Source organism: Taudactylus pleione, unplaced genomic scaffold, assembly GCF_031769625.1.
Source record: "Taudactylus pleione unplaced genomic scaffold, aTauple2 ptg000431l, whole genome shotgun sequence".
Classification (NCBI taxonomy): Eukaryota; Metazoa; Chordata; class Amphibia; order Anura; family Myobatrachidae; genus Taudactylus; species Taudactylus pleione.
Window position 1 is genome coordinate 595,779 of NW_028284833.1, and position 144,179 is coordinate 739,957.

Genomic DNA, 144,179 nt, shown 5'->3' on the forward strand with positions numbered 1-144,179 from the left:
AGGACGTGCTGGTGATTAGCCTGGTTGGTTCATATTCTACCATGTGGTAACCAGTCCACCCTGTTTTATACATTGGTACGAACATACCCCTTGTGATGTTAAGCATCGTTGTTTCTGTGTCTGATTAAATACTTTTATGCACTATGGAGCGCCCCCATATGTCATTTTTCTTCTAGATTCCATTATCCTGTGAGATCCAGGATCCATTTGTTACTCATTTGGGGAGCAGCGGTCCCAGCTTTCTGTGAGGACTAGTGCTTTAAGACCAGCATTGGTCGTTGTGTGGTGGAGCTGTATACACACTCACCCATTGACTTTATATACAGATAGACTGTCAGCGCCGGTCATTATCTTTTGTCTAATATATATATATATATATATATATATATATATAATAGAATTGCAAGAAAACAACTGATGTCCTATGTTAGGTAGATTAATATGGGTGGAGTCTTGAGTAGAGATTTGACTCCCTTTGAACTGCTCTGTTCCCGGAAAGAACCTATGCGCCACTCCATTTTTATCATTTATAAGATTCTTATAGATAATTTTGTCTACCTAAATTTACAAATGCCTGGCATAACTATCTGAATATGCAGTTCACGGAGCAACAATGGTTTAAGGCTTTTCAATACTCCCATGTTTCATACCAAAGTGTATCAGTCATTGAGACACACTACACAGGGACGGAACTGCCGGAGACAACAGAGGCGGTGGCCGCCGGGCGCCAGCCCTGCAGGGAGCACCTCTCCACCGCTATCCCAGCCAGCTTCCGCCGTCCCCTATTAGTTTTGCCCGCAGCGCCAGGGTCGGTCTGGCCTGCCGGGCACATTGCAGCTGCTTGCCGGTGGCGGACCTTCTCTGTGTGTGTGGCTGTGTTCAGCAGCAGCACCACTGAGTCACGGGGGTAGCCGGAAGGAGACAAGCTGCTACACGGTGCTCAGAGCACCTTGCAGCAACAGGCAGCCATACAGAGCCGGATTAAGGGAGGGGGGCGCAGGGGGCGAGTACCCCCCCGGCCTCCCCTCTCTCAGGCTTATAGAGCTGTGAGGGATAAAAAAAAATTATTTGCTAATGGAGACACCTTCATCTCCTCACACTGGCCAGGGACTGAGGTGCATGATTGGAGATGCTGCGCATGTGTGACAGCTCCTCGGACAGACAGCGCTGTTTAGCAGAGCTCTCTGACGTCTGAAGCCGGGGCCTCGTGTCATTTCTGCTTCAGCCAGCTTCCAATAACCACTTACTCAGCAGCCAGCATCGTGGGAGTTAGTTCACTTCAAGAGGTGAGTAATGTTGGAAGTTGGAACCATGCTGTACTGTCTGCCTGGGAGATGGATGCCCCTCCAGGTCAATGATTGCAGCATTTAGAACTACATACAGTATTCTTCATAATTCTCCTCCTGATTATTATAGTATTATGTGGTGCAGAATTTCCTAGAAAACTTCCTAGAGAGATAATTGTGTGTCTGGCACACACATAGCAGCATAGCAGGCACAGCCAGGGTGGTGGTGTCCAAAAGAGTGGGAGGGCTCTCCAGTCTTTTGTACCCCGGGCCCCCGCAGGCTCCAAGCACCTCCCATCCAACGCTGCTCCCATGCAGGGGCATCTATCTGTGTGTGTGTGCATGAGTGTGCGTTTCATTATTTCTTTTCTGGGGGTGATGTGTTTTAATACTGTCTGTGGTGGTGGGGGGGTGGTATATTAATGTTGTGTGTGGGGGATGTGTATTAATATTGTTTGTGTGGTGGACAGTATTCATATTATCTGTGTTAAACATCGGTCACTGCTGATGATCTGTGTGTTATATGGCGGTCACAGCAACACATGTAGAGAACATTACATAGCAGGCACTACGACACCGCATTACATGCCAGGCACTGCAAGACACTCTGCATTACATACCGGGCACTGCGACACTCCCTGCATTACATGGTTGGCACTGCAACACTGCATTATATGGCTGGCACTGCAACACTGTGCATTATGTGGGGGTCACTGCGACACTCCCTGCATTACATGGATGGCACTGCGACACTGCATTATATGGCTGGCACTGCAACACTGTGCATTATGTGGGGGTCACTGCGACACTCCCTGCATTACATGGATGGCACTGCAACACTGCATTATATGGCTGGCACTGCAACACTGTGCATTATGTGGGGGTCACTGCGACACTCCCTGCATTACATGGATGGCACTGCAACACTGTGCATTATGTGGTGGTCACTGCGACACTTCCTGCATTACATGGAAGGCACTGCAATATTCCGCATTATATGGCACAACACTCTGCATTATAGGGCGGACACTGCAATGCTTTCTAAATTACATGGTGGGCACTGATGGTCTCTGTATTTTTTGGATACGTCCTCTGGATTATATGGTGATTCCTGTAATGTTCTCTGCATTATATGGTGGTCGCTAAAGTGCTCTCCGTATTGTCTGGCAGTCACAAAGATTGCAGGAGGAATTAGCGATTTTTACACTACCGCACATGCGTGATTTTCTGAGATCCCACTCTGCGCATGCGTCAGATTAGCAATCCAAAATCACATGGATCTGCATCAATCTGTGAACGCGAGTAGTAACAGGTTAGCGAGAAATGGGCTGTAACTGGATGGGGAGTACTGAGTCACATTATACAACTTAATTTTATAGGGAAGTCAAGGGCGTGTCATTTGTTTTACAAAGTTGAAGAGTCGGCATGGGGGGGGCGCCAACATCTATCTTGCCTCCGGGCGACTGGGGTGAAGCTACGTCACTGACACTACAAGGTTATTACCAGATGGTATCGATGTCCTAGTGTACTGCATAAAATGTTTCCAGATGTTTCCAATTTATGTTGGAGTTGCAATGGGAGTCTAGGCTCTCCTCTTCATATATGGTGGCTCTGCCCTCCATTGGCTTCATTCTCTAAACAGGTCATCCAAATCACGAAGGATATTGTTGGTGAGGGGGTCCCTGATGGACCGGAGTTTTGGGTTTTGAACATAATATCTTGGCCAATCTCCAAATATAAGAAATCACTTTTACGGCATATGAATAGCGCTGTTAAGGCAGTCATACCAGTTAAATGGAGGTCAACATCGCCCCTAACTGGTTGCTTCGATTAGCTATATATATGACTGTGGAAGAAATATCTCTGTCTGCAAGAGATTGGTTTTCTAATTGTATGGCCACATGGTTTTATTGGCTAGAATTTAAAGATTCCACCACCTATAAAGTTTTAATGGTTTAATTTGGTTACTATAGTGTGCCGCCCGGCTCACTGATTGCTTTTCTATGTTGGAGACATGGAAAAAACTCCACCCCTTCTTTCTGTCTTCTTCCCCTTATTTTATTTTGTTTTGGGTATATTTTTTGATTGGTTTAAAATAATATTATTCAAAAAATTGGATGTACTTGGTTGACTGTATATATTATCTATATGTGATATATTTGTGATTATTTTTTCTATGTACATCTTTAAATAAAAGAATATATTGAAAAAAAAAAAAAGAATTGCAAGAAAACATAGAAAGCACACAATAGTGAATATGATAAAAGTAACAATTTTACATAAACTTACATCAAGGTTAAAAATACTCTGCCTGGACGGCTGTTTCCCAGTAGCAATCATACAGTTGGAGGCTGAAACGCCCACCAGCTCAACCCAGGAAGGGGAAGTGGTTTAAGCCTTGTTTTCAGGTGCCGTAAACGTCACTTCTGGTTCAGCCTTGCGATCCTCCCACGCCAAGAACCCCACTATGAAAGGGCGCAGCTCCGGTTGTCCAATCCTAGCACAGCTGCGCCCTGGAAACAGCCGTCCAGGCAGAGTATATTCAACCTTGATGTAGGTTTATTAATGCAAGAAAAAGTGCTACTTTTATATTCAGCATTGTGCGCTTCCAACCTTTACTTCCAATTGTATCTAGACACTGCCCCGGGGGAGTGGTAAAGAGGAGTGCTGCATGATACAGAGTGGATAGAAAACATTGCTGGAGGATTTTATGTGAACTTATAAAATTGCATACTTTTGTGATAGATAGATAGATAGATAGATAGATAGATAGATAGATAGATAGATAGATAGATAGATAGATAGATAGATAATGACCTGGTGTTACTGGGTGTTAGAGAGAACACATACTAAACACCACTACATGCAAAGGTTACTTGCATACGTTAGTTGTACTGTATAAGTAAAAATGTTGTGTGAATAACCCCTTACATTACTGATTGCTATTACCATACACTTCCTTTTTCCATGCAGTGGTTTGGCACTATACACTAAGGTGTCAGCACAGTAAATAATTTAGGAGTAATTAAACTTCTTCAGTTACAGAATATATTTCTTAGCAATACAGTTATGCCTTATATACATTTGTCTTACTAAGGAGTTAAGATGCCTATTCAGCCATTTAAGCACAAAGAGGCCAATTAGCAGAATGCTGGGCATTGTTTTTCTAGCCCTTCAGGCAGCAAGAATAGGGGCATGCAGTGTATGGAACGCCTGACTTGGTTTGTCCAAAGAGGTTACACATACAGTACACTTATTTATTACCAGTTATTTATACAGCGCACACATATTCCGCAGCACTTTAAATGTAACTTCCCTGCCCCAGTGGAGCTTACATTTTCCTATTACATATACAGATGTGTCCTTTCGCATCTAGCCTCAATACGACATGCAGCGCGATAGACCTGGCGTGAGTGAGGCGGTGGGTCCCGTGTAACTCTGCTAGTGTCTGGCTTTTGCCGAAAATGCATCCGAGTCACAGTGTAACAAGGAAGCACTAAGAGACTGTGCTGATTAATTTGATAGGTGGCACTTGTATATCTGTGTTCACCCGAGTCTGTAAACGTAACTTAAGGTGCACATCCTGTGCAGTGGATAATGTGCCTACACTGAATGATATGTCGTTCAGTGCAGGCACCCTCCCTCATCCCCAAACATGCACAACCTGACGATATCAGGAGGTTGGCCTGCATGTTCAGGCGATGACAAAAGCCAACAACGATCAGTGGGAACGCACATCGCTGGTCGTTTTCGACATTTTACAGCATGATAAATGAACGATTAATGAGCGATTGAACAATTACGATGTCATAATCGTTCAATGGCTCATTTTTCTCGTGTAGTGGATACGCACCTTTAGTGTGGAAATAAGCTGTGGCCGCTGCATTGTAGCATTTCGCACGCTGATTCAGAGACTCCGTTGCACACAGATAGCAAATTAATCAGCAGAGTCTCCTGGTGCATCCAGGTCGCATCGCACTAAGACTAAGACGCATTTTCGGCAAAAAACATATACAGTGGGGCAAAAAAGTATTTGGACAGCCACCGATTGTGCAAGTTGTTGCACTTTAAAAGATGAGAGAGGTCTGTAATTTCCATCACAGGTACACTTTAACGGTTAGAGACAGAATCAGAACAAAAAATTCCTGAAATCAGATTGTATGATTTTTAAACAATTTATTTGTATATTCTTGAAGAAAATAAATATTTGGACACCTACCAACAAGCAAGAATTCTAGCTTTCACAGACCTGTTACTCATCTATCCTCCACTCATTACCTGTATTAATGGCACCTGTTTGAACTGGTTAACTGTATAAAAGACACCTGTCCACACCCTCAAACAGTCAGACTGCAACCTCTCCACCATGGCCAAGACCAGAGAGCTGTCTAAGGACACCAGGGACAAAATTGTATACCTGCACAAGGCTGGGATGAGCTACTCGACATTAGGCAAGCAGCTTGGTGAGAAGAGATCAACTGTTGGCGCAATTATTAAAAAATGGAAGAAATACAAGATCACTGACAATCTCTCTCGACTAGGGGCTCCATGCAAGATCTCACCTCGTGGGGTATCAATGATCTTGAGAACGGTGAGGGATCAGCCCAGAACTACATGGGGACCTGGTCAATGACCTCACGAGAGCTGGGACCACAGTCACAAAGACTACCATTAGTAACACACTAGGTCGTCATGGATTCAAATCCTGCAGCGCCCGAAAGGTCCCCCTGCTTAAGCCAGCACATGTCCAGGCCCGTCTAAAGTTTGCCCGTGACCATCTGGATGATCCAGAGGGGGATTGGGAGAATGTCATGTGGTCAGATGAGAACTATATAGAACTTTTTGGTATAAACTCCACACACCATGTTTGGAGGGAGAAGAATGATGAGTGGCATCCCAAAAACACCATACCCACTGTGAAGCATGGGAGTGGAAACATCATGCTTTGGGGATGCTTTTCTGCAAAGGGGACAGGACGACTGATCCGTATTATGGAGAGGATGAATGGGAACATGTATCATGACATTTTGGGGAAAAACCTCCTTCCCTCAGTAAGTGCATTGAAGATGCAACATGGCTGGGTCTTCCAGCATGACAATGACCCCAAACACACCGCCCGGGCAACTAAGGAGGGGCTCCGTAAGAAGCAAGGTCCTTGATTGGCCTAGCCAGTCTCCAGACCTCAACGCAATAGAAAATCTGTGGAGGGAGTTAAAAGTCCGTGTTGCCGGGGACAGCCCCAAAACATGACACATCTAGAGAAGATCTGCATTGAAGAGTGGGTCAAATACCTACTGCAGTGTGTGCAAACCTGGTCAAGAACTACAGGAAACATTTGACCTCTGTAATTGAAAACCGAGGTTACTTTACAAAGTATTGAGATAAACTTTTAGATTGTCCAAATATTTGTTTTCAGAAAGAATATACAAATACATTGTTTAAAAATCACACAATGTGAATTCCAGAATGTTTTGTTCTGATTCTGTCTCTCACAGTTGAAGTGTACCTATGATGGAAATTACAGACCTCTCTCATATTTTAAAGTGCAACAATTTGCGCAATCGGTGGCTGTCCAAATACTTTTTTGCCCCACTGTATATTTACTCTGCCCCGGAGTACTGAAATATGCCAGCAATTTATACTGGAAGTGTATTTTACAAGTCTACTTAGTAAAGTCAGTTGAACGTGTTGCCATTTATGAGACAAAACAGTTCATTTCCTGGCAGCATCTCTTATCCGAGCTCATTTGTTACAATAAAGAAGTGTGACTTTTACTGCAGGCTGTGACATTTCTCACTTTGGTGATTTATGCCACATAACAACAAAGACTGTTTTGGAGGATGTAAGAATCCACTATTATGCTCCCAGCAGATCGCTCCAGCGCAGTTTTCAACCTTCTTGTTTTGCTTCTTAGCCGTTTACCACTGATTGGCTGATGGAAATGTTATCCAGAATGGGCGCTGCATCTAAAGTAAACCCCACAAAAACCAAACAAGACAATGCGTGTTATAAAACAGATTTGTTTTACTCCTTATACACTTTATAAACCTAAAGTACAAATATTCTGATGTGTCCATATTTACACAGGATTCTTTCAATCACGTCTGGCCTGTAGAACGTATTCTCATTTCACTTAATAGCTAAGCATCTGTCGCTTCCTTATTTCTTCTACCAGGTTTTCCCTGGGCACATCAACCTATTAACGATGAAGGGAAAGAGATGTTTAACAACAATGTTTACTTTTAAAACTGTAGCACAAACAAAAATGTTTTCTTCTATAGACTTAAAAGAAAGGGGGGAAAAAAAACAAAAAAAAAACAAATAATATAGCCATCCAATCGTGTAACGTACTGAGATCACGGGGATAAACTTTTACCAAGTCCCCTCCATACTGGATCTCATCCGATCTATTACTGCTGCCTCTCAAGGGGTTGAGCTTAAAATTTAAAACGGCACTGACTGTAAGTGCAAAGACTTACGCGTTTCGCACTTAATATTAGTGCAGTTTTACATTTCAAGCTCACACTTGCTGAGAAGTGGAAGGTTTTGATCTGGCATGACGAGTTCACACACACAGTAAAATAATTACCCAATCAAGCTTTACAGTGGCATTGTGATTGCTGAGTGAATTTTGACCACATATTTAATTCTCATTACTAAAAGTTACCCACATTAATCCTGTTTTTAGTGCAGATCCCACTCCATATTGTACTCTCATGTTAGACAGCAAACAACTTACATATGTCCCCATATGCCTAATACTTAAGTCGTGCCAAACAGCCCCATTTGGTGCAAAAACAAATATGACTAGGCTGTGATAAAAGCACAAAGTATGCATACCCTGTACACCAATTGCGTGATATAGCAATGCAACAGGATGCTAATCTGTAATCTGAGAAAAAGGCAAGAGACCGGGGACAATATGATGGACTAAAATGCAAATTCTAAGGGGGGGATTCAATTCAATGCGATGATGAATAGCCCCGGGAGGGAGCTCCCAAAGCTATTCAATTCAACGCAATGTTTGGACAGGCTAAAGGATTAGTCTGAGAATGCCGGTTACCTTGACTAAACACCCATGTTAAGTCGCAAGAACCGGCATTCTCCGACTTAACTAGCTAAATTGAACAGCTCCAGCAGCTCCCTCCTGGGGCTATTCAGCTATTGCGAGCGGCCAGGATGATGGTCGCGATGGTCAAGACCATCGCAACCATCTTGCTTGCGACGAGACCCTTGTGGTAGGGTCTCGTGGCCGCAAGCCCCAGAGAGCTTCTGGCTCTAATAGAGCCGGAAGCTCTCCCACTGACATCACTGGTGATGTCAGTGGGGCCGCCCACAAATGGCAGGCGTTTGCATGGGATGCCTCAGTTTGTGAAGCCAACCCCACACCACGCCTCCAAAACGATGCGAGCTGTCGATCAAATCGACAGCTGCCCCCTTTTGGTGCGAGACCCGCAGCAACGGAGCATGCGTCGCTAGCCGGGTCTCGCGCATGCGCACGTCGGAGCCGGCTCCAGGCGTGCGCAGTGGCCTAACATCGACCTGCTCGCGAGCGCATAGGGCTTGCAAGCTGGTCTGAATCACTCCCTAAGTCTCCAGTACACTACAAGTCTGTCAGTATGCAGCTGCAGTGCAAAAGAAACCTGCTATGATGTGCTGCAAAAAAGTCTCTAAAATTTTGTACTCGATGTTAGCCCCCTCATTTCTTGAATTTAAGGAACCATTTGAGCAGACCTGGGAATGTGACCTAGGGTTTAGTTTGGAGGATGACGACTGGGCAGATATTAGACAATGGGTGGCCAAGTCCTCAATTAACACTAATGTTAAGGAAAATTCCAACAAAGTTTACTCGCGCTGGTACATGGTTCCTGCAAAACTACATCAGATTTTCCCAGGGTCTTCGGACTTATGTTGGAAACAATGTGGCCAAACAGGTTCCTATTTACATGTATGGTGGGACTGCCCTGTGATATCCAAACTTTGGGACGAAGTCACATCTTTGGTGTTAAAGGTGCTCAGTGTTTCTCCCCCTAGAGACCCTCTACATATGCTTTTATGCAAACCCACTGGCTCTCTCTCTAAACCGCAGAACAAACTTTCTGGTCATATCTATAATGCTATCAAACTGTTGATCGCCACAAACTGGAAACAAACTGAAGCCCCGGCAATAGCCTCATTGTTAAATAAAATATGGTATTTGGCTTCTATGGAATATATCACTGCACTCCTTCACGCTTCAGTGAATAAGTTTCATGCTACCTGGGGCCCTTGGTACTCTGCATTTCATAGACAGTTGCCCGGAATGGAGTGATTTTGCTTTATTGTGAATGATAAACTATATCGTAGTTTGCCTTTCTTTAATCCCACCCTTTTTCTGTATATTTTTATTTTTTTTTGCTTTATGTATTTTTGTAACAAATCAAAAATTTGATTGATGTGGATTTTTGTGAAGTTTTATTTTTTGGATATATTATTTGATATATTTGAATTGTTGATTATTCAAATAATTTTTTGTGTATGTTAATATTTGTGATGTATACATATTCAAAAATTATAAATAAAAAGAGATTACGAGAAAAAATAATAATCAGAGAGTAATGTACAAAACACTAGAATGTGTTTTAGGCTAAATGAATGAGTATTACCCCATGTAACCAGTAGAGTTAATGGTAGTTTTTTGACCCTTGACTCAGATTTATCTGATAAGCTTTGCAGATGGTTATCTTGTTTGTAGATGTTGTTGTAAAATATTGTTGTTGTAAATATGCACTGATTGTGTAGTGACAGATGAGTTGTTATTTAGCATAAATATTGTTGTAAGTGTAGAAAAGTATTTCTCAAATCATCAGCTAGCGACCTTTACATTTCACATATGTAAAACACACAAATTAATACTTATTACTCCTAATTGAGGCAATACTATCCCCTGCTGTTAATAAAAGTAGAGTATTAATACATGTTTTCTGGGGAGACACCTCCACTAATTTCAAGAGGATAAAATTAAATTCATGCGATACATGTTAGCATCATTTGGGACCATGCTGATTGATGGTAACCCATCTACTAAAATCTCATTCTGGGTGTCTAAATCTTAAGAGTTTAATTTAATTAATTTGCTAAATGAATACAACTGATCAAGAGCGGAGTATAAACCTCATCTGTATATATATATATATATATATATATATATATCTATCTATCTATCTATCTCCTGGGTCTGGCACTCTCCACTCACAAACAGTTTCAGCCGGTGCCCTCACAGATACCAATAAATACAAAATGCAAGGTGCGGCACTCGTGGCACAGTCACAGCAAGAAATTGGCGGGACCACAAGCTGGTTCACCAGCTTGTGGTCCCGCTAATTTCTTGCTGTGACTGTGCCGCAACTTGCGTTTTGTATATATATACAGTCAGGTCCATAAATATTGGGACATTGACAGAATTGTCATATTTTGGCCTCTATTCACCACAATGGCTTTGAAATGAAACAAACAAGATGTGATTTAACTGCAGACTTTCAGATTTAATTTGAGGGTAATTACATCCAAATCAGGTGAACGGTGTAGGAATTACAACGGTTCCTATATGTGCCTCCCACTTTTTAAGGGGCCAAAAGTAATGGGACAAACTAAACAATCCTAAATCTAACTTTCACTTTTTAATACGTTGTTGCAAATCCTTTGCAGGCAATTACAGCCTGAAGTCTGGAACGCATAAACATCACCAGACGCTGGGTTTCATCCCTGGTGATGCTCTGCCAGGCCTCTACTGCAAATGTCTTCAGTTCCTGCTTGTTCTTGGAGCATTTTCCCTTCAGTTTTGTCTTCATCAAGTGAAATGCAAGCTCAATCAGAATCAGGTCAGGGGATTGACTTGGCCATTGCATAACATTCCACTTTTTAGCCTTAAAAAACTCTTTGGTTGCTTTTGCAGTATGCTTCGGGTCATTGTCCATCTGCACTGTGAAGCGCTGTCCAATGAGTTCTGAAGCATTTGACTGAATATGAGCATATAATATTGCCTGAAACACTTCAGAATTAATTCTGCTGCTTTTGTCAGCAGTCACATCATCAATAAATACAAGGGAACCAGTTTCATTGGCAGCCATACATGCCCACGCCATGACACTACCACCACCATGCTTCACTTATGAGGTGGTATGTTTTGGATCATGAGCAGTTCCTTTCCTTCACTTCTCTTCCCATCACTCTGGTACAAGTTGATCTTTGTCTCATCTGTCAATAGGATGTTGTTCCAGAACTGTAATGGCTTTTTTAGATGTTGTTTGGCAAACTGCAATCTGGTCTTCCTGTTTTTGTGGCTCACCAATGGTTTGCATCTTGTGGTGAACCCTCTATATTCACTCTTGTGAAGTCTTCTCTTGATTGTTGACTTTGACACATATACATCTATCTCCTGGAGAGTGTTCTTGATTTGGCCAACTGTTGTGAAGGGGTTTTTCTTCACCAGGGAAATAATTCTTTTGTCATCCACCACAGTTGTTTTCCGTGGTCTTCCGGGTCTTTTGGTGTTGCTGAGCTCTCCGGTGCGTTCTTTTTTTTTAAGAATGTTCCAAACAGTTGATTTGGCCACACCTAATGTTTTTGCTATCTCTCTGATGGGTTTGTTTTGATTTTTCAGCCTAATGATGGCTTGCTTCACTGATAGTGACAGCTCTTTGGATCTCATATTGAGAGTTGACAGCAACCGATTCCAAATGCAAATGTCACACCTAGAATCAACTCCAGACCTTTTACCTGCTTAATTGATAATGAAATAACGAGGGAATAGCCCACACCTGTCCATGAAATAGCTTTTGAGTTGATAGTCCCATTACTTTTGGCCCCTTAAAAAGTGGGAGGCACATATTGAAACTGTTGTAATTCCTACACCGTTCACCCGATTTGGATGTAATTACCCTCAAATTAAATCTGAAAGTCTGCAGTTAAAGCACATCTTGTTTTTCATTTCAAAACCATTGTGGTGGTGAATAGAGGCCAAAATCTGAAAATTCTGTCAATGTCCCAATATTTATGCACCTGACTGTAGATGTTATGTTGAGTCTCCCATATCCAAGTATTCCGAAATACAGAATATTTTTAGCATGACTGAGATAGTGAAATCTTTGCTTTTTCATGGTTCAATGTACACAAACTTCAAGGCACAAACTTATTAGAAATAGTGTATAAAATGACCTTCCGGCTTTGTGTATATAAAACATAAATGCGTTGTGTTTAGATTTGAGTCCCAGTCCCAAGGTATTTCATTAGGATATGCAAATATTCCAAAATACCCCTGGTCCCAAGCATTTTGGATATGGGAGACTCAACCTGATATATATATATATATATATATATATATATACATACATACATACATACATACACACAAATTCTGTCAATGTCCCAATATTTATGGACCTGGCTGTATATATTTTTTTTTTTATACATTGTTAAATATCTATTGTATATAAAATATATATATATTTACTAGCTGTATAAAGAAAAAAAGAAAGAAGAAAAAAAAAGTCTCTAAGATGCTTATGTACAATACTATCTGTGGTATGGCGTCTCAGTCGCACCAAGTATCTCACAACATATAGTGCAAAGGCGCTAGGTGAATGAGGATACATCTTTACTGCACCTCTTGTCTTGTTGCAACATCCCTCAGCTTGACCACGCCGTCTCTCAGTTCCTGTTCCCCAATAATGGCCACCAGTGGAATCCCCATCCTCTCACAGTACTGCAGCTGGGTGAGTAACTTAGGGTGATTCTTGTACAGCATTTCTGCCTGTGGGTGGGGGAAAAAATTGTCATTATTGACCTTATGTTTATATAGCACTAACATATTACCTAGCACCGGCAGAAAATGTGTAGTCATTCACATCTGTCACAGGGGTCTGACAGTTTCCATTCTCTACAACACTAACATTAATTATGGGAGGAAGCCTGAGTACCTGGAGGGAACCCATGCAAAAAAAGGGAGAGCATACAAACTGTACACAGATAGTGTGTGCAGGTTGCCATGAAGCGCTGGTGTGTGAAGCAGCAGTGCTATCCACTGTGCCAGCCAAATTAAAGTAAAATTTTATAGCTGGTAATAAAATTGAAATTATTAGGACTCCAAACGTAACCACCACATACAGCCGAGCAGAGACTGAGTGACTGACAGGCGTGCAGACATGCACTGTGTGGATTGGTTGAGTCATATACTGGGACAGAGCCAGTTATGTCACAGTCAGCCAAATGGATGCATATCTCAGCTTTTTAACTTGTAGCTGCACTGGAATATCATGTTAAACAGGGCATTTTAATACTGGCGGGAGGCTGTGTGCAGAGGTCAGTGGGCCCTCTCTTCCTCGCAAAAAAAAAAAAAAGTCACTGAGCATACACAGAAAAGGGCAAAATGTCTGGAACTGTGCCATACGCTATATTCTGGCACTATCTTCGGATGTATGGCATTGAAACCATAAATCCGGTGATTGCTTCAGAAATATGGCTTTGGCGACTTGTTTCCAAAAACACTGCTGCTATAATGGTGAAGGCGGCCAGCAGGAGCGGTCCGGCGTGCAGGTCAGTAAATGCGACAATGCACCCATGCACACCAGTGAGGATAACACTGAACCAAGTATTTTATCTTTAATTCAATTCAATTTTGAGGTTTACTGTAGGGATGGAACATTGAAAGAAAACATCGGTGGTACCAATGTTTTTAACATTAGTCATCGAATAGGATGTGGTACAAAATGTCAACATGGTCTGAATGTCGACATAGCGTTTTTACAGTATTTAAGCCCCTAAACCTAACATGCACTGTTGACATTGTGACTGTCGACATTTGGACCATGTCGATATTCTCAATGCCGACATAATGACTACATAAAACATTGTTTAGTCCTTGGTTTGGGAACACTGATGGTTTCTGATGTTAACCAATGTTTCTACTTGTTTGAAGTAAACTGGCCACTTAAGAACACTCCAAGGATGGGATTTAAACACGAAATCTCTGATATTATTACACAATATTCATACATTTCACTTGTGAGCTATCAGTTATAGTGTAAATCAAATGCAACTTGTCTTATGTTAAATGCTCCTGTATTTAAAAACACACATTGCTCAGCATACCAAGCAAGGCACTTGAACCCCCAACCTCATGTACTATGGTCAACAATTAACACATAAGCTATTTGCCTCTTTGTTGCAAGCCTAGTAATTCTACCTACATGAAGCTGGACGTAATTGGTTTACATCATTGCAGCTAAGCGACCTATGTCATGTATGTGGCTGCACACTACATAGATCTGCTTAACTGCAATGATTTAAACTAACAATTACAACCAGCTTCATATAGTTAGAATGAATGTAGGAGCTAAAAGCTCATTTGTTAAGTGTATGACTCTGGTATATGAGGCTGGGTTTTTGAGTCTCGTGTATGTATTGCTTAGCATTCTCTGTTTAAAATAAAGGGGCATTTAACTGAAGGTGCACATATCTTCTGTACAAGTGTGGTAGCCAATCAAATGAGCATGTCTGCCCACGCCCAATACAAAAATAACTTGTGATGATGAAGAAACATTGGAATCTCACCAATGCAGGGATAACGATTGGAACCAATCCATTGATGGTTCCAAATAAACCTAATTTGCGTCCCATACAAGTATTTTATTCTGCAAAACTCTTAAAATCCTAGTTTGAAATCACTGTTGAGAATTAACACTAATTAAATTTCAAAAATTATTTTATTCCAAGTCATACTATATAGATATCCATTGCCAAGAATCTACTTACTTTAATCCCTGAGTTCCATAGTACGGTAATAAGTTTTATCCTCTCCTCCAGGTGCATTGCTTGTGCTGTTGCCACCAACACTTGAGTTTCAGTTGTCCGGACATTTTTACTAGACTCCTAAAGACAAGTCACAGTGTCATTTACTTTAGCAGATAAAGAACAGCTATTCTAGCCATACAGGGCCTCATTCAGAGTTAGGAGCAAATGAAAATAGCAATTAAGTAGCAATTTGCTCCTGGAACAAACCATGTTTCAGTGCAAGAGGTACAAATAATATAAGAACTTACCTTTGTTATCTCTATTTCTACGAAGTCCATAGGGTTCCACAGGATACCTTGGGGTATAGGTGATGACGTCAGGCATAGGGCACCATAGAGTTAAGTTTTCAGCATCCCAGGATGCACTAGGTTCCCCCTCCTATACCCCGCCCCCGAGCCAAGGCATCTCAGTTACGTACCAAGCCATAAGCCGGAGGAGGAGAAGGAAGAGAGAGAAAAAAGATCTGGACACACACAAGAATCACATTCTCACCAGAGGGAGACGGAAAAAACGGTGACCAGAGCAAAGCCCATCTGCAGCACAGGTGCGACAGGGCGGGAGTCCTGTGGAACCCTATGGACTTCGTAGAAATAGAGATAACAAAGGTAAGTTCTTACCATATCTCATATTTTCTACTTCAGGGTCCATAGGGTATCCACAGGATACCTTGGGGATGTCCCAAAGCAGTATCCTTTAAGGGTGGGGACGCTCCTATGCTGCAAGGAGAATCCGCCGCCCGAAGGAAGCATCCTGAGAGGCAAAGTTGTCAAACGCGTAATACCTCACAAAGGTATGGACAGAGGACCACGTGGCCGCCTTGCAGATCTGGACTGCAGAAGCACCACGTCGAGCTGCCCACGAAGGACCCACAGGCCTAGTGGAATGAGCCCTCACAGAAGGTGGAACCGGCAGGCCTTCCTGAAGATAAGCTTCTGACATTGCCATATGGATCCAAGCTGCTAAAGTTTGCTTTGAAGCAGGCCAACCCTTTTTACGGAAGCCATAGAGGACAAACAAGGCGTCCGACTTCCTAAACGAAGAAGTGCGGTCAACATAAGTCCTTAAGGCCCGCACAACATCCAAAGTGGCCTCACCCACTGAAAGGCCAGGTGAGTTAAAAGCCGGCACAACGATTTCCTCGTTATTATGAAACCGGGAAACAACCTTGGGAAGAAAATCAGGACGAGTGCGCAGCACTGCCCTGTTCCCATTAAAAATCAAGAAAGGGGGTCTACAAGAGAGAGCCTCTAAATCAGAAACACGTCTGGCCGAAGCTATGGCCAGAAGGAAAACAGTTTTAGCTGTTAGCCATTTAAGATCCACTGAGCCCAGTGGTTCAAACGGCAGTCCTTGGAGAGCCCTCAGGACCACAGCCAAGTCCCAAGGCGCCACAGGTGGAACAAAGGGTGGCTGAATTCGCAGAACACCTTGCATAAAGGTGCGCACATAAGGGATTGTAGCAATCTTACGATGGAACCAGACAGACAGGGCAGAAACCTGCATCTTCAAAGAAGCAAGGCGAAGCCCATGGTCTAGTCCCGCTTGTAGGAAGGCTAGCACTCTAGACAGACGAAACTCCCGAGGTGCATAACCTCTCGGTCGACACCACTGGAAGAACGTATGCCACACACGATGGTATATCCTCGCGGAAGACGGTTTCCGAGCTCTTAGCATGGTCCGCACTACAGAGCTGGAAAACCCCCTGGACCTTAACATGGCCGTCTCAACAGCCACGCCGTCAAAGATAGCCGAGTCAGGTCCGGGTGAAGACAAGGACCCTGTGACAGAAGATCCGGTCATAGCGGCAACCGCAGACAGACCCTGAAGATCTGAGAACCAGTGCCGTCTGGGCCATGCGGGCGCTATCAACAGGAGCGTCCCTCCTTCCTGTTTGAATATTCCGGATTACCCGCGGAAGGGAAAACGGGGGAAACAGATAAGCGAGCCGGAACGTCCACCGGACGGACAGAGCATCCACCAGAGACGCCTTTTCGTGCGAGACCCGTACACCGGCAACTTGTTGTTGTGCCGGGACGCCATGAGGTCGATCTCTGGAAGACCCGACCTGTCCACCAGCAGTTGAAAAACGTCCGGGTGCAGGGACCATTCCCCCGGATGAACGTCCTGGCGACTGAGAAAGTCCGCCTCCCAGTTTAGCACTCCCGGAATGAATACTGCTAATATGGCCGGGAAATTGCGCTCCGCCCATACCAGGATCCGGGACACCTCTGCGAGAGCCGCCCGACTTCGGGTTCCTCCTTGCCGATTTATGTAGGCCACGGTGGTAGCGTTGTTCGACTGGACCTGCACTGGGTGACCTTGGAGAACCCGATGTGCCTGCTGGAGAGCATTGAACACCGCGCGAAGCTCCAAGATGTTTATTGGAAGCTACGTTTCTGCCTGAGTCCACCTGCCCTGGAACAAGTGTGGACCCGAGACTGCTCCCCAGCCCCGAAGACTGGCGTCCGTCGTCAATAGGACCCAATTCGCCACCCAGAACAGATGACCCTTGTTGAGATGGGTCGTCTGCAACCACCAGGCTAGGGACAGGCGAACCTCCGGAGTGAGCACCATCGTCTGGCATTTTAGACTCTGAGGCAGTCCATTCCTTTTGGACAAGATCAGGTGCTGCAGAGGTCTGGAGTGAAACTGGGCATATTCCACATGTCGAATACCGACACCATGGAGCCCAGTAACCTCATCGCCGAGTGCAGAGACACCCGGCAGCTCTGCAGACAACAGCGCACCCTCAACTGCAAGGCAGAGATCTTTTCCCCCGTCACAAAGATCCTTTGCTGTCCGGAGTCCAATAAGGCTCTGAGGTGCAGAATCCGCTGAGACGGGATCAGGGTGGACTTCTGGTAGTTTACTAACCAGCCGTGCCGTTGCAGTACCGCAATGGTCAGGTCCAAGTGGCGTAGGAGGAGCTCTGGAGATCCTGCCACCAAGAGAAGGTCGTCCAAGTACGGTAACATGCGGACTCCCTGCAGCCGCAGGGAAGCCGCCATGACCGCCATCACCTTGGTGAAAACACGTGGTGCTGTCGCCAGGCCAAATGGTAACGCCCGGAACTGAAAGTGGTCGTTGCGGATTGCAAACCAGAGGAACTGTTGATGACGTAATAGAATAGGGACATGCAGGTAAGCGTCCTGTATGTCCAACGACACCATGTAGTCCCCAGGTTCCAGCACCAGAATGATGGACCGTAGGGTCTCCATCTGAAACTTCGGCACCCGCAAAGACTTGTTGAGAGCTTTAAGGTTGAGTATCGGACGATACGACCCATTGGGTTTCTGCACCAAAAAGAGATTGGAATAGAAACCCTGGCCCCTCTGGGAGAATGGAACAGGCACTATAACTCCAGCCTGGAGCATAGTGTGCAAGACCTTCCGCAGTTCCAAGGCTTTGTTCCGGTCTGATGGCAGACCCGTGGTGAAGAATCGAGACGGGGGTCTGTGCCAGAAGGAGAGGGCGTACCCGTGAGAAACCACCTCGAGAACCCAAGTGTCTGTCGTGGTGACTGACCAACACCGGGCGAACTGCAGCAGGCGGCCTCCCACTTTGGGATCCTCCAAAAGGAGGCCCGGACCGTCAGGCCACAGGCTTGTCATCTGGCTTAGGGGCCGGACGTCTGGTACTCCAGGCCTGCTTCCGGGGCTTGGCCGATTTTTTGGAGCCAGCCTGTCGGGGAAAGGACTGCGGCTTATGCCTACCCTGGGCCCTGTAGGGCCGAAAGGACGATGTACCTGAACCAGAAGGAACTGCAGCAGACGGGAGACATGCCGATTTAGCTGCCGCCAGTGCGGCTACAATTCTGTCCAGGTCCGGACCAAATAGAACTTCTCCATTAAAAGGCAACGCTTCCAAGCCCTTTTTGGAATCTGCGTCCGCCTTCCAAGATCGCAGCCATAAGGTGCGACGAGCAGCTACAGCTGCCGAAGAAATCCGAGACGCCAGGGTGCTGATATCCAAGGCCGCTTCGTTAATACCCCCCCCCCCCCCCTGCAAGGGAATAAACGGACTTTAGGCAGATCTCCACCTTGCGGTCCGTAGCATCCTTTAGGGAAGACATGGATGGCATGGGTAATGTGGCACTACGGACTAGGCGTGTCACATGAGAATCCACCTGTGGAGGGGATTCCCACTTAGAAAAATAATTATCCGCAAACGGATAAGCCACCGCCAAATGCCTATGCGGCTGGTACCGTTTGCCCGGCTGTTTCCACGCCTCCTCTAAATGGTCCACCAATTGACCCGAAAGAGGAAACACTGTGGCGTCACCCTTAATATCCTTAAAAAAGGCATATTTAGATTTGGACACCGGAGGATCCTCGTCCTCAATCACCAAAGCTGTGCGGACTGCTCGAATAAGTCCAGGAATATACACCTTGGACCTAGCGTCCGCCTCTTTAGTACGGAGAGGTTCCTGGTCCGAAAGATCCAGAATCTCCCCATCATCAGACGTCACGTCGTCATCCTCATAAGGAGCAGACATAGACGCCACCGGCCGTTTATGTGGCCGCAACACAGACTCCCCTTGTAACACATCCGACAAGTGCTGTACAGAACTAGTCAGGGAATTAACCCACGCAGGCTCCTGAGAGACCTGGGGAGGGGAAATAATGAGACTGTGGGGTACCATCAATTGTCTTGGGAAACCCTGCATGGGTGACGACACCACTGATTGCTGGGACAATCCCATCTGTGAGAACGCAGGCTGCGGAGCTAACTGGCCCACCAGGGTTGTAAGCGCTTTGGCGAAACAAGCCCAGGGCGGCTCCTGTACCGGTGCTGTGACCGTAATTGGCCGCGCCAATAAATAACACTGCCGGCATAGCCCTTTCGCGCTACCCTCCCCCTCCGCTATAGGTACTTTACACGTAGTACACTGAAGCTGAAGAGGAAAGTCACTCTCGGATATGATGGTAAGTATGTGACCCATCTCACCAATACTTAGTATAGCGAGAATCACCCTGCAAGCACCGCACCGCAAGGGCTTTAGCAGAAAGAACAGGGACAGTGATAAGGCTGACAGTAAGAAAGTAAAGTACAGGCAGCAGCGCTAGCACAGTCACATACAATGCACAGAATATTAAATCCTGCACTATCAGCGCTGATACTCAACTACGCAGACACAGAGTCTGGTAGGACAAAGCGCTGCATACACAGACCTGACCAAGCGGAGGAGAGGTATGCCGGGGGACCCAGACCACGATGCCTCCGTCTAAGACTTCCAGCAGCGTTCACCATGCATTGCTGAAGATGGCCACCGAGGAGCATAGAGGAGGCTGGCCTGGGGGAGGAGCGCTGCCACAGAGCCAGTCGGCGTGTGCAGAGAGGGCTGTGTGCAGCGGGGGAGGCGTCGGCTGTGAGACAGGGAAGGCGCGCTCCCCTGGCATGCATTTAACCCCTGGGACACCGCAGCGCTACCGCTCTGCCTCGGTCCACTGTCCCAGGGGGGACAGTGGACTGCTGCAGCCGGTCCCCAGGGAGCCCCCTGCCTGGGGACTTTTGGACCATGTTCAACAGGGTCCCACCGCGGGACCCCTGCTGCTTACCTGTAGTCCCCCTTAGATCCGGCCATGGCCCAGAACATCTGGGGTCACCGCTAGCTGTGACCCCAGATGCTTACCAGCATCCCCGGATCGGTACCGGCGTTCTGGTACCGGCGGGGGTGTAGGGAAAACAGCATGGACGTCAGTACTGACTGTCCATGCTGTACTTCCAGATGTGCAGCCATAGCTGCAATGAAGAAAACTTCAGGGGCTCTTCTAAGCCCCCCTCTAGCAGGTGCATCCGACTCCGGCCAGGCACCCCACGAAACTGAGATGCCTTGGCTCGGGGGCGGGGTATAGGAGGGGGACCCTAGTGCATCCTGGGAGGCTGAAAGCTTAACTCTATGGTGCCCAATGACTGACGTCATCACCTATACCCCAAGGTATCCTGTGGACCCTGAAGTAGAAACTTTATTTTTTTCTTTCTTTGCAAGCAGGGAAGATACGGACTGCTTTTGCATGTAGCCAACATATACTGGTCAGCTTTGTATTTACACTGAAATGTGGAATTAACCTAGGTACAAACCCAGCCAACTTTCTGTCTGTATGTTGATTTTTAATCTGTCCCAACAACAATGCAACATGGTTTTGCCAAGGTGCAAATGGCTAATTTTTTTACATTTTATTTACACCTAACTGTGCATAGACCCCACAGTACAATACAACACATTACAATGTGAAACCAATGCAATGATTAGCACCTCTCATGCATGTCAGATTAAGGTAGCCAGCATTAAGTCTTCTATTGGGGTGGGGAATCTTTTTTCTGCCGAGGGCCATTTCGATGTATATAACATTATTCGCGGCCCGGTGCAGGCCACACCCCCTCCATGTGATGTCACACGGGGGCGATACCACAATCGCCGGTGATTACAGCAATTCCCAGAGCATCCTGAGGATGCTCCAGGGAGCTGTAAGGGCAGCGGTGTGACCATCTGAAGCGTCCTAAGGACGCTCCAGGCGACACTCTGAGAAAAACTCAGAGGGCCAGACCAAATGACTCTGCGCGTCTTATAAGGCCCCCGGACCTGAGGTTCCCCATCCCTGGTCCACTACATAACGACCTCCTGATGATTACTGAGCACACTGGGAAAGTGTAGTCACACCAGTCCTAAGATCTGTCACTGATAAGTCTGTAGATCATAAATGAACAAACTGAAGCACAATTGTGCAATTCCAAATTACCCAGACGCGTGCTAGTGAGTAGATTCTTCCAGGAATTGAGAACAAGATACCTTCTACTTGCTCGTTAAGTGAACCCTAACACTGGTATGCACTAATTGCAGGGGAACAAAATACAATATATGACACTTCCTATAGTAGGTCCTAGGTAAACTACAGTAAGTGGTTCCAGGGTCATATATAGAAATAAAATGGCTGCGTTTACTCATGTATTTTACTCTTACCTCTTCTTTTTTCTCTACTATGGAAAATATCCTCTCGATTCCAATGCTGATCCCCACACATGGTACTTTACTGCCTTTGGCATCAAACATCCCCACCAGATCATCATAGCGCCCCCCTGCGGCTACACTGCCGAGGCTAACGTTACCGGCAGCTGTGGCATTCTGGGAGCTCGGTGGTCTTCCTCGGTCCTGCAGCAGTACAGCCTCATAAATCACTCCAGTGTAATAGTCCAATCCACGGGCCAAACCAAGGTCAAAAGTGACCTACCAGGAGAAATTCTGGTTACATGTAAGACACAGAAAGGTCCATGATCACATGCCTTAATAACAATGGATGTTCACACCTTCTCTGCCACCCCAAAGATATCCAAGTAGTGGTATAGCAGTTTCAGGTCACTCAACGCTTCCATGGCCAGAGCATTCTGGGAAACCATGGGATCGTTCCACAGCTGGTCCATCACGGCCAATCCACCTAAGAAGACAAAACCATCTCCATTTATTGTGGTGTACTGATGCGCTTGATGGAACTTAAATGGTAAAATAAATCTGCACGTTACTGTGCTAGAGAGAGAAATGGTTCTGTCAGTAAACGTATATAGTTTTGAATGGTACAATAATTTGAAGCTTTCTCATATGTACGTTTTACTGTTATAAGTTATGGTGCTCAAATAAATGGCTGCTATCCCTGCATAGCAAGCTTATAAATATAAATAAATGGCATATATCCCTGCATAGCAAGCTTATAAATATAAATAAATGGCATATATCCCTGCATAGCAAGCTTATAAATATAAATAAATGGCATATATCCCTGCATAGCAAGCTTATAAATACAATTGTCACCGAGAAGGCAACAGTCACATAAAGAGAAGGCGTCACAATTGTGAAGTACTGTAAGGTACCTCTCGTACAATACCTTTGTTTTATCAATGAATGTCAGCACTACTATTGGCATGTCATTACCAATCTTTAGATAATTACAGCATTTTAATTGTTAACACATGCAGATGAAAATAATTTTGCAGTATTTAAAAAAAACAAAAAAAAATCAGAAGTGATATATCGGACATCCAGAAATCAAATAAAAAAAATGAAAGATTGGCACTTTGAAAACTAACGGGTAGATTTACAAAAACTTGTGAAACAGACAAGTAGTGGTGTCACCCATAGCAACCAATCAGATTAGATCTATCATTTTTTAGAACGCAATAGAGAAATGATAGCTAAAATCTGATTGGTTGCTAATGCGCTATATCGCCTCTTAATTTTTTGAAGCTTTAGTAAAGCTACACCTAGGGCTTTCAGAGACAAAAAAAAGTAGAGTCAAAATCACTACATGCTGCCATATTTGGGTGAATGGGGAACGCACGCCCCCGTCACACATTCACGTCAATGTGTCAGTATGGACTTATTTGAAAACAACCTTTAAACTTGCTGTTTCTCTGTGCAAACAGAAAAGTAATCACGGATGTAATACCCGATACTCCAACACTAGTTGACTTAATACAATTTTCGTCTATTTACCAGCTGAATTTATCAAAAAAACCAAGGTGCCACACTGCACTATTTTATCATTTTACTGTTTTGCACTGTAAAATGGTCAATATGATAAAAAGAAAAATAGTAAAGATATGCACTGAAGATATAGGGGCCCATTTATCATTGAATATTTGAGGGAAAATAAACGAAAACACACGTTTTTGGGGGTTTACCTCAATTATTAAGTATTCCCCGGATGTATCAAGGATCTCCGATACCTGCTGCGATCCCTCCATTGCCGCTGGCAGCCGCCTCCCCCATAGGTTTCTATGGGGGATGCGATGCTGCCAAATGTACCAATATCCAGAATGCAAAGCATTCCCGATATTGGCACCAGCAGCTAACGCCATCTGAAAATAGCGTTAGCCGCTGTAGCCTATGGGTACTTACCGCATTATCAGATGGCGGAGGGATCTTCCGGAACTCTCCGTCGGCAATGGGCGTCGCTCATGTGCAGTCCGCGGGACTGCGCATGTGCAGCAGCCCCGAGTGCACTCCATCCACATTGCAGGGACGGGCTCCTCTCAAAGCTCGTCTCCCTGCCTGTGCCGGTTTATACATCCGGCCGTTATGATCGCATTTTGCAATGCAACTATGGGCGGTACTGACATGCCCTGATCACATTGAAAAAGTGATCATTAATAAATGGACCCCACAGTATCTTTCTGGTACATGAATTCTGCTACATACAGATGTGTCCTCACTCGTCTTTGCTGCAGTCACTCCAAACAGCCATTCCTGGTGCACCATGTCCAGAGAGCCTCTGCTAGTGCCGGTAGGGGCGTATCTAAAACTGTGCACACGGGCCCCTGGGTCTGGTGGGGCCCACGCCACACGCCCTGCACCCATATTTTCTAATACTCACCTCTCTGAAGTCCCGCGTCGGCTGTTCCATCCCTGCATAAAACGTTTTCGGAAAATGCCCGCCACAGCCATTTATCTGGCGTTTTGCGCATACGCAGTAGGGAAATTACCTGTGCATGCGCAGTAGACTCTGGGCACAGACTAGTCAGTCGTCTGCCGGCCATCGTCGAGAGAGGAGGGGGCCCCTGAGGGGGAATGCACACAGAGCCCCTCCTCTCTTAATACGCCCCTGACCACCAGGCATCTTTTTTTGCCGAAAATGCATCTAAATCGCAATGAGACTGTGCTGATTAATTTGATATGTGACACTTGTATATCTGTGTGCGACAGTCTCGGAATCAGCATGTGAAGAGCTACGATGCAGCCGCAGCTATTTTCCACACAAAGTTCCGTTTTCAGGCTTAGTTGCACACAGATATAGAAGTGTCACATATAAAATTGGTCAGCAGTCTCCTGCTGCATCCTAGCCGCATCGCATTGCGACTTAGACGCATGTTTGTCAAAAAAAAAAAAAAAAAGGCACAAAAAAGACGCCAGACAGTAGCAGAGTCTCACAGGACCTGGCGGCTCACCCAAGCCAGGCATATCACGCTGCATGGCGTATTGAGGCTAGATGAGAAAGGACACATCCGTACAATAGTACATTTATTAACATGGTAACAAAAACAGTGACATTACAGCTCTTATGAAGTAGTATTTATGGGACTGTTCTAGTGGCCCACCGATTCCTGGGGGTATATTTACTAAAGTGAAAGTTTTAAGAAGTGGAGATGTTGCCCATAGCAACCAATCAGATTCAAGCTATTATTTTCTAGAAGGTGCTTGTTAAATGTTAAGTAGAATCTCAGTGGTTACTATGGGCAACATCTCCATTTCTAAAAACTCTCACTTTAGTAAATATACCCCTTGGTCTTCTGTTGAAACAGCACTAAACCATCTCCATAGGTCTGCTAGGAAATCCACATATACATTTTCCTGCTATTTGATGATTGCAATATCCTTGCCTAGCATTACGATTATTAAGACTGATTAGTGCTTGTTGATCAGATTATGTTTTCTTCAACCTAAAATGGGATATCGGTCAGCTTTGTGCAGCACATCTGTTTTATCGCACACATTATGTGTGTGTCTGTGTGTGTCTGGTCATAGGCATGGATACATACTGGGGCCCCTGACAGTACTATATGAAAAATAATAATGATAATAATGTTTGTTGGTACGTATCTGGTTGTGCATGTGCTGGTACACCTGGCTAGTTTAGGTTACACAATTGTCCAAAAGCAGGGCCGCAACTAGGATAGGGTCTAGAGGGGCACGTGCCTCGGGTGATGGAATTCAGGGGTGGCCGGACCGGCCTTCTGGCAGTTTTGGCAAATGCCAGAAGGGCTGATGGCCAGAGGGGGCCACGGGTGGCAGCAGGTATGGATTTATTGTCGCACCTGCAAGCAGCCACAGCCCTTAAAAGACACAGCGCCGCCGTCATTCGAATTTGGCTGCTGGTCCACAAGCTCCGATTGGCTTGCGACCAGAGCCAGGGGAGCAAGGTGAGAGGGTGCTGAGGAGGGACACGGGGAGCAAGGTGAGAGGCTGCTGAGGAGGGACACGGGGGAGCAAGGTGAGAGGCTGCTGAGGAGGGACACGGGGAGCAAGGTGAGAGGCTGCTGAGGAGGGACACGGGGAGCAAGGTGAGAGGCTGCTGAGGAGGGACACGGGGAGCAAGGTGAGAGGCTGCTGAGGAGGGACACGGGGAGCAAGGCGAGAGGCTGCTGAGGAGGGACATGGGGAGCAAGGTGAGAGGCTGCTGAGGAGGGCCACAGGGAGAAAGGTGAGAGGCTGCTGAGGAGGGACACGGGGAGCAAGGTGAGAGGCTGGTGAGGAGGGACACAGGGAGCAAGGTGAGAGGCTGCTGAGGAGGGACACGGGGAGCAAGGTGAGAGGCTGCTGAGGGACACGGGGAGCAAGGTGAGAGGCTGCTGGAGAAGGGACACAGTGGGAGTGAGGTGAGAGGCTGCTGCAGGAGGGACACAGTGGGAGTGAGGTGAGAGGCTGGAGTCTATAGATATGGCCACATTACTGCCTTGCCCCGAGTGACAAAAATCCTAGTTTCGTCCCTGCCAACATGGACATATAAATAATGATTTGCAACATCATCAGCCAAAATTCCTTAAGTGAGGTTCAAATGTTTGGGCATTGTGAAGCATTACTATTTTCCATCAAAGTTATGTGAATGCTTCCAGTATTAAGAAAACTATTAGGGGTATATTTACTAAAGGTCAATTTTAATCGATTTAAAATCGATGTGTTTCTGGGACTAAACCACACATATACTAAAAAGACAATTTTTTATTGTGTTTTGTAAGTATTAGTAAATGTGTGATTAAGCCCCAGAAACACATAATCAATGATAATCGATTTAAAATCGATCTTTAGTAAATATGCCCCTTACTGTACTAAAAGCTGATCTATTCTTTTTAAGCTTACCTCGTCCTAGGAGCATTGGCCCTGTAAAAATACAAATGGATTTTTCAAGAGCGTTTGCATGTTTGCCTGGCAGACCCCAGGAGTCATAGCAATGATCTAAATAACCAACAAATAACTGAAGTCTGGAGTCGGGACAAAAGTGCAACTTAATCATGATCTTAATCAAAATGTATATAAGAAAGTTCTTTCACTGTAGAATAGTCCCATATAGTAACAAATCATGGACAGCTGAGCGGGGAGAGGACACATAACAGAAGAAACTTCATGTCACAATCCCAATTTATTGGCTCCTTGGAAAGAGGTGCATCAGTAAGATGTCAGGGGAAGAGCAAACAAATGACGGCTATTAAAATGCTATAAAAGATGCAATTGTTGTAGAGGCTGCAATTCTAATCCCATTGAAATGATCCAATAAGCATATATGCTAGTGCTATAACTAATAACTTACTATTTCTGGACTGTTTATGTAATATAAACACTCTCCTAAACAATTTCTTGCATGCACACCGTTATAGTGTTTTATATTATGTGTCAACACTTTCGAATATTGATTGTTAAATGAAGGGGTGTGGTATAAAAGATGAAGAATTAAAAGGTTGACAGTCAAAAGGTCAACAAGAAATTGTCGACATGCAATAGGTCAAAAGGTCGACTGACGAAAGGTCGACAGGTTCAAATGGTCGCCACAAAAATTGTGGTTTTATTTGTAATTTAACCCTGAAGCCTGTATTCAATTAGGAGCGAAATCGGAGGTTTTGTAGTCGAAAAGTTATCGCACGCGCCCCCGCTTATCCCCATATTCAATTACAAATCGTCGAAACCGGGACCTGGTGAGAATGAAATGAGTGAAAAGTGAGGTCATTTTTGGGGAAATCAGCCTGACACCCCCCAAAAGATGCTCTGACATGGGGATTCACTATGGGTACCTCCGATTGGCCTACTGAAGGTATTTGGGGTCTTTGAATGGTCTCAATAGGTGCTATTTAGCATCTTTGGGTCAGTGGTGAAGAATAGCATTTAGCAACTTTTTTGGGGGAAAATAAGTAGTCCCATGAAATTTGGGGTACATGAAAATGGGTGCAAGCATATTTTAAAGTTGCTAAAGTCAAGCATTAAAAAGCGCCAAAAACGCACCTTCAGCAAACACCTGCAATCCAAAAAACACCTCCCCCGTACTCCCAGACCCCCCCAAAGGCTATTTCTCTAGTTTTTGCATTTTGAACTTTTTCACCCACTTTTTCAAAGTGCTTTTTTGGGGTGTCCCTTGTATTTTTTTAGTGTTTTTTTGATGCAATTAGCATCAAGGGGGGTGTAAAAAGGGTTTAGGGGGGTTGCTGCAATTTTGCACCCCAAAACCCCAATTCTGCACTTTTTTCCGCCGGGTATCCATTGGTGAAACTTTTCCGCTGGTTACAAGGCGCAAACTTCGTGCGCCGGCGAAAAGTCGGACAAATTGAATACGTGGATAAGTGGAATTAGCGAAAATGACATCAGTGGCGAAAAAGCAGCCTAATTGAATGCGGCCCTAACTCTCCCTCTAGTGCCCAACCCTAACCCTCCCCTAGTGCCTAAACCTAACCCTCACCCTAATACCCAACCCTAACCGTCCCCTCTGGCAACATAACTCTACCCTAACCCTCATCCTAACCTTAAAAATGTTGAAATAAACATAAAAAACATGTGTCGACCATTTGAACCTGTCGACCTTTCGTACCTGTTGATCTATTGTATGTTGACCATCTGGTGTCGACCTATTGACTGTTGATCTTCTATCCGGATACCAAACAAACATACTCTTTCATTCAGTTTACGTCTTGCGCGCTGTCTTTCTTGATATGAATATAAATGTCCTTGAGGTATTTGAACAGGCATGTGTCCGGGTTATCACTTTTGCGAGTGGATTATCAATGGTTTAGTAATGAGTTTAAAAAGGTATATAAATGACATATTAATTAGGATTAGTTATAAAATAATCAAATTAGAATATTTGCTTTAAGAGAATGACATTAATATTGGGAACAAAGGGCCTGATTCAGAGCTGAACACTCTGACCAGAGCACTCGGCTCTGAATCAGGGCCCTCCTACCTGTTTTAGGAGCGTCCTCATGGACGCTCGCATAGCTTTGGGTTACCACCCACAGCTTATGCAAGCGTCCCTGATGATGGTCGCGATGGTCTTGACCATCGCGACCATCGGGCTTGCGACGGAGACACTGCTGTAGGGTCTCGCTGCCGCAAGCCCTGGAGTGATTTTGGCTCTATCAGAGCCAAAATCACTCCCACTGACATCATTAGTGATGTCAGTGGGGCCAGCTTCAGACGGTAGGCGTTCCCATGGGAGCGCCTCCGTCTGGCAGGCACGCCCCCGGCACGCCCACCAAAGGGGGCGTGCTGTCAATCAACATCGACAGCACGCCCCCTTTGGTGCGAGACCCGGAGCTACGGAGAGCCCGTAGTGCGCATGCGCAGTGGGGCAATATCGACCCGTTTGCGAGCGTCCTTTGCTCGCGAACGGGTCTGAATGACCCCCAAAACCAACAGATTTTTTTTACACTCACAAGACTGACAAAGCAATAAGTGATATTGCGGGAGATGTATTAAACCTTGGAGAGAGATTGGAGACGTTTCCCATAGCAACCAAAGAGCTTCTAACTGTCAATTCATAGACCGCGCTAGAAAATGATCGCTAGAAGCCGATTGGTTGTAATGGGCAACTTCTCCACGTTATCTCTCTGGAAGGTTTGATACATCTCCTCTATACTCTCAAAAGCAAGTCGAGCATTTGAGTTTGCAATAGTGTTTTGTTTAGAATACCCAATTAATATGACACTAGATTATGTATGGTGTTTTCTAGGCTATTTGACTGCTTTTTCCGTCCTGTAATATATTTCCCATCCCTGGCTGGAGAATTTCGTTATTAGATCCATAATTTATGCCTCTGTCTCAATGTGCTGGGGTTCTACATTTTTTTTCCTGATGTATTTCCACAGGCATAACTGCACTTTAATTAGCTTCCACTAGATAAAATCTTTTGCCAGTCCTAGACTTAATTATTCTGTGTTGCAACGTATGCAAAAAAGAAGAGCTGAAGGTACACAAAATGCCCTTTGGTCTCACTGCCTTCCATTTATCATCAGCACCTTTAGGAATGGTTCCCATACTTCATACCGTTAAGTCTGATGTATTCTCCTATTTGGTCTACAGTCTGAGGTCGGAGCGCCTTCTCTTCAATCATTTCACTCCTGACCTTGTCCCAAGGTATCTGGAATACATAAGTTACTCGTTTAGTCTTTTTTGCAAACCGTCTGAATTATAGGTGTCACCAAGCACTTGCTATTTCACAATGACATAAACGGAGACGAGAAATCATTGAAAAAAAAAAAATGCCACCCAGACAGTCTGACATCAGGAGAGTATAAATAGAGTGTGATAGGCTGCTGTTGCCGGTCACGTGCTAATATCTGCAGGGTTTACGATTAAAAGTTGTCTGCTTTTTCACGCATCAACTCCAGACCTTAAGTGTCACTAGTAGGTCAGGTTGAAAATTATATCGCTGCATAATCAGATACATTTATCAACCTAAGTGAGACTTTTTTTTTTTTTTTACTCCTTGCATTTGTATGTACTTAGAAATGCATCGATATTTATACTACTAAAGGTGCGCATACACACACGATTTTTTGAACGATTATCGATAAATATATAGTTTATCGTTCAATCGTTGAAAAAAATCGTTCACTTTCTGAGTTAAAACGATGAACGATTATCGTTCATGCGCGTTCACGTTTGTAGTTCAGTCAGGCTGACCAACTCAACGATTTTCAGTAAGGGAATATGCAAAAATTGTTTGCAGTTCAAAAAAATCGTTCATTACATTTAGTAAATTAAAGATTTTAGTAAACAATTTTCGTTCATTTTTCCCTTGTATGTGTACAGGCAGACAGCCCGTACACATACAGTGGCAGCCACGGGGAGGGGGGCGGGACATGCTCCCGACACGCCCCCAGCCGCCAAGACCCGCGGGCAGAAGCAGATGATGGCCGTTCAGCGTGTATGAATGACCATCGTCTGCAGATATATCGCTATAGTGTGTGCCCAGCATTACTGGGGATTTTTTGTTCACCACTGCAATGGCAAAATAAATCTCCGATAAATAGGTGGTTAACGGGTGCCGCAACCCTGCTAGCGTACGAATCTGCAAACTTTTCATGGACCGGTGTGTTAACACGACCGTTAACCCGTGTTAACGGGCGTTAACACAAGGTATTGGGTGAAAAAGGGAGCCTAATTGAAAGCCTCAGACGATAAAGCCCGAGGCTACCTCCCTTTTTCACCCGGGATAACTTTTCATGGCTAATTGAATTCCCCCTTATGTCAGTTTCAATCCCTTCTGTTATATGCTTATTGAAGTAGTGGCTGGGCAAATGCAAGACATGTGGGTGTGAAAGTGTTAATCAAAACAAGCCACCTGTGTAAAAATCCACCCAAGATATTTATCACACTCACTATTAACCAAGTACCGCCCCACTAGTTTAGTATAAGAGATAACAAGTCTTAAGTCTCCTTGACTTACTGCCTACCAAACTGCAATCACAACCTAATTCAGTGGTTCTCAAACTCGAGGTCAAGCCAGTTAATTCTCTTGTAATTCTGTGAGGAGACCTGGAAAACATGCACTGTTTGGGGTCCTTAGGATCAAGTTTGAGAACCCGTGACCTAATTTAATAGTATTCTGTAAACCAAACCATTCCCTGCATACATGTAGCATTATAAAAGCCAAGCCTATCAGACGTGAATTATTTAAGAACACCAGGACAGAACACTATGAAACACTAAGTAGTCCGGGCCTTGTGCCCACCTATATGCACACAGGCCTATTGCCTGATTTACCTCACAGGCCTAGTGCCCGACAACCCTGGTGGTCTAGGGAGGGGTTACTAGTAGGCCTCACAGAGGGCCTACCTGCTACGGTGGAAGAGGCTGCAGGGAGAGCTTCATTAGCTCTTTCACTTTCCAACCCCACAGTCCTCTCAGGTCCTCAGCTGCATTCGACGGGCCAGCAGCGCCGCCTTCTTCTTTCAGCTGGCGCCTCCTATATTCGCTCTTGTTCACGGCGTCTTCTGGCCTCTTCTGCGGCCGCCGGAACGCTTCTCTCTTCTTCGGGAGGTCTTGTCTCCTCCCCCTCCGCCGCCACACTGCTATTTCCCGCTCAGTGGCGTCTAATACAAGACGCTGTGAGTGGGCAGGGCTATGACGCGACGAGCCGTGATGACTCGTCACGTCTGCCTCCTATTGGCTTCTGGACCGTGAGCCTCACACCCCCCGCTGTATCAAGGCTACTGGGCAACGGACTACGGTAAGCCTGCACCTGGAGCAAAGTCCTGCCCGCCGCCACGTTACCACTGGCGCTGGTAGAAGGGACGAGGCAGTCCCTTCACCAGGTACCAGCCGCTTCTGCTTACCCGGCGCTGGGACTAGAAACAGTATCCAAGCGCCGGCCAGAGATGTGTCCCGCAGGGGACACATCTCCTTTGTGGCATCAGTCACTTGATCCCAGCACGGCTTTCCACATTCGCACCGGGATGTTAAAGAATTCTGTGTTCCTTGCAAAATCCAGTCGCCAGGTCTGAAAATTTGGTCGCCCTGGCAACCGGAATTTGTCGAGCCCTGATCTAAGGAGACTCCATCATACAAGGAAGGTAACACATTCCTTTGAGTCGTGGTAGCGGGTGATGTTAGAGCAGAAGGAAGGGGGTGGCACGAGGACGGCCTTGACGAGCAGTCGCTGCGTTGCCGGAACAGATTTGTCTGCTTTGATCTTCTTCGGGCCCATCATGACACTCTCTATGTATGGTATGCACAGGTATATAGGTATCAATGCGATATATGAACCACGTGGGCATTATACAAAGGTGCAGCAGTATATAGTGCTGGAAATTTGGTGAGTTTTGATCAGGGATGTGCGGAAAAGGTAGGCAGGGGAGGCAATGCCTCACCTGTCATACACTTTTTATGCCAGAGTTTTGACTATAAAAATTATTAGAATAATAATTATAGTCAAAACTTTGGAGTATACCTAAGTATGACAGGAGAGGCTCTGCCCCACCTGACCACACATCACTGGTGTAATAGGTTATGGTGTTGGAGTGAATAACATTATTCAGGTGAGTATAGCAAGGCTTACATTAGATTTGGCTTTGTAATAGCCCAAAAGGGCCACTTGATGACAATAGTACATATTGAATGGGCAACTCAGGAGAGAATTATAGTGAAAACAGCAATGAGGTTACAGCTCAAGAGAGTACAGAAAATATAAATTACAGAGCACTAATAAAGAGTATCTCACCACTCAAACTGGCCTCTTCAGAGCATATGCCACATAAAATTCTGAAATCCACAGCCAATAAACGAGCACCAATTTTTAAGCCAGTATGATCGGGATGTAGTCGGATGCAGACGTTCTAAATACCGGCGCCGGAATCCCGACAGCGTTGGGATCCCGGCTCCAGTATCCTCACCGCCGGCATCCCGAAGGTAAGTAACAGGGGTTAGAGTTAGGCACTAGGGGGAGGGTTAGGCACTAAGGAGGAAGGGTTAAGTTTAGGGTGCGGGAAGGGAAGGTTAGGTTTAGGCACTAGAGGGCAAGGTTAGGCTTAGGCATCGGGGAGGCAGGGTTAGGGTGCGGGTAGGGGGAGGTTAGGTTTAGGCACTAGTGGGGGAGGTTAGGTTTAGGCACTGGGGAGGGAGGGTTAGTAGTACTATACTTACCTATGGGTGTCGGGATGCCAATGTCAGTATTCTGACCGGTGGCATCCCGACCAGTGGGAATCCATAACCAACCCCTATGATCTATCCTTGTAGAATCAGCACTAACTACTGTGACATATGCTATATCCAACACGGCTGCAGAGACAGCAAGAAGTAGGAAGCTGGGTCTCAGTGGGAAAGGGGATTTCAGATTGCCAATATGCATAGCATGGCAAACATATCCGATATGCTATGCTTTGATATTTAAACTTTTTCCTTCGATATGAAATACAAGGCCAATCTCTTAAAGCTGTTGGATATGCCTTGAGTAGTTTGGGATGGGGTGTAATAGCCGGGCTCACCGGAGCTTAAATCATTTTGTGTCGTGTGCTCCTTAGGAGCAATTCATATGGTACATACATACATTTTTTTTAACTCTCTTTTTGGATTAAAAAAAATCTCATAGGATTGTGATGAAACAAGGAAGAAAGGACTGATTGAAGCCACCATGTATTTATTAATTATGGGGGAAATTATTTATATTATTAAACACTACAATTTTTTTTTTTTTTTTGGGGGGGGGGGGGGGGCACTACAAACTATTTTATTACTACTACTATGGGGTGTACTAGTTCTTTATTTTAAACGGGGGGTACTACTAATTAATGTATTATAATGGGTCAAAATTTATAGTGCCCACTTGTGGCACTACAAGTGTGAGTATGTACTAAAGTCCGTGAGCATGCTGTAGCTTGTAGTTCTACAATGGCCAGCATGCATGAACGCTCATCTGTCAGACACAAGCACAAGAATCACATTTGGTTTCCTAGGCAGGCAAATTATTTTAAATAACAGTACATTGTCAAACAAAAAGACCATAAACTTTAATCAGTAAAGTTTCGGAACCATCTTAATACCACTGTAACATGCCGTAAACATTGGTTATTTTTCTTACTTCACAAAACAAATAAAAATAAAAGCATGTGAACCAAAGCAGGTTATATAAAGGAGGATTGCTTACTGATGGTCACTTGATTTATAATTATCTTTAACAACATTTACATTATAGTACCATTGCCCACCAACGGCAACTAGGCTACATTCTCTGTTGTCTACAGAAATTATTATAATCGGCAAGCCAGGTTTTCAAGAAACTGAGACAAGTTAAAAGGACTACAGATATTATCATCTTCAACTCACAATGGTATATAGCGCGTCTGGTCTGGCTGACGCACCTGGCAGGAGCCAATTTCCAGAGACGTCACATAGAGCTTCACATTAATGTTTATTTAATAAACGGGTGGTAGCTATCACAACATTACAGGTCGATAACAACAGCAATATCTGCTTGACATCTTTATGAATCTCGGCAGAAGGTAGGACACCCTTATGAAAGTTAAGTAGTGATCTAGTAACTTGCATTTAAATAGCTTGTAGTACTCCTTGCCCTAAGTATTCATCTCAACCAGGTACTCTAGCTGATTTTGGGGTATATGAAGTCCTTTTTTTCATACAATTATGTAGAAACTACAGTTTCTGCATCATTTTATATATCCCAGTTATGTACTAATAGCCTAATGCAGGAGATTGCACAGAAAACTCCTGGAAAAGGCTTATTAACTCTGCAGATCACAGTTCCCTTTATTCCTAATGGGGACTGCAGTCTGACACCTCCAAAAAGTGTAGCCTCCGTCCTCCGGTAAAGACTCTTGGAAACTGACACTGTGCTCGGTGGAGGAGTCCTTTGAAAAAACGAAAGACTCCTCCAATGTGCCGAGAAGTACTTTGCAGGGACTTCGCTTTATCAAAAGCGCTATCCCTGTTGAAATTTTTGATACATGGCGGGGATAACCACGATGATAATAACTATTCCCGTTGAGATATGGATTGAAAAAAATTGAGGCACTTCCCGTTACATGGTGAGTCTCTACAGGGTAGAGTCTGACAAAAAGCTGATTAAAACCTCACTTGGGAAATGAACCAGAAAAGCAGTATTACCTCCATAATAGTAGAAGCTAAGTTGGTTGGTTGCCAAGAGGGGGTGTGGGATAGAGATGCCTAACTGACCGGCAGTCGGGATCCTGGCGGTTAGAATACCGATGCCGGGATCCCGACAGGGTTAACATACCAACACTTGTTGGTCGGTATGCTAACCCTCCCCCTCTCCCTACCCTAACTCTCCCTCTTTGGTGCCTAAGCCTAATCTTCCCCCCTAGTGCCTGAACCTAACCTCCCCCTCCCAGCACTCTAACCCTCCCCCCTTAGTGCCTAACCCTCCCCCCTTAGTGCCTAACCCTCCCCCTAACCCCGCTACTTACTTTCGGCATCCCGCAGTTTGGATGCTGGTGCTGGGATTCTGATCGGCGTCGGTATTCCGGCGCTGGTAATGGGAAGTATGTTGCAGTCTCACAAATGGCATATTGTAATAAATAAAACTGGTTTTACTGATATAAATATACAAATGCCCAGGTCACCGACTCCCACAGAATCTGCACACTCATACTATGGGGTCTATGTACTAAGCCTTGGAGAGAGATAAAGTACCAGCCAATCAGCTGTCATTTTTCAAACACAGCCTGTAACGTGACAGTTAGGAGCTGACTGGCTGGTACTTTATCTCTCTCCAAGGCTTAGTGAATAGACCTCATTGTGTTGCTGAGGTTACTGCCTACAGGTTGTACTTTCCCCTCCCAATTCTAAAATGGCTGTGCACATACATGTGCAACAGATGAAGACCCTAGTAAAATGCACCGTAAAAACTGTGGTAAAACAATGGTACTTTAGTAAATATTGCTGGTGTGTGTGTAGCTGTGGTAAAAAAAAAAAAAAAAAAACTAGATTGCAAGCTCACTTGGGCAGGAACAATGTGAATGAATAAATATCCGCTGTATAGCACTGTGTGGTATGTCTGCACTACATAAATGAATCATAATAATAAAGATATAATAAACTAAAAACTCATATGCAATATACATACACACAATATAGAAGAAACCGGTAGAGCAGGCATTAACGGCAAAAGGGCTATGTTTCCTTCTCTCTAGAATGCCAGCAAATTATGATGAACTTTATCAAAATCCTCTATATTGAAATGGTAAACAGTTGCAGACATGACCAGGAGATGGCAGTGTAGACGCTTATAAAGTAACAGAACTGCCTGCAACTGCCGGCTGTAACTAGTGTGTGCAGTTTGCTTTGTACATATTCACTCATTTATATGTTATTGAACACTGAATAAAATCTGGGCTCTCCGTGCAGCCTCTTATAATGGCAATTTAATGACGACAAACTCTGGAACTGCAACAGCAATTTAAAAGCTTTGATTTACGACATTCTGGTATTATGTGTGACTTAAACATTTACCGTGTGAGTGTGGGAAAATCAATGGCATCTGTCAAATAATCATTATAATGAATCTAAAATGAAAGACGAGGAACCATTGATTTAAAGAATGTGTCACCGTAAAGTAAAAATGTATTATGTAATGCCAAGGACTACTCTCCATGCTGGGGATAATCACTTTACAGCATACATGCCCCATAAGGTTATTTTTGGAGCGAAAGCAGGAGGAGAAATAACGGTGGAGAGAGTCACAGAGGCTAGTACAGGATCCCAGGCTCCCTAGTACCCCTCGATCTGCCCCGACTCACACACTGGGAGGTATGTGCTAAAGGGGAGTTGTGGAAAATGTAACAGATAAGGAGAGCCAAATGGTGCAGCAGCATGGCAAGCAACCTGGTAGCCACACACTCGCATAGTTACTGCCCCACTGTGGTGACCGTATGCAGTCCCTATGTCGCAGTTTGGCATGTCAACATTGTTAAAGGGCAGGAGGTCGACATTGATGACATGGTTAAAATGTTCAAGTTAGTAATGTTGACGCCTACAAAATGTCGACATTGACATTGGAAATTTTGAGATTATAATGCGTCAGAAACTTTTTGGCAGGGGGGAGCCAAATTTATAGTTACGCCATTTCCATGCTTTATAGGGTATTTAGCACCTCAGCTCAGTAATACATTTACATTATCATCTTCTAGGGCACAGGTTCTCAAACTCGGTCCTCAGGACCCCAAACAGTGCATGTTTTCCAGATCTCCTGACAGAATCACAACTGAAATAATGAGCTTCACCTGTGGATCTTTTAAAATGTGTCAATGAGTAATGAGTACACCTGTGCACCTGCTGGGTGACCTGCAAAACACGAACTGTGTGGGGTTCTGAGGACAGAGTTTGACAACCACTGTTCTAGGGTAAGGCAACAATAATTATAATTCATCCTAGCGATTAGTTACATGATTGAGGTGTGAGGCACTTCAGCTCCTAGTAAATGAATAAGAAGCATTGCTAACAATAATGATCCAGTCTATAAAATGGCTCCTTGGTGTGTGCATTCATGAGAATGCAGCCTAAAAACTTACTAGGAACTAGTGGTATCACTGAGGCATCTCATGCCCCACGCCTCACACATACTGGTCCAGCCCAGAAAAATAGATGCCTCCATTATTTGTAGGTGGCGGCTACACCTTTAATTATTTACATGTAGTAGACGCAGAAAGTAGTATGAGCCCTATGCTGCTGGGCGTTTGCTATTTATCAAGCACCACGTTCTTATCTCCCATGAGATAATATCAAATTTTGCTATGTTATTCTGTGGGGCTGGTTCAGCGCCCATAAAACCTGTTTGTGACACTGATGTATCAACTCTCGCAAAAACAGAGCAGAGGCTCACAGGGGAATATATTAAGAGATTGATGAATGCACTGCTTGGCAAACAGGAAAAAAAAATATGGAAGAGACTTTGTAGTGCAGATCAATGCGTGCTTCATCATAATGCAGCCCATGGAATACTATGCATCTTGTGCATCATTACAAGTACGCTCAATCATTGCACACTTCAGACAGGCCGAACCAGGAGATTAATATCTGCCCTGCACAACTTAATCTGTACCTGGCAGGACTGACAATTATTGGTGACATGTCCACTTTGTACTGAGTAATAGTTATGCCATATTATGATGGATATCTGATCCCAGACTTGTTATTGGTAAGAGCTCTGCAATCATGAGCTGATGGATTCCAATTTTCGGTGACACATTGGTTTCTGAAGTGTATATATACATAGCGCCAGGGAAATGTCCTGCCATTAGAACAAGCTGAATAATTTCCACGCGTATATTCGGGTTAAAGTTAATAACGTATATATAAGTAAGGTTTGCTTCAACTCAGTTTGCAAAAAAAACACACACAAAACAAGCAGTAAAACATATCAGAACGATTGCATTTACCCTGTCGAGCTTGTCGATGGAGGTGCACGCAGTTCTGAACTCGGAGTCTGGAACACCACAAACACTGAGAATTCCAGATAGAAGTCTTCTGTCATTTACCTAGGGGAAACACAGAGTACTCCATTCAGTATAATGCATGGTAAGTGTGGCGGTGGGGGTCATTTAATGGCATAAGTCAGTGGTTCACAAACTTTTTCAAATCATGGCGCCCTATAGTATCAGCATTTTTTCCATGGCACCACTAGGCCAAAAGTTTCTTATACCCCTTTCAGACATACGATCCGGGAAATTTCCTGCTCAGACCCGGGAATTTCTCCTGTGCAAATTCCCGGGTATTTGGTCGAGACCCCCCTTTCACACTACAGCGTCTACCCGGGAAATTCCCAGGTAGACCCCTATCAGACAAGAGCAGAGTTTTTTTTAGATTACTTGCCTCTCCTCTGCCGTCTGCCCTTCCAAGCCTATCCCCTCTCCGGCTACCACTGATGAGGTCATCAAAATGCAGCAGGCAGCCGGCCAATCCCAATCCAGCCATTTTTTTAATTTTATTTTTATTTTAATAAATGATTTGTTTTAACCCCTATTTGCCGTCCCCCCCAATAGGGAAGAGATAGAACCCCTTCCGTTAAAGTACTGCCCTTGTGGTCCAGCGGGATTGGGGGCGGCCCGCTGTGAAAGAGACCTGTAGGCGGTCTCCAGCGCTGGCGGGTGTCCCCGGTGTCTGGCTGGGGTCCTCTGTGTCGCGATCTACAGCGATACAGCCACCGGCACGGGGGGTGGTGAGTGTCATCGCTGAGCGTCCTATAGGACGCTCTGCGCTGCCAACTCAATGTAAAAGCTGCTTGGTGCAGCCCGGGAATAGTAAATTTCCGGGTAGCACCATTCAGACATAAGCAGGGTAATTTCCCAGGACTTAAGTCCCAGGCAATTCCCTGGTCGATTGAAGGGTCGGCTACCCGGGAACTTTTTAGACATACGCGGCAACCCGAGAATTGCCGGGATTCTCGGTATGTCTGAAAGGTGTATTATTGAGAAATTCAACAAAAATTAAATAAAGTCAATTGTGCTTATGTCACCCTTGGGTTCAGTTATCTGGCGGTTGATAGGGCTGCGTTGCTTTTTGTCCACATATTTATTGATTGGCAATCATTAGCACTGGGTTTGCCTATCACACTGACTAAAAATCAATTTATTTGGTACTGGACCACCAATTCGAAGCACCCAGTTTGGGAACCACTGGCATAGGTAAATATGTGAGGTAGACTAATCCGCTTTCATCATTCTAGTGCACGTTTGACTATAAAGGCAGATGTCCAATTCCAACTGGTTACTTTTGTACCTATGCTAGAACACAGCACCCACTGGCCATGTTTTCTAAACAAAACATCCAACATCAGTCCATGTGGTTGGAAAGATCTCTTAGTTAATAAACTAATATGTTCATGAATAAAGTTATTGTAAAAAAAGGCGACATGTTTAGGGTTATTTACCATATGACATACAGGGGGAGATGTATCAAAACCTTCTAAAGAGTAGAGAAGTGGAGAAATTGCGCATAGCAACCAAACAGCTTCTATCAATGATTTTATAGAATATATTTGATAAATGGTAGCTAGAGCTTATTGGTTTCTATGGGTAGCTTCTTTAACTCTTTAGAATGTTTAATTATTTCCCCCCCCCCCCCGCAACATACACTTTCTATGTAGATAGAGCACAGCATAAACCAAATTCAAGATGGGCCTTAAAGTTCTGGTTGCTGCTAATTTGAGCTATTAAACAAGGTCACTACCTGCACTTCCCCTGTATGTCTCAGTGGGCCACCCCCCCCCCCCCCCTGCAATCAAGTGCATGTTATATATTATGAAACTATTTCACGGAAGAAGTTTCAATTGTTTTCTTAATGTAACGCACCTGGTAAGTATATCCGGGGGTAAAATACAACAATTATTACATATGGAAAACCATAAAACTGGCCTTGTCTACTGTATTTAATAAATGTACTTGCTTTAACATTTAGATATCTGCAAAAGGATACATTCGTCAATGCATATCTCTTATTCTTTATTTTTATTGATAAACAAAGTTGCTCAAATTAATATAAAAGTAACAGCAGAAGCTCTAAAAGAAGGAGGGATTATCTGCGTAATTCCTCAGACATCTACCAGCATTGTGCGGCCAATCAGTAATAAAAAGCTTCTATTATAAATATACTGTACATAATTAACAAAGACTTCTGTAGAAATAGAATGTCAGCTTTTCACTGGCTGACAGCAGTGTGCTGGGGGATATTTCTGTTTAGGTTTCCAACACAGAAAACTAATATCATCACCATCTCGGTCTTCCTTTCTCCTGCGCTGTTCAGTTGTCAGACTTCAAATCAAGTATTTCACATGCCTGGAATCCAATTGTTAATAATTCAAACAGACGGATCGCTATAGGGGGCTGAGTTGTCATGCACATATGTACTCTCTCTTCCATGTAGATCTCCTTACATTTAGATAAAAGCTGTGTACAGTGTAGAAAACATCTATGCTGCATTCCAGCCTCAAGAGGGCGCAGTGCAGTGGTTCCCAAACTTATTTGAATCACGGCGCACTAGAATATTAACATTGTTTTCATGGCACCCTAACCCAACAGTTTTAGTGAAGTAGTAAAGTGAAGTAAATTGTGCTTACCCGTCATCCTTAGGCTCAGTTATGTGGTGGGGACAGGTTTGCGCCTTTCTTTGTCAACATATTTCCATTACATTAACAATAAATAATTTGATTTGATGCTAGACCACCAACCTGAGGCACCCCTGCAAGTGTCCTGAGGCACCCCAGGGTGCCACGGTGCACAGTTTGGGAACCACTGTCATAGTGAAATAATCCAAGGGATAGAGCGGAGTAAAAATATTTATTACTAGTATTTTGGACTTGTCATTCGCCAAGTTGCTATTTATTGTGCCAGACATTGTAGGTTTATTTTTTTCCCTGTCTCTCATCTCTATTACCCTCATTCCTCCCCTCCCCATCTTAATGTCTCTCATCTCTGTCACCTGTCTCTCATTTCAGACTGTCTCCTTCTCCCTGTATATCTGTACCCCATCTCTGTCCCCCTTCCTACCCATCTGTGTCCTCCTCCCCTCGCTCAGTGACTCTTATCTGTCCCCCTTTATTTCATCTCTCTCCTCATCTCACCATCTCTTATCTCTGCCACCCTCACCTCCTACCCTGTCTCTCATCTGTGTCTCCCTCACATCTCCCCCACCTCCGCGTCTCTCAACTCTGTCCCCCTCACCTCCTATCCTGTCTCTTATCTCTGCCCCCCTCACATCCCCCCCATCTCCCTCTCTCTCATCTCTGTCCCCCTCACATCCCCCCATCTCTCATGTTTGTCCCCCTCACTTCCCCCTTATCGCCGTCTCTCATCTCTGTCCCCCTCACATCCCCCGTCTCTCATCTGTCCCCCTCACATCCCCCCGTCTCTCATCTGTCCCCCTCACATCCCCAAGTCTCTCATCTCTGTCCCCCTCATATCCCTCCATTTCTCATCTCTGTCCCCCTCACATCCCCCAGTCTCTCATCTCTGTCCCCTCACATCCCCCTTCTCTCATCTCTGTCCACCATACATCTCTCCATCTCCTGTCTCGGTCCCCCTTACATCCCCCCCCCTCTCATCGTTGTCCCCCTCACATCCCCCTTCTCTCATCTGTCGACCACACATACCCAGTCTCATCTGTCCCCCTCACATCCCCGTCTCTCATCTGTCCCCCTCACATCCCCCCTCTCATCGTTGTCCGCCTCACATCCCGTCTCCCTGTCTCTCATCTCTGTCCCCTCACCCCCCTCACACACATCCCTGTCAATCTCTCTCTTCTCTGTCCCCCAACTGTTCCCTCATGTCATTACCTGCAGCACTAAATACTGGATGCGGTCAGAATGCTGATGACGCCATCCCGAAGAGATCAAGATACCAACGTCGGAATCCCAATGGTAAGTATGCGAGTTCGAGTTAGGGTTGGGCCAAGGATAGGGGGGTTAGGTTTATGGACCTCCCGGGGGGGTTGGAGGTGAGGGTTAGGCACTGACTGGGGAAGGTTAGTGTTAGGCTGCGGGGAGGAGGGAGTTAGGGGTAGCCATCAGCGGGGGCTACTTACCGGCCCCTATCGGGATTCTGAACATCTGGATGCAGCTGTCTGTCTTATGACTGCCGGCATCCTGATCTCCGGCAAATTGTATGTATTCCCTAAATACATAATTTTGTCTTTTTAACTTCCTTCTGTGCTTTTATTTATATCATTCAGTTGTTTATTTTCGTTACCATGGGAAATTACGCAACTCTGCTAAAAATAAATACATGAACACACCGAACAGCCAAAACATTAAAACCACTGACATGTGAAGTGAATCACACTGATTATCTCATTACAATGACACCTGAAAATGGATGATATACATTGGGCAGCAAGTGATCAGTCAGTTCTTGAAGTTGATGTGCTGGAAGCAGGACAAATGAGCCAGTGTAATGATCTGAGCGACTTTGACAAGGGACAAATTGTGAGGGCTAGACAACTGGGTCATAGCATCTCCAAAGCGGCAGGTCTTGTGGGGTGTTCTCGGTACGCAGAGTTTAGTACCTAACAAAAGAGGTCCAAGGAAGGACAACCGGTGAACTGGCAACAGGGTCATGGGTGCCCAAGGCTCACTGATGCGCACAGGAAGCGAAGTCTAGCCCGTCTGGTCCTATCCCGCAGAAGAGCTACTGTAGCCAAAGGGGTTAAAAATTTGAATGCTGGCTATGATAGAAAGTGCCCAGTACACACAGTGAATTGCAGCTTGCTCTGTATGGAGTGCCCATGCTAACCCCTGTGCACCACCGAAAGCTCCTACAATGGGCACGTGAGCATCAGAATTGGACCAAGGAGCAATGGAAGAAGATGGCCTGGTCCGATGAATTACATTTTCTTTTACATCATGTGGACGGCTGGGTGCGTGTGCCTCGTTACCTGGGGAAGAGATGACACCAGGATGCTCTATTGCAGGGGTCTTCAACCTTTAACACAGTGTGGGCCACATAAAAAAATTAAACGAAGACCGAGGTCCACTAAACTATACTGTGGTATTTAGACTCTGCCCCCTCCTCACACAAGTATGTCCCATAACTGCCCCCTCCTACAATTTCAAATTAGGTCCCATAACTGTCCCTCCTCTTCCATTAATTATGTCAGATAGTTGCTCCCATTCTCAAACAATTATGTCCCATAACTTCCCCCCTCTGCAATGCCCCTTAGATAATGCCCCAGTAATAGTCCTCCCAGCAGTGGTCCCCATTATGCAGTGCCCCCCAGTAGTAGCCCCTCTATGCTTTGCCCCCAGTAGTAGTCCCTCTATGCAGTGACCCCAGTAGTGGTCCCCCTATGCAGTGCCCCAGTAGTGGTCCCCCTCTATGCAGTTCCCCCAGTAGTGGTCCCCCTCTATGCAGTGCCCCCAGTACCAGACATCTCTCCCATCACCCACTGCGGGAGCCGGAAGGTGGAGCTCATGAGTGAGCTCCAGTCCGGCTCCTGCCGTGGGTGCAGCAGCTAATGAAAGTCTGTCTGACTCTCATTGGCTGCTAAAACAAACACACCGCCGCCGGGTAGTACAAGTGTACTACCTGGCACCGGCGGCGGTGTGTTTGTTTCTGTGTAGTGCAGACCGCACTAACCATCGACGGGCCACGGGGGAGCATCTCCACGGGCCACAGGTTAAAGACCCCTGCTCAATGGGAAGAAAACAAGCCGGAAGCAGTGTGATGCTCTGAGCAATGTACTGGCATTAATGTGGATGTTACACATACCACCCACATAAACATTGTTGCAGACCAAGTACATCCCTTCATGGCAATAGTATTCACAGATGGCAGCAGCCTCTTTCATCAGGATAATGTGCACTACACTTGCTCAGGAATGGTTTGAGGAACATGACAAAGAGTTCAAGGTCTAGGTCTCCAAATTCCGCAGATCTCAGGGCCTGATTCAGCAAGGATAACAAGTGCAAAAACAAGGTCGAATGTTGCGTTCTACACATGCATCACAGTGCGCGTGTGCTAAACAGTCACTGCGATTGGAACTGTGATGCAGTGACTGCGCAGACCCATCGCAGAGTGACTGACAGGAAGTACCATTTGGGGGTAGTGACGGGGGGATGGTCAGGTGTGCCAGTGCGTTTCAACGCCGTTACAAGGGCGTGCATAACTAAGCCCCTGCGACGGCATATGAAGCCTGAGCTCTAGATACAGACAGGAAGTTTCGCAATTTGCATACTCGCTTGCTGCTGCAATCGCATCAGCGATCCTTGCTGAATCAGCCTCTCAATCCGATCTGGGAATGTGTCAGAGTCACAGAGGCCTCACCTCACAATACACAGGACTTAAAGAATCTGCTGCTAACGTGTGGGTGCCGCACACCACAGGACACACTCAGATCTTGTGGAGTCCAGGCCACAACAGGTCAAACCTGTTCTCTCATCATGTGGGAACCTACACAATATTAGACAAGTGGGTTTAATGTTATGGCTGGCTGATTATATATATATATATATATATATATATATATATATTAATATATATATATACACACACACATACATACATACATACATACATACACAGTCAGGTGCATAAATATTGGGACATTGACAGAATTTTCATATTTTGGCCTCTATTCACCACCACAATGGCTTTGAAATGAAACAAACAAGATGTGCTTTAACTGCAGACTTTCAGATTTAATTTGAGGGTAATTACATCCAAATCAGGTGAACGGTGTAGGAATTACAACGGTTTCTATATGTGCCTCCCACTTTTTAAGGGGCCAAAAGTAATGGGACAAACTAAACAATCCTAAATCTAACTTTCACTTTTTAATACTTTGTTGCAAATCCTTTGCAGGTATTTACAGCCTGAAGTCTGGAACACATAGACATCACCAGATGCTGGGTTTCATCCCTGGTGATGCTCTGCCAGGCCTCTACTGCAAACGTCTTCAGTTCCTGCTTGTTCTTGGGGCATTTTCCCTTCAGTTTTGTCTTCATCAAGTGAAATGCATGCTCAATCGGATTCAGGTCAGGGGATTGACTTGACCATTGCATAACATTCCATTTTTCAGCCTTAAAAAACGCTTTGCTTGCTTTTGCAGTATGCTTCGGGTCATTGTCCATCTGCACTGTGAAGTGCCGTCCAATGAGTTCTTAAGCATTTGACTGAATATGAGCATATAATATTGCCTGAAACACTTCAGAATTCATTCTGCTGCTTTTGTCAGCAGTCACATCATCAATAAATACAAGGGAACCAGTTCCATTGCCAGCCGTACATGCCCACCACCATGCTTCACTGATGAGGTGGTATGTTTTGGATCATGAGCAGTTCCTTTCCTTCTCCATACTCTTCTCTTCCCATCACTCTGGTACAAGTTGATCTTTGTCTCATCTGTCCATAGGATGTTGTTCGAGAACTGTCATGGCTCCTTTAGATGTCCTAAAACCCGCAGAAATATTAATGTAATTAACAACTATCCACCTCTCTACAACAACGACTCTCACCAATTTCTGCACTCACTTCTCCTGAGACTGCAGCATCACACCTAAACCAGATTCTAGTAAAAGCCCTCGATGAAGTAGCTCCAGCTACCCATCACACTCCGCGTAGACTCAGACGTCAACCGTGGCATTCTAACTTAACAAGGCATCTACAAAAACTCTCACGTAAACTAGAACGTCAGTGGCGAAAGTCTCGCACTCCAAGTGACTTCCTCACATATAAGTCTATCTACAACTCTTATCGTACTGCTCTGGACACTGCCAAGCAAATATATTTCCAATCTCTTATCTCTGCTCAAGCCTCTAACCCCAAGCGACTTTTTAATACATTTAAACTGCTTCTTACCCCTCCCTCACCCAAGCCACCTGCTACTATCTGTGCACAAGATCTTGCTTCCTATTTCAAGGACAAGATTGATAATATCCGAAATGAAATGTTATTCTCTTCCTCAGCTAGTGACCTCCTCAATTCCCTACCTGAACCCTCTGGCGCATTCTCTTCATTTGACCCCACAAATGAAGATGAAGTATCTACACTCTTCTCATCCTCCTACTCTATTACCTCTCCTCTAGATCCTATACCCTCACAAATTAGTAAAGCTCTGTCTCCTGTGCTCATCCCAACCCTAACTAAAATCTGTAATCTCTCTCTTTCTACTGGCATCTTTCCATCACTGTTCAAGCATGCAGTGATTACTCCCATTCTGAAAAAACTAAATTCTGACCCTAACACTCTCTCTAATTAGCGTCCTATCTCCCAGCTCCTATGCCCCTCCAAGCTACTGGAGAGACTTGTCTACACCCGCCTCACACACTTTCTTAACACCCACAACTTATTGGACCCACTTCAGTCTGGCTTCCGTTCCCAGCACTCCACAGAGACAGCACTGACTAAGGTAGTAAATGATTTGGTCACTGCCAAGGCTAAAGGCCATTACTCACTTCTAATTCTTCTAGATCTCTCTGCTGCTTTTGACACTGTTGACCACTCTCTTCTCGTACAAACATTACAATCCCTAGGTCTTAAGGACACAGCCCTTTCTTGGTTCTCTTCCTACCTATCTGATCGCTCTTTTTCTGTTCGTTTTTCTGATTCTGCCTCCTCTTCGCTACCTCTATCAGTTGGAGTACCGCAAGGCTCTGTCTTAGGTCCTTTGCTATTCTCAATCTATACCACCTCTCTTGGCAAACTAATCTGCTCTTTTGGATTTCAGTACCATCTGTATGCGGATGATACTCAAATCTACCTATCCTCTCCAGATTTATCACCATCTGTATTGGTCCGTGTCACTGAATGTATTTCTGCCACTTCATCTTGGATGTCATCTCGCTACCTGAAACTTAATATTTCTAAAACAGAATTAATTATATTTCCACCGGCCAATAACAGTTACCAATCTGATCTCTTTATCACTGTTGATAACTCAACAATCCACCCCACCCCACAAGCTCGCTGCCTTGGTGTCATCCTTGATTCTGAACTGTCCTTTGTTCCCCAAATTCAATCTGTCTCAAAATCATGTTACATACATCTAAAAAACATATACAAAATTCGACCATATCTCACACAAGACACTGCAAAAACTCTAATCCATGCACTCATTATTTCCCGCATTGACTATTGCAATAGTCTCCTTACTGGTCTTCCCAAAAACAGGCTATCGCCATTACAATCCATTATGAATGCAGCTGCAAGGCTTATCTTCCTTGCCAAACGTTCATCGTCTGCTGCCCCGCTCTGTCAGTCCTTCCATTGGTTGCCGGTTTTCTACCGTATTCAATACAAAATACTGTTACTTACACATAAAGCCATTAACCGAATTACACCAACATACATCTCTTCATTCATCTCAAAATATCTCCCAACCCGACCTCTCTGCTCAGCACAAGATCTGCGCCTCTCATCCCCGCGCATTACTTGCTCCCATTTACGGTTACAGGACTTTCTTCGGGCTGCACCCACTCTATGGAATGCCTTACCACACACAATAAGACTTACCTCTACTCTTCAATCCTTCAAGCGTTCCCTGAAAACTCACCTCTTCAGGCAAGCTTATCAGATTCCAGAACCGACCACATAACCTTCATAGCTTCCATGTCTTATCACTTCCCCTCTCACAGTCCACACTTAACCTCACATATTGTCTTTCTTTCACATACTCCTGACATTTTGCCGACATTCCTGTGTGACTGGATCATGCAGCCCACCAAGAAACTCTGCATTCTGGCCGGACCAAATTGCAATATATAGCACCTATCCTTGTGTATCAATGCCTATTACCCTATAGATTGTAAGCTTGCAAGCAGGGCCCTCTTACCTCTATGTCTGTCTGTTATTACCCTGTTTTGTTCTATCAATGTTTCCAATTGTAAAGCGCAAAGGAATATGCTGCGCTATATAAGAAACTGTTAATAAATAAATAAATAAATGTTGTTTGGCAAACTCTAATCTGGTCTTCCTGTTTTTGAGGCTCACCAATGGTTTACATCTTGTGGTGAACCCTCTATATTCACTTTTGTGAAGTCTTCTCTTGATTGTTGACTTTGACACACATACACCTACCTCCTGGAGAGTGTTCTTGATTTGGCCAACTGTTGTGAAGGGGTTTTTCTTCACCATGGAAATAATTCTTCTGTCATCCACCACAGTTGTTTTCTGTGGTCTTCCGGGTCTTTTGGTGTTGCTGAGCTCTCCTGTGCATTCTTTCGCACAGGTTTGGCCACACCTAATGTTTTTGCTATCTCTCTGATTGGTTTGTTTTGATTTTTCAGCCTAATGATGGCTTGCTTCACTGATAGTGATAGGTCTTTGGATCTCATATTGAGAGTCAACAGCAACTGATTTCAAATGCAAATGTCACACCTAGAATCAACTCCAGACCTTTTACCTGCTTAATTGATAATGAAATAATGAGGGAATAGCCCACACCTGTCCATGATATAGCTTTTGAGTTGATAGTCCCATTACTTTTGGCCCCTTAAAAAGTGGGAGGCACATATAGAAACTGTTGTAATTCCTACACCGTTCACCTGATTTGGATGTAATTACCCTCAAATTAAATCTGAAAGTCTGCAGTTAAAGCACATCTTGTTTGTTTCATTTCAAAGCCATTGTGGTGGTGAATAGAGGCCAAAATATGAAAATTCTGTCAATGTCCCAATATTTATGCACCTGACTGTATATGTTATGTTGAGTCTCCCATATCCAAGTATTCCGAAATACAGAATATTTTTAGCATGACTGAGATAGTGAAATCTTTGCTTTTTGATGGTTCAATGTACACAAACTTCAAGGCACAAACTTATTAGAAATAGTGTATAAAATGACCTTCCGGCTTTGTGTATATAAAACATAAATGCGTTGTGTTTAGATTTGAGTCCCATTCCCAAGGTATTTCATTAGGATATGCAAATATTCCAAAATACTGAATATTCAGATATCCAAAATACCCCTGGTCCCAAGCATTTTGGATATGGGAGACTCAACCTGATATATATATATATATATACACACACGTACGTACATACATACATACATACACACACACACACACACTACAGTTCAAAAGTTTGGGGTCAACCAGACAATTTTGTGTTTTGCATGAAAACTGAGTTTTATTGATCAAATTAGTTGCAAAATGAATTAACATATAGCCAAGACATTGGCAAGGTTAGAAATAATGATTTTTACTTGAAATATTAATTTTGTCCTTCAAACTTTCCTTTCGTCAAAGAATGATCCTTTTACAGCAATTACAGCATTGCAGACCTTTGGCATTCTAGCTGATAATTTGTTAAGGTAATCTGAGGAAATTTCACCCCACACTTCCTGAAGCACCTCCCACAAGTTGGGTTGGCTTGATGGGCACTTCTTGCGTACCATACGGTCAAGCTGCTCCCACAAAAGCTCAATGGGGTCATTGTCCTGTTGGAGGTGGAACTGGCTCCGATCAAGCACTGTCCACAGGGTATGGCATTGCATTGCAAAATTAAGTGATAGCCTTCCTTATTCAAAATCCCTTTTACCTTGTACAAATCTCCCACTTTACCAGCACCAAAGCAGCCCCAGACCATCACATTACCACCGGCATGCTTGACAGATGGCGTCAGGCACTCTTCCAGCATCTTTTCACTTGTTCTCCGTCTCACAAACACTTTTTTCCAATCTTCCTCTGTCTAATGTCTGTGTTCTTTTGCCCATATTAATCTTTTCCTTTTATTGGCCATTCTCAGATATGGCTTTTTCTTTGCCACTTTGCCTAGAAGGCCAGCATCCCGGAGTCGCCTCTTGACTGCAGACGTTGATACTGGAGTTTTGCGGGTACCATTTAATGAAGCTGCCAGTTGAGGACTTGTGAGGCGTCTATTTCTCAAACTAGAGACTCTAATGTACTTGTCTTCTTGCACAGTTGTGCACTGGGGCCTCCCACTTCTCTTTCTACTCTGGTTAGAGCCTGTTTGTGCTGTTCTACAACCATTGTAGGAAATGTTCAGTTTCTTTGCAATTTCTCGCATGGAACAGCCTTCAGAACAAGAATAGACTGTCGAGTTTCACATGAAAGTTCTCTTTTACTAGTCATTTGGAGAGTATAATCGAACCCACAAATGTGATGCTCCAGATCCAGATACTCAACTAGCTCCAAGGAAGGCCAGTTTTATAGCTTCTCTAACGAGCAAACCCGTTTTCAGTTGTGCTAACATAATTGTACAAGGGTTTTCTAGTCATCCATTAGTCTTCTAACGCGCTTAGCATACACAATGTACCATTAGAACACTGGAGTGATGGTTGCTGGAAATGGGCCTCTATACACCTATGTAGATATTCCTTTAAAAACCAGACGTTTGCAGCTAGTATAGTCATTTACCACATTAACAATGTATAGAGTGTATTTCTGATTAATTTAATGTTATCTTCATTGAAAAAAATAGTGCTTTTCTATCAAAAATAAGGAAATTTCTAAGTGACCCCAAACTTTTGAACGGTAGTGTACATACATACATACATATACACACATATCTACAATTTTCAGTAGGGATGCTGTAGGCAAATTAAAAAAACAGTACAGTAGGGATATTCAGGGTTCAGTAATCTGCATTGTAGAATTATGCATATGGGTTGGTCTGTTTAAATAAGGACTTGCCCATGACTATGAATGACCAGTGTGTCACAGGTAAGGTAAGGGCACTGTGAGAGTAGAATAAAATACAGTGACTCTTACAGAACAGTGATACAAGATGCTGTGTCAGAACACGCCTAAGAAATTCCATTTATTACCAATTATATATCCCCCAGAAACAGCAAAAGGTGCGAAAACCTATTACAATGTACGACACAGAAAAACATATGTATTTAGTTTCATTCCATTAAGTGTGATTTTTATTTGTTTCAGATCAGCACTTACCTTAATGAGAAAGTCTCCCAGTTCCAGCTCGCTGAGTATCTCATACATAATCCTCAGACACTCGGCATCAGGGATCATGGGGTCATAGTGTCCAGCAATGTCAAAATCCTGGCATGAATATGCATGGTGGGATCAATAGAGACAGGCCAAGTTACTCAAGATAGATGGGGTTATATTCTTAAACTCATACATTTTAAAATAGGTAAACAGTATTGCAAACATTTTTATATTGCTGGTTTGTTGTAAGTTATATTATCTAGGCACAAGGGGCCTAATTCAGAGATGTGCGCATTCCCGATGGTTTGAGTTTATCTCCGATGGTGCGAGATGTGCGTGTGCGCAGATGCCGCACTGCAAGATCGCTCACAGTGCCGCTAAGCCGCTGTTTGGAGACAGGGACCGGCTGCGACCGACAAGATTTTCGAAAACGAGGGTGTATGTCGGCCCCGTTACCAAGGCATGTCAAGGCCAGTATCTGCATCTTCCGACATAGCTTCACTGGTCCCAACAGCATCAAAACACAGATCATCGTGAGTAACCTGTGGGTCAGACGATCAATGTTCACGAGGAGCGATCCGATGCTGCGTCTTTGGATGCAGTCCTCGGATCTGCAACGCCGGCAGGAGGCGACTTTTTACACAAGACGCCTACTAGGGCATTAGCATATTGTTGCACAACCGCGGCGTATAAAGTGGCAGCAGCTGTGCGATGGCGTGCATCTCTTATCAGGCCCAATGTGCAACACGGTCTCATCCTAGCAGCCAGTAACATAAACATGGAGCATTGATAGCAATGCAGCAATATTTTTTTAAACACCTGTATTTGCAATAAATACGTTTATAATATAAAAACGGTTTGGTCTCGTTCTTTTCCGGGACGAACAACAGTTTGATATTGACAATATACAATTAATTTCTAAAGTCTAGATTTCCAGTTCTCTCTATAAAATGGCTCATCACTCCCCTCGCACTAACTAGCGTATTTTGAAAGTAGTAACCCTACTACTAACTGATGGCGAGGGGGGGGGGATAAGTTTCAAACTACCAGGATGTAGGTGTGTATTGAGCGAGGCATGACAGTAGCCATATACAGTAGTGTTCATCATCATAGCACCTGTCACAATCCGTTCAGTTCCTCTTTCCTGCCTGTGGTATCGTTCTCTGCTCTGGTGCTTCTAGCACACTCAGTTGATGCAACAAACTGCTGAGATACAGCCCAGAGTGTGCTAGAAGCACCAGAGCAGAGAGCGACACCCAAGAGGAACTGCACAGGTTTTAACAGGTGCAAGGTGCTAGAATGAACACTAGCTGTGACCAATCTGTACGCCGCGCACTAAGGGGTAGACTTATCAAACCTTCTAGAGAGGACAAGTGAAGGTGCCCATAGCAAGCAATCGGATTCTAGCTAACATTTTATAGCATGTACTAGATGAATGATAGCTAGAAGCTGGCTGGTTCCTAAGGTCAATGCCACCACTTGTCCTCTATAGAAGGATGGATAAATCTCTCCCATAGTGTCTTATTTTCCAGGATACGCTTCCTTTAAAAGCTGCCATACAAGATAATAGATAAGTGCTTGGTAACAGGTAACTGTGGGTGTTAGGGGGTAGGCGGTGAGAGACTGTAGAGAAACATGCATTCGTTAAGGTTAAAAGGTGACAGTTTCCATGGGAAAATAGAATAGATAACCCTGAAGTGCCTTGGTAATGTGGTTATGCCATTATAACTTGGCACTGACATTTTTTTTTACTAATGGAAATAGACACATTTTTATTCATTTGACAATATACTTCCTTTCAATTAATGAAATGTACCTTTATTTCTAGAGAATACAGGTCTCCTTTATTTACATTACATTAGAATGGTGCAGTTCGGTGCAATAGAACTTTTAGAACACTATGGGGGGAGATGTATCAAAGCTTGGAGAGAGAGAAAGTGGCGAGATAAAGGAGTCTATTTACTAAGCAGTGTTAGGAGACAGAGTGAAAAGTGATAAGGTACCAGCCAATCAGCTCCCAACAAACACAGCCTGTGAGATGGCAGTTAGGAGCTGATTGGCTGGCACCTTATCACTTTTCCCTCTGTCTCCTAACACTGCTTAGTAAATAGACCCCAAAGTACCAACCAATCAGCTCCTGTCATTTTTCAAACACAGCCTGTAAAATGTCAGTTGGGAGCTGATTGGTTGATACGTTATCTCCCTCCACTTTATCTCTCTCCAAGGTTTATTACATCCCCCTCCGCCTCTGTTGGTTGCATTCATCCATGTGAGATAACTTACAGGCTTAATACTTACACACTGATAGAACTCTCTGTAGCGCCCCCTGCCTGGATTGTCACGCCGGTACACTTTAGCAATCTGGTAGCGCTTAATATGGGTGATTTTATTCATTGCCAAAAAGCGTGCAAAGGGAACCTTTTGTTAAAGGAGTTAAGGAACTGTAGCTCAATTTGGTGCTATTAAAAACACTCCTCAATGTAGGAGATATCTCAGTGATACAGTGAGGAAAACCTGACTAAACCGAAAATTATTTTAAATTGCTTTATCAGTAATTATATAAAATATGAGCTAGCGGAGAGAGTTTAGTAACTCATTTAACCCCTTCAATGCTGAGAATTTTGTCTTGGCAATAATCACCTTTCCAAAACAGGAAAAAGGCTTTCATATGTCTGCACTTGAAAATTACGCATTTTTTCTTCTCAAATGAAATACATAATATCTGCAGGAACAATGTTTTAGCCCAACTTGATACTTTTTTCATACAGTGTGCTACAAAATAACTACAGAGTACAATGTTTGAAAGAGGGGACTCCCCACCTTCAAACCAGGGCTCATCCAAGTCTCTAGGTGTCAGGATGGGTGAAATCCTACACGTTAGATGCCCTCCCCATTTACCCGCTCTAGTATTACCGCAGTGCAGGTTGATATTGTCTGATGATCACTGGCAATAAGGTGCTACATCATTAGAAAGATGGGACTCTACTCTTTCAAATAGGGTACCCTTCAGTTAATTGAAGCCAGGATGGGAGAGATCTTCCTCCACCTCTGTACTTCGTAATAATTTATGCAGTGGAGGGGTGTTCTCTGGTGATCACACATTATAATCTGGTCTGTCCAGTCTCCTACATGCAAGCGCATCTCCCCCAACGGTACCCATTGCAGAACTTAGCCAGAGGACCTCAGCGCTCTGCGTAATGAAGGGTATGTATATACTATGGTGGGTTGGAAGAAGGGCGGCCTGAGGTGTCTCGGCAAATATCAGGCGCCTTTACTAGTCAGTAAATAACTTATATTCCATTTTTTTTTTTACAATGTTTATCCTGGTAGAGGCTGGGCTTAATGATGTTATAATTTACCCAACTTAATTTTATGATCAAACCCTGATTATAGTATCAAAAAAAAAAAAAAAAAAATCGCTGGGTTAAAATGATATTGACATACCGGGTTACAGGGGCTCCGTCAGAAGCCTGTCCCTGCGCTGTGTAAGTGATCGCTGATTTTTTAATTTTTTTTAAATAACTAAAAAAATTTAAATAGGCAACGGTTTGTCAGGTATGAGTGATATACATAAGGGTAAAATTCTTTACAACTAAATAAGGAACAGAACATTTTCAGTTGCCCTAATGATATGCTGGGATTCGGTTGTCTTCATTTCAGAACTTGGTAACTTCAAAAGTGTTTTCCATTGTACGTTACTCGCTTCTACAGCCAAGTTTCCCCCTTACCAGTAATGACATGAGAAGACGACAAGCAACCATTCCAAACCGATGAGTCCCCTCTTTCCTACTCCGTTCCACACAAAGCTTTGCAGCAGAAGTCCGGGCTGTCTCAGGGGAGGGACCCCCATCAAAGAGAAGAGTGTGGGCTTTAAAAAAAAAAAAAGTGGAAAACCCCGATAACACGAAAATTGGCGTTTTATTAGGCTTTACAAAGGATACGGTCAGATCATAGCGCAGGGACATTCGCTCACCCCCTTGGTCTTCCAGGTCATAGATAAGTTTTGAATCTTCTCCATATTTTCCTGTGAGCGTTTCCTACAACAATACAAAGCAGACTAATTATCTGCAACAGCATTAGCCGACCTTCAAAGTTATGTAACACGAAATGTAAAGTAAAGCAATGGAGAATTAACTACAAGATAACAAATATATTACCTATGATAACCGTATGTAAAAAAAAGAAAAAAAAAAATCATCTCCCAAGTTGAACATTGTATGGAATTAAACAACAAAAACAAATGAAAAATAACTACAATGCCTTTCACATGACACTACAACATAGGAGAGATACATTACTTCCGATAAATACAGTGTGCATTACTTGAGAAGTTGAACAATAGGTGACACATACCCAATTCATACAGTCATGCAGTAAATGATAATGCTGTCACTAGGTCTGGCTATTGATGCTGAAGATACAGAAAACCCTACTAGCTAGATAATATAGGGTACTAACTTACGTACATGGAAAACTTCACCAAGCAGAACGATGAATAAAAACTGATATTTAAAATAAATGGCTGTAATAAAATACAAGTATTATTACATGAAACTTGATCTCTATGCTGACAGAACTCTCCTACAGTCTTCCCCGAGTAGGGATGGACATCGACCATCGATTATTCTAAATCATCTATGGTTTATGGCCGATGTTGAATACTTTTACAATCGATAGCTGAGAACCAGATGGTTCCCACCATCGATGGTATCTCTATGCCCGATGGTATCTGTATGCCCCACCTCTCTTACAGAGTGAGCTGTCATTCACAGCTCAGCCCTGCCCCGGCTCTCAATAATCAGAGCCACCTGCAAAAACGGTAAAACCATTGATGGCACCAGACTGAATAGTTACCAGCCATCGATAGTTAGTGCCACCATCGATGGATACCATACTGATGGCCTTCCCTATCCCTGAGTAAAAGGAATGCATTTTGGAATGTTCTTGCACCCCAATTGCTGCAGCTTGACAGCTTCCCATGGGGCACACTTCCGGTTCTCCACAGCGAGTAAATGTCTTGAAGTTGTGCTCTGGAACATTTAGGTATGCAAAGGGAGAGACAGAAATGGACAGACCTCTGCATTACATGTCAGTATTTGTTTCCACAAGAATATTGCAAAATTATCTACTTAATGGAAGCCTACAAGGGGAACAATTTCTGGGTTAGAGCTCCCCTTTAAAGTTCTCAAAATTTTAGTATTTGCAGGTCACACAGGATGGCTTTGCTTGCCGACTTACTATGAATGTCATGGAGACTCCCTGATACAGTGGTCAACTCCAGGAAGTGTCAAGGAATGTCTGAGGCTGGGATGGGTGTCCACAGCACAGTGACAATGTCATTAGACTCCACCCAAAATAGGGAGATGAAGGATGTGGTGTGCTACAAAAAATGACCACCCCTCCAGCACACTGATGGCTACATGTGTGGCTGTGTGCACAAGGAACTACGATGAATTACAGGTTATTTGTGCCCAAGGAAATGTGCCTATTTACTGGAGATGTGTGCTGCATTACAGACCATGGGGTAAATTTACTAAAGTGAGAATTTTTTTTTCTCTGATAGGTGTCCTAAATGTTCTACTCCACAGTGCTCGTTCTGGCATCTCCTCTGGGAGTGTTCTGCTGTCCAAGTGTTTTGGTCCCGAGTCACCAGTTGTCTCACTAGAACAGGAGTAGGAGTAATTCCCCTTTTATTCCCTAAAATGTGTACCTAAAATGTGTATATTTGGCTTGGGTCTCTTGGACAGGGTTAATCATTTAAAGGGCCAATATATAATTAATGCATTGACTTTGGCAAAGGTTTGTATTGCCCGCACTTGGACGGCATCTAAGGGCCCTACCTTGGCTGAGTGGTGTGGGTTGATGAATGAAGTTGTGGGGCATGAACTATTTCTATATACTAAACGAAATTGTATTCACAAATATGAGGGTATTTGGGGCCCTTGGATTGCTTCTTCCCACTATGTTGCTGGGGGGGGGGGGGAATTCAGACGCTGATGGATTGGCACCCGGCGGGGTGGCACAGTGATGATTTGGCATTCTGCATCTGTATTTGTAGTTCTTCTGCTGTTTTCTATGGTTCAGAGGTATTGCTCAGATATTTTAATTATGATTTTATTCTCATGAGATTATATGATAATGAATGTATAATGCAAATGTTTTTTTTTTTATTTTCTTTTTAAGGTTTATGGGGGGTGGGGGGATTATGTTTTTGTGTATTGGTACTGTGTTTTGTTATGGAAACCAAAAAAATTTCATAAATAAACTCAATTTAAAAAAAAAAAAAATTGTGAATTTTTAGAAGTGAAGATGTTGCCCATAGCAACCAATCAGAGGTTAGAATGCTCACCAACATGCATCAGGATTTTGGCAAAAGAGTAACAGTGCTAAATGTGAGGATAATCAATTTTCAAAACACAATCAGATGAAGTGTATGGTAAAAATATTACAACTATTTATTAATAAGTAAATGCAAGATTAGCTATCTGTAATCTGACACATATATAGTATTTTAACAAACACTCAACATTGTGCACCTCAACTCTTAATATTAATAATCAAAGGACTCGGTAAATCTAGAAATGACCTGTTCCTATGCGACTCCTTATTAATGGACAGCAAGTTTGAATAGGCTTGGTGGTAGGTCCAATTTAAATGAACAGTCTCATACCAATTCACGATGATGAGGGTCCTAATGGGTGATCGGAACAACACACTCGGTCTGGTGGGTCTCTTGGAGTGGTAAAAGGTAGAGATTTATTAGAGACTTGATTACGTTCAGTCTGACCATTACTCACTTTCAAGATGAAACAAAGGCCCTGATTCAGAGCCGGACGCTATTTGCGCTCGCTCGTTCAGAAAATAAGGGTGGCTATTCAAATGAACCTTTCGCTCTTTGCGGTCTGTTCACGCCTCTATGTCTGAACGAGCGAACAAAACTTGCGGTCGTTTTTTTAAAAAATACGCCCCCTGGCCGCTCGCATCCTACGTCATGTCCGCTGTTTATTAGACTAATCGAGTACATCGACCAGCGTATGAACTGCTCGCTATTCTTGTGGTTGGTTTTTGCTACCACAATTTTGCGAGCAGTTCTGGCTATAAAATAACCCAGTGACGTGGTCAATGACGCTGCTGTTTTAATTATGCACACCCCTAAAACGCCCGTTTTGACCTTTAAGCACGCCTGTTACCACCCACATACATTCTGTCACTCAAATTAGCAGGCATTCGCTATTTAGCGAACAAAAGATTTTCGGCCGCACTGGTTCACGCATGCGTATTACGATCCGTACGCATGCGCAGTTGGGCAAACATCGCTCGGAGCGAACGAGTGGCCGCTTACGAGCGGCTCTGAATCAGGCCCAAAGTCCAGGAGTCTGGTTCAGGTCACAAAGCGTCCATTGCACGATGAAATGTATTCTAACAGAGTGAAGGTGCTCCACATCTAACGCGTTTCCCTGGGCAAATCCCAGCTTTATGCGTCAGCATTTTGACCATTTGGCTTCTGACTTCTGAGATCCTGCACCCAAAATAGCATGCTTGCAGACTTCCTAAAAATCCCCTCCGGAGAGTCCCAGAGACAACTACCCTACCAGATGGGCAGGGTTTTGGGCTATGCGTCACCTTGACCGCCACTCCCCAATGTTTAAAACCGGGATATTGCATTATTTTACAGCAGTGGGTAGGGCTAGATGACGCTAGACCTTCTTGACGCCAACTTTAGCCAGGAAGTGGGTGCCAACTCTGTCCGTCCCCCCCCCCCACCAAATTCGTGACTCTCCCGAAACTTCCAGGAGAGTTGGCAATCTTGGCCTATGGTAAAACATCTTGTGTTAGTGGGTGGATCTTTACTGTAACAACTGTGCATGGTTTGCAGACCTTAAATGCTTGGTTCGAAGCACAACCTCACCCCCTTTATCTAGCGGTTATACAATTTGAGCTCATGTACAGTTGGGCGCAGGTCAATTTTATGACACGCCTCTCAGACGGAGCAGATCGTCGCATATAGGTTTTGCTTTCACAATCTCCCTGAAGGGTTTTGTTTTTTTTTTGCCAAAAGTAGGAAAGTATGACTGGTTGGTATTGCACTTTGGAAGTACAGACTGCCAAATCCAGTGCCAGATTAAGGGAGAGGCGACAAGGGCGGTCGTGCAGGGGCCCCCACACACAGAAGGCCCCCACACAGGGCCGATGTGACCCTGCTGAGAACAGGTGTCCAGCGACACCTGTTCCCGGGTTGAGGCTCAGAAGCAGCAGCGGCTGTTCTACTGAATGCACTGACTTTGCTGCTGCAACAGCTTTCTCCTGGGCAGGAGAAGGGTCGGCTCCACACTAGCGAATGCAGGAGGGGTTCCTGACTACCTAGAAACCCTGAATAAAAAAAAGGATTTGCCCTCCAGCACACTGTAGCAAAATCAACAAAAAATACTTAAATCCTACATGATAATAGAGATTCAGAGGTATTAGTTACATACATTTGCAAATATATGAATAAGCGCCAGGCCATCGTCAAGGCTCCTCTATACTGGCGTCCCTAACATTAAGGGGCTCACGTCCGAGAAGCAAGGTACCTCAAAAAATTCCAGCCAAGGACCATCCCCAGGGCATCACACGAAAAGGGGAAAAAAGGTGATAGTGAAGTGTAAAGGATAGATGTGTAAAGATAAATCAATAAGTGTTAATGAAATGTGAAAGAATTAAAATGACAAATAATAAACAATTAGAAAAGTGCTAAAAAATATCTATGTGAATTAAGTTAATTCACAGATATTTTTTATCACTTTTCGTGTGATGCCCTGGGGATGGTCCTTAGCTGGAATTTTTTGGGGTACCTTGCTTCTCGGACGTGAACCTCTTAATGTTAGGGACGCCAGTATAGAGGAGCCTTGCTGGAGGGCAAATCACTTTTTTGTTCAGTGTAAACCCCGCCCTTTACAAGCACCTGTGCTATGTCATTAAGCTGATATGAGCAACCACCATACTTTCTGTTTGCAGTACCTAGAAACCCCCCCGACAGCGGCCGGCCGCATTGGGGGCGGAGCCGATATGACAAGCCCCGCCCCAATATAACCACCAATCTCGGCATTACATCGCGGGGGTCCTAATGAATCGAGGTGCCCTAGGACTGGTCCTGCAGCAGCTGCTGCATCAAGTGAAGGTATGTATGTGTACTATTTCATGTTTCAGTGTGTGTATGTATGTACATGTATGTATATTGTGTATATGTTTTATGTGTATATATGTTTTAGTGTGTGTGTGTGTCAATGTATATATGTGTAAAAATGTGTGCACTGTTTATGTGTGAGTGTATGATTATGTGTGTATATATATATATATATATATATATATATATATATATATATATATATATAATTATGTATATATATTTATATTTAGGAACCCCCCACCAAAAGAAATCCTGGGAATGCTCCTGTCTTCATGTGGCTGGGGGAGGGGTAGGCTCTGTGTGGGGCTTTCCTGGGGGGTAGGTTCTGTGCGGCTTGTAGGGGGCCTGGGGCTCCCACAAGCCTTAATACAGCCCTGGACAGATATAATCAGCAAGCACCTACATCACCTGATACAGTCATTAAACGATGACTAAATGCACCAGCTCTCATAAACTCCATTACCATAGCAACACACCTATTAAAAAAATCAGTATTAATATTACAAATTCAGCCTCTGCCTTCAACGACCCAAACAATCTACTGAAATACAGCGACAGCGGCCCCGGAAATGAGAAAGGAAGACTGCAGTTCTGCAAAAGCAAAATGCTAGAGGTAGCAATAACACACATGCATGTTTACCGTGTAATTAAACAGAACTTTTTCTGTATAATTACTTTTCATAGGTTACTGGGCCAACATTTAAATGATAGGCATAAATATCTGGTGTACGCCAACAAGTCAGCATGGTATAAACAAAAAAAATGCATGAATGAATAATGTATTACAAATTAGAGTGCTGGGGAGGATCCTCCAGAGACACAGTACAGTAAATTACACACATAATTATCCACAACGCAGTCCAAGGGCACTGCATGATCACAACACTCCTAATGTGATATCTTAATAAATAATGAATCGCATTCGAAGACAGATTAATAATGCCTTAGATAAGGTCTTTATGTAGCAGTTTTCAAAGAATTAGACCCCTAACAACTTTAATTAACAATTAAAAATCATGTGTCATATATGCCACTCTGAAACGTTATCTAAACCACAATCTAATAGCAAACCTATAGCTCTATTATTCTAGGGGTTTAGAATTTTTGCCAAGGACCTGATCTTGTACAGTATCTGTGTAATATGATAAATTAAAGCCAAATAATATTACCATAAAAAAAATCAAAATAAAAAGATTTTCAGAGGAGTTGGGTAACAACTAAAATAACAATTGGCAGGTCCCCCAATCACTGCAACAGACTGAAAAGGTCCCTTAGAATATAAGATCTTGGGGGTACATTTACTAAAGTGAGATTATTTAGAAATGGAGATGTTTTCGATAGCAACTAACCAGATTCTACTTAACATTTAGCTAGCACCTTCTAGAAGATAATAGCTAGAATCTGATTGGTTGCTATGGGCAACATCTCCACTTCTAAAAACTCTCATTTTAGTAAATTTACCCCTTGGGCTCTAGTCCACTTCAGACACTCTTATGCTGTTTGCTCATCCATTCAATGGTCACAGGAGCATTGAGAGCTGCTGGCTCCCCCCCTGCAACTTATCGCTGCTTGCTCCCATTACCTACAGCGAGTTGCCCTACGCTTGCCCCCGTCCTTGTCCCTCCTTGTCCATGGTTTATTGTAATGTTGTGTGTGTTTGCTGTGCCCTTTTATGCGATGGTGTACTCAGAGGAGTAGCGTGGAACCATGGCGCCCGTAGAAAGTGCATGTCATACCGCACCCCTCCCTGTACTGAACTGTGCCAGTGGTGTATGGCCAGCCTGCGGGGGAATACTGAAGTGAAGAGAAAAAAGAGCAAACAGTGGCAGTATTATGCTGGGCATGGAGGTACCATTGGGGGGATAGAATGCTTCGGTGAGGCACTGTCTGACATTTAGGAGTAGCTCCTTTGGCACTGCTTTATTTATGTATAGCACCTAGGATCTGACTTTTATCTCCTTTGAATCATTGTTATTATTAAATAGAGGAAATTGTATTATACAGTATATTCTTATCATTTTACTTAAATTGACAAGTGCAAGAGTGAGATTCCACAGGGTGCACAGCTTATTACTGCCCCAAACAGCTTTCACTGGAGTGGGAACTCCTACGGGAAGCTCCATTCTCAGCTATGCTCCTACTTCGCAAATATACATTGTACCTATATTAATGTACTACTAATCATGTATGTTCTACCACCATTATTACTATTTCAGGTCCCCTAATATTTTTTAAAGGACCTTTCAAATAATACTTTGTGGTCATGCCTGGGAATATCTCATTACTTTACATAGCAAAGCAGTGACTTTTAATTATTTAATCTAACACCTTACAATTGAAGTTTAGGACTTTACCTCAGATGTGTCTCAAGTCCATTGAAGAACAACAAATGAAAGAGAGAAAGGAGGGAGGGGATCAAAGAGGAGAGGAGAGAGGAAAGTGCCGATCAGAGAGGGGAGGTGACAGAGGCCAATAAGAAAGGAGAGGGGTGGTGACAGAAGCCAATAAGAAAGGAGAGGGGTGGTGACAGAAGCCAATAAGAAAGGAGAGGGGTGGTGACAGAAGCCAATAAGAAAGAAGAGGGGAGGGGCAAAGAGCCGATCCCATGGAAGAGAGGGGAGAGAATTAAAGAGGTGAGAAGTGAATGTAATGAATCTGACAGTAAAGGGGAGGTGACAGAAGATGATCACAGAGGAGGGAGACAATCTGGGCAACTTGAGGGAGCATGGAATGTAGAAACGGATCTCAGATCCATAACTTATTTAGGATATACAGCAAACAACGAGATAAAACTAACAGGCGGCCATCATACTGAGCAGCGCCCATTAATTCCGGAACCCTGGATGGCGCCCTCTGTCCATTTTGGCGCCCGGAGCTCATGCTCCACCAGAGCCACCCTCGCTCGCCCCCTGGGTGTACTGTACATATGCTTTGATATATGTTTTTATATCTATCCTATATACGGCACCGCGTACATTGCATGGCACCTAATAAATATACAATAATGATGATAATAAAGAAAAGTAGTACCGCACTCCTGCTGGGGGACTGTGTGGTTAAAATAACTAGCAGTATCGCTTATCGTCTTCCTCCATGAGCAGCTTCGAGGGGATCAGGTGGGGAAACGGGGCACCAACCAATCAGCTCCTGTCAATTGTCAAACACAATATATGGGAAAAGATTCCTGGACTGCACACCCTGAATATATATAATGAGAGGTGCTACCTGATGAGACTAATTGCAGGCACAGAAACAGACAAATCACAGGTGCACAACTCCAAATTATTGACACAGCCTGTAACATGACAGTTAGGAGCTGATTGGTTGGTACCTTACCTCCATCCAATTTATCGCTCTCCAAGGTTTAGTGAATAGACCCCATTATCTCAGTAATAGCTTAAATCAACACATTCAATCAAAGAAAGAGACATCAATCTGTACTGACATTCTCAGCAGGTTTATTAAAACAAGTAATACAAACAAATCTGACGAAGATTAAATTAAAGAGAACGAAAACGCCACCCAAATGCCATTTATTTTTTATTTTTTGCAACTTAATTCGTAGCTACTTATTTAGACCTTGCATTCGTGTCCTGGCTGCAGCATCACTCCATTTCACTGAGGATTCCCGACATGCCTCTGGCTCTCGGCTGTTCTCAGCTCTTGACCTGGAGCAATGCTACACTGCCTCTAAGACAGTCCTTCTAGTGTAACCTGCATGAAGTCTCTAAATAGTCTTTAGCTTAGAAACTCCAGGTAGTTTTTCAATTGAGTGAAGACTACAGAACCCAGTGAGTATTCTGTCACACACGCCTCCCAGACGCCGATTTCCAGATGTCTGAACTTCCACAAGCTCGCTCTATGTGATCTGAAGTAAGGGAGAGACTTGTAGGCTGCACTTAAGATTTTTCCATTTAATCCAGTGGAAGGAGTTCTGCTCAGTACTTCAAACATGCATGAAAAGCATTCACGGGAGCTCCAGTGCGTTTTTGATACACTAAGCAGTAGTCAGTATACTGAACAGTTTTGCACAATGAATCATAACAGCATAACTCTCTGCATTCTGGAAACAAGCCCTACTTGCTGCTGCTTGGGGATACCCGGAAATATAGTAGGAAAAAAAAAAATGGAGGGGGAGGGGTCTGATTTTCACAAGTAAACTTAAAAGTGCATATTGTCCACATACCACTTACTACACACCCCAGTGTTCCCCAAGGATAAAGATTTTTTAATTAATATGGGGTATTACAAATAGTAACCATACACAGGGGGTGGGAGGGATGTTTATTAATAAATAGCAGAGCAATATTATTAGATTTTATCAATACAATGTATTATACATTTATTTTTAAACAGCAAAGGGGCACTGTGAAGGGGAAGGAGGGAGGGTTTTTAAACATTTTTTATTTTATTTCATATATACACTCTGATATGCAAGATAGCTCAAACTGCCTGCATTTTACGCAGTGTAGTTCTAAATCCAGTATATGGAAAAGATTTCTGAACTGCACAACCTGACTAGTTCTAAATCCATCAATTTTTGTAACGTCCAAAAACACACCAAAGAATGACCCATTACCACCGTCAGTGAGGACAGGAAAGTGGGGGGATATGAAATTCGGGGGCCATAGTCATAGCAGAGGTAGTAGGGCTCTTGGGAGGGGCTATTCAGAATTTATTTTGATATTTTTAAACTTCAAGCTGGATACACATTACACGATATATCATCCGTTCCAGCGGTTTGGAACGATTTATCGGGCACATCGTCTAATGAGTGCCCGTGATTGCGCTCTCCCACGGATCGTCAGCGATGCTGTGTGATTGGTCGTGCTGCACGGCCAATAACACAATATCGTATGCAGGGCTGCGCAGTGTAATGAAGGACAGGTTAAATGAGGTATTGTTCCGTCATTCATTACAGCGGCAATCTTGCATGGTCTGGGGCAAAGTGCAATCACACCGACCATTGGCAAGATTGGCGGGTCGTTTAATGTTTACCCGGAATTAGACTGAAATAGAAATTATGGAACAAATATCCTCTAGCGATCAGGACACAGACACCATAAAGTTAACAAATAACAGCTAGAATTGTGCTGCCATTAACATTTTTACTGTGTGATGCCAGCCTTGGCTTAATCACTGCAATCCTTGATCGCGCATTCTGCATGGCATCCGAATAACAACTGAATTAATCACTGGATGATACTTTTACAGGCTCTCATCAGGGGCACGGTAACAGAATATTAAATATTCATAAGTAGGTTTAAATAAGCAGAATAATAATGTGGGCATCATTTATTCAGCACAAAATGATGGAAACACCTAATGAAAAAGGGACTCGCATTTCTACACGTTTTCAGATTCATTCCAATACTAATTACCAATGCAGCTGCAGTCCTACATCAGAAAATGACCATTCAAACATTCGAGTTTCTGACGCAACAAAAAAAATTCCATATTCACTTTCTGACTTGCAGTGTATCAGCCCCAAAAACCGGCACTGAGTCCTATATGCGTCCCAGCTTTTCGCCCTATTCAATTACTAACCAGGCGAAAACGGCAAGCGGCGAATGCAGAATAGGCGGGAAGTACTGTCAGAATAGAGGAAATCAGTCTGAACCCCCCCAAAAAATGCACTAACAATGTAGAAGTGTTCCAATAGCCCTAATAAAACTATTTGGGGTACTGAAGTTGTTTAAAATCCTTGTTATTAGCGTTCTTGTAAAAGTGGTGAAGAATGGCATTAAGCAGTATTTTTTGGTGACAATAAGTAGTCTGGTGAAATTTGGGGTACTTGAAAATGGGTGCTAGCATCTTTTAAAAGTCTCTAAAGTGAAGTTTTTGAAAATGTGAAAAACGCACCCGCAATCCGAAAAAACACCTGGCACATCCCTGCAGACCCCTAAGGAGGCTTTTTCGCTAGTTTTTATGCTTGTCCCCCCACTTTGTACTTTTTTGCACCCAAAATGAAAGTACTTTTTAGGGGTGTTCTTTCCCGGGATTTTTTTGACACAGTTGTCCTTTGGGGGGCTGTCCCAAGGGTTCTGAGTGGTTACCCCACGTTTGCACCCCAAAATAAACATTTTGCACTTCTTTTCTCCTGCTATTCAGAGGCGAATCTTTTTCGCCTATTACATTGCATTGACTTTCCGTGTAGGCAAAAATTGGAGATAAGTTTCGACCAAGCAAAAGGCCGCAATTAGCGTTACTTTTTCGCTTCTAATTGACTACGGCCCTAAGTCGGTAGCCTTGAATATTGTGGCACCTCCTCAAATGGTAGCGGGCCTTAAAACTGCATTTCCCCTTTACCTGGCACGCGTCTCAACTAAAGTAGTTGGGTGTTCTTACTAGAGATCTAACCTGTTTTTTTTGTGGTTAATTTCACCCCTGAAAATATGCTTGGATTTACAGTCCTGGAAATCCAGACCCTTTCTTGGTTTGGGAGGTTGGTTATCCTTAAAATTAATTCCCTTCCTAAGATTCTATGGGCCAAATGTAATAGGGTGAGCGTTTAGAAAACGTGAGAGTTCAGCAGTAAGCTCTCACACTATTATATTGGTCGAGTTGTATTTCCAAAATTGGAAAAAATCTGGATGAGAGTTTAAATCGTGAGAGTTTTTGTTTAGTCTGAAAAACATGCAAGTTTGCGCTGTTGCTTTGTTCTCGGACTCTATTACATTGTCCGAATTTAAAAAGTGAGAAAACGCTCACATTTTCTAAACTCTCACCCTATTACATTTGGTCCAATATCTACTGCAGACTTTGCCTACTAAGTTACCTCACAGATGGTTTTTGGATGTTGAGGCCCTAATCACACTCTTTGTGTTGGGAGGTGGTAGGCCCCGCTTGAAGCTAGACGTGATATTTAGGCAAAAAGATAGGGGAGCATTGCGCCTCCCGAATTTTCAGGGGTACTATCAGGCTTGCCTTCTTAATAGAATTTTAGAATGGTCTGAAGCATACACATCCAAACAATGGTTGTATATTGAGAACCAACCATTCACTGTCCCCATTTCTATTGCTCCATGGCTCCCACCCTCTTCAATATCTCCCATCCTACTATAGAGCCCACCTTAACTTGTTGGAGAACACTAAGAAAGTCCCCCTCAATCTATGAGCATGAGCTTCCTTTTATATGTCTTTTCTATTTAAAGAACAATTCCTTCCTTTTTAATCATGGTATGATGTCAGGCTTTTCCGAGTTGGACAGCTGGTTAATGAGAGAAAAATTGTGCCCTTCAATGAGCTACGTGATAAGTGGAATTTACCAATGGGAGAGAATTGACGCTATCTACAGGTTCGCCATTTCCTAAAATCTCTTGGCTCTCCAAGGGCCATGTTTATGGCTTCTACACCTTTTGAATAGTTATGTGCCAGTTCTGCCACTCCGACACATAATTTCTTTGATCTATAATCTTCTGTTGGTAGATACCCTCCCTCATTTCACTAAACTTTGGGACCATGAGTTTGGTGAGGAATTGGACAAATAGGAAAAATATTCTGATTCACACATGCCTGTTCCTCCAGTGTTTGTGTTGTAGAGACCCAATACAAGTTGCTGTCCCATTGGTACAGGTGCCCAGATACCCTTTCTAAGATGGGGATCGGAGGGCCTAATATGTGCTGGAGCTGTTCCAATGGTCCGGGTAACCCGCTTCACATTTGATGGCAATGCCCCATACTTCAACCCTTTTGGAAAGAGGTGCTCAACCTTTCTGCTAAACTTCTGGGTGAGTCAGTGCCTACGGAACCTGTGTTCTGGCTGTTTCGTTTAACATCCAGACCCATTTTCAAATTTAAGAAATCCTTGTTGTGCCATCTGAATAACGCAGCTAAATAAGTTATTCCTGTATGGTGGCGCTCATCCTCTCCTCCAACAGTGATGGGTTAGTTTAATATATTAGACTTTTATATGATATTGATGATATTTTGACACCTGGTTCCGATGGATGGGCTTCAAGGACTCTGAGGCCTTCAAAGCCATCCTTTCCGCCAACCCCCCCTAGATTCCCTGGGTTTGCCCTAAATTGCAGGAGACTGTGGCCCCAAAAAAATATGAGATATGGTAAGAACTTACCTTTGTTATCTCTATTTCTACGAAGTCCATAGGGTTCCACAGGATACCTTGGGGTATAGGTGATGACGTCAGGAATCGGCCACCATAGAGTTAAGTTTTCAGCCTCCCAAGATGCACTAGGGTCCCCCTCCTATACTCCGCCCCAGAGCCAAGGCATCTCAGTTACGTACCAAGCCATAGGCCGGAGGAGGAGAAGGAAGAGAGAGAAAAAAGATCTGGACACACACAAGAATCACATTCTCACCAGAGGGAGACAGAAAACCAGTGACCAGAGCAAAGCCCATCTGCAGCACAGGTGCGACAGGGCGGGAGTCCTGTGGAACCCTATGGACTTCGTAGAAATAGAGATAACAAAGGTAAGTTCTTACCATGTGTCATATTTTCTACTGCAGGGTCCATAGGGTATCCACAGGATACCTTGGGGATGTCCCAAAGCAGTATCCTTTAAAGGTAGGGACGCTCCTGTGCTGAAAGGAGAATCCGCCGCCCGAAGGAAGCATCCTGAGAGGCAAAGGTGTCAGACGCGTAATACCTCACAAAGGTAGGGACAGAGGACCACGTGGCCGCCTTGCAGATCTGGACTGCAGAGGCACCACGTCGAGCTGCCCACGAAGGACCCACAGACCTAGTGGAATGAGCCCTCACAGAAGATGGAACCGGCAGGCCTTCATGAAGATGAGCTTCTGAAATTGCCATACGGATCCAAGCTGCCAAAGTTTGCTTTGAAGCAGGCCAACCCTTTTGACGGAAGCCATAGAGGACAAACAAGGCGTCAGACTTCCTAAACGAAGAAGTGCGGTCAACATAAATCCTTAAGGCCCGCACAACATCCAAAGTGGCCTCACCCACTGAAAGGCCAGGTGAGTTAAAAGCCGGCACAACGATTTCCTCGTTAATATGAAAACGGGAAACAACTTTGGGAAGAAAATCAGGACGAGTGCGCAGCACTGCCCTGTTCCCATGAAAAATCAAGAAAGGGGGTCTACAAGAGAGAGCCCCTAAATCAGAAACACGTCTGGCCGAAGCGATGGTCAGAAGGAAAACAGTTTTAGCTGTTAGCAATTTAAGATCCACTGAGCCCAGTGGTTCAAACGGCGGTTCTTGGAGAGCCCTCAGGACCACAGCCAAATCCCAAGGCGCCACCAGTGGAACAAATGGCGGCTGAATTCGCAGAACACCTTGCATAAAGGTACGCACATCAGGGATTGTAGCAATCCTACGATGGAACCAGACAGACAGGGCAGAAACCTGCACCTTCAAAGAAGCAAGGCGAAGCCCATGGTCTAGTCCCACTTGCAGGAAGGCTAGCACTCTAGACAGACGGAACTCCCGAGGTGCATAACCTCTCGGTCGACACCACTGGAAGAATGTATGCCACACATGATGGTATATTCTTGCTGAAGACGGTTTACGAGCCCTTAGCATAGTTCGTACTACAGAGCTGGAAAACCCCCTGGACCGTAACATGGCCGTCTCAACAGCCACGCCATCAAAGACAGCCGAGTCAGGTCCGGGTGAAGACTAGGACTCTGTGACAGAAGGTCCGGTCGTAGCGGTAACCGCAGAGGACTGTCCACGGACAGACCCTGAAGGTCTGAGAACCAGTGCCGTCTGGGCCATGCGGGAGCTATCAACAGGAGCGTCCCTCCTTCCTGTTTGAATTTCCGGATTACACGTGGAAGAAGGGAAAACGGAGGAAATAGATAAGCAAACCGGAACGTCCACTGGACGGACAGAGCATCCACCAGAGACGCCTTTTCGTCTCTTGTGCGAGACCCGTACACCGGCAACTTGTTGTTGTGCCGAGACGCCATGAGGTCGATCTCCGGAAGACCCCACCTGAATACCAGAAGTTGAAAGACGTCCTGGTGCAGAGACCATTCCCCCGGATGAACGTCCTGGTGACTGAGAAAGTCGGCCTCCCAGTTGAGGACTCCCGGGATGAATACCACTGATATGGCCGGGAGATTGTGCTCCGCCCAGATCAGGATGCGGGACACCTCTACGAGTGCCGCCCGACTTTGGGTTCCTCCTTGCCGATTTATGTCCGATTGGACCTGCACGGGATGACCCTGGAGAACCCGATGGGCCTGCTGGAGAGCATTGAAAACGGTGCGGAGTTCCAAAATGTTTATCGGAAGCTCCTTTTCCATCTGCCCTGGAACAAGTGTGGACCTGTGACCGCTCCCCAGCCCCGAAGACTGGCGTCCGTTGTCAACAGGATCCAGTTCGCCACCCAAAACGGACGACCCCTGTTGAGATTGGTCGTCTGCAACCACCAGGCAAGGAACAGGCGAACCTCTGGAGTGAGCACTATCATCTGGGATTTGAGACTCTGAGGGAGTCCATTCCTTTTGGACAGGATCAATTGCTGCAGAGGTCTGGAGTGAAACTGGGCATATTCCACCATGTCGAATACGGACACCATGGAGCCCAGTAACCTCATTGCCGAGTGAAGAGACACACGGCGACTCTGCAGACAACTGCGCACCCTCAACTGCAAGGCAGAGATCTTTTCCCCCGTCACGAAGATCCTCTGCTGACTGGAGTCCAACAAGGCTCCGAGGTGCAGAATCCTCTGAGACGGGATCAGGGTGGACTTTTGCCAGTTTATCAACCAGCCGTGCCGTTGCAGTACTGCAATCGTCAGATCCAAATGGTGTAGAAGGAGTTCCGGAGATCCTGCTACCAACAGTAGGTCGTCCAAGTACGGCAACATGCGGACTCCCTGCAGCCGCAGGGAAGCTGCCATGACCGCCATCACCTTGGTGAACACACATGGAGCAGTCGCCAAACCAAAAGGTAACACCCGGAACTGGAAGTGATCGTCTCGGATTGCAAACCTGAGGAACTGTTGATGGCGCGAAAGAATAGGGACATGCAAATAAGCGTCCTGTATGTCCAACGACACCATGTAATCCCCAGGTTCCAGCGCCAGAATGATGGACCGTAGGGTCTCCATCCAAAACCTCGGCACCCGCAAGGACTTGTTGAGTGCTTTGAGGTGGAGGATCGGACTGTAAGACCCATTGGGTTTCTGCACCAAACACAGATTGGAATAGAAACCCAGGCCCCTCTGGGTAAAAGGAACAGGCACTATAACTCCAGCCTGGAGTATAGTGTGCAAAACCTTCCGCAGTTCCGTGGCTTTGTTCCGGTCTGATGGAAGACCCGTGGTGAAGAATCGGGATGGGGGCCTGTACCGGAAGGAGAGGGCATACCCGTGAGAAACCACCTCGTGAACTCAACTGTCTGTCGTGGTTACCGACCAACACTGGGCGAACCGTAGCAGGCGGCCTCCCACTTTGGGATCCCCCAAAGGGAGGCCCGGACCGTCAGGCCGCAGGTTTGTCATCGGACTTAGGGGCCGGACGTCTGGTACTCCAGGCCTGCTTCCGGGGCTTGGCCGACTTCTTGGGGCCAGCCTGTCTGGGAAAGGACTGTGTTTTAGGCCTACCCTGGGCCCTATAAGGCCGACGTACCTGAACTGGAAGGAACTTCAGCAGACGGGAGACATGCCGATTTAGCTGCCGCCAGCGTGGCTACAATTTTGTCCAGATCCAGACCAAATAGGACTTCTCCGTTAAAAGGCAAGGCTTCCAGGCCCTTTTTGGAATCAGCGTCTGTCTTCCAAGATCGCAACCATAAGGTGCGACGAGCCGCCACAGCAGCCAAAGAAATCCATGAGGTCAGGGTACTGATATCTAAAGCCGCTTCATTAATGTAAGTGGCCGAATCCCTGAGATTGCCTATCAACTCGGTCTGTTCAGCCGAACAGTCGGAATCGAAAGACGCCTCTAAAGTATCTGCCCAGCGCTCCATAGCTCTGGCTACCCAACAAATGGCCATAGCCGGCCTAGCTGCCCCCCCCCCCCACAAGGGAATAGACGGACTTTAGGCAGAATTCAACCTTACAGTCCGTAGCATCCTTTAAGGAGGACATGGAGGGCATGGGCAACGTGGCACTTCGGACCAGGCGTGTCACATGTGAATCCACCTGTGGCGGGGATTCCCACTTAGCAAAATAATTGTCTGCAAACGGATACGCAACTGCTAAACGCCTTTGAGGCTGATACAGTTTGCCTGGATGTTTCCACGCCTCCTCTAAGTGGTCCACTAATTGACCCGAAAGAGGAAACACTGTGGCATCGCCCTTAACATCCTTGAAAAAGGCATATTTGGATTTTGATACCGGAGGCTCATCATCCTCAATAACTAAAGCAGTGCGGACTGCACAAATAAGGCCAGGAATATAAACCTTAGACTTAGCGTGCGACTCTTTAGTACGGGGAGGTTCTTGGTCAGAAAGATCCAGAATCTCCCCATCATCGGACGTCCAGTCGTCATCCTCATAAGGAGCAGACAGAGACGCCACCGGCCGCTTGTGAGGCTGCAACACAGACTCCCCTTGCAACACGTCTGACAAATGCTGTACAGAGCTCGTCAAACGAATTAACCCACGCAGGCTCATGAGAGACCTGAGGAGGGGAAATAGGGAGACTGTGGGGTACCATCAATTGTCTCGGGAAACCCTGCATGGGTGACAACACCACTGACTGCTGGGACAATCCCATCTGAGGGAAGGAAGGCTGCGGAGCTAACTGGCCGACGAGGGTTGTAAGCGCTTTGGTGAAACAAGCCCAGGGCGGTTCCTGTACCGGAGCCGTGACAGTAATTGGCCGCGTCAATAAATAACACTGCCGACATAGCCCCTCCGCGCTACCTTCCCCCTCCGCTATAGGTACCTTGCATGTAGTACACAAAAGCTTGAGAGGAAAGTCACTCTCAGACATGATGGTAAGTATGTGACCCCTCTCACTGATACTCGTAGCATAGTGTGAGACCACCCTGCAATCACCGCACCGCAAGGGCTTTAGCAGAAAAAGATCAGGGACAGTGAATAGGCTGACAGTAGAAATGAAAGTACAGGCAGCAGCGCTAGCAGAAGTCACATACAATGCAAAGAAAATCAATTCCTGCACTAACAGCGCTGATAATCAACTACGCAGACACAGAGCCTGGTAGGACACAGCGCTGCATACACATACCTGAACCAAACAGAGGAGAGGTATGCCGGGGGACCCAGACCGCCATGCCACCGCTTCCAAGCTTCCAGCAGCGTTCACCATGCGCTTGTAAAGATGGCCACCGAGGAGCATAGAGGAGGCCGGCTTGGGGGAGGAGCGCTGCCACAGGGCCAGTCAGCACAGTGCAGAGAGAGCTGTGTGCTGCGGGGGAGGCGCCGGCTGTGCTACAGGGAAGGCGCGCTCCCCCGGCATGCAATTAACCCCTGGGACGCCGCAGCGCTACCGCTCAACCGCGGTCCGCTGTCCCAGGGGGGTAGTGGAAGCGCAGGTTAGGTACCTGGCTCCACGCTGCAGCCAGTCCCCAGGGAGCCCCCTGCCTGGGGACTCTGGACCATGTTTCAGCGGGAACCCACCGCGGGACCCCGCTGCTTACCTGCTGTCCCCCTTGGATCTGGCCATGGTCCCAAATATCTGGGGTCACCGCTAGCTGTAACCGCAGATGCTTACCAGCATCCCCGGATCAGTACCGGCGTTCTGGTACCGGCGGGAGTGTAGGGAAGACAGCATGGACGTCAGCACTGACTGTCCATGCTGTACTTCCAGATGTGCAGCCACAGCTGCATTGAAGAAACTTCAGGGGCTATTCTTAGCCCCCCTCTAACAGGTGCATCCGACTCCGGCCGAGTCTCGGCCGGAGATGCCTTGGCTCGGGGGCGGGGTATAGGAGGGGGACCCTAGTGCATCCTGGGAGGCTGAAAAGCTTAACTCTATGGTGCCCGATGCCTGACGTCATCACCTATACCCCAAGGTATCCTGTGGATACCCTATGGACCCTGAAGTAGAAATAAATAGATTTTTGAGTCTTACTGCTTTCAACCCATTTCTTTTATATTGGTTCTGGTTGTCGCTAGTATGCATCATATGATTCGGAGCAACTTTACTGTCTTTCATTGATCTTACTTCCTTTACGCTTTCTTCCCCACCTTTCTTCATTCTCTTTTGTCCTGATGTTATTGTTTTTATTTTATTCATTCATTGTTTTTGTTTTTTTTTATATTATATACATGGGTTTTAGGTGTTTTTTCAATAAACTCACAGATTATGTTTTTTCCAGAGGTTCCACAGAGTTTAATATATAATCCAGTGTATCTATACCTTCTGATGTTGTCTGTCTCTGAAAATATTTATTCTTGTTTTTATGCTAAAATGTATTAAAAAATATTTTGCACTAAAAACCTGCTTATTTTATAGCAGCACCCATCAGCTAAACACAGTTATGTCACGCAATTGTAATGAACTGCTAGGCTGTGATCGCCTTCAAATGTTACATCACCAACAAAATGGCTGCCCCCACACTGTTGGAGACAAGTGAAGCTAAACATTTGTTTGTGACACATGGCAGCTAGTATTGGTCAATGCAAAAGGGATCCCTCATAAAACAGGATTTTGGTACTTGCCAGTAAATCTGTTTCTTAGATTCCACAGAGGACACTGGAGCTACGACACTGGGGTATAGATGTGGGTCGAGAAGAGCCTGGAACTTTAAGAATTTCTAAATATGTGACTGGCTCCTCCCCCTCTATACCCCATCAGCCCCAGTTAAAAACTGAGCCCGATAGGAGACGGAGGAAACACATAACCAAAAGGAAAAGGAGAAGCCAAGAAGGAAAATAGCACAGCTGCGAACCAAACACACTGTGCGTCACACAGAAGTCACACCATAAACAGCCACACACTGCATATGTTCTGCTAGGGTAATGAGCTCTAATCTAGGAGCATTAGATAGTAGGCCCTCCGCTAGTTGCTCAGCCCACTTTTCTACCGCCTTGTTGACCCAAGAGCCAACCAGGTCCGATGTAAGTAGGGCCCCTACAGCTACGTAGATGGACTTGAGAGTGATTTCTATCTTGTGATCTGATCCTTCCTTCGAGGTCATAGCGCCTGGTACCGGAAGGGTAGTCTTCTTAGACAGGCGAGAGACTGAAGTGTCCACCTGCGAAGGAGTTCCCCATCTACTCTAATGAGGCAAGGGATAGAGAGACAGAAAACGGTGCAGAAGTTGAAACTTCCGATCTGAATGCTTCCAGGCAACCGCCATCTGTTCTTCTAATTTAAGGGAAACTGGAAAGGTAACAGTGGATTTAAGTTTCTTACCGAACAGGTCTGCATCCACTGATTCCTGAACATCTGTATCAGACACGTGGAGGACCTCACGAACTGCGAGAATCAAAGCCTCCACTCCTTGCTACGGTGGATCTGGTTCGTGAGAGAAGACTTCCGTATCAGAGTCCTCCAGCGTCTCACCTTCCTCCTCCTCCTCTTGTGAAGAATTATTTCTATCCTATTCTTCCTCTGACTGGAGACGCGCAGGCAGAGCTTGTTTCCTGGGCTGTCGGCTGATGCCGACATTCGAAGAAGAACCCATCATCTGTACCAAACTATCTACCGAACGGGATAAACCCTGTGCTCATTCACTGGTTGCAAAAGGGGATTGGGAAGTACTGGGACCTTCCCGAGCAGCTTCCCTTTCTCTTCTAGAGGCAGCTAGTTTGGAAGTTAAATCCGCCATAACACCAGTAAAAGCTTGCATCCAGGATGGAGGCATATTCACACTCTGTGGAGCAATGGAGGGCTCTGTATCACACACTTCACATAGGGAAGAACCCTCTGACCATGCATGAGGAGACTTTTTCTTGCATTTAGAGCAAGCAAATAATTTTTGAGAAGTCTTTTCTGCTCACACACACACAACCAGCCTGAAGCTACAGGACAGTGAGGAGAGACAGGAATAGAAGGAGAGGAGCAAGGTCACAGACAAGCTCCCACCTTATGGAGCTACAAACCCCTACTTTTGGGCTGGGTCTCAGTAAGGGGAGGGGCTGGGTCTCAGTAAGGGGAGGGGCTGGGACTCAAATTGGAGAGGGATGGGGCAGAGATTCAGTGAAGGGAGGAGAGGGAAGGGGCTGAGACTCAGTGAAGGGAGGGAGAAGGGACTTAAGACAGGAGCCGCTAAAACAGCCTGCATGCGCCCAGCAACTATTCACTAAGATAGGAATGATTTGGGGCAGCCCAGCATGTCCGTAAGTGCTGGGCACGCCCCCAAGAGTGATAAAAAGGGGGCCCCCTGTTCTCATGGCCATGCCCCCTTTTCGGGTACAGGAGTGCCCCTTTCTAGGTCCGGTGCCAGACCTAGAATGTACAGTAGAGGAAGACACAAGAAAATAATTGAAGAAAACCTTCTGCAGTCTGCAAGCGACCTAGAACAATGACCCGAAGCCTATAGCATCACTATGGCCACTCTATTACAGTAGAGTGGTCAAAATACATAACAAAATCATGTTCTGGTGCGGTCAATTCAGAAGAAAGACTTTGATCCCATGAAGAAACCATACTTGGAGAGGAGATGGAGATGGCCACTGCTGTTAAGTACGGTTTATAGACACTGTACCAGAAGCAAGACACTGATGAATGCAAGGAAAAGAGCTACAATCTATAAATGAGACCAATATAGTAATGGAACATACGTTTGTAATACATTATTGAAGGGGATGGTTTGTCTCAACAGTTTATCCTGCCAGACAGAATCTGATCTTTAAAAGGGGTGAATTCCAGTCTGATAAGTAACTGCTCACTCCATGGGGTAGACTTACTAACAGGCAGTTTGTCAAAGCCGCCTTGACTGATAGTTTTAAAACGGCCCAAGGAATCAATGCTAAATCAGGCTCGTTTAGCATTGATTCCTATGGCCGTTTTAAAACCATCAGTCAAAGCAGCCACTTTGACAAACAGCCTGTTAGTAAATCTCCACCCATGACCCACTCACTAACACTGCATTAGAATAGTGATGCACAGTCTGGACTAATAAAGCAATACACACACTGCATCAATAATAAAAAGAAAAATACAACCAACATATACATAAAATGGCTGTAAAAAGATAATCACCCCCCCCCCGCTTCCTTGGGCTTTTTCACTTTTCTGTGCTACAACATGGATCATAATAGATTTAATTGAAATGTATTGACTTTAATCAACACAAAAGTACTTGATAATGTGCCAAGAAAATAAAATAAAATATAGTCCCCACTCTGACGTATTACTTGAAAGAACCACTATAGGCAGTGGTTATAGCACTGAGGCTATATGGGTAAGGGTCTAGTAGATTTACACATCTATACATTGGAATTTCATTCCATTCTTCTTAGCAAAACTATCAAAGCTCCACCAGGTTGGATGGTGATCGTCGATGTACAGAAATGTTTACATTTTGCCACAGATGCCCAACTGGATTGAGCTCTGGGCTTTGATTAAGCCACTTCAAAACATTAACCTTTTAGGTGCTAAGCCAGGCCCTGCTTGTCTCTTGCTGTATGCTTCTGGTCATGGTCATGAGAAATCTTTTTCCAAGTCCAAGAGCTGTTCTAGACTTCGGCAGGTTTACCCCCAGGATTTCTCTGTACCCTGTTCCATTCATATTCCCCTCAATTTTCATGAGCTTTCTAGTCCCCAATTAAGTTTAGTTCCTAATTAATTTTGACAAATGGCTGGATGAATTTTTTCTGGCACATTATCAAGTACTTTGTGCTGATTAGTAGTAATAAATTCCAATTGAATCCATCATGGTTCCATATCGTAATACAACAAAATGTGAAAAAGCCCAAGGAGGTGGGGTGAATAAGCCAATGTATATACATTAGTTACTAACGTACTCTTGTTAACCCTTCTCCCAGCCTCTCTAGTACTCAAACAAATAACTTTTTCTTGTAGCTACCTCTGGGATAGGTGTATGTGAGGAAGCCTAACCCTTACACACACACCACTTAATTCCACATACTACATTATATATTCCACCCTCACCCCTTGATATCCACATTTTTTTTCATTGACAGTGGCATCACAATGGGGGTGCGGACCGCACCGGGTGACACCAGCCAAGGGGGCGTGACAAATGATGGAGAGGATCATGCCAAAAGTTGTAGTTCTCACCTCAGAGAACTCAGCACATCCCGATTCCTGTGGCAGCAGTGGTCGTGGTAAGAGCGGAGAGCACACGGGCATGTGTAGACCCTGCCCCAGGGACATGAGCTAATATAAAAGAGGAGGCAGAATCATCAGTCACACATGCATTTCTCTCTCACTCATTCTCATGATACTGGATCCCCTGGTGCTACTGCTGCACACTGGCACCCGCCTTGAGAATGAGGTGAATGAATGAAATTCTGATTGAGTAACCCCGGGCCCTAGCCGAGCCGTCCTGGTCAGTGAATGTGCCCTGTTACCCATAGACCTGTGTGTGCCAAACACAGCAGCTGAAATGGCAGCATCCCAGGTGCAACACAGAAGACTTATTCACAGTGAGCACGTTACACTGATCCCTGCCCATGCAGCCCATCACAGCTGCTACTATGACCTACTGACAGGCTGCACCAAAGGAAAGATTGGGAGCGGGATGTATTAAAAGGACAATTCCGGAGCTTGAACCTGGTGGGCAACGCCATTAGAAGCGTATGGGCTTCTTTTTGCGTTCTGCACTGAGATTGGATCCCTCCCAGTGTCCCATGAGGGACTGCTGGGTCATATACTTGGAAGGCCCTCTATCGCAAAGGACTGCTCTTATTGGAAAGTTGTCCTTTGTGCATATCTAGGTACATACCAGTTATTAACGCTTGTTATGTATCCGATAAGTGGTGGGATGTACCGTATCGCCAAACCAATGCTTAGTACATCACGCCCTAAGCATTGGATTCAAATGTACGAGAGCAGCCCCACAGCAGGTCCCCACTAACATTGTCTTGTACATGACTCTTCTATTCTGCGGTTAGTCACACACCTCCTCTCAACAGCTCTGTGATAGCTATGATTACTATATTGGCTCTGCTGTGCTGTACTCTATATTGTCTCTGAGTGATGTTTTATAAGGGGGTCAGTCCCCGAAGCATGCTCAGGAGGTACACACTGTCATTGTTTGCTGAGTAGGAGTGAAGGTTGGGGAAATCATGGGACGAATGCCGGGTACACAATATATACATAGTCTAGTGTGTACCCGCTATGTCGCTGACGATGCACGTTCCCATGTGTCATCAGCAGCATCACCCGTCGAACCTGCATGCAAGTCAGACGGGCAATATCGGCAGCGGGGGCCATGCAGCATGGCCTCCGCTGTCGCTCCCGGCATCAGCAAGTGTGTATGCACTTGCCAATGCCGGGACCCCCACTTGGTCCCGCCACAAACGACATTGGCTGGGTACTCATTGTTAAATGGGTACCCAGCATAAGGCTGCTGTTCCAAAACTGGTTGCCAGCAGGCCACTTCCAGGAGTGCCACGAGTGGGTGGTCCAGGAACAGTTCAAATAATTTATGTGATGAGCAAAACCAATGCTGGTGGCTGACAATCATAAAATATGTGGACAAATAAAAGTGCAACCCTATATGGAAAAGAGCCACAAGCGCTGACAGAGAGAAGCTGGTTTAGAGAGTGTCAGCCTCTCTAAATAATATCAAATAAATAAAGTTACCAGGGCTAAACACTCATAAAAAAAAAGACCTCTATACAGGCGCATAATATGATGAAGTCTTTTAGACAACTGGGTTATCCTGAGACAATTTTAGAGACTGCCTATAGAGATGTCAGTCTAATGAATAGACAGGATCTACTTGATAAGAAAAAAGATTGATCTATAATCGCGTTTGGTCTAGAACTAAGAGTAAAAGATCAAAGTGAGATGGCCTTTATATGTAAATTCAATAATGGTTCTAGGGAGATAAAGGATATCATCACGCGTAATTACAGACTTCTTAGACAGGAAACTATATTACAGAATATTATACCACCTAGACCACATATCACATTTAGAAAGAATAGATACTCAAGACCATTCTAACACCGAGTCATCTTAAGACATCAAACTCTAACACCGAATCAAAAATTTCAGGGTGGTTGATGGAGAGACCTGCTGGTTTCTTCAAATGTGGAAAATCTATGTGTACGACATGTTCACATATCCCTAGAAGAACAAATGAAGTTTATATACCTTTTAATGAAGAAAAGTATAAAATACCTACCTTCATTAATTGTGACTCCAAGTTTGTAATCTATGTTAAATGTAAACTATTTTATGTGGGACGAACTACCAGAAATTTGCGGATCAGGTTTATGGAACATCGTAGAAACATCATTAATCGGAATAGAGTACATAGAGGGGGTCATTCAGACCTGGTTGTTAGCGCCGATGCGCTCGGACCGGGTCGATGGCCGCCCACAGAGCATGCGCACGACGGCGCCGTCGTGAGCATGCGCGAGACCCGCTACGACCGACAGCGCCGGTCGTAGCGGGTCTCGATCCAAAGGGGGCAAGCTGTCGATGTTGATTGACAGCTCGCCTCGTTTGGAAGGCGGGCCGGGGGGGTGGCAGCCCAAATGAGGGCGTTCCCATGGGAACGCCTACCGTTTGGGGGCGGCCCCACTGACATCACTAGTGATGTCAGTGGAGAGCTTCCGGCTCAGACAGAGCCGAAAGCTCTCCGGGGCTTACGACAAGGGAGACCCTACCCTAGGGTCTCGTCGTAAGCCCCGATGGTCTTGACCATCGTGACCATCACCTTAGGCGGTCGTAAGGCTGTGGGTGTTAACCCACAGCCTTACCACCGCAAAGGAGGACGTCTTGAAAATTCAAGAGGTCCTCCCCTCATTCAGACTGACCGCACGCTCTGTGCGACCGTCTCTGAATGAGGTCCAGTGTCTCTAGACATTTCTCAGATGTACATGAGGGGAGTCCTGACTGTTTAACCATCATAGGCTTAGAAACCATACCTCCTATGGAACGGGGTGGGAATAGGTTCAACAGACTTTGCTGTAGGGAAGTCTTTTGGATGTTAAAATTTAACTCTCTGCATCCAGATGGCCTAAACGAGGCCATTGAATTGAATTCAGTCTTACAATTTTTCTAATACCTCAAGTGCATATATTCTTAATTTTGTTATATATATATATATATATATATATATTTACATTTTGGGATGCTTTAGATGTTCTATTTCTCTTGGTCTTTAATAAAAATTGGTATTTATTTCCAATTTGGATCACTGTGTATTGGAATATGTCTCAATTGGAATACTCCAGCTATTCTGAGGGATAATTTAGATGGTGGATGGTAGATGGTTAATAAATTGACTCACATTGTGTTTGGAGGATCAGAAGGATATACAATGATTTATTATTATCACCGTATGTATCCTCCACATTCATTTAACAACAGAATACTATTAATAGATATTGTGATCTGTGTATTATTTCTATACCTACCTCAATTCCTTTCCTCATGTGTCCCTCGTGAGGTACATATTAGTCGAAATATAGTAATGTATTATATGTCCCCTTCCCCTGCAGTAACTTGGATTAATAGAATGTTGACAAATGGTATAATAATATATAGACTGTGATCTCTCTATATACATATATCTTTATTCCTTTATTATAAATATCATAATCGATGAATGGTTATTGCGATCTACCATTGTTTACATCCGGGATCCATGACGACGATCCCAGACCAATGAGCAGTTTTGACTCATATTTTAATGACCACATGATGTGGAAAATCTTCTGGATAGGTTATTAGAATAACCTTTTTGATTGGTCCTTTGGATATGTGACACAGTAAACACATGATCGTTAGTGTTTGGCAGTAAAGAGCTATATGGAGTTCGTAGTCACGTGATCGGAATTAATCACGTGGACGGGACTTCTGACAGATTTATTACTATATCATCATTAAAGGTTAGTTTTTCTTTTTAATACTTCTACATGATTTATTTTATAAGAGATATAATAGGATTACCTTGAACAAACAAATGGTTTTTATATTATAAAGTGGATGGTTTTTCTTGTATGATGAATGTAATTGAACAAAGGTGTTAACAATAGATCAAATTAGACCAGGTATATATACAAGCCATGGTGGCTCATTCAATCATATGCTCCTGAGGAAGCTGGACAATAATATATCCATGTTCCATGCTGACCACGCTCTGGAAGATCTGTGGACATTTACTCTGTGGACCTTGATTCTTTCTTCCCCTTAGAATTGGCAGAAACAACGGACATCCGGAGACTTTACAAGAACCCATTTATATGCAACTAGAACGCTGCTAAGGGACTGTATCATCCGTGAGAAGGTGGAGTACACATGAACCCATTTTGTGCAAATTACGCTGCCCAGGGATTGTGTGACATCCATTACACCTGGATCCGGTAATCCTATTTGTTGCCAAAAGGGAATTTATTGTCCACAAAATTACAGAGTTCAAGACTGTTCTAGGACTTTAATATACCATGAGCTACAGGTCTTAGGATACTTACCTAGTGTGCAATCGCATATATTGATTTACCATTGGTGATTTTATTATTCTTATGTGTTAATAAATGTGTGATTTTTTTTATGTAACCATCCACTTTATCTAATTTTTTTATGAGTGTTTAGTGCTGGTAACTTTATTTATAAAAGTGCAACCTGCCCGCCCCCCATAACTGACCCTAAGGATGTCTCATAAGCAAAACATTTTTTTTTCCGAAAAAGTTTGTTCTAAATGAAAGAAAAAAAACTAAAGGCCACTATACACTAGACGATTTTGTTAACGATTTGCCTGATTCCGACGCATCACGACAAATCGTTAAAATCGTCCATTGTGTACGCACTATATCGTGCGGTGCATCAGCTGATCTTTTAAACATGCAGTCCAATCAGACCATGCAGCGGGATGCGGCAGAGTGCGACATATCGGCGGTCAGGCACCGGATCGTCCAGTGTGTTTGGGATGCCCGATATGTCAGCCCGTTGGCGGGCAGGTCACGGGTCGCATTACTGGGTACACAGGTAGTTTAGTGTGTACCCAGCTTTAGGAGGATTGTGTCTAGTCTGATACCAGAGGAAAATCGGTGAGGGGGGTGACACCATGAGTTACCGCACTGGGTGGCAGCAACCCTAGTGACGCCACTGCCCATTGTCATCGTGTCTTGTTTTTCTAGTGAAGACAATGGATACATAAACTTTGAGCCAAGCAAAGGCAGAAAATCTCATCCTTGCAAGCCCTTAACGTATGTGGCCCATACATCTAGGCTGTATCAGGGCAATTCCCCGTTCTGTCCACCTTAGGAGAATGGAGAAATTCAACATGTTGGACAATCACCGATTCTGTCCCAAATATGGTGGGAACCGGCGAGCTGGGGTTTTTAACATGTTGAATTTCCACGATTCCCTGACAGATCGTTGATCATGGATGTCCACAGATCTGCGTTTTTTTGATCGCTAATCGGATAAGAATGGGAAATCACGCTTTAGATGTACGGCCCGCATAAGCGATAACAAATTAGATGTTTTAAAATATTACCAAACTATGGTTTCTGTGCACTACATCATTTGACACTGCCGGTAATTTATGGAGATCAAAATAATGCTAAACACAAATTCCACCGAAAGACGAACCTTAAGCTCAAACACAGGGGTGTCAATGCTCTCCGCTCCATGGCGTTTAAAGCAATTCGTCACGATGCTGAACACTTTCTCACGAATGGCCATTTGTTGAGGGTGAACATCGCGTGTGCCCTGCAAACACGATGCAAAATAAGCAAAATACATTTTCCCCCTATATTATTATTATTATTATACAAAATATACTTATCTTTTACAATATGACCAATACAGATATAATTTTTACTGTAAACACCATAATATGTTACATTATAACATCATTTTCAAATAATGTCTTAAAAGAATAAATTACTTTTGGAGTCTTGAGTACAAAGCTCTTCTTCTGTTCCACGTAATGCGTTTGCGTATTCACGCCATGACATATAAATGCCTTTTTGGTGACCTAGAAATGCAAACAGTTAGTTAATTGCCATTTGAAAATACATCAATGCGTGGTAGACAATCAACATTAATTGGCTGAAGAGCTTGCATTAATATTTTGTTTGTCAATGCAACACAAATCGTGTCGTGGAATATTTAATGAATTATTAAATTTATCATAATCTATTTGAAAAATGATAAATATCATTGTCTGATAGGTAATTAACTAAAAGGGCAGTATTTGGTAATATGCATTGGATTCCTGCCAACAAACATAATATGTGGTCAGTTGGAGTAACTTAATTGTCAAAAATTAAATGGATGAAGTTTTAGAACAGAAATGCTTTAATTACCGTTTTATATGGATTGTAATATGTAAACAGATTAAAGCAGTTAAGCAAGTAGGTTATGTAAACTGGTGACTAATGCCTACAGAAGGAGCATTTGACTCCTCAATGTTTTTGCATCAGTTTAATAGGGACCTCATATCACTGGTCTATGCTGTTGGGGAAGACTTGCTCCTTCCATTAACGCTCAATCTATGGCCTCCTACTTGTCTTCATTCTCCTTTCATGTCAGATAACTGCCCCTTACCGCCTTCACGGTCTGCCCAAACCAGGCTCGTAGCTATCAAATTATGCCCAGTTTCACCTAAACCATGTCCACATTGTCACAATGCACCACACGTTTTCTAGGCCAACGAAAATAGGGACTGCTGGAGGCACTATGGTGTGGCATACTATGTATTGGGGATGCTGTGGTATGTTGAAAAATAGTGGCATACCATGAATTGTGCACCAGAGACAGGTATCAGGGTCTGATGGCATGTAGGGAAGCCTGAGGGGCATTAAAGTGTTGTTCTATAGAAGTTTTCATATATTTTGGATGCAGATAATAATCTGGCTCCTAAACTTTTAAGCTGTCTCCTAGATTTGTCGAGCCCTGTCTAAAGAAGCGGGCAGCATACCCGTGAAACGTGTAACCAGTTTATGCTAGTCTTCTTCCATATGCAAGTAGTGTTCAGTCTAGCACCCTGCACCTTTGTAGACATTTATAAGAAGTGGTCAAGACTCTTTCTATTGGTAGAACCTGCGCCAAAAAAGTACCTTTCCTATTCCAAAGTCACCACGAGAGGTTCTGGAACCTTTAAAAAAGGCAGCAACCATTTCCATAACATTCTTTTTTTTCACCACGCATTTTGCCACACACTTATGTAAAAAAATATACGTCTTCGCATCAGTAATGCGACAAAAGTGCAATGCATCCTGGAGACTGGCGCTGGCATTCCATGCAGCTGGCGAGTGTGACTCAGACGCGTACTTGGGTAAAAAAAATAAAAAAAACTGAGGATGGAAACAAGTGGACACAGGCTTCATGCCATGCATTGCTGTGCTTAATCTGTAACTTTGCAACAAAAAGGTACCAATACTAAATGTCTAGGACGCTATAATTCACTTATGCTGTTATGATGCGAATAAGGTGCAAAATTCAGGAAAAAGTATGAATATTTGGGAACCACAAACCATGGCAGAGATTCTAAATTGCACCATGTGTCTCGTGTCATTCGGCGCAAAAAGAGTAGGTGTAGGAGCAGAGTCATCTTGAGGGGGCCCGTGTGTATTCCCCATCCGGGGCCCCCTACTCCCTCACTGGTGGCCGGCCACGTCACCGCAGCAGTAAACTCTGGGCACTAGTCTGTACCCATTGTCTACTGCGCATGCGCAGGTCACTGTAAAAAATGCGCGGTCGCCATTTTCCCGTTTTTTTCCCTAGTACGCATGAGTAAAACGCCAGGAAAATGGCCGTGGCGGCCATTTTTTAAGTGTTTTGTCCAGAGCTAACTCCTAACCCCTCCGGGGCTTCTGAGGGGTTAGTATTAAAACATATGGGTGCAGGGTGTGCGGTGTGGGCACTCACTGCACCCATTATAAAGACACATCTCTATATAAATGGTATATCATTTTCCTGATCTCACCTGAGTACTGGGAAGACTGCCCAATGAACAAGCAGCTGTTGTATAAACAGTCATTCTCTGGCCAACCAGCACTCTCCAGCATGACGAGGATAGGTATTTCATATTCACCATGATAAATGTAATGAGGACACTCAGCTTTCCAAGAATAGTTCTTTTTCTTTTTATTTAAGCTTAGAGCCTATGTAGCCTTAAATTCCTGCAATGCTCCATCAACCATTCTGTAACAAATCTTGTCAAGACTGGATAGTGCACAACCTGAAAGACAAACCAACAATACAGATCATAGGATGATGTGACATTTGGCATTTTGAACGCTGCAACAAAAAACAAACACATAATAAATATGTATATAACACAGTAAAGAAACTGTTACCGGTTGCATTAAGAATTAGATAGCTTGCTACCACTTATTTTACCTGTGAAGGTGCAGATATGTACATGAGAATACACATATTAGAAGAATATAACTGTTAACCATGAATGTGCATGCATGTATAAACACTAAACGTACCTAAATTTAGATTGCTAAAGCAATAGCACTGAAAAAGTAAATGACTTTACACAAGCCGGGAAAATCTGTGCCTCTCCATAATCACCAATTCCAAATGTGAGAGTGCAGATTGTGTACAGCCAATACCGTATAGTCTTTCTTTGCTTTCAGACATCCCATGTGATTGTGAATGTGTCACCTCCAAAAGGCAGAGAGAAGTCTTGTCTTGCCACCTTCTCATACTCAATGGTCACTGAGCTGCCGCCATATTTGTCAATGGATGCCAGGAGCTGAAAGCTTTTGTGTTGTAAGGCTGCATAGGATTTACACCGCAGCGATGAGTATTGCTGTCACTCTTGTTTGGAAGACATTAATATACGTTGGTAGGCGTCTTGGAATTTTTAACTGTTGTATGACTTTGAATAATGAGAAAAAAAAGTTGCCCACATAAAAAATGGCGCCCGAGCACTGTGTGCCGGAAGGAAACAAACGGTGTCTGTAGATCTATTTCTATATTTTTATTCATTTTCTGCACAGTTGCTTTTCAATTGCGTATCTTTATGATAGTAGCTATACACTGGTGATCGGTTTTATTTATTTTGAACAGTTTAAAGCCAGCGCCATTGGAATATTCTGTGGGCGTGGCTTAAGCCGTGGTCATGGCGACCCTGGGAGCTGCCTTTCGCAATGACGTCCTCTAGCGCGACAGTCGGCTTCGGCAGCCAAGTTTTCAAGATGGCGTCGGGAAGTGGGGTGAGTAATATTTGGGGTTTGTCAGTGGTTCTATTGGTTTTTGCTGTAAAAATTATCTTATTTTTATTTCGCAAAGGGTCTATGGAGGGAGTTCCTATTTCAGAGTCAGGCATTATGTGGCTGTGTTAACAACAAGCTCCCAGCATTCTGGGACTTGTAGTTCCACCACAATGGTAGAGGCACAGGTTGCCCCAGTCTGCCCCATAGTAATCAGCTCTGATACAAGTATCTGCCAGCTGTTCCAGTTTTTTATGTAAATATTCCCCAATATGTTTTCCTTTTGTTTCTGACGTGCAGACATAGAATATGCTTTTTAATTCACATTGCTGCGTCGCTTTAGTTGTGGAGCTGCTTAATATTTGGCTTCCCAATCCCCCCCGTTTCGCTCATTTCTTCGGGGTCCATTCAATTAAGGGCAAAGTGCAGGTGATGCCCGTGATGCACCGTTGCATGGCATTAGTACAATTTTGGATGCCATTACTTTTGTTCCGATTTCAGTCAATGGTATCACCTCTAATTGTACACTAAAAATGGCACAAAGTCTTAGATGTTTCTCAATAAGTCATGATCACAAAGGAGAAATCATACGTTGCTTTGTGAATAATTTATTAATTTAGTAGATAGTCTTGTAATTTGCGATTTCCTAGCCAAATTATTTGGGGGTAAAGTAATTTTAGCTCACATTGCAATGACCCTACAGATGTGCTTTTTCTGTGGCTTCAAGGACTAAAACGTTATTAAGTGTGTTTATGCCAGTCTTGAGATTTTTTTTAGGCTTTATACTTTTTTGTTTTTATTATTACTTGTTATCACTGTCCCTATTGAAATGTTCTTTTAACAAAAACTGTAGCAAGGTGAGTTTATCACAGCGGATTGCATTCCCCATACCGGAGTGTGGGAAAGTGACAAACAAAAACTAATTTCTTAGTGGAAACAATAATAATATGTCAGCGAAGTTCTTTGGACCCTATTTTCTCCCATTTTTTTCATTAAAGATTTTATAAATAAACCACTTAGTAAGGGGTAGATTTACTAACTTGTGGTTTGTCAAAGTCACTTTGACCATTAGATTTACGACGACAACCTAAATGCGAAACCAGCCTGCTTTAGCATTTTATTTCTGTTGCCATTTTAAATCCATCTGTCAAAAGCGCATATGACCGTTAGATGTGACAAACCGCCTGTTAGTAAATCTACCTCTGAGGGGGGAATTCAGTTGTTTGCGCCGGGTGTCTATTGGAGCAATTCAATAGCTTCTCTGATTAGACGCCCATTAGTATTTAAAACGCCAAAAAGTGTGGCTAAAGCCATCTAAAAATCCTGGTTTGAGCGCTCAAACTACATATTTTTCACACATTTTTTTTTCTCGCACCTCTGGAGGCTGCGAGAAAAAGTGTCTGCCGCAGCTAATGGGCGTCTGATTAGAGCAACAATTGAATTGCTCCGGTAGACGCCCATTAGTTAGATGCCCTGCGCAAACAATTGAATTTTCCCCTGAGGGGGCGATTCAATTGTTTAGGCAGCGGTTATTTTTATAAGACGCCCGACGGAGCAATTCCATTGTTGCTCCGCTTGAATGCGCTAGCCGCCGGTGACATCATTTCTGCTCACCCCCTCAGGAGGGTGCGAGCACAAATGTGTAATAAACATGTGGGTATGGTGCTCTAACAGCATTTAGCGCTCCGTAACAGGACTTTAGATGAGTTAGCTGTTTTAGGTGGCTAAACCTGGTCTAATAGGACATGAAGGCAGTGATAGTTAATGGGCGCCAGAATAATTGAATTGCAGCACTGGTCACCTATTAATTATTGCCGCCCACACAACAAGTGAATCGCCCCCTATTTTCCACTTGATATTGTTATGCTGTCTTCAAACCAGTTGAATACATTTAGTGATATAATTATGGACCCAGAATTCTGAAACCTAGAGTGCAGCATTTTGATTTAAAATACTCTTGTAATAACACTCAACTGGGGAATTCAACGACATTGACGCAGTGTGCTGTTCCTGACCAGCACATCCTATAAAGGTACGCAGGGAAACGCAATGTCGACACTAACGTTAGTGGCTAATAAGTGCGCAGCCTGGCATCACATCACATGATAGTGAATTGCCCCAATAGAGGGTGGTGTAATCAAATTACTCAAAGGGGCAAATCTACACTTAAAAAAAATAGCAATCAACAATCCTTGTTTGTCTGGCAATAGAATGATGCAAACTAACTACTGATTGGTTGCAGTGATTTGAGCAAAGTAAATCCCCCCCCCCCAAAGGCTGCTAGTTGAGTATAGTGATGAGTATAGTGATGTTCATGTCTATTGCTTTTGGTGATGCAGCAGAACTTTTAGATCTTCTCTGTGTTGTCCCCTAATTTATGAATGAAATACATTAGTGGTGGTGCTATAGTGCTCTCAGGGGGTAAGGGAATGCACAGAGCTGTCACTGTAATTCCTGAAGTATAGTGTGCATATCACAGGGCACACGGGTAACTAATAGCCATAGTAACCCTTCAGATTCGTGCTAGTATAGGAGGCAACGTCTGATTGGTTGGCATGCTAACAGTGCTTTTGCCTGTTTCCTACACCAAAACATAGTATTCATTCTAGCACCCTGCTACTGTCACAATCTGTTCAGTTCCTCTTTCCTGCTCTGGTGTCGCTCTCTGCTCTGGTGCTTCTAGCACACTCTGGTCTCTATCTCAGCAGTTTGTTGCATCAGATGAGTGTGCTAGACGCACAAGAGCAGAGAGTGACACCCCAGGCAGGAAAGAGGTACTGCAGAGGTTGCGATAGGTGCAGGGTGCTAGAATGAACACTATACTTAATATTGAACCGCAATATGTTCACAGAAATGTAGCATCTGAGCTGCCGTTACAGTTTATCTGTCTAGTGCTGATTGATTGCTAGTTTAGTTTAAATGTTGTGCGTACTGTAAATGCAATGTCTGCTAATGAGGCCTATACTCTCCACCAGTACAGGTTTTTATTTTTAATGTGTTTTGCTGAAACTTCCAAGTAACTTTTATCATCTGCATTTTCTTTTTTTTGCCTCTACAGTCAAAGAACGTAGATTTTCGTCGGAAGTGGGACAAAGATGAATATGAGAAGCTTGCACAGAAACGGATCACAGAAGAGAGAGAGAAGAAAGATGGTTGGTACTTTTTTTTTTTTTCTTTCTTTAAAATATTTTTTTTTAAACAATTATATTTTTTATGAAAAAGTATTCTATGGGCCGTATTCAATTAGATGCGAAATGCCCGTTTCTGCGGAAAAGTTTCGCCGATGACGTAATTTCGCCAGGCGAAAACTTATCCCCGTATTCAATTCCAAGGACTTTTCGCTGGTGCGGAAAGTCAATGCATTGGTATAGGCGAAAAAGATTCGCCTATGAAACCAGGCGCAAAAAAGTACAGAATTGGGGTTTTGGGGTGCAAACTTGTGGAAACCACCCTGCACCCTTGGGACAGCCCCCCAAAGGTAAACTGTGTCAAAAATAAGCTGGGGGACAAACTTAAAAACTAGCAAAATAGACTCCAGGGGGGCCCCCAAGTATGCCCCAGGTTTTTTTAAGACTGCAGGTGTTTGCGGCAGGTGGATTTTTAAAGTTTTTTAAAACTTCACTTTAGCAACTTAAAAATATGCTTGCACCCATTTTCTTGTACCCCAAATTTGCTGGAACTACTTATTTTCTGCAAAAAAACCCGCTAAATGCTATTTTTCACCACTTATGTAAAGACGCTAATTAGCAGCTATTGAGATAATTTAAGTACCCCAAATACCTACAGCAGGGCTATTCGGGGGTATCTATAGTTATCCCTAATGTCAGTGCATCTTTTGGGGGATGTCAGGCTGATTTCCCCAAATCTGACAGGACTTTTCGCCAGGACCGAATTCGCCGGGTTGCGTTTTCACCGATTTCTAATTGAATACAGGGATAAACGGGGACGCGCGCAATAGTTGTCTGCATGGAAAACCAGTGATGACGGCGGAAACTCCGGCACCTAATTGAATACGGGCCTATATTTCCTTAACTTAGAAAGAGTATAGTTTGACAAGTTCTCTTTATAGAAACTAATGCTGGGTACACACCATCCAATATATTGTACGATTTATCGTCTTGATGCGGATCGGAACGATATTTCGTACACATCATATAGAGTGTACGCCCGATCCATCGTTCCCGGGTGTCGTTCACTGAATCATGGCATTGAATGTGCTGCCTGTCCAGTGGGACGTTTCAATGGAAGACGCGGTGTAGTTTCAAGCAGCTTGTAACGATACATAACGCCGTTGTACATTGTACCGTGCAGTGTGTGCGGCACGCGCTATTTAGCGTTACATTGCTCGCTGCATCCCTGGGTCGCACCGTTGTAAGGTGTGTACCCAGCTTTAGTATCAGAAAGTCTCCCTGGGTTCTGAGCTATAGGGAATATAATAATTGTCAGATACAGTTAAAAAAAAATAACTGAACTTGCCAGTACCCTGTCTGCTTCTATTCAGATTGTCTAATCTTAGTGTAACTTCGCTTTCCTGCTTATAAGCTTCTAATTCCCGAGTGTTCAGAAAGAACACTATAGATGTCATCCTACCATATGCTGTTAGACATTCTAATACTTCTCCTGTGCAGAAGTACACAGGTACTAGCTCATACCTAGGCCAAACAAGCACTGAAGGCTGAATGCCAGTTATTGGACTGTCTTTTCTTTCCCTCCCCTGTGTAGCATGTAGGGCTAGGTGACCCTCGTCTCTCCCTTACCTGAAAGCGATGGGTATCAGGCTGTGAACTCTCAGACCGTGAGTCTGCCTGTTTTCCATAGAGTAGCTTGTATAGGAGAGCAAAATGGGTGTATTCCCTCTCCTGAGGTTAGGTACGTGTTCATCTTCTGTCAGTCAGTGACTTGAGGAAATTGAGAGAGGGCAGGTATCATTGCAGGCGATTGTCTCATTGTCTGAAAGTGCAATTCCCCATTAATAGGAGGGCGTCTTCCTAATCTCTTTGCAATCACAATATTGCTGCGGCTGGAGCACTTGGAAGGTTATCTTGTTTAATGCTTAGATTAGATCAGACAGAAACGTATCTGCCGTCTGCCAAATTATATTAAAACTCTTCCATGTAACATGTCTTAACATGCGTCAGAGGTTCCCAAACTCGGCCCTCGAGGCTCCCTTACAGTCCAGGTTTTAAGGATATCCATGCTTGACCACAGGTGACTTAATTAGTACCTCAGTCAATTTGATTTAACCACCTGTGCTCAACCATGGATTGGAGATCTCTAAAACCAGAGCTGTCGGGGAGCCTTGAGGACCGCATTTGGAAACCTCTAATATATGCCATGGTTTCTTTAGAAATTTAATTTCAAAATACCTCACTTACACATTGATTTATTTATATTTTTTTCTTAATTATACTTATTTGCCTGCTCTAGGGCATTGACAGCTGCTTAAATCATTCAATAGAACATTTCTCATACCTGTTGAGCTAGGTTAAGTAGAGAAGTTCGTCATGGCAACCAATCCGCTTTTATCTATTATCTTTAGCAGAAGCTATAAAATGACAGTATAGATATATAGAATATGTACTGACTCCGCAGATGGACTTGTATAAACATTTTATAAGATTGGTGACTAAATGTATTTATCGTTTAAGTCTTTTAGATGGTGACCAGGGGTTCATCAGTTAGGTTGCTCTGCTTCTGATGGCAGGAACCAGATGTTAGAATTCTCCTGTTTGAATAGAGAGCATAATACTGTATTAGAGTTTTTATTGTCTCATCCTGGTCCTTATCCATGGTCCCCCATGCAATAATAACACTATTGGATCTAGAGCCAAGAGTACACTAGGTCTAACCGTGAGAGACCTTTATCAGGGCCTCCCCTGGTAAATAATAAAATATGTAATTATCTTATCACTGATCTTTCTACCACGTGAATGAAATTTGATTTTGTCTATCTAATATATTAATGTTCCATGCTAATATTTGCACGTGATATGTGCTGAATATTTTCTGATGGAGTTCTGTATTGCTAATCACCATTTGATAACCATGTATTTGTAGGCAAACCTCTGCAGCCCCCGGTTAAGAGGGAACTGCTCAGACATAGAGACTACAAGGTGGACCTGGAGTCTAAGTTGGGAAAAACAATTGTCATTACGAAGACCACCCCACAGTCTGAGATGGGAGGGTAAGGACACTTTTCTTTTTACTACTGCTACTAGCAATAATGGTAATAATTCATTTATATAGTGTTTTTCCTCATGAGACTGGAAGCGATGTACACGATTGTGATTATGTGCTACCGTCAGCTTCCTGCTAAGTGCTAATTGATGATGGCACAGTGACAGCTTGCTCGCTCTATCAGTCACTGATATCACACTGAGTGGGTGCAGATAAAGACTCTGGAACGTGCCCCTGCCAGTGATGTTTGCAGTCAGGCTGTCTGCTAGGGAGGTCTACAGTACCTAGTAACTGAAGAAAGAATTATGGGCCTGATTCAGATTCGGGAATAGAGTAAGATAGAGCAAGTACATATATTTATTTGCATGTGGGGTAAATACTGGCTGCTTTTGCATGTAGCCCACAAATACTGCTTTATATTTACACTGCAATTTAGATTTGAGTTTGGACACCTCCCTCCCAAATCTAAATCTCTCTGCATATGTGTCTCCCCTGCAGTGCAACATGGTTTTACCAAGCTGCACAGTTACTTGCTACATCTTAAGCTGGGTACACACTGACCGATATATATCGGCCATCGGCTGTGTAGCAGAGCCAACGCGATGAGTCTGTAAACGACGTCGTTCTACAGCTATATCTGTCCATCAGGCAATGTGTACGGGCGGGCTGCTGACTACCCGTACACTTGCAGGAAAGAGGCCTCGGGGAGAGGGGCGGGACCCACGGCCAGAGACCGATGATGGTCGTTCAGTGTGTATGAATGACCATCATCTGCAGATATATCTATTCAGTGTGTACCCAGCTTTATTCTATTCCCAAATCTGAGTCAGGCCCTATGTACATAGAATACACAATATCAGAATGACAACTCGTGGGTATGTTTTGAAATGTGTGCAGTAAATGTTAGTATTGGACTTTGCAGGACATAGGGGCATATTTATCTAAGTATATTTGCAGGAAATCTCCTGAAAACGGGCAGTTTTCCCCATGTCCGATTACAGTAGTAGTGTTCACTCTAGCTCCGGTGGCAGGCAGGGCGCCGGAGCTAGAGAGGGCACTTTTGTGTGCGTGCCTAAGGCGCGCGGCCATTGAAAAGGGGCCTGTCCATAAGACTCGTCCCCTTTTCGTCACTCTTGGGGGCGTGCCCGGCACTCACGGACATGCCGGGCATCCCCCAAGTGCTGCAGACAGGGAGAATAGATGCAGGGCACATGCGCCCAGCGTCTATTCTCCGGCGGTGACCGGGTCACCGCACATTTCTCTACCCGCTTGACACTGCGACCCGTGGGTGAAGACGGCACCCGCAGGCTGTGAGGGCAGGGCGCTTTTTGCCCTCCAGAAGGAGAGGCAAAAGCAGCCTAGCAGGAACACTACAGTAGCAGCCCCCATAGGTGTCTAAGAGGGCCGCTATATTGTGAGATTTACCAAGCAAGTTTAGCCTCGATAGCGAGCACCGTCTTCAGATGCCATTATAGCCTATAAGTTACACACTGCAAACGTTACCAGGAGGGGGATGCGTAGGATTACTTCCCTGGAGATGGCTGCTCACACATGCGTGGTCTGATGAATGCGCAGTTGCGCGACCGGCCCCCAAACCTGTAAGTTAAGTGATCTCATTAGTAATCGTTTTGCTTTAGACAGAGACGGTCTTTTATTCTTGCGATTCTTGTTAAATGCTGGCGAAACTTAATTTGTCATTGTTGCAATAAGAAATTCTAATTACTGGGACCAGTTCCCAATAAGTAATATATAGGCCCCGTGACAGGGTAAGCAACATGGTAATAGACATCAGTGTTCCAAGCAGAGGTGATCCGGGAGTCATAAACATTCTTATGGGACCTCTAAACTTGAAATCCAAGTGTCTTATATAACTATGCTCTAGTAATGTTCGCTATGAGTCGTCTTCCAATGACCCCACAAGCACTTTTCGCTCATATGTTTCATACAAGGCTTAGATCCTAGAGGAGGCAGCTTTTCTGTACTGCACATGTGATGAATGCAGGGAGTTTTGGAAACCTAAAATCTCAATAATACATTAGAGCCCATTATATAACAAAGTTATTTATATCTCTTGTTAAGCTGGGTACATACTTAGCCGGCCTTCGCACCACTCCATATGTCTGGCCAGACATCACAACTGGGTGAGGATTTAAATTAGCCTGCCCGATTTGTGATGTCCGTGTGGTCAGCGGGTCTCCCACACCCACAGCCATATGCGCCAATACATCTGATTGATATATCGGCTGCAGGGCAGACCCGATGTGTCTGTACGACGTTGTTCACAGACCTATCTGGTGTACACATCTGCCTATCCGCTACCAATAGATCTTTCGTCGTTCCATCGAGTAATATATCTATTAGTGTGTATCCAGCATTACAGCGTAACAAATCGTGCTTACACTTGTATGAATGTAACAAGACGTCTTTTTCATGTTGAATTTAGTGGCCACACGCACATCTCTCTACTATTCCTCCTATATCAGAGGTTCTTAAACTGGGTCCTCAGGACCCCACACAGTTCACGTTTTCCAAGTCTCCTAGCAGAAGCACAGGTGTGTTCATTACTCACTGACACATTTTAAAAGTTCCACTGGTGGAGCTAATTATTTCACTTGTGATTCTGGGAGGAGATCTGGAAAACCATGCGCTGTTTGGGGTCCTGAGGACTGAGGGTCTCATTCAGACCCGGTTGCAAGCGCTGAGTGCTCGCAACTTGGTTGATGTTGACCCACTGGGCATGCGCACATCGGAGCCGGCTCCGACGTGCGCATGCGCGAGACCCGGCTAGCGACAGGCGCTCCGTCGCTACGGGCCTCGCACCAAAGGGGGCAACCTTTCGATGTTGAATGACAGCTCGCCCCGTTTGTGAGGTGGGCAGTGGGGGTGGCTGGCCAAACGGCAAGCGTTCCATCGGGGACGCCTCCGTTTGGGGGCGGCCCCACTGACATCAGCAATGATGTCAGTGGGGAGCTTCCTGCTCGATCAGAGCAGGGAGCTCCCTGGGGCTTGCGCTTGCCGAGACCCAACCTTAGTGTCTCGTCGCAGGCCCCGATGGTCGCGCTGGTCTTGACCATCGCGACCATCACCCTGGTCGGTCGCTAAGCTGTGGGTGGTAACCCACAGCTTAGCTAGCGACCAGGAGGCCGCACTTCAAGATGCAAGCGGCCGCCCTCATTCAGAGCGACCACTTGCATCTAAAGACCGACTCTGAATGAGGGCCTGAGTTTGAGAACCTGTGCTCTATATCATGGTATCTCCTGTCCAGTCTGCAGGGAGCCCTGACAGCATATGTTTTGCACAGCATCTAGCTGGACCAAACGTGTATTAATTATTGAGTACACATTTTAAGAGATCCACAGATGGGTAACAATTATTTTATGTGTGATCCTATATGAGACATGTAAAACATTCTCTGTTAGGGTTCCCTGAGGCTTGGATTTGGGATATCCTAGAGTGTTGAATAAAATATTGGGCCCAAATGTTTTTGCTTCCCTATTAATGTACTGTCATACTGTGTATCCCTTGCTATCTGTTGTTCTTTTAGTTCAAATGTATATGAGCATCTAAAATGTAAACCTAAATGACATTACAGCCAAGATCTGTACCAATGCCATGGTGGAGATGTAATACATGAAGGTTATCTTAGCTAGCACCACACATGGTGAGTTTAGAGCCAGGGTGGGTAATAAGCTGCCCTCCAGCTGTTGTGGAACTACAAATCCGAGCAGTGGGCAGATGCTATTGCTGATGAGGCTTCTCTCTCCTGCACTGATGGGCTCTAATGTTGTGTACACACTATGCGTTATATCCTCCTTACAGCAGACGAATGATACCTTGTTTAGTGTGTCGGCTCGTGTGTACACCTGATATATCTGTGAACGATGACTTTTCACCGATATATTGTGTCAGCCCTGCAGCACGGCAGATATATTGTGCGCCTCTGCCGCTGTGTACGGGTGACCCACCGACTGACTCGTTACACTGGTCGCAGGAACCGCCGACACTGACATAACAACTGGGCGGCAAATATAGGGCAGAGGTCTGGTCGGACATATTGAGGGGCAGATTGATAAGTTGGGTGCTTGGTCTGCGTGCCGGTCGGCCGTCTGCTGGGTCGCTCAGTTGTGTACCTCATTGCCCGTCACCCTTCCCATCACTCTGAGGACGTGCTCAGTACTCCCGGGAATGCTGGGCTGCCCCCAGGGTCTCTCCGCACTGTGTGGTACACTATGAAGAGGGGGCACTAAAGTGTAGCATAATATTAAATGGAATATTTAAACTCTTTGCCATTTGACCACACCACATGCCCCATCAATGCCCACAGACCACATTGCATTGTTCGTTGATACATTGCAATTGTTCAGATGAATCCATACCTACTGCGTTATTATCATCCCAGACAGATCTGCTGTCACCATAATTGTTTCCCAAACACAGACCCTCCCCTCCCTGCTCACCTTGATCACTACCCATCCATAGCCCTTATACCCCCACACTGCCTACTCTCACTGCCCAATATTGGCATTTCTCCAATGATCATGATCACCGCAGGGCAGCCACAGTCCCATAATCCTATACCCTTACTCCGCCGGCCACTCTGGATCCACAGCCACTTACCTACCTGCAGGTTACTCTCCCATTCATGTTTATCCTCGAATTCCCCCCTTCACAGCGCCATAAATCTGGGATCACATGCTCCTGGAAGGTAGTGGGTGCCGCCGCTCCAAAACTTCATTAGGGCAGATGTCAAAGTTAGTGGGAGGGAGCAAGATCACCGGGAGGTGGGGCACCCTGGGCCTGCTGAGGTCAGAGAGCCCTAGGGCGCACTTTGCCAGTTTTAAAATCGGCCAGGAGGTTGCGAAGCCCCACTAAAACAGCCTAGTGGAAATGCAAGCAATTAGATGGTAGCTATCATTTATCTAGTACATTCTATAAAATGATAGACAGAATCTGACTGATTGTTGTGGGAAATAGCTCTACTTGTCCTCTTTAGAAGGTTTGATAAATCTCCCCCAGAGCGCACTCATATATGGTGCAGAGTGACAAGTTTAGATTGCTAATGCCAGGTGTAAGGTATCTGATAAGGAGAGGAATGTACAATATGAAAAGTAATGAGCTTAAATAACTATGGATCTAATATAAGAAAAAAAAAAAAAAATGTACCCATTGATGATCCTAACTAAAGAAAACAAATCAGATAAATCTTTGTATAGTCCTGAGCCCCCCGGGACTCCGTTAGGATGGCGTTCAGGACAAGTGGCTGCATCCTTTGATCTAGGGATAAGTCGTTTTGTAGGGAGTACACTTATGGAGCTGTATTATTCCCTTATTTGTGCTATAGTATCTGTTCGGAAGGAAGCAACTGTATTCTCAGATACATTTATTTATCCTTTTGTTGGGGGTGAGGGGTAGCAGGAAGATAACTGAGTTATGTGACCTTTTTCATTTTAAGGGAAAGATTCAATTCTCGGTGATATGCGCTAAGCAGCATCGGTAGTAACAGTGCTGTATTACTGACGCACCTCTATGGGCTTCGAAGGTAAATCTGTGATGTTTGTGGCCATGAGTTGCCGTAGAAATGGGCCACTCACAGCCATCGGTAACAATGGAGTGCCCTCAGTGGAGACATCTAAGGGAGGAAGTTAGGAACACATTCAGCATGGGAATTGACAATAAACAGACATGGACTTGTCAGGCAGCAAAGTCATAGTCAAGAGCTTTTACTCTCCTCGTATTAACCAGACTGTAAATGATCCTAAATGATCCTTACTAAGCATCCGTACTCACTATTTACTCCTAGTGCTGATAGACAGTCAGATGGGGAAGTGTTGAAAGCGGTGCGCCCTCAGCGGAGGTCTCCATCATTCTGCCTGTCCGGTGTATTGTCTTTTAGACAATCCAACCCCCAATTATGTGGAACTATTCACTTTCATTAACTCTAATACAAGCTGCAATTCCAATGAATCTAAAATCCAGTTTTGTTTTATTTTACACCAAACATTAATGTACCACGTAATCTAGCATACAAATTGTTTCAGGGAAAGAGCAACCACAGTAATAGACTTAACAGTTTATTAGATTGAAACCTCAGTGCTCTCCCCAGGCTGTTTTCTGCGGTCGCATCGCCCGGTAGAAACAGCCTACCGCCCGGCACTTCCCACACCCCAATACACCGCATTCCCGATCACCCTCAATGTGTCTTTGTTGACACTGATGCCGTATGCGACGCTGAGCTGCGCTGACATCATGTTCTTCACATTGGAGGCTCCATGTCCGCCGGCAATAAGGACATGTTAGCGAAGGTTCCAGGTGACGGGACACGGCGCATTGGGGTGGGGGGGGGGTTGCTGGGCAGGGGACGCGGCATTGGTGCAGGGGGAGGTGCCGGGCAGGGGATACGGCTTTCGGTCAGGGGAGAGTGCCGAGCAGGGGATGTGGCATTGGGGCGGGGGGTAGTTGTCCATTGCTGGGGAGTGTCAGGTTGGAGGGCAAAGATACCTCCTCCTGTAGAAAAGTTCAGGTGGAGACAGTCACCTGAACTGATTAAAGAGAGCCTGCAAGTGGGGTCAGTATCTGTAGAGCTGTATAAAAAGTATATTCTGTGTAGCCTGCAAGTGGGGACAGTATCTAGGCCTCCAAGAAGAGAATTAATGGGAAACAGTCATGAAGCCAGGCGGACGTAATCCCAACCGCCGGCTTCCCGACTGTCTAATCCCGGCAAGGCACTAATGACAGGCGTCGATATCCCGACGCCTGTCATTAGACCTATGCCGGGAGCCCGACACCTGGCTTGCTGTTTGAAGGTAAGTCGGGCGACGGGTGCGGACAGCCACCGGTGGGGGAGGGTTAGTTTAGGGGCTCCCGAGGGGGGACTTAGGGTTAGGCACCCCCCCCAGGAGGTTAGGTTTAGGCTAGGGGAAGGGTGGGTTAGGCACCCCCAGGGGGAGGTTATGGTTAGGTACCCCCCTGGAGGACTTGGCCTAGGCTGCGGGGAAGGGGGGGGTTAGAGTTAGGGCACTTGGGGGGTAGGTTAGGGTAAGGCACCCCTAAGGGAGGGTTGGGGGGGGGAATTAGGTTAGTTATTCTTACCCTAACGACGATCGGGATTTACTCGTCTGTTGGGCTGCCGCCGGCCGCATCATACTAAATCCGAATTAATATATAAATTGTTATTTCAAGTTTAAATCATTATAAGGTCAGGATTCAAACATTTTGTTATTGCGAAGGCCCCCACCCGGCTACTTCTTCATGCCACCCGGCTGGAAAAAAAATTCTGGGGAGAACACTGAGCCTTGTTAAGATGAGGGGGATGAGTTTACCTTATGCACACCAGACTTCTTGTCTGCCTACTGAATGACGTTGTATAAGTTGCGTTTCTAAGCCTGGCTGATTATGGTGGGCTATATCTTGTGGTAAGGCCAATAGCATTATAACATGCAATAGCAAACAATCCAATATCCTCTACTACAAAGACCTGGTACATAGTTATATTGTTAGTGTAGTGGCTCTTTGTTGTGTTTCGAGTGGTAAGAATGGGTTATATATATATATATATTTCTCCATCAAGTATACAAAAATATGGGTATAATATTTCAGCAGCTGCTGCACCATTAGAGTAATACCTTAGGTGCATTAAAAAGATAATTTTTTATTATACCGGACTCTGGTGCATGCTCCGATTTTATATTCTTCTATTTCCCAATAAAAGAATACCTGGTACTTCTAAATAGTGACTGGCGACCTGCAACTAATAAAAATGTATTGATTCACTTTAAGAGACGGTTGTCCAAATATCAAACACAAAGTAAATAGCACATGTGGACTGTAAGAGCAATATGTCCCTTATTTGCTGCATAGGAAAACATCATTTAGAATGTTTCATATTTATGGGATTTGTGCTTTCTTTATTGAGCAAAATATCAGGGCATGACCTATTCAGTGTGTACACAGAGCTTTGCCATATGTCGCATTGTTATAGAGACGGTATATTCTATTATATTTATTACACACGCCAACAAGTCTCTGAAGGCAGTTACCAGTGGTGCACAAGGATCTGGGGCTGGAGAGTGCAGTGTTTGGGTGCATTTCATTTTGGTATTCAAATATTGTATGTCCTGCTGGGCACCTTACAGGGATTTTCCCGCATTCACATGAATTTAAGGGACTGCAAAATTGAAAATGTCCTGTAAATTGCCAGTACAGCACCATGAGCAATGATCTAATAACTAGTATTTTATTGGGTCAAAGTGGGGTGTCCTACTAACTAGATGTTGCAGGGGACATGTATTCGCTATCCCTAGCAGTGGACAAGGCAGCAACCAGGACTACATGACTTTAGACCAATTGCTCATGCCAAGACTAGGAGCCTCAATATCGCTTTCAGATTTTGCGCCCTCCCAAATGTCATCTCTAGTCTTAGGACCAGGATGGTCATGGACTGCACAGTGGTGCGATGGTTGGCTTTGCTGCCTAACAGCAGTGGTGTCACCATTTTGATTCCATCCATGGCTTGTCTGTAGAATTTCTATGTTTTCTCTGGGTAATGCGAGTTCCACACAAAAACATACTAGCAGGTTAATTGGCTAATGCAGTGGTTCTGAAATTGTGTGCCGAGGCACCCTGGGGTGCCTCGGGGCACTTGCAGGGGTGCCTCAGGGTGGTGGTCCAGCACCAAATTACATTTTTTATGGTCAATGTAATGTAAATATGTGAACAAACAGAAGCACAAACCTGTCCACCACCACATAACTGAGCCTGAGGATGACCGATAAGCACAATTTACTTCACTTTACTATTTCACTACATTTTTTTCAAAATATCTCAATAACAAACTTTTGGCTTAGGGGTGCCGTGAAAACAATACTGATACTCTAGAGCGCTGTGATTCAAAACAGTTTGGGAACAACTGGGCTAATGACAAATAATAAACCTGGGGTGTGTATACATGAGATGGGGAATACAGATTGTAAGCTCCACTAAAGCAGGGAATGTTAATCTATGTGTGTCTCTGTCTCTCTCTCTGTCTCTCTCTCTGTCTCTCTCTCTGTCTCTCTCTCTGTCTCTCTCTCTGTCTCTCTCTCTGTCTCTCTCTCTGTCTCTCTCTCTGTCTCTCTCTCTGTCTCTCTCTCTGTCTCTCTCTCTGTCTCTCTCTCTCTCTGTCCCTCTCCCATCCCTCTCATCTCCGCACCACCAACTCCCTCTTTCTGAACTTCCCTTGCTGGGTGGTAGGGAGTTTGCCGGCTCCAAAGGCTAACGGGTATCTTCCCCCACACACACACGTTCTCCTCTATCTCTCTCTCTCATCTGTCATGTGGGCATTGTGTATAAGGGGCACTAGCGTGTGTTGTAACGTGAATAAGTGACACAACTATGTGGTGTAATGTGAATCGGGGGCACTTTGTGCTGTGCAATGTGAATAAGATTGTACTACTGTGTGGTGTCTTTTGAATTGGGTTTACTATGTGTGATTTCGATAGGACAGACCCCACGCCCCTTGCTGCAAGGTCACACCCCCTTTTTCGCGGCTCAGTAGATCACAAAAGGTTTTTAGCTTTTACAAGCAGATCACTGAATCCAAAAGTCTGGCCACCCTGTAATTCTAACCCCAAGGTGCCAGTGTGTGTGGCTGCAGATCTGATTAACAGAACGGGATGTAGTCAATAGACCGGTGGACTAAATGCCGCCGGTCTATATCCCGATTGTGGAAGCCTGACATGGGACTTAAGTTAGACGTCGATATATCAACGCCTATCTTACTCCCAACACCTGAATGCGCCACTGGGGGGGAGGTTAGGGTTAGGCACCCACCAGGGAGGTTTAGGGTGCAGGGAGGGGAGGTTAGGGTTAGGCACCCCAAGGGGAACTTGGGGTTAGGCACCACCCCGGAAGTTTTAGGGTTAGGCACCCCCAAGAGAGGGTTTGGGGGGGTGGGGGGGGGTTTGTTGAGAAGGGTAGGATTAGGTGACTTACCTGCGCTGTCGGGATTCTCCTTCTGTGGGGCTTCCACTTCGGTATTTCACCTGCTAAACCGCCTGGATTTCATACTCACCCCAACGTAACCTGTCATTTCAGGAAAATGGGAGAGGAATCGGATAACTGTTGTCAATAAAATGACAAGATAAATACCTGAATTTAGATAACATTGCATTGCCTTTTATCTGAACAAGCAGGTTACTGAACCAATATTCATGTGATCGTAGCCCAGTGATTTCACTGAGAACTGGTGACCTCACTGAGACAGGAGGCACAAAATGATGTCACTGGTCCCTAGTGATGTGATGTACTGTGTTTTCGTGTCATGGATAGTGGTCCATAGCTGCCTCTACTGAGTGGGTGTTTTAGAACAGTTTGTTTTCATAGTAATTCAGTTAAAGGGGAGGAGGGGGATGTTGCTTGGTGCTTTCTAACCATATTGTTTTCTCCTGGAAAGTGAGGAGTCACAATACATAATCTCATATCTTCTCTTAAAGAGAGAATATCTCTACTTAGTCTATGCTAAATACTCTTGATCAGCATTAAATGATCACTGATTAAAATCCTGTATTATATTTTCTTTTCCAGTTATTACTGCAATGTCTGTGACTGTGTGGTGAAAGATTCCATCAACTTCTTGGACCATATCAATGGAAAAAAACGTAAGTTTGATTCTAAAAATAAACAGACCTCTTTGACTGGTTTTCCATTCACACACCAACAGCTCCTACTCGTTTGTAAAATCGTAACCATGCCTTGCCCATGCTTGTAAAATTTATTTTATCTTCTGTGCCCTGCAGATGGCAGCAGTGCTTACTGGCAGGCCTAAATGGTTTTATCTTTTGTGTCCTGCAGGTGGCAGCAGTGCTTACAGGCAGGCCTAAATGGGTTTACCTTCTTGTCCTGCAGGTGGCAGCAGTGCTTACAGGCAGGCCTAAATGGGTTTACCTTCTTGTCCTGCAGGTGGCAGCAGTGCTTACAGGCAGGACTAAATGGGTTTACCTTCTTGTCCTGCAGGTGGCAGCAGTGCTTACAGGCAGGCCTAAATGGGTTTACCTTCTTGTCCTGCAGGTGGCAGTAGTGCTTACAGGCAGGCCTAAATGGTTTCCTCTTTTGTGCCCTACGTGTGGCAGCACTGCTTACTGGCAAGTCTAAATGGCTTTATCTTCTGTGTCCTGCAGGTGGCAGCACTGCTTACTGGCCGGTCTAAATAGTTTTATCTTTTGTTGCTATTTAGCTGTCCCAGGGGACAGGGGAATCACAACAAGGGACTTAAGATAGGCGTAGACTTAAGATAGACGAAGGATGCCAAGCCGAATGAGGGGGCTTACTACTGGGGGCACACTAATACAAGGGGCTTACTACTGGGGGCACTATTTCAAGGGGCTTACTACTGGGGGCACTATTTCAAGGGGCTTACTACTGGGGGCACTATTTCAAGGGGCTTACTACTGGGGGCACTATTTCAAGGGGCTTACTACTGGGGGCACTAATACAGGGGGCACTATTACAGGGGGCTTACTACTAGGTTGATGGGCACTGAAAGGGCATGTGTGGTGGTCTATACAAGCTTTCATATATTTTGGTAATGAACGATGGCCTGGCTGCTAAAACTTTTAAGATGGCTCCTAGATTTTACAGAAATTTGTCGAGCCCTGCACTAGACGATGTGTGTACCCAGGGGCGGCAAATGCGACTGGATGATATATCGGGCGCTCTGTACACACTGCACGATCTGGTGTACGGCCACCCGATAGGTCGTTTCCCTCACCGCATCCACATCCGCTAACAGCAGCCTATAGGACTAGTGTCTAATGCAGTCAGTATCTCCTATTAAAATCCATTCTGCAACATGTAATATTTGGGCAGAGCCCGTCACGTGCAGCGTATTCATTACAGGCTGTGAGCTCTAATTGCGCTGCTGTCTCCTAGCTATGTTAGAGACGCTCTGGAAATTAGGCAGGAGCGTCTGTGAAGCTGGATAAGCGCTGGCTTGCGTAGCGTCACCGTGACCCCAACCTAAGGGTTTTAGGAAGAAGGCAGCGTAAAGTGCACACATTCAAAAACAGAACAGAAAATGAGCACAGCTCAGAGATCAATTGGTTTTAATCTTCTCATTCATTCAGTATTTTCTATGGAACATTATATATTTTTTTCCCTATTCCTTTTCATGTCTGCTAAATATAATTATGCCATTACGAAGTGTGTTACTCACCACCCACTGCTGCAGCTGAGGATTTATTCTTTCTTTTTAGTTTTTTTTTTTTAATGTGTATATATAGAAATGCTAGAATGTAATCTTTATACTCTCACAGAACTGCAGTTGGCAAGTGTAATAATAATTAATAATTTCCAGTAACACATGTTGAATTTTGATTACATTATTTGGCTGTGGGCTTAAATGAAACCGAATGCATGGCTGACAGGGCAGCTGCTGTAATCTGCAGGGTCAACGCCTGCTTGGTTTGTGTGATCAGTGCAGCCGGATAGTGAGAGCGTCAGCGCTTACACAATGATTTTGGGGGGCACCCAAATCATTGATACACAATGTTAGTCGCTGACTATAGGGGAAATGTAATGGTCTGTAAGACGCCAGGTTTTACCTTTCAAATTATTGCCGCTTTAGAAAATCGGGTAGATTTAGTGAGATCGCACCTGTGCCTGCATCTCACGGGCTATTACATTTCCTCCTGTGTGTTTTTCGTTGGGGGCAGTTATTGAGTAAATGCACCACACTGGATAGCAGTTTTGTGACGAAACCGAACCGCCCTCTGACTTCCATACAGTGATAGTTGAAAACGTGCAGGGCCAGATTAGCAATGCCGCAGACATAACAGCTCCAGGCATCTACATGAATATAAACCCATCATCATGAAAGCATGATGATGACCAGCCGCCCAGCTGGCCACAGGGTCGGCCATAAATCATTGTAGTTCTATTTTCCTTACAAATTGATGCAATTTTTCAATTGACATATTTAAGGAACACTGAAACTGAAAGTGTACGTGGCCTGACCACACCCACACAGCACTGGTCACAGCTCCTCCCCTTCTCACAATAGGCCGTTCATCATACGCCCACATGGCCCTGGCCATACCCACACAGCACTGGTCAAACCTACATGGCACTGGCTGCACCCACACAGCACTGGTCACAGCTCCTCCCCTTCTCACAATAGGCCGTTCATCATACGCCCACATGGCCCTGGCCACACCCACACAGCACTGGTCAAACCTACATGGCACTGGCTGCACCCACACAGCACTGGTCACAGCTCCTCCCCTTCTCACAATAGGCCGTTCATCATACGCCCACATGGCACTGGCCACACCCACACAGCACTGGTCAAACCTACATGGCACTGGCTGCACCCACACAGCACTGGTCACAGCTCCTCCCCTTCTCACAATAGGCCGTTCATCATACGCCCACATGGCACTGGCCACACCCACACAGCACTGGTCAAACCTACATGGCACTGGCTGCACCCAAACAGCACTGGTCACAGCTCCTCCCCTTCTCACAATAGGCCGTTCATCATACGCCCGCATGGCACTGGCCACACCCACACAGCGCTGATCGCACCTATATGGCACTGGTTACACCCACACAGGACTGGTCACAGCGTCTCCCTTTCTCACAATAGCCCCATCATCATTTTCAGCCCCAGGCCCATCTGGCCCTTAATCTGGATGTGAAAATAGGGATCATTGTCAAGAATGTAGGGGCACGGGTCACTGCCACACCACAAAAAAGGCCAATTAGAAGGAGTTCATTCCTTGATGTCTTTACCCCACACTGACTGTTGAGGGAAATGGAAATTAAAATATGATGCATCCTCTAGAGGACCTGCCAGCGTCATGTAGATCTCCTTTGTTAATGGGTACAGAGCGCTTTCAAAATGCGCACAGATTGCCTCCTAGCGTCACCTGCTGCCCTGCACATCGCCACTTCCAGTTCCCTATGTCTGTAGGAGTCAGGGCAAAGATACAAGCTACAGGAGATTACAAAAGAATATATCTGTGCATGAGGGGAAAACTTAATGGGTGTAGTTACTGCTATTCACAGCCTTGTCCTTGCCTTTAGCAGAGCATTTATAAGTATGTACTCAGAGCCTCTTCGCAGCAATGACTTCCCAAGGAGTGCTTCCATAGAAATATACTGTACAGATTGTTAACCCTTGTGAGTGCTGCGGGCAACCTGAAGTGAACGCATACAAGTCCATACGCTACGCTTAAGCTTTTCAGCTGCCAGCATTAGTGATTGTGCCAGTCCTCAAGGATGTGAGCACTTACCAGCCACTTCAGGGTAAGCGAGGCTGTCTGACTCTGTCCTGCCATAGGAATAAAGAAGTCTGAGAATAGGAAAAATAATGTGATTTTTACACTGTATATGTTTTTTTTATTTACCATTAGCCATCTCATGGGTAAAGTGGAGAGTGGCAGTGGTGCCAGCAGCAGTAATACTTCTCTATTGTGCATTTTTCAATCCCAGATTTCAATAGAGAAACAGAGATGTATATAATGAGAGCTAGTTTAGCTAGAATAAAAAACACATAGAAACAAAAGTTCTATAATATCCGTTATAGAAGTTCTGCGCCCGAACCTCTCCATGACTGCGGGTGTTTTATACTTTGCTGTGTGTTTAATAAACAGAAAAATGATTTAACTAGTTAATGCGGGGTCATACACCTACAGCCCCGATTCCCCATTTCGCCAATCCGACCGATCTGCAATCCGGTCAGCGGTCATCGGCGATCCACAGGCGGATAGGGGAAATTCAGAAAGTTAAAATTCCCCGAGTTGCCGATCCCATCCATTTTTGGGCCGGGATCGGGGAATCGAGATTGCTCAACATGCTGAATATCCCTGATTCCCCGACCTCGGCAGAACGGGGAGCTACGGCAATCAGTCGCAGGTGTATGGACCCCATTACCCTAACGTCACATCATTCTTTTAGCAGACATACTAAAATAAGTGCACAGCTTATTTATACATTTATATCTCGTCATAGTTTATTTTTTTGTGCCGGAGTAGAAACCATTATCTGCTGCTAAAGTCTTGGTGCCAGATACCACAGGACACCTTCAGACATCTTGTGGCGTCCATGCCTCAAAGGGTAGTGGTGCATACACACGGTCAGATTTATCAGATGTGTCTGATGAACGATTTGACCAACGATTTGAACGATCTGAATTATGAACGATTTTTGACTGCATTTAAATGAATATAATCGTTCAAATCTGACTGAAAACACATCTGATGTCAGATATCGTTATTTGACCATCGGGAACCCGCTCGTTCAGACATGTCAGATTTTCCTTCAGATATGAACGATTGAACGATTTTTAAAATCGTTATCGTTCAGATTCGAAGAAAAATCTAACCGTGTGTATGCACCATAAGACAGAGCTATATTGGTGAAACAAAGGGGTCCTACACAATAATAGGCAAGTGGTGTTAATGTTATGGCTGATGCGTGGGTGGGTGTGTGTGTGTGTGTATGGGGATCGGTATGAAATACCGCCAGACCTATGTCCGGCGGTTCAAATCCTGACACCGGAAGACCAGCACCAGTGAAGATCCCGACTGCTCTAAAGGTAAGTATTAACTAACCTTACCCCCCTAACCCTTACCCTCCTTTAGGGGTACCTAACCTCCCTCCCTAGTGCCCAACCCTAACCCCCCTTCCCTGCAGCCTAAACCTAAGTCTCCCAGGGGGGCGGGGGGGGCCTAACCCTAACTTTTCTCCGGGGGTTGCTAACCCTAACCCCCCCCTACCCCTAAGTCCCCCCAGGAGGTATATAATTTTTTTGAAAAGTGGGCCACGTATGTTTTAGTTCTCTCTAGTTATATAATACAGAGTTTTGATGTGAGCAGAGCAGCTATGGAAGTATAGCACATATTGTATTGAAAGCCTGTTTTATTGCTTTTCTCATCTGTAGTTTGTGGAATATTGCATTTCCGTGGACTGCATGGCACTAAAGAGTGCGGTTGGTCACTAGCGATGTCCCAGCAGGAAGGGATAGAGACGTGACATTTTACTTAGACAGTTTATGCATCATTATAAATGTGCTGCTCTTTATCCAGAGGAACGGGCATTGGTTCTTCTGTGCAATCAATCTGGCGTTCTGTAAGAATGTGTCGTCTCCAGTGTCGGAAGACTGTGTGTCAATCATTTCAGTGATGTTTAAAGGTTTAGTCAGCTTGAGTTGCTGCTGTTGTAGTTGTTATAAAATGTTCTTTATGCGGCGTTGCTGGGAGCTGCTGATGGTTTATTAGTGTGGATAGTCGGCGCGAAGGAAGAGAGCTACATGAAAAGAACAGCTTAGTCTTAACTGCCGCCACTAATGTATCCCAAAGACATCAAAGCGTTTTATATTCAATTTCTAACAAAAAAGATGAAATGACTATACCCAAAAAATATGTATTTATGTAGCATAGGACACAGTTCAACCCTGCCAAAAAAGAAGGTGGCTGCCTTTGTGCATAATAGTGTTATTCCTTTCTTTGTCTACATCTGCATTTTACAAATACTAATTCACTAAAATACCCAGTAACGATAAGCAGAACATGTCTCGCAGCGGCCATGATAGAAAACGGCAACATAACCTCCACCCTGCCCAGCAATTGTACCCACTAGATCCTGCTGTAATATATCCAGCACATTTATGCTCTGTAGTACCCAGCTGCTTAGATCCTGCAGTGCCAGTACATTTTACCCATCGGCACATTATATCCTACAATGGCAGCATATTTGTACTTGCAATATTAAGCCAGTGATCTATTAACAGAATTAATGTCAAATAGTGACTTTACTCTTTTAAGGTATATGTTTAGTGTTCATTCTAGCACCCTTCACATGTTGCACCCTGTGCAGTTCCTCTCTCCTGCCTGGGGTGTCGCTCTCTACTCTGCTGCTTCTAGCACAGTCTGGTCTGTATCTCACCAGTTTGTTGCATCAGCTGAGTGTGCTAGAGGCACCAGAGTAGAGAGTGATACCACAGGCTGTGACAGGTGCAGGGAGCCAGAATGAACACTACTTGCATAAGGCATATGGAAGAAGACTAGCATAAACTGGTTATGCATTTCACGGGTATGCTGCCCGCTCCTCCAGACTTGTTTAAGGCAGGGTTCGACAAATCTTGGAGACCGCTTAAAAGTTTTGGAGCCAGATTATGGGTCACGTGTAATAGTGTGAGCGTTTAAAAAATGTGAACGTTTTCTCAGCTCTTAAATTCGGCCAATGTTATAGAGTCCAAGAACAAAGCAAACAGAGCAAACTTGCATGTTTTCCAGACTCAAAAAAACACTCACAATTTAGGAATTTCAATGTTTTCCCATTTTGAAAATAAAACTCGACCAATGTGAGTTTACTGCTAAACTCTCACATTTTCTAAGCTCTCATCCTATTACATTCGGCCCTATATGTTCTCTTGTTGAATATTTCAATAACAGAATAGCGATATGTATGATGAAAGGAAGGAACATCATATGAGGTCATCAGCTGGCCCACAACAGGCAGGAGCACGATGTAGTCTAGTCATCCGGCGCCACCCATGAGAGGGGTCAGTCTTACCAGTCTGCCTGTTCAGTGGCCATATTGCATGTTTGGCAAGCTTAGACCTAGGACGGCATTTCTTACTTTCTCCCTGTAAGAGATGGGAAGTAATTATCACTGTGATTACTGTGACCTTGTTACCTATTGGATGTTTGACGGGAATACTTGTCCTTCTTGGAATAAAGTGGACCTTTGTAGTGCTTAAAGCCTGTTCTGAATGATATGTAAAACCTAAAAAGTACATGCTAGTAGGTGTTCTTCCTGTGTGCCATACTGAACAGATTAGCACAATACATGGGTAATTATGCATCAGTATAACAATCGGGGGAATCAGGCATGCGGAACCAAGAGACCCCCTTGTATGTAAATCCTGGGTTAATCAACTGCTACTTGTTGTTGTTCATAGTTTCTTTGATTGAAAATGTACAATTAAGCAATAACTATTAGCTAAACCAATTCCACAGTCTTCGTACAGTATGACGGTTCCTAACGTATTACTGGGTGGTTATGGGTTCAAGAAAGAATAAAGATAATTTGATTCTGATAATTTGTTGGATGACCAAGCTTGTCCAAGCAGTAGAGATGAGCACATTTTCGAAACTGTTCCAATAAAAAATTTGCCACATTTGGCTGCGGAGTATTGCTAGTTTCTTCAGCAGCATTTTCCAGTCCTTGTCCCCAGCTCCCTTCATAGACTATCACTCTCAATTTACAAATACTGGATGGTAAAGCAGAACAGGGAGATGATATGACCATTGCTCTGCACCTCTGCAGATCCGCTTCTCGTGCCATCAAACTCGACTTGCGTCACATTTCACTAACGGGGAGTTGTTAATAAAATGTCGGTGTAAATTGTGATGAATGCGTCAGCGCTCCCAGACAGGACAATGCATGGATGTTGGTAACAGGCTCTGTTGCCCAGCCATGTCCTAAATAATATAGCACTTCAAACACAAGCAAATTAAAAGTTAATTGCAGACATATGGTCCTATATCACCTGAACGGTTCCATTTGTACTTTGTTAGTTCTCTGAGGCATTCTCGTTTATTTTTAACTGTTAAGCATATGACTATAAGGATTTTTCAGGTGATGCACTAAAGTACACCTGGAAAAACTAATTTAAATAGTTTACTGTTATTCATCATTTTACTTTGACCTTTCCCTGTATGTTGTCAGATAATGCATACATTTTTTTAATTATTCATTGCAATGCGTTACTAAGAGGAACTGAATCCTAACTTGTTCACCTTCACAGAATAACGAATCGCTCAAATTAATTGTTAGTTACTCCCAAACAGTTTGTTTAGTTCTGCTCTATTATGTCCATGTAAATATTCATAATGGCTCTATTCATGAGTCATTTTGCACTGTTGAGCTGGTCAAAGGGTCTTGTGTTGGCACAAAACTGGTATTTTATTTTATTTTGTCTCTCTATGCTACCAGCTTTCTCTTTTGCAGGTTTTTCAGTAAATTAGACGTGTCCTTGCCATTAATTCTCTGAGCCAGAGATGAATTGAATGCCTCTCAGGGAAACCGCTCCATAGAATGTTGTACAGCGGTGCTGTGCAGACACATTCTGGATTTAAAGACCTTTAGACACCTAAACGGCTATTGATTTTGCAATGACTCTTGCCTTTCAGATCAGCGGAACTTGGGGATGTCCATGAGAGTAGAGCGTTCGACACTGGACCAAGTCAAAAAGCGCTTTGAAGTAAATAAGAAGAAAATGGAAGAAAAACAAAAGGACTATGACTTTGAGGAAAGGATGAAAGAACTGAGGGAAGAGGTGAGCAGGTCTGACGCAGCCCGTGAAGCGTGTTTTACCGAGCGTCTTTTGCTTGCGCACAGTAGATGCTGCCATTTCGGGGGGCCAAAACCGACATTCATGAGCCTGGGAACCGTCATAGCCAATATTTACGGCAACGTTAGTAAACATTGATAGGATGCGTTCACACCACAAAATTACTACTTCTGCCGTGACAAGTGCTGTTTAGGGAGGCTTGACTGCCGGGAAATGTTGCTGAACTAAAAGTCCTAGCAAGAAGACGACTTTGGCTTGGCTCTTCAGAGTTCTGATGAACCAGTTCATCTGTAGAAATTCTTCATGAAAATACGATTACAACTTTTTGTTTGTTTGTTTTTTCCATGATTGAAGGTAATTTGTGCACTAAAGATTCTCCACTTTCTTCTTACCTCACAAAATCTGGCACTTAATGGTTAAATCTGCCCCAGCCTCCACCACCTGGTTCTCGGCAATCCTATGAAGCACCCTCCCCAATTAGCAGAACGGTGTGTCGGCTTGCACAATTAGCCCTGGGCAGGCAGGTTCATTAGCCACATATTTTTTTTTTTTCCCCTCATTCAGTTCTCCCTTTATTTAATGAGTAACCGCCTGACAGAATAACAACTGAGGTCTATAAAAACATGCACACACGTGGATATGGATGAAAACAGCCCTATTGAATATCATTTATTATTTAATCTCTTTTTGTGTAATCATAAGGCAACCGGACGGTGGCTCTTACGGTGAGGTATCTTAATTCACAGTATCTTATTATGGTGGTCAGTGATGGCCTTGGGGTCAAACTTGTCCCTTACTGGTCATTTGATACAATGAACTTTGTAGTGCATTTGGAACACTTACTGCTAGCAAACATGCCTACTCCGGTCTCTTCCATCTTTGCCTGGGTCAAACTGTCCGTCTCCCTGGACAACATGAAACCCCTCATCCACTCTCTATACATCACTTACTTTTCCTGAATGTCCTCTTCCTCATCCGTCTCTCTCATCTTAGGTTTGTCCTCAATGCTTCAGCAAGGCGGCTGACTTCTCTCACCACACCACTACTGCCTCCTCTTTCTGCCAAACCCTCCACTGGCACCCCATCCCCTATATAATACAATCAAAACGCCTTACCTTCATCTCCAAAGCCCTCACTCACACTTCCTCTCCCTACATCTCCACCCTCTTCCCTCTCTACATCTCCACCCTCTTCCCTCTCTACAGCTCCACCCTCTTCCCTCTCTACAGCTCCACCCTCTTCCCTCTCTACAGCTCCACCCTCATCCCTCTCTACATCTCCATCCTCATCCCTCTCTACATCTCCATCCTCATCCCTCTCTATATCTCCATCCTCATCCCTCTCTACATCTCCATCCTCATCCCTCTCTACATCTCCACCCTCTTCTCTCTCTACAGCTCCACCCTCTTCCCTCTACAGCTCCACCCTCTTCCCTCTCTACAGCTCCACCCTCTTCCCTCTCTACAGCTCCACCCTCTTCCCTCTCTACAGCTCCACTCTCTACAGCTCCACCCTCTTCCCTCTCTACAGCTCCACCCTCTTCCCTCTCTACAGCTCCACCCTCTTCCCTCTCTACAGCTCCACCCTCTTCCCTCTCTACAGCTCCACCCTCTTCCCTCCCCTCTCTACAGCTCCACCCTCTTCCCTCCCCTCTCTACAGCTCCACCCTCTTCCCTCTCCTCTCTACAGCTCCACCCTCTTCCCTCTCCTCTCTACAGCTCCACCCTCTTCCCTCTCCTCTCTACAGCTCCACCCTCTTCCCTCTCCTCTCTACAGCTCCACCCTCTTCCCTCTCCTCTCTACAGCTCCACCCTCATCTCTCTACATTTATTTATTACCGGTTATTTATGTAGCGCAAACATATTCCGCAGTGCTTACAATCTATATTCCCTATCACATGCACACACACTAGGGTTAATTTTTTTGTTGCGGGACAATTAACCTACCAGTATATTTTTGGAGTGTCGGAGGAAACCGGAGCACCCGGTGGAAACCCACGCAAGCACAGGGAGAATGTACAAACTAGACACAGGGCCGTAGTGAGAATCAAACCCACGATCTCGGTTCTGTGAAGCAGTAATGCTAACCATTATACTACCCTCGCCTCACTACATCTCCACCCTCGCCTCTCTACATGTCCACCTGCTGTCTGGTAATATTGTCTCAATGCTGACCCATTGAAGTGAGGGGGGGATAGGTCATCGCTATGATTTGGGAGCTATTATGCTGAATGAATGATGCCTTCAGTCTTTTCTGACTGTTAGTTCTCCTGTGAGACTGACTGATCCCCATTCATTTCAGAATGTTCGCATCAGAGTGATAGTGCTGTGAATGCTACCACTGGAGAATGCTACCGTTCATAGGGCCTGAATCAGAGTTGAATGCTATTCCGATGTTCACGTAGTTGAGAGATTATCGGTGACCTGCGCGTGTGTCAGAGCCACATTGCACACGCGCTGTGAATGAATTCCGATCTTGCTCGCTGTGAGCAGTCACTTGCAATTTGACAGAGACCGTTTTGTGGGTGGTTACAGGGAGTTCCGGCCAAAATGCGGGCGTGTCGGGGCAGTTTCCTGGGCGTGTAGTAGCCAGCGTCTGCGATTGTGCACACAGAGAACAAAGCTCCAGCATCTCAGTAACCGTGCCCATTCTGAGTGACCATAAACTCACTCAAGGCGTCGATGTTTTGAGGATCTGCGTCCAATGCTGCATGTTTGTACGCAGTTGCGGGCAGCTGCGAGGGCTCCGGTGAGCGTCTCAATACAAGCTGATGCATTAGCATATTTAAGCAATTGCTAGGCAGCAAAATTCGCTAATACATTATGGTACATCTCTGAATTAGGCCCATAGTGCCTGTACGACACCCCTCCCCATAACTATATGTTCTATTCTGCGATGCATAAATGTCACGTCTGCATTATATTGGCACTTTACATTACATTGATTTGTTATTAATTATGGTCAGTGGTTGCATTTCTCATCTATCGCAATTTTAAGAATGTGAATTGTTGTTAAACCGCTATTGTGACAACTGCTGCCGTCCCTTATACAGATGTGTCCTCGTACATCAGCCATTCTAGTCGCACTGTGGCATGATTTGGTAGGGCTGAGTATCTTTTTGCGCATCTTTTTACGTTCAAATGCGTCTTATTCGCACAGTGATGTTTCGTATGCAGATACACCCGCAGTCACACACACAGGACATAGGCATGCTATATATCCTTTTAATCAGCCGCAGCTGTTTGTGCTAACTATTCACATCGAGGGGCGAATAAGACGCATTTGAAGGTAAAAAAAGTGACAAGAAAAGATGCTTGGCGCAACTGAGTCACGTGGAGCTCCCGCGTTATGTGTAGCGCGACTTGTAGCACACGGAGGACAGATGTATGTGGACACATCTGTACTTAGACTGTATGTGTATCACATGTGCCTTTTGTCTCATACTTAGGAGGAAAAAGCAAGAGCCTATAAGAAAGAAAAGCAGCGCGAGAAGAAACGGAAGGCAGAGGAAGACCTTGGCTTTGAGGAGGACGATGAGATGGCCGCTGTAATGGGTTTCTCAGGATTTGGCTCTTCCAAAAAGAGTCACTGATCGAACTTGAAAGCAGCAGTCTAATTACCAAGCGGCTAGTGTTTCGCTCTCTCTCCCTATACAAATCGTCTTTTTATATTGAACCGGAGCTTATAAAAAAAAATCATTATCCCCCCCAGGCAGTGTTATCACTGAGCAGGAGATGATGGGAGAGCACACACTGATCTATCAAGTGTTTGTAATGACCAAAACTGTGAATCAATAGTACACAAACTCTTGTTTACTTACTAACCGTGTAATCACCTCTTAATGCTGGAAGCTGAGGATCTCTCATCTCAAGAGCCATCTATATAAGGGACAGCTCCACTTTTGGGCAAGTACTGCTCTATTTAACACAACACGTAGCCACTGCAGGATGCACAAAGCAGTTTCTAGAAACTCCACTTACTGGATTACAGTAGAGGTTCCCAAACTCCCAACATTACAGTCCAGGTTTTAAGGATTTCCCTGCATGAGTACAGACGGTTAAATCAAATTCACTGAGGTACTTATTAAGTCACCTGTGCTCAAGCATGGTTATCCTTAAAACATGGACTGTAATGATGGAGTTTGGAAACTCCTGGATTACAGAATGACCTTTGTTTAATTGTATAAAATATAAAATGGACATTTGTCAAAGTTACAAAGTAATTTTTCTTATTAAATCGATGCGTATTTTAGATTTAGGGGGCCACGAAAAAGGCATGGTTTAATATAAAAAGACTGTTTCATTGACTAAAAATTACCACGGTATGTGCTGCTGACAACTACTGTGTTTCTGTAACCGGATACAGGGACTGCTGCTGGTAATGGTTTCGCAGGGAGCAACAACTGAGTAAGAGCCAGACCAGTTGAAGGGCTTAACAAGTCTATTTAACCTTTTATTTTTATTTGTAATAACTTTATGGAAAAAAAAAAAAAAAAAAACATTTTTCATTCTGGACATCTCAGCAACTGTTATCAAAGTGCATTGCTAGTTTGTTATAACCTTCTAATGTGTATAAATATTTTTCCACTTCCTTCTTTCTTTCTTTTTTTTTTTTTTTTCTCTTTATTCTGTCGAGTTTAAAATGAAAGGCAAAAAACAACCTTAAATTAGTTGGAAATGACCCGTGTCCTCAGCATCCAGGCCCCCACAAACACACTTTAAAATAAATTCATTGCCACTGTCACGCCTGCTGAATTTCATTATTGCCATCTATTGTAAGGAGTCTGGAGCAGAGTATTTTTTTTTATGGGAAACTGTTTCCCCTCCCCACTGCCATGTAAATCTCCACAGCGGCCCATGATATTTCTCAATGTTTGCTTCAATGGCCTGGCATCGGGGGACGTTTTGTGTTGATAAACCACTAATAAAATCCAGTCTCGACTATTTTGCTAATGAGCTGTGATAGCAGTCCGCCTATGACACACGAATATAATTCTTTCCCTTCTGCAGACTACGTCCATATTGAAGCACCTAGGCGGAAAATTAATTTTTTTTTTTTCGCCGCTGGTGTTTATGGTTTTTCTAAGGTTTGAAACATGGGCAGGCATTTAAATTGAGCAGGTTAGTCAGCAGTGGTAATGGATTCATATTTTATTTCTGTGTGTGTGTGTGTGTGTGTGTGTGTGTGTGTGTGTGTGTGTGTGTGTGTGTGTGTGTGTGTGTGTGTGTGTGTGTGTGTGTGTGTGTGTGTGTGTGTGTGTGTGTGTGTGTGTGTGTGTTTTTTTTTTTTCTTTTGGGTTTATTTTTTTTATAGATTTTTTTTTTTTTTTTTTTCTTTTATCTTCTGTTTTCTGAAAACAAATTTTAAACGTGATGTTATTTATTTTAAAAAATAAATAAATCTTTGCAGATTTGAGGGGAGAAAGGAACAAAGAGAAACTTTGAGAGATAACATCCGGGAAGAGCAGGTGCAATGGAACTTTTAAGTAATAATGGTCTCCTGCTGTTTCTTTCTGTCTGTCTTTCAAGCAACATTCTGTGTATATGTCCAGTGACCCCGGCTCAACATGGGGATCATGCGAAAGGCAAATGTTGGTCCTAAGCTGGTTATTGGACAGAAGATTGAAAAACCCCAAAAAAATCCCTGTCCCTTTCATAGGAATAGTCACGTGTGACATCTGACTTGGGGCTCATTGATCATATGTATCGGTTGTAGCTGGCTAGCCATGTAATGAAGTTCGTCATTTCAGCATACGACATAGACCCACACTAAGGCAAAAGCGCGCTAAATAGTCAAGTGGAAACACTGGACTGAAGGAATAGGAGGCATTTTTGTTTTGGCACTTTTTGTTTTTGCATTTTGCTTATGTACATATGTACAGGAAACTTAACATCCATCATTTTACCTGCTGGATCTCAGAGGCTTCTACAGAAGCATTTAACGTTGGAGTAATAACTGGATGTTACATAACAGCTCAGGTATGTGTAGATATGGAGTACATAAGGTTATGAAATAGACCGTTTTATTTCCCAAAGTTTACGTAGTTGTAGTTTTTGTTTGTGTGTGGCCTTTGGCATGTCATTTTATAGTTCCCCACCAATGTAACAACTACCAGTCTCGTCGACCAACTACATTGATCTCAGTACAACCTAACGTACCATGATGGCCGGAGGTATTAGACAGCAGTGGTTTTACGGTTGTTACTGGAGAGAGAACCCATCTGAACAGTTAGTCAGAGGGGAACAATAGAAATGTTTCAGAAAATGATCATTCTCTTTGACGTATCCCATCCTCATACTCAGTCCTCTGTGCTGCAGTGCCTGAAATGGCCATTTAAGTAGAACTGCGACCAGTAAATAAAAAAAGCCGGTGCTAAACTCTGCATGTAAAGAATCTGCTCATGGCCCTGGAAGTGGGAAATCTTTCCCATTCATGATCTCTTCAGAGCAGCACTTTCAATGTTCATGGTAACGGTAATGTTTTATTTTCAAATACTTTGGCTGTTAAAGCGCTTAGTTGTAAGCAGGGTACGGTGCGGAACGTCGACACTTGTATCCACAGTCAGTATGTCAACATCACTGTGCTGGCACTGGGATCCTGACACGGATGTAACAGCTTCGTAACCGTGCATCATGTTTAAAGTTTTAACAACTATGCTGTAAGGAGCATTAAACCCGTGTTGGGATGCTGGCGCCGGCATTGTGAGGTCGCCATATTCACTGTACAAAAAGTGAGTATCGACCTCCTGATAACATCCCATAAGCAAGGAACTCTGCTATGCCGAATACTGAAGTTTAGTTTTTTATATGGTATCCCAGGCAGTGATTACATGCAGAAGAACTTGCTCAAAGTTACTCTGGCCAATGCACTAGTAAGTTGTGTATGTTTGGGGAACATGGCCTTCATTTGCTATTGGTCTCCAAGCATGCATTACTTATTTAGGTGGGCGTTGATGTGTTGTAGTACTTTCAAACGGGTTGGGTACTGGATGCCTGCGCTCGGAATCCCGGTGTTCTCCCTAACCCTCCCTCCTTGGTGCCTAAACCTAACCTCCAGGCACCATAAATCTAACCCTACCCCCTTAGTGCCTAACCCACCCTCTAACCCCGCTACTTACCTTCAGGATGTCGGCAGTGGGATTCTGACAGCTATTGGGATTCCGGCGCCGGTATTCTAAGTGTCGGCATCCCGCACCCTGGGATATTATCCACATGCCCTTTCGAATAGGTGCTTTTATTCTTTTTTTTTTTTTTTGTCATTTATCATTGTTGCCCTGGACTTTCCCATGTTGTGCACTGTTGGACCATAACACCGAATTTCCGTTGCTTATGTTTTTGTAGAGCCAATGTAAATGTCCTGTCTCTAAGAATAATGAATGTTATGCATACAAATGTGTCCTCCAGCTGGCCAGATATAACATGAACTTAGAGTGGAAAATATTTATTTATTGGTATGTTGGGCTCGCAATGCTGATTGCAAACAATAGATGGCGCTTTTTTTTTTTTAATCTTTTTAATTTTTACTTATGTAATACATTCAATTAGTTATTGCATTGGTCCTCAAATAACCGCTGTGTTAAGGCGGGTATCCATTTGCCGATTAAACTGAGCGATTGAATGGTAACGATATCGTTATCGTTCAATCGCTCATTAATCATGCACAAATCGGGCATGAAAATGTCGTAAATGACCAGCGATGCGCGCTCCCACTGGTCATTTTCGACATCAATCGCCTGAACATGCTGGTCAATCTGCCGATAACTACAAATAGACCATGTTCAGGGATGAGGGAGGGTGCCTAGACTGAACGGCATATCGTTCAGTGTAGGCACTGCAGGAGAAGAGGATCGACTGTACGATTGTAATGTTGTAATCTGCTAGTGGATACGCACATTAGACAGCCCAGTCTGGTTTCCGCAATACCAGAGAGACCAAGAACATGGTTCCCAGAGGTATAGTCAAACCAGCCCCATGCTATTCGGCGCAGTGCTGCTGCCTCTATGGAAAATGGGTGTGCAAAGGGAAAAAGAAAATGCACACCCTCCCCTGAGTCTTTCATTTCCAATCTGAACATTACCATAATGCTTCCTGGACTGTATGTGCCAGATTTATTTTATTAGACTGCTGGAATGGCAGTTTTGCCATTCAAGTGGTCTCTTTAAAACGAACCAAACAGCCCTTGTCGTTATTTCAAAACTGATAAATCAGCTCGCCAACCAACCCCCCCCATTCCCTACTTCACCCCCATTTTTTTATAAAATGTAAATTCCTACTTGATTGTTTTATCCTAATTGCAAATATTTTCCTCTTTCTTGATCCTATGTTGTACATACTACATTACTTCCAGATGTAGTCTTTATGCTTAAACCCGTAAAGCTTTTATTTCAATGAAGAGTCTTTATCTCACACCTTTTCCATGTTACAGGCCCAGATACAAAAAGAACAAGAGAAGTAAGACTGGTATGGCGCTGTCAAAGCGGCTAGTTCAAAGAGTATGTCAAACTCCAAACAAATATAGATATATGAGAAAAGGGAATGAACAACGCTGGTGTCTAAATATAAATTGCTAATAACTGGGTGAAATCCAATATTACCACTCAGACAGTTGTTATATTAGATATCTAATTGCAAATGAACAATACATAGGTAGTTAATACTATAACATATGGATACATAGAGGTTCTCCTGATCCAATAATCTAATACGGCTTGGTTCAGAAAAATATTTAATAATCAATCATATTGTCGAAGCTGAATAATTGGCTGAGACAAGTTCGGTTTAAATTTTAATCGCAGTGACGCCATCTTGCGAATGGCCGCAAGACTGAATTTTAGAAATGAGATCGCAAGACGCCATTTTGCGAATGGCCGCCTAAGCGCCATTTTAGGTAAACTCACAGTATAGTACATGTGGCGATATTTATGTTAGCACTATGTGATCGCTTCTTTCATCATTTCTCATACACACAATCATACCCACAAGAGCGCTATTAACTAGTCGCATATTAGCAAATGCATAAGACTTTGAATGAAACCGCTGTAAAAGTAGCTTTATGCGCACGCATCTGCCCCAAGTTAACTAGCATCCTTATATCAAACCCTGAATACCCACACATTCCATATTCACACATAAGGTTCCATAAGCATCAAAATGTATGATTTAAGTCGGTTAAGTTAGTTTCAATGCTGAGAAGTAAAGGTTTTTGATAACTAAGGTATTATACATGATAAGCAAATTGTGTTTGGTCTTGTTCTGATGCGTACGCTTTTTACAGCATTCCGGTATTATCGGTGGAGAGATCGCATCATGCAAACTCAAGTTATGGATCGCAGAACCTACAAGCAACAAAATGTTTAACTGTTGGAATGTACAGAAGGCATTACTAGAAAGATTCCCCTGCTGTTAGAGGCAGGGAGAGTCTATTTGAACCAGCCTGTTAAATGTGCTGTAACATATGCTTCTCCTCTGGGAACCAATGACATCAGCAAGAAACTTCCCCTTTGTCCTGTTTTAGCCTGAGGGGGATAAATGTGTGCGCCCGTATACTGGTTTTTTAGTCCATGCTGAATGCTGTATGAACTGGGGGTCTCTATTCTGAGGTCTATCTCTGGGTCCGGAGGCGCAGCGTATGTATACTGTACTTGGGTCTGTAATATTTCCTTTTACGCCTAAATTATGTATGTATCAATTGCGTGTAACTGACTGTACTTTTACCTGAATAATACTTGTGCGTCGGAACCACAGATTCCACTCCTGTCTTTATTTGCGGTCAGACTGCGTACACAAATAAGTGTTATTCTTAGAGGTTTATAGGAAGGATTTTAGAAGGTATAGGCAGGGGTATATAAAGGTTCTGATCCAGTTTCGTTAGTTGGGGGCTCGTAAAGAAGTCACTTACCTGCTCACACGATACATACGGTCATCGATATTTCAGCAAAGGGTGGAGTGGCCACATGCAGGGTTTGCCTGCAACTGCTTTGTGCTGAAAGATCGCTATCCGTCTCCGTGTGAATTAAGGAAGCTGACTAGAATTCAGGGACAAGAGAGGAAAAAGTTTGTTTTCCTCTGTTGATAGAACCTTGAGTTTAGAGGGGTGCCGCAGTATTGCGTACGCGGCTAAAACGCATTTTTGCGTACGCAGTTAAAAAGTCATACGGTTGTGTGGTAGTCGCACAATAGCGTATACGCACTTCCGGTTCTGCTGTCACGTGTTTGAACAAAGCCATTGAGGTTTAAATTTTTTTTCTATTACCAATATCTGGGTTAAACGTGTATTTTTCTGCGCAGGAAAAAAGTGTGTAACAGTGAATACTTGTTGAACAAAGTTAAGGATATCGTATGATCCTTAAGGGCTAGGTGCAAGGGTTAGCCTAGTCGCTCGGTAAGCAGCTTTACCGTTCTATACACAGTAGCAGGTGTACATGTTGTCTTTGTTGTATAGAGGTGCGTGAGAGTAGCCGACATATAAATTCTCATAGGTTTGGAAGTTGCCTTACTAAAACTTATCCGGGTGTGGAAGTTGCCTGTTTCAAATCTTATCTAGGTGTAGAAGTTGCCTTAGTAAATCTTATCCAGGTGTGTGGGCGCCGCCGAATTAAATCGTCCACAGGTAAGTGAAAGTATCTTGATTGTCTTTCACCAGTTTAAATTTTTATTGAAAAGCGTAGGAGTTGTCTCAGAATGGGAGCCACGCAAACAGTAGAGATGTTGGGCAATGATGTGCTGCTAATGGAGGCTCCGATTGGATCGGCCCATCGTATTATGCATACTAAGTATGGTACTTATGCAATAAGGTATTGTGATTTATGGTTTAATATGACAAGGAAGAGTGTTAGACCGTTTCCCAGAATTGGTAGTTTTGACAAAAATGTGTTAGACAATGTCCAGGATCACATCAGTATGGTGCGATCCCGAGAGAAAAAGATTAAGTATTTTGAATGTTTAAAACTATGGCAGCATGAAGGGGATGCTTGGCTTAAAAATGTGTAAACGACGCAAACTAGCGTTGCGAGCGCATTGCCAGAAAATACGTCCGTGACGCTGAGTTGCAATACGGGCGAGCCCCAAATTGGCGTGCACGTGCAGCAAGGTAGCGTCGTGGAGAGTATTGCCAGCAGTTCATGCTCACCTCCCCCACCTTATGTGGACGGAGGTGCAAGTACAGTTACCAAAAATACCCATAAAAATGTAACAAGTAATTTGTACCCCCTCTTAAGTAACCGTAAAGAAAATGTTTATGATATAGATGATGAGCCTACTGTAATGTCTGCCATTTCCCATGCTGTGCAGATGATAGATGCTGCATCACCACAATCACGGGTGGTGCCGCCATCTCCATCGGTAACAGCAAGGTAAGTGTTAACACACTCTGCACCCATTGAGGAAATTGTTAATACCATACGTAGCAGCAGCAGATTAAACCCCCAGCCAGGTAACCAGGTCAGAGGTAGCAACACTGCCGGTCTGCATCCCATTCGGACAATAACTGTTCCGAATGGAAATGCGGATGCAAACGGTGTAGTGCCCACGAGGGAAGTAGTAATGCATTGTCCATGGACAAGAGCAGGACTAAATTCCATCATAAATGATTTCCCTGATCCAAAAAAGGAACTAGCCAAATGTCAAAGATTTTTGAGAAATTTGGATAGTTCTCATGAGCCCACTAATAAAGATTGGCGTGTGGTGTTAAGGGCCTGTCTACCACGCAATACCGACGTGACAAAATTTATCACGGATTGTGTATTGGATGGCGACGTTCCCTTAACAGACCAAGTAAACCAAGGTAACATTTCCCGCATTGTGACTCAATTGGGTGTATATTTTCCAGTAGTAGTTAACTGAAACAAAATCTTCACAATCAAACAAAAGGAGAGTGAAGCTGCAGAATATTATTGCGACTGGGCTCTGCAGGCTGTCACCCAGTACACTGGGATAGAAGATATTAAAGATAGCATTCACCACAGGGGAATGATAGTCACAATATTGATGGACGGTTTAAAAGAGATTTTAAAAACTCGGGTTCAGACCTCACAGCCTAGCTGGAGGGGACTTACAATAGATAACCTCATAGATTCTGCCATAGAACATGACAAAAACATCTCAAAAGAGAGGGAGACCCAGAGCGAAAAATTAATGGCTGTCAGTATACAAGCTCTGGAGGGAATGACTGTAACATCACAGCCAACAGACACGCTTGCACACACACTCATGTCAGAACAAGTTGCTCTCACTAACCCCACTCAACAACAAACACAACTCTATCCCACTAACCCAATGCAACTACAGGTCCCAGGATATCCACCTACTTCTTACCCCCCACAATACCCTTACCCTCCCTATCCTTACCCATATCCACCACCTTTACCCCCTGCTCAAACTTCACAACAACACATGCTTTCACCTGAATCACGGACATGTTTTAATTGTAAACAAACAGGACACTTAAGTAGAAACTGTACAGTAAAAAGAGTATGGACCCCACATCAAGGGAAACCTGGATACTCCCATAAGGGATATGCACAGAGACCAGCAAATGTTCAGCAAACACCAGCTCCAATTGTAGCCGTAAATGCTTTATTGGAGAATGGTAGCCAACGCTAGGGGTCAGGTCATACCTGTGGTCTACAGATAGGTTAACGGGAAGTACTAGGGATGAACCGGTCTTGATGGTTGATGTAGCTGGGACTGAATATCCTTTTCTTGTAGACACAGGGGCGACCAAGTCAGTGATGAAATCTCCCATTAATTTACAGGTGACCAACGAGACAATACCAACAATGGGTGTGACAGGTAAAGTGGAACGTTATCCTTTAACAAAGTCCGCAGAGGTTAGTATTGGGCCGTTGCATACCAGACATTCTCTTCTACTGGCTGCCGTGGCTCCTACTAACCTGCTGGGCAGAGACTTGTTATGTAAAATGGGATGTGTTATATATTGCACCCCTGATGGTGTATATTTAGATATCCCAGAGAGAATGGTATACGAGGTGCGGGATATGTTAGACACTCCTCAAAGGATAATGTATCACTCTACCTTTTAAAAGAAAATCCATCACAAGTCGATGAAATGTCCCAAATTCCAGATTCCCTTTGGACAAAAGATGGACAGGACACTGGATTAATGGCAAACGTAAGCCCAGTAATGGTAAACTTAAAAGGCGGTAGGCAAGCTCCAAAAATTCCCCAGTACCCACTAAAACAGGAAGTAGAACTAGGGGTGTTTAATTGAGCGATTATTGCAACAGGGAATTTTAGTTCATACAGCTAGTGTAGCCAACAGTCCCATCTTTCCAGTAAAGAAGAGTGGTGGGAGGGGTTATAGGCTGGTGCAAGACCTTAGAGGTGTTAATAAGGTAGTAGAGAACCAATTCCCTGTTGTGCCAAATCCAGCTGTCATCCTGATGCAGATCCCACCAAATGCAACCCATTTCACTGTCATTGACCTCTGTTCTGCTTTCTTCTCTGTGCCTCTCCACCCTGACTGTCAGTACCTATTCGCATTCACATACAGAGGTGTGCAATATACATGGACACGATTGCCCCAAGGTTTCATAGACAGCCCCAGTATATTCTCTCAGGCATTGTATGACTGTTTACAAGCTTTTCAACCTGCCAATGGATCAGTTCTAATTCAATATGTGGATGATTTATTGCTATGTTCTGACTCGTTTGTCATGTTTGAATGATACTAAACTTTTGTTACTTCATCTCTCGCATACAGGACACAAAGTGGCTAAGGACAAGTTACAACCGTGCCAATCCAGAGTAAAATATTTGGGACACTGCCTAACCCAAGGGTTACGACATCTTACAAATGATAGAATCCAGGCTATACAAAACATGACACTGCCGCAGAATCAAGAGCAAATTCGTACCTTCTTGGGAATGTGTGGATACTGCCGAATGTGGATCACAGGTTTTCCTATTTTGGCCTTGCCTTTACAGGAACTAGTCTCTTCCTCCAAAGCCTGATCGCGTCATACACACTGAGGAATCAGAACAGGCTTTTCTTAATCTTAAAGATAGTCTGACAAAAGCTCCCTGCATTGGGAATACCTGATTATGAAAAACCTTTTGATTTATATTGTACGGAAGCCGATGGTTGTGCTGCAGGTGTCCTTACACAAAAACATGGTGATGCCAGTAGGCCCGTAGCATACTACAGTGCCCAATTGGACACTGTACCAAGATCACTCCCCACCTGTTTGAGAAGTGTAGCAGCTACCGCTTTTATTGGTGAGTAAAAGTGAGGACGTAGTATTGGGCCATGATATGATTGTCTACACTCCCCATGCTGTATCTGCTCTGTTGAACTCAGCTCAAACCAGACACGTCTCCTCGGCTAGGTTCACCAAATGGGAACTAGCTCTAATCGCTCCTGCAAATATTACTGTCAAACGTTGCAGTACGCTGAATTCAGCAACATACCTACCATATGTACAACATGATGTACAAAGGGTGGAAGGAGAAGAGTTGCTGGCGGGAGGTGAGTTCGGCAGACATGATGATACTCACGATTGTATGACATCTGAATCAGACCTTTACTGCTAGACCTGACATACATGACACACCTTTAGAGAATGTGGATGTAACTTTCTATACGGATGGGAGTTGTCATAGACAAACAGACACAGGTGAATTATGTACAGGTTATGCTGTTGTAAATGATAGACATCATGGAAGCTAAACCTCTCGGTCCTCCTCACTCAGCCCAGGTGGCAGAGTTAGTAGCACTGACTAGAGCATGTGAACTGGCAGGCAAATCTGCTAACATTTACACTGACTCGAGGTACGCGTTCGGGGTGGTGCACGATTTTGGGGCTCTATGGCGTCTGAGAAATTTTATGACAGCAGCAGGCACACCAGTTGCACATTCCTGACATATAAAACATCTTTTAGAAGCAATCCAACTGCCCAAAGCAGTGGCAGTAATTAAATGCAAAGCCCACACATGTGAGGATGACCCGGTGTCACTGGGCAACAACAGAGCTGATGAAGCTGCAAAATGGGCAGCAGGGTTAAAAATGTCTTCCCGATTGAAACAATTATGTCATTCCAAACCATTGATATGCTGAAATTAATTGAGATGCAAAGTTTGTGTTCAATTCAGGAAAAATCCATTTGGAAGTCCAAGGGATGTGGGCTCTGGAGGGACGGACATGGTAAGCCAGTAGCCCCCAATGCATATTACCCCAGCCTGGCTGAGACAGCACACGGTCTAACTCACCTAGGTAAACAGGGTATGTGCAAGTTGGTGAGGGCATACTGGTGCGCACCAGGTTTTTCTTCACAAGCAGAGAAGATGGCAATGTCCTGTCTGACCTGCTTGAGAAAGAACATAGGGAAAGCGATCCCTACCGAACTGACCCACATTCCACCTACTGATGGACCTTTCCAGGTGATACAAATTGATTTCATCCAATTACCACCCTGCAGGAACCTTAAGTATGTACTAGTGTGCGCAGACGTATTTTCCAACTGGGTTGAGGCCTACCCAGCGGCCACTAATACTGCTGCGTTTACTGCCAAGAAAATAGTCCAGGAATTTATATGCAGGTACGGTATCCCTAAGATCATCGAGAGTGACGGGTACTCATTTCACAGGTGATGTGTTCCAAAATATGTGTAAGCTGATGGATATTAATAGCCGACTTCATACCCCCTACCGACCGCAAGCCAGTGCCAAGGTGGAGAGAATGAACGGGACTATTAAAAATAAATTAAGTAAAATTATGGCAGAAACTGGATTATGATGGCCAGAATCATTACCTTTTGGTCCTACATAGCATAAGGACCACTCCTAGACTTCCTCTGAATCTGTCCCCATTTGAAATACTATTCGGCAGACAACCTCATTTGATTATAAGTCCCCAGGAAGACTGGAAGGGTAACAACGAGGTAACTGTAAAGTATCTTATATCAATGAGTAGGCAGTTAAACCAACAGCAGCAGAAACTGAAATTGTTGTCTAATGATATGTCTGAAACTAACTGTCATGATGTTGAACCAGGAGAATATGTAATGATCAGAAATTTCTTGTGTTCAGGTTGTTTGACTGATCGGTGGGAAGGTCCATACCAGGTGCTGCTGACGAGTACTACATCTTTGAAGGTGGCCGAGAGAGATACCTGGGTCCATTCCACTCACTGCAAAAAGGTCAATCAACCGGTGGAGAAACAAGGCTGATAGTGTGGACCTGTCGCTCGCGAGCTTGTTCCGGGAGGATTGAAAAGATCGTAGTGAGATACCTGAACCGAGAGAAATTTTGCAGGACTTGTTGTTAAAATGGACGGGCCTGCTGTGTTCATTCTCATATTCTCTTTTAGAGTGTTCACCATCCTGGTCAGTTCGGGAATATCCAGTGTCTGTGATGGGGGACCGATTGAGGAAACGGGAGCTGATGGCAGTGCTGATGGAGTGGAATCAGGAGGAGTGCAATGCCAATCAGGGGAGTGTCTGACCAATCTTAGTACTGTTATTGTTAAGAGAGCTGTCATTCCGGATACTCGGGGAAGGTGTGGAGGTTTATCGTCTGAAGATTCCTGTATTTGTGAGTTTTGTGGGTCCCTAGTTGATGAGAACTGTATCCAACGGTGCCAACCCAAATATAACCTGTGCTTGGGAGGGTATCCTTTAGAGGATTATCACAGCATGGTAGGCAAGGTGTTAAATCAAACTGATTGCTGGGTGTGTTCACATGTGCCACAGGGACAGCATAATGTAGGGTTGGTGCCATTTCCGCTGAATGTCACGGAAATTTTAGAACTGCAAAAAGGGAAAACATTGGATGGAAAATTCCTGTCATCCAAACCGCCTCATTTCAAACTCTATCAATTCCAAGTAGATAGATCACTTTTGTGTTTAAACATAACCAACCCCAATAAACCCAGAGGTTGGGAAGTGACGGGGAATAATCAGACGATGACCTTCTCACAAAGAGCTGATAATGAGTCCATAAACTATGATCTGTTACGCTCAATTAAATCAAGTGGGAAACATTTTAGGTACAGGTATACATTGAGTTCCACCAAAGAAATTATTGGTAAAGTACCAGATGGTTATTGTGCTAAAATAATACAACCAGAAACTTGCATATACCAGATGGAAGAGCCTGAGATAGGATTGTTTGCAAGGGAAATGTGTGTAATGATAATGATGCATGCCATTCCTTATGTTCTCCCCGATAATGTATATTTTATATGTGGAAGAAAAGTGTACAAATGGCTCTCTCTGAGTTCCGAAGGTTTGTGTTACCTGGGAAGAGTAGTCCCAGAAGTTATGACCCTCACACATGTTGAAATGCTGGGAATACATAAAAACACACAGTCACCATATCTTCACACACAATATGAACACAGAGGCAAGAGAAATATGATACCTGGTGATATGCATAAAGTCGCTCAGTTAATCAGTGAGACAACTGGCTTCCAAGTTTTAGTCGCCCTGGATCCCACTAGGATTGCTAGGGGTACATTAAATTTTAGATATATCCAGAAACTTGCTAAATTAATAGATAATATCACCGAGATGTACGATGACACATTCAGGTGCACAGGGAGAGAATTGCAAGCATACAAGAAAGAACTAGTGCAACACAGGCTAGTGTTGAATTATTTAACTGCTGTTACTGGCGGGTATTGCGTAACGTTAGCCACCCAATTTGGAGTAAAATGTTGCACTTATTTCACCAATGATACCAGCGACCCCAAGGAGGTGATAGACCAGAAAATGGATGAGATTCTGCAGCTAAAGTGGGAATTTTGTAAGAACCATAACGCATCAGTGGCTGAAGCAGGGGAAAAGATAGAAGGATGGGTGTCATGGCTGAACCCAGTGAAATGGTTCTCAGGTCTAGGGGAATGGGTCCAGGAAGTGATCACCAGCATAGGCAAATTTTTGATCCTTATACTGATTGTCATCATAGTAATTGGCATATGCGTCCGGTGTGTTCCTATTGTGTTGAAGTGTGGAAAATGTAAAAACCGAGTAAAACGAAAGAATGAAACTATGATGGTGGTCAGAAATGATAATATGTATACCGAGGTAGATACAGAACTGCATTACAACCCTGAGCTAGGAAGTACCATCATTTAAATATATAATATTTAGACATGCATAGAAGATATTATTGAAATGTTATTTATAGAACACCTCAGACAATGTAAAGTCTCAAATTCCCCTTCAAGACTGCTGTTATAAGACTGGTGCATTCCCACACCTGTCACATGATTTTCCAAGATCCGCGGTGTGCGTATAATAGTAGTTTTATGTCCCCACCCAGAGACACATTATTGATGGACTAAGAACCACCTTGTGCCATCCCATAATAACACTAAATAATATGTAAATGTAAGCCTAAAATAAATTTAAATAGCAGATTGTGATAGCATGTTGTTTGCTATCAAAGGGTGGACTGTCGAAGCTGAATAATTGGCTGAGACAAGTTCGGTTTAAAATTTAATCGCAGAGACGCCATCTTGTGAATGGCCGCAAGACTCCATTTTAGAAATGAGATCGCAAGATGCCATTTTGCGAGTGGCCGCTTAAGCGCCATTTTAGGTAAACTCACAGTATAGTACATGTGGCGATATTTATGTTAGCACTATGCGATCGCTTCTTTCATCATTTCTCATACACACAATCATACCCACAAGAGCGCTATTAACTAGTTGCATATTAGCGAATGCATAAGACTTTGAATGAAACCGCTGTAAAAGTAGCTTTATGTGCACGCATCTTCCCCAAGTTAACTAGCGTCCTTATATCAAACCCTGAATACCCACACATTCCATATTCACACATAAGGTTCCATAAGCATCAAAATGTATGATTTAAGTCGGTTAAGTTAGTTTCAATGCTGAGAAATAAAGGTTTTTGATAACTAAGGTATTATAAATGATAAGCAAATTGTGTTTGGTCTTGTTCTGATGCGTACGCTTTTTACAGCATTCCGGTATTATCGGTGGAGAGATCGCATCATGCAAACTCAAGTTATGGATCGCAGAACCTACAAGCAACAAAATGTTTAACTGTTGGAATGTACAGAAGGCATTACTAGAAAGATTCCCCTGCTGTTAGAGGCAGGGAGAGTCTATTTGAACCAGCCTGTTAAATGTGCTGTAACATATGCTTCTCCTCTGGGAACCAATGACATCAGCAAGAAACTTCCCCTTTGTCCTGTTTTAGCCTGAGGGGGATAAATGTGTGCGCCCGTATACTGGTTTTTTAGTCCATGCTGAATGCTGTATGAACTGGGGGTCTCTATTCTGAGGTCTATCTCTGGGTCCGGAGGCGCAGCGTATGTATACTGTACTTGGGTCTGTAATATTTCCTTTTACGCCTAAATTGTGTATGTATCAATTGCGTTTATCTGACTGTACTTTTACCTGAATAATACTTGTGCGTTGGAACCACAGATTCCACTCCTGTCTTTATTTGCGGTCAGACTGCGTACGCAAATGAGCGTTATTCTTAGAGGTTTATAGGAAGGATTTTAGAAGGTATAGGCAGGGGTATATAAAGGTTCTGATCCAGTTTCGTTAGTTATCATATAAATACACAAGAAATAAAAACAAAAAATGGGATAAATCCCATTTTTTTATACAATTTTTTATGTTTTTATTTCTTGTGTATTTATGATATGATTGATTATTAAATATTTTTCTGAACCAAGCCGTATTAGATTATTGGATCAGGAGAACCTCTAAGTTAATACTATAACATGGATACAATCTATGTATGTAGCAATGGTCTTTTCTTCCTCATGCCTCCATGCAAATGGATTTTCAGGACGTTTGCATAGTTATCAGTGCTGTAGGATCATACTGTGCGCATCGAAGAACAGCAGAAGCATGACTTTACATGCCGAAGGAATCAGAGTTTTTCGGCAGAGGCGAATTTGTGTGTTTCCATATAGTGGACTGATGTTTGGATTCCGGATCATAATGACGAATCCACGATTTGTCACATGTCACAATCGATGTCAGGAAATCTGGTATCCTCTCCGATATTTGAACGGTGTACTTGCACTATTCAACTCGTCGTCACATCTGCTGTCCTGTGAGATTTCTGGGTTCCCATCTGGCACACCCGTGATGCATTTTCAGTTCCTTTGTCACAATATGCTGAACCCGTTGGAATGAGATGCCAAGTGAAGCCGAAAGTTCATGTAAAGTTATCCTGTCATTTTGAAGCATCTCCGCAGCTTTGGTAATGTTAACATCTGTACCCGCTGTGGATGGTCTCCCAGAACGCGCATCGTCAGTCACTCGCGTATTACCCTCTTTGAAGTGCTTCCACCACCGAAATACAGCAGCTCGGCTAATTGTTTCTTCACCGTATGCTTGCCGTATCATTTCATGAGTTTCATTTCCGCTTTTTCCAAGTTTAGCACAAAATTCAATCACACATCTCTGACGTAATCTCACAGACACGTCTTCCTCATCCGCCATGACGAAACGTTCGAAGATCTTCCACTTTCTGTGACAAAACAAAGAAGACTACGGCAGTCCAATCGCAGGTTTAGACTCATCTATGTATGAGATTCACTATAACCAACGTAGCATTGCCATGTCTACATATGGGACAGAAAAACAGAGGCAGTCTCATTACTTTTTAATCAGTCCTCGTACATATATATTATACAGCACAGGCTTGGCACTTAACCTTGATGTAAAGTGGGTGCTCTCTGCAATAACATCATAAAAATAACAAAAGGGGGGGGGGCGGTGATACTCCATTATAATAATAGTGCAGACTAAAGGGTCGAGACCTGTAACAGTATTCAATGTTTCAGTTTCAATAGACTTTTATCAGGATGAACGTCTATTAATACTGTAACTTTGAATATTGCTAGTCTCCTGACCCTTTATTTTGTATTATAATGACATTAATAATCCCCCCTTTGCTATGTGTGTGTGTGTGTGTGTATATATATATATATATATGTGTGTGTATGTAATATATATATATATATATATGTGTGTATATATATATATGTGTGTATATATATATAATTAACTATGTCACATAGTTGGTGCCATATATAATATGGGTAAAACCGAGTGCTGGCATATTCATTTTCAGTTTTGTTTCAAAATCTTGCCTAGTGTTATTATCAAGGCTATAAAGGGCTTTGTTTGGTGAGGGGCACAAGCCTGCCCTTCTATAGATGCATATTTGCCTGCTCTCCTGGAACCAGTGGGAGGCTTTTTTTTGGTAGCCCCCCACGCACCCCCAGAAGAGTAGGTATGCCTGCTACATCCCACCCACTTCCTAGTGAAGTGGGGAGAATAATACAAGGAATCCGTGGATCTGTGAGGAGTGGGTGGGGCCTAATGACATGGTTCTATGATACCTTTGGCCCCGTCCCTATTGAAATATGTGGAGGGGTGGGGCCTAATTATGCAAATAGTCCGGCACCGCCCATCTGCATCTCCTCTCTGGGCTTTTCCTGGAGAGGAAATTACTAAAGTAGTCAAGTATGAATAGATGTTTCCCTCTGTACCTGAGCGGTTAGTGCATTTTACTGCAATGTAATGGTGTGTTATAGAGACATATATGCTAGTGTAGACCTGCAGAGTTTTGTGGTCTCTCTACACCAGAAAATTAAATGTATTAATCAAGATATGAACAAAATCCCTGTATTTTATTTGCTAGATACGCAGAGATTTGCAGAGCTAGTGTCAGTGCTGCAGCAACGGTCTTTCTGTTTTGTATACATATAGGGCATTAATACTGCCCCGCAGCTGACACCAGGTACAATATGGGTAAGGCCGAGTGTGGGCATATTATTTTTCTGTTTTCTTTACAGTTGTGTTTACTTTTAACTGTCCTTGATGTTCTTTGATAAAATTTCATCAAATATATTTGTCCTTAAGCAATATAAAAACATTGTTATATTTATTAAGTACTCGCTGACATTCTCTTCTGTATTATGAATACAAATGTCAGCACCTACGTTTTATTTTGCAGGCTTTATGATAGAATGGTGTTATGAATATGGTTCAGTGTTCATTGTTAATAGGAAGGTTTAGTTGTCTGGGGTCTCGCAAATGTTCTCAAATGCATGTGCAGAGCGGAAAGTCACCCTGGAAATTGTAATCAACTGTTTCCATTCCCCCCAACTGGCCTGATTTAGGTGGGACAGTCCCAATTAGAGAGGACTATGCAGCTGTCCTAAAAAAAAAAATGTCATGTGTGTCCTCCCAGGGAATTGGAAGGTGTCCCTACACACCTGTCCCTTGTCCCCGTAGCAGTTTAAGGTTGGAGAGGGTTGCGAGAACCATAGGGCTTGGGTTTTCCATGCCAACCCTCAAGTATCCCCCACAGGTCATGTTTCAGGAGTTGTGTGGCACCAGCCGTGGGCCATCTGCCATCATGCATGCGCAGTAGAAACTTGCCTTGCTCATTCTGTTTCTGCCATCAGCGCAGGCCAGGTTTCTTCTGTGCATGCATGGACTTTCGATGATAGGAACCATCAATGGTACAAGATTTCATAGTTAACTACTATCAATGGTTTCTTCCGTTTACTCCATTGATGGAGAGCTCACCAATGACCATCCCTATTACGTACCTCCCTACTTTCTTGAGGAGGAGGTCGGGACCGCAGTGCAGGCTTGGAAAAAGTGGATATGGCCTTCATAGGATTGCTGTGCCCCGTGGGTCACGTCCCCTCCACTTTCGTTAGGGTGGGAGCATGCCCGGCACTCTGGGAGCTGCCTGGCTGCCCTCAGTCCCTCTCTCCACTAAAATGAGGCCATGTGCATGGCACCTATTCATTACTTGTTCTGTTAAGCAGAGCAGTGGGTGAGCGAAGGTCTCCCAATCCCCACCACCGCAGAACATTGTGGACCAGGATTAGGATGGCAGGACAGTGCCCGAGAAGCAGACTGCCCTGCCAAAATCAGGATGGCTGGGAGGTACTGTATGGTATTACTATGTGTAATATAACAACTCTTGTGTCTGTGTATACATGTTGTAAACTTGATTGTATTCAGAATTCCTGCCAGGAGGAGGTTGTCCACACTGCTATTATAATGTTCTTTGAGTCAGGGTTACACATATAGACAGGAGGATCACCTTGCTTGGGACACATAGACATGTAGAAGGATCACCGTACCAGAGAGACACACCCAGAGAGGAATATCACCACGCCAGAGACACAGCTAGATTCCAGAATCACCTTGCCAGGGACATGCACCTAAATAGGATGATCACTGGGCCAGACACACACACACACACACACACACACACACCTAGATAGGAGGATAATCTAACCAGAGAAACACCCAGATAGGAGAATCACCTTGCCAGGGGCACACATCTTGATAGGAGGATAACTGTGCCAGGGACAGACACCTATACAGGAAGATCATCTTCCCAGAGACACGCCCTGATAGGAGCATCACCTTGCCAGAGACACGCAGCCACATAGGATCGCTGTGTCAGGAACAGGTTGGGTGCGGGATGCCAGCATTCGGGATCCCGGTGGTCAGAATCCTGACGCCGGCATCTTGACAGGGTTAGAATACCGACACTTGGTGGGTATCCTAACCCTTCCTCCATGGTGCCTAACACCTCCCCCATGGTGCTTGTTACCTTCCGGGTTACAGTAGTCTGGATGGCGGAGCTGGGATTCTGATCGCTGGAATCCCAGCCGTTGGTATATTGACCGTATCCCATCAGGAACAGACCCAGAAAGGAGGATCATTGTGCCAGGGACACGTACCTATACAGGCGTAACCTCTAATCACGGACACGCACCTTGATAGGAGGATCATCTTCCCAGAGAGACACACCCAGACAAGAGAATCACAATGCCAGAGACACACACACACCCAACATCGCATGTCCCTCAGTCCTGACGCGTGTTTCGCTGTCAGCTTAATCGTCAGTAAGGAGGATCATTGTGCCAGGGACACGCACCTATATAGGCGTATCATCTAATCACAGACACGCACCTAGATAGGAGGATCATCTTGCCATAGACGCACCCAGATAGGAGAAACACCTTGCCAGGGGCACACACCTAGATAGGAGGATCACCTTGCCAGGGAGATACAACTTGATAGGAGGAGCACCTTGCCAGAGACACGAAGACAGAATCACCATGCCAGAGATGTGCACACACACCCAGATAGAATCACCATGCCAGAGACACACACACATACACCCCGAGATAGGAGAATCACTGTGCAAAAGGCACACACACCCAGATAGGAGAATCACCGTGCCAGGGGCACACACCTAGATAAGGAGGATCACCATGCCAGGGAGACACACACCCAGATAGGAGGATCACCCTGCCAGGGGCATATACACCAAGATAGGAGGATCACCGTGCTAGAGACTTATAAACCCAGATAGGATCACCATGCCAGAGGCTTATACACCCAGATAGGAGGATCACCGTGCCAGAGGCTTATACACCCAGATAGGAGGATCACCGTGCCAGAGGCATATACACCCAGATAGGAAGATCACTGTGCCAGTGGCACACACACCCAGATAGGAGGATCACCATGCCAGGGAGACACACCCAGATAGGAGGATCACCGTGCCAGAGGCACACACACCCAGATAGGAGGATCACCATGCCAGAGGCACACACACCCAGATAGGAGGATCACCGTACCAGAGGCACACACACCCAGATAGGATCACCATGCCAAGGAGACACACACCCAGATAGGAGGATCACCGTGCCAGAGGCACACACACACCCAGATAGGATCACCATGCCAAGGAGACACACACCCAGATAGGAGGATCACCATGCCAGGGAGACACACCCAGATAGGAGGATCACTGTGCCAGAGGCACACACACCCAGATAGGAGGATCACCATGCCAGAGGCACACACCCAGATAGGATAATCACCGTACCAGAGGCTTATACACCCAGATAGGAGGATCACCATGCCAGAGACGCACACACCCAGATAGGAGAATCACCGTGCCAGGGACACACACACCCAGATAGGAGGATCACCATGCCAGGGACACACACCCAAATAGGAGGATCACCGTGCCAGAGACACACACACCCAGATAGAATCACCGTGAAAGAGATATCTGCAGAGTAAGCTGTGCATTATGCCAAATTGCATGGACACCCAGATTAGTAAGCTATGAGGGAAGCTGAACACAGCTGACAGATATTTAGTTTTGCGCTGTACTTCCGCCACATCCATTGATCAGACACCTCGATGCCTCTGCCCTTCAGTGATTCCCCTTGTCAGGTTGTCTGGAGGAAGGCACAATGTTTGTAAGTATTGTTGTGCATTAAGCACAATTCCTCGATCTGTTCTTGTCATGCAGATGTTTATCTAGAATTAGCCTATGCCATTTCTCTTCATAAGCCGTCATACCTCCCCTGCTCTCCTCCTGTTGTAATCTTTTATTTGCTGACCTCATTTGACAGCTGTCTTGCTGGAGACATCACATTCTTCCAGTCAGATCTTAATCCCTGCAAGGAAAGGCATAGAGTTTATTCAACCATTGGCAGTGCCATCTGATACAATGTGTCCTCTAGTGTGTGACCTCTGCCCAAGCCTCTTCTCATAAACGCCACTCGCTCTTAAGCCCCCGACATCTGTCAGTCCTCTCTCGCCCCTTGTTAACTGTATGTGTGCACACTAAACGCATTATACTCAGTTTGAATTCCAGGCCTGTTGCTAATAGCTTTTTAATGCGTTTTCTGTAACATCTCCAACTGATTCCCCATTATCTTTTATAATGAGGTACTACTCATTAATAAAACAAGGGGTTGTGGGAGCTGACATCTTATTAAACATTATCCCTCATCTTTTTGGCATGACTTTTTTTTTTCCTTCCACAACTGCATTGAATGAAGCTCTGAACAGTCACATTCCTCACCTTATTTAAAGTGCTCATTAAGCACCATATTCAATACAGCTATGTGCCACAGGCTGGGAATGGTAGACATCCTTAAGTGAATGAGGTCCCCAGTGATTAGTTACAGACTGTACTAATTAAGATAAATTAGACCTGCCTCTGCTTCTGATGTCACCGCACTCATACTATTAATCTTCTGCTCTGCCTCATCCTACAGCAAGACGTTTTAAAACTTTTTATTTTAAATAGTCTGGTTAACTCTTTGTGCCCTATGGAAAAAAAAAAAATTAAATCTGACAATCCGATTCTCAATTGTAATTATTAGCAATATTTATATTCATTTACCAATCTCTGATTCTGAGCTGGACGCAATGTCCGTGTCAGCGATTTTTTTTTATTTATCTTACTTGTGAGCATGTGTTTATGCTTCGTTGCACTTCTGAACACGGAGTCACAGTACAAGGCTGAAACGCACAGCCTCAGATATATCTTGAAAATGTATTGGGCGCTGACATGGTCCGTCTTATGTGAATATTGTGATTTAACGGGGGTGGTTCTGCTGATGCACGGAGATGGGTGTTTTTTGGGTGTCGCTGAAGTGCGTTCCCGCTAGGCTGTTTTAGCGGGGCCCGGCGACCTGCCCTCCTTCTGGAGGGCAAAAAGCGCCCTGCCCTCACAGCCTGCCGGTGCCGTCTTCACCCGTGGGTCGGAGTGTCCCGCGGGTGGGGAAATATGCGGTGACCCGGTCACCGCCGGAGAATAGACGCCGGGTGCATGCACCCAGCATCTATTCTCCCTGACGGCAGCACTTGGGGGATGCCCGGTGTGTCCGCAAGTGCTGTGCACGTCCCCAAGAGTGATGAAAAGAGGACACGTCTTATAGACATGCCCCCTTTTCAATGGCCGTGCCCCCTTTTTGGACGCACGGCAGTGCCCTCTCTAGCTCCGGTGCCCTGAACACTGTGTGTGTGTATGTATATATATATATATATAATCCCAATGGACCCGGCACTCGCACTACAGGTAAGTATGGCTCCGGTGCCTTTTCCTATTGCAATGAGCAAGAAATAGCTAGGGGATGACGGGAGGCACTCAAAGAGACTTCACAACTTAAAAGAAATCACAGCAAAACTGTTGCTAGTTGCCAACGTTTCAGTGACATTCACTTTTATGTCTTGATAAAAGTGAATGTCACTGAAACGTTGGCAACTAGCAACAGTTTCGCTGTGATTTCTTTTAAGTTTTGAAGTCTCTTTGAGTGCCTCCCGTCACCCCCTGGCGATATATATATATATATATATATATATATATATATATACACACACACACACACACACATACTGTATGTGTGTGTATATATAATATATATATATTATATATACGTTTATGGGCTACTACTATTCCATTCCCCCATTGGCTCACACCCACTGACTAAGGGCCTGATTCAGCTTCAGACGGAATTGCAAAGCTGCTCGCAAGTAGCGGGAGTCATCACACCACCTGCTGCATTACGTATCCGAGCTGTGTTGTCCAACGCAACATCGGATACTCTGCGGCACATCGGCCGGCTAAGATGATCCATGGGGTCACGCAGCCGGCCATCCCAGATGAGAGGAAGAAGCCAGGAAATCTCCGTCAGCCGACGGAGATCCCGGCTTCTTCCCTCCACCACCTCCAACGGCAGCGTCACAAACAGCAAATGGCAGCAGGCTGTCAATCATTGACAGTCTCCGTGTGGGATCGCAGACCCGTCCTGCACATGCACAGAATGGGTCATGCGCCTGTGCAGATTCCCGATCATCGGGAATCTGCGTTCAGCAGTGCACTAGCATGCACTGCTGAATAAGGCTCCAAGTTCACAGAGCGACGAAATACATTTGGGGAGGATTGCAGTGACGTAAGCGGAAGTGACGTGGCGGCACCTTAGGGTGATGCTTGGACCACATGAGATCCGGTATTGCCAATGAGCCCAGTGAGAGTCAAATGAAGCCGATTTATGCTGAAACTTTAACCGAGGGAGTTATTTTAATATACAGTCAAGCAGGTTTTTAAACTTACTTCACCATGGTGCACCCCTTGTTTTTTACTTTGCACATTACAGATATGGCCTTTGAGGAAAGTCTTAGAAGAAGAGCTGCACTGACTTTGTGAACTGGTGCTGGTCTGTGGGCCTGATTCAGCAGCGATCGCAGCTGCAATTTCGCACGGAACGCAGCTGCAAAAATATGCTAATAACTGCCAAAGCTCAGCTGGCATAAAGACGCCCGCTGCTGCCTTCTCATATCCGTCCAACCTTGCTCTTCTGAGTAAACATTGGTACCATCGATGCACATTGCCCAGTCACGCAACATTTACAGCAGGTCTGACCAGCCACAGAAAGTCGCACGCAGAGAGCTCTTATGCACGCCCAAGATAGGACATCAAAAAAACAGGCACGCCTGCATTAACTGACCACTCCCCCGTCACCACCCCCAAACGCTGACAGATGGTCACTTTGCGATGGATTCCTTTGTGCAAAACGGGTCTGCAATCCCGCACGGAGACTGGTAGCAGACTGGCAGTGATTGACAGTCTGCTGTAATCGCAGTGCTATTGCTGCGCACGCAAATTCTGGCTTGTATTATGCATGCGCAATGGAAAACAATCGCTCAACTGCGACCGTAATATCTATTGCATACGCTGCTAAATCAGGCCCTGTATACTAATATATGTTAGCGCATACAGATGTTGCAATATATTTCTATATCTGTCCCGTGACTTTTGGCACTTCAGTGTATGTATGTATGTGTGTGTGTGTGCATATATATATATATATATATATATATATATATATATATATACAAACAATTTATTTTTTTCCCAAGGTAATTTAATTTATGTTTTTCAAGCTAGAGTACAGCTGGTATTTCTTTAATGTAGCAAGCGCCGGTCATGTTGCATAAATGAAGGACACGGCATACATACATACATGCATTCAGCAAATTGTTTTCAGTTCTACTGCAAGACCCTGAGTTAAATAAATCCATATCCTCATCCTTGCGCGCACTCAAGGTCACTGAAGGACATTGGAAATTAGATTTTCTTTGTAGTGGCATCTTCAGTTGCTAGTATGGTTTTTATTTTTCCTTTATTTTGTTTTTGTTCTCGTTCCTCTATAAGAAAAAAAATTTCCTAGAGGAAAAACTGTAATGGTCACTGGATCCCGAATAAGCCACCAGGTTTTCTGGTACAGCGCCACAGTCCTAAATACATTACATGCCCAGTCTGCTTAAAATAATGTATCTTGGAAACATGACATAAATTATTTTGGATTAACCACAGCACATTTCAAACATCCGAATTATCATCTTGGGATTCTTTTTATTTTTTTTGTTATATTTATAATAGCATTTTCCCCTTCTCTATAATAAATATAATTTCTCTCTAGTGAATCTTACTGTGACATAGCTGATTTGCTGGTTTCTATTCCGTAGACATTGTCATTGCTGGAAGCATCTTAGTTTTAATGGCATAGAAGACAGTTAGAGCAAAATAGACTTGCAATTCCCATCAGAGGGCAAAATAGCTATTGGATATCTGAATATATGAGAAAACTAGGAGACGTGTGCCTTCAGGTTTCAGATGGGACAGAGGGGATATTTGCGAGTAATACTAACAATCTGTCTCTCCAGTTATAGAATCTGTTATTTCCCAAACCAGGAAGGAAACAAATAATAATTTCTACTGTTTAATCAGTTTTCCTACTTGTGGAAGTCATCACCAAGTGTGTATTCCTAGAATTACTACTAGCTATTGCCCTTGTCTTCTCTGGCTTTGGAGCTGCTTCTGCCAACAGCCGTGTTACACAGATTGGCCTTCACCCACCACTCACCCCAAGGTCAGGTAGCCCTGCGCACGCTGATTGCCGAATGTGGTCCCTCCATCAAGCCTGGGCCTGTGTAATTAGTACCCGCTCCCCCTCCCCTTTGGCGCCCCTGACTTTAGTTAACTGGTAAACCAGGAGTATTCAACATGTGGACCTCTAGCAGCTGTGGAACTATACATCCCAGCATGCCATACCACGGGAGCTGGAGGGTCACATGTTCAATATCCCTGCTATAAACTATGCGTCTAAATTGAAATTGACTAAAGAATGTATGATTACAGACAAAAGTTGGAATTTTATTTAAGAGTATTAGTGAACAGTACTGAATAAATGAGGAAAGGAATACCAGGACTGGGGAAAGTCATTGTAAAATGTATTTGTACACTTATTCAGTGGCCACTTTATTAGGTACATCTGTAGTCAGCCAAACAGTGCATAAAAGCATGCAGACATGGTCAAGAGGTTCAGTTGTTGTGCAGACCAAACACTAAAATGGAGAATTGTGAACTAAGTGACTGACAATGGAATGGTTGTTTGTGCCAGACGGGGTGGTTTGAGTATTTCAGAAACTGTTGATTTCCTGTTATTTTCACACAAATCATTCTGTGGAGCTTCCAGAGAATAGTGAGCGAAACAAAGACATCCAATGTGTGTCAGT

The 144,179-nt window shown here is 44.3% G+C and overlaps 2 protein-coding genes across 4 annotated transcripts; one reads left to right on the forward strand and one right to left on the reverse strand.

Annotated features, from left to right (window-relative positions):
• Window positions 1-6,878: 6,878 nt before the first annotated feature.
• On the reverse strand, window positions 6,879-87,769 carry LOC148505993 (histidine--tRNA ligase, cytoplasmic-like). 3 transcript variants are annotated; one of them, XR_015869825.1, is made up of 15 exons: window positions 87,562-87,742; window positions 87,051-87,305; window positions 85,008-85,097; window positions 84,710-84,829; window positions 55,899-55,994; window positions 54,256-54,375; window positions 51,961-52,068; window positions 38,997-39,095; window positions 30,130-30,223; window positions 22,422-22,549; window positions 22,078-22,341; window positions 15,078-15,194; window positions 12,931-13,077; window positions 7,370-7,482; window positions 6,879-7,252 (listed from the first exon to the last, which is right to left on the reverse strand). XR_015869825.1 is itself a non-coding variant. In XM_088447373.1 (14 exons), exons 2-14 carry the CDS (start codon window positions 87,159-87,161, stop codon window positions 7,420-7,422), a joined length of 1,557 nt encoding a protein of 518 aa, XP_088303499.1. In that variant the 5' UTR covers window positions 87,162-87,305; window positions 87,688-87,769; the 3' UTR covers window positions 7,293-7,419. The 3 variants fall into 3 exon arrangements, 2 of the variants coding, with proteins under 2 accessions (XP_088303499.1, XP_088303498.1); XM_088447373.1 differs by lacking the exon at window positions 6,879-7,252 and having other exon boundaries at window positions 7,293-7,482; window positions 87,688-87,769; XM_088447372.1 differs by lacking the exon at window positions 6,879-7,252 and having other exon boundaries at window positions 7,293-7,482.
• Window positions 87,770-88,212: 443 nt separating this feature from the next.
• ZMAT2 (zinc finger matrin-type 2) lies at window positions 88,213-118,121 on the forward strand. Its single transcript, XM_088447375.1, has 6 exons — window positions 88,213-88,293; window positions 91,349-91,442; window positions 94,348-94,474; window positions 105,028-105,101; window positions 113,640-113,785; window positions 117,249-118,121. Exons 1-6 carry the CDS (start codon window positions 88,228-88,230, stop codon window positions 117,390-117,392), a joined length of 651 nt encoding a protein of 216 aa, XP_088303501.1. The 5' UTR covers window positions 88,213-88,227; the 3' UTR covers window positions 117,393-118,121.
• Window positions 118,122-144,179: the final 26,058 nt, after the last annotated feature.

Excerpts from the sequence above, each read along its gene's own strand:
- ZMAT2 (XM_088447375.1), top strand. The coding sequence starts at position 88,228 with ATGACGTCCTCTAGCGCGACAGTCGGCTTCGGCAGCCAAGTTTTCAAG. Across the intron at positions 88,294-91,348 it reads AGATGGCGTCGGGAAGTGGG|TCAAAGAACGTAGATTTTCG; the intron begins GTGAGTAATATT and ends TTGCCTCTACAG. Across the intron at positions 113,786-117,248 it reads TGAAAGAACTGAGGGAAGAG|GAGGAAAAAGCAAGAGCCTA; the intron begins GTGAGCAGGTCT and ends TCTCATACTTAG.
- LOC148505993 (XM_088447373.1), bottom strand. The coding sequence starts at position 87,161 with ATGGTGAATATGAAATACCTATCCTCGTCATGCTGGAGAGTGCTGGTT. Across the intron at positions 55,995-84,709 it reads CCCCTGTGTTTGAGCTTAAG|GAAACGCTCACAGGAAAATA; the intron begins GTTCGTCTTTCG and ends GTATTGTTGTAG. Across the intron at positions 22,342-22,421 it reads TCTTTGGGGTGGCAGAGAAG|GTCACTTTTGACCTTGGTTT; the intron begins GTGTGAACATCC and ends TTCTCCTGGTAG.